This window comes from Hibiscus syriacus, unplaced genomic scaffold, assembly GCF_006381635.1.
Source record: "Hibiscus syriacus cultivar Baekdansim isolate YM2019G1 unplaced genomic scaffold, ASM638163v2 tig00110503_pilon, whole genome shotgun sequence".
NCBI classification, from domain to species: Eukaryota; Viridiplantae; Streptophyta; class Magnoliopsida; order Malvales; family Malvaceae; genus Hibiscus; species Hibiscus syriacus.
In genome coordinates, this window is record NW_024062764.1 from 2,987,705 (window position 1) to 3,104,183 (window position 116,479).

Consider the following 116,479-nt stretch of genomic DNA (forward strand, 5'->3'; position numbering starts at 1 on the left):
CAGTTCATTCTCCATGGAAGAATCCAGACCAATTGACGTGCCTCCATACTTCAACGAAACAAATTATCATCGTTGGAAGAGGTTTATGATGATATTTATCCAAACATTTGATATGGAAGCTTGGATGATAATCGAGAAAGGGTATTCATCTCATACGAAAAAGGCAAAGAAGTGGAGTGATCACGAACGGAAGAAAGCTCAACAAAACACAAAGGATATGCACATGTTATGTTGTGAAATTGATCCTAATGTATATAAAAGAGTTTCTTCTTGTTCAAGTTCCAAGGTAATGTGGGATAAGCTTGAGGAGATCTATGGAGACAAAGAAGAAGAATAACCAATAAAGGTGATGTCTCTATTAGCTCTCACAGAGCCAAAGGTATCTTCTAACTCAAATAAATTAAATTCAAAATCTTTTAATGAGTTACAAGATGCTTATGATGAATTATTTTCGGAGTTTGAGACCATGAACTCCAAATATAGGAATTTGATTTCTAAATTTATAGCTAAAAATGATATTCTTTTGAAAGCTAAAACAGACTTGGAAAAACAAAATGAAATGTTGAAAAAGAAGTTAGAGCTTTCAAAACTAAAATCTGAAAACTTTGAAAAAGAAATTTTCAAATTAAACAAACTTCTTCTAGAAACGAAAATGTATTTTGAAAATCAAAATAAACTCTTGAAGAAGGATTTAGAGCTTTCAAAAATGAAATTTGAAAGTATTGAAAAAGAAAATTTTGATTTGAAAGTTAAGCTTGAATGCTTAACAAAAAGAAAAGGAGATCATTTTAAATAATTCATCTAGTTCAATAATGACAATATGTTCACATTGTCATTATCATGGTCATAAGGAACATACTTATCCTTTAAAGAAAGGAAAAAGATTTAAAATTAGACAAATATGGGTTCCAAAAGGAACAAGAGGCATTGAAACTAATATTCGCGGATCCAAAGCAATTTGGATACCAAAATCTACTTAAATGTCTCTTGTAGGTGTGTGTGAGAAATGGTGATGAAGATGATGATATTCAATATGCTCTAGCCACACATGAAAAAGGAATGGGTAACCTCTAAACTTAATGTATTTATTTTATTTGGTTGTTCATTTAGTTTATGCATGTATTAGGTTTTAAATAATCTAAATGATTATGTGTTATCTCATGTATGTTGAAAGATATTGTATGATGAACATAGTAATTTTGGTAATGTTTTATAAACTCTAGTTCATCATATTAATTTTTGGTCAAAATTGTTTTTAAAATGTAATTGATATCTATTTAACAATTGATATCGATTTTTCAAGAACTTTGGTTCTACAAATTTTTGACCTTAAACTTTTTAATGTTTATGCATAGATTTCAAATTTTCAATGATATCAACTTTTAATGCATAACATCTTTAAAACTTTATGCATATGCACTTAATCTCGATAATCATCATTGCATAATGTTTTTTATGTGAATTGGTTAGAAGCATAATCTTTTGAAAAATGAATTTGATAAAATATACAATGACTTATTTTAAATGATTGCAAAACTGATTGACATTGCATCTATTTTGATTATGCTTGTTGGTCATAAAATAGGGACATATACATAGTGCATTTAGACTCTATTGATGTGACTAATTTGTGCCTAGTTGCTAAGGATGAGCATGATAGTTGGTTATGGCATAGGAAACTAGGACATGCTAGTATGAGTGTTTTGCAACGGCTAGTTCAAGGATTTAGTTCGAGGGTTCCTAAATTAAAATTTGATAATGATAAAATATGTGATGCTTGTGCTAAAGGAAAACAAAAGCGAGTTTATTTTAAATTCATTAATGATGTATCAACTAGTATAGTATTACAATTGATCCATTTAGATCGTTTTTGGGTCATCTAGAACTACTAGCTTAAGTGGAAAACAATATGCATTTTTCTTGGTAGATGATTATTATAGATATACTTGGGTTCTATTCTTAAGTACTAAAGATGAAGCATTAGAAAAACTCATCACGTTTTTAAAAGTAATCCAAAATTAAAAAGGTTACTCTATAACTAGTATTAGGAGTGATCATGGAACTGAATTTGAAAATCTTGGATTTACTGAATTTTGTAATTCTAATGGTATTAGCCATAATTTTTCATCACCTAGAACCCCTCAACAAAATGGAGTTGTTGAGAGGAAAAATCGAACTTTAGAAGATATGGCTAGAACCATGTTTTGTGAAAACAATTTGCCAAAATATTTTTGGGCGGAAGCCACAAATACAACTTGTTATGTTATTAATCAAGTAATGATTATGCTTATTTTGAAGAAAACTCCATATGAACTTTTTAAAAATAAAAAGCCTAACATTAGCTATTTTCATCATTTTGGATGTAAATATTTTGTTTTAAACAACGGTAAAGATAATCTTGGCAAATTTGATGCTAAAAGTGATGAATGAATTTTTCTGGGTTATTCCTTAAATTATAAAGCTTATCGAGTATGTAATAAAAGAACTTTAGTTGTAGAAGAGTCTATACATGTTGTTTTCGATGATAATCTCCTTCCGATGAAGGATTCTTGTTTGAATGATGATGTAGGTTTATAAATACAATGACGTTAGACATGATGTTGGAGAACCATCATCAAAGAAGAAACGAAAGATGAGGAAACTCATGATCCTCTCGAGAATCCAACCATTGAAGAAAGGGAAGTATCTTACCCAAGAGAGTACAACTATGTCCAGGATGGTGAGTTATGATCCATCCAAAGGGGTAACAATTCGATCCTCTCTTAGAAATATTTGTAATTATGTTGCATTTATCTCATGCATAGAGCCTAACAATATTAAAGAAACATTAAATGATGAACATTGGATTATGACTATGCAAGAAGAGTTAAATTAATTTGAGAGGAGTAAAGTATGGACATTAGTTGAAAGGCCTAGTAATAAATCTATTGTATGTACTAGATGGGTATTTAGAAATAAGCTTGATGAGAGTGGTAACATAGTGAGAAACAAGGCTAGACTTGTTTCTCAAGGGTATACTCAAGAAGAGGGCATAGACTATGATGAAACATATGCTCCCGTAGCTAGGATGAAGCAATTATGTTATTAGCATTTACATGTTTTCATGAATTTAAATTATCATCAATGGATGTTAAAAGTGCATTTTAAATGGTTTTATAAAAGAAGAAGTGTATGTGGAACAACCTCCAGTATTAAGATTCAAAATTTCTAAATTAATTGAGAAAAGTATGGACATTAGTTGAAAGAGTAAACTTTTATATAATGGGTTTTAAAAGGGAAGGTAACATATGAAACAAGGTAGATTGTTTCAAGGGTATATAAGAAGGGCTACTATGATGAAACATATGCTCCCGTAGCTAGGATGGAAGCAATTAGAATGTTATTAGCATTTACATGTTTTCATGAATTTAAATTATATCAAATGGATGTTAAAAGTGCATTTTTAATGGTTTATAAAAGAGAAGTGTATGTGGAACAACCTCCAGGTATTAAAGATTCAAAATTTCTAGATCATGTTCTTAAATTGACAAAAACACTTTATGGTTTAAAACAAGCTCCTAGAGCTTGGTATGAAAGATTGTCAAACTTTTATATGAAAAAGGCTTTTCAAAAGGGAAGGTTGACACTATATTGTTTTTAAAGCATAAAGGTAAAGATTTAATAGTAGTTCAAATTTATGTTGATGATATAATATTTGGTTCTACTAATGATGTTCTTTGTCAAGAATTTTCTAAGCTAATGCAAAGTGAATTCGAGATGAGCATGATGGGAGAGCTCTCATTTTTCTTGGGACTCCAAATCAAGCAAAGTAAAGATGACATATTCATCATTCAAGCTAAGTACGTCAAGGATATGCTCAAGAAATTTGGATTGGAAAATGGGAAACCTTATGCCACTCCAATGAGTTCTTTTACAAAGCTTGACTTGGATAAAAAAGGTAAATGTGTGGATGTTAAATTATATAGGTCAATGATTGGTTCTTTGCTTTATCTAACTGCAAGTAGACCAGACATTATGTTTAGTGTTTGCTTATGTGCTAGATTTCAATCATGTCATAAGGAATCACGTTTACTAGCTGTTAAGAGAATCTTTAGATACCTTAAAGACACTCCTAGTTTAGGAATGTGGTATCCTATAGACTCTAGATTTAGCTTGCATGCCTTCTCTGATGCAGATTATGGAGGATGCAAATTAGATAGGAAAAGCACCTCCGGTACTTGCCAATTCCTTGGAAATATTCTGATTTCTTGGTTTTCAAAGAAACAAAATTTTGTTGCATTATCTACCACTGAATCGGAATACATTTCAGCCGGTAGTTGTTGTGCACAACTTTTATCGATAAAACAATAACTTTTTTATTATGGAATTGAAGTAGGTACTATTCCTATCAAGTGTGACAATACTAATGCTATTTGTCTCACTAAAAATCCCATCCAACACTCTAGAACTAAGCACATTGAAATTAGACATCACTTCATTAGAGACCATGTAGCTAAGGAAGATGTAGTTCTAGAATTTATTGATACTTTGCACCAATTTTGTCATCAAATCGTGCAAAAAATCACTACATTCCTCTCAATCCGAAATTTTCAAGGTATTTTTCTAAAACCTATCTTTTTTTATTTTTGATCTTAGGACTAGTTTTAATTAGTTCTAGGATGAACATTATATCGGGCTTTGATTATATTATGATTCTAAACTATATTTTATAATCAATTTCGTCAAAAACAAACAATTTTTCAAGATTTTTCTGAATTTTTTAAATTAAAAAAAATTGTTATTTTCGAAATTTATTGATGTTTTTGACTTAATTGTATTGTTTGCATCAAAACTATACATATATTATAATATTTTCAATAGTTTTCAAAATCATGCCCATTAGGATTCGGTTTAGAGAACCATGAATTATTGAGGACTCAATTGAGTTTTGGGATTGATTATTATGCATACATGTTTTTCAATTTGTAGGTTGCATTCCTTATTCCAAATCTTTAAACCATGTCAAATCCTAAACGCCCTAGGACCTCGTCTAGTCGTTCAAACCGACCTCTTAATCCCGTTCCTCCTCCACCTACATCTCTTATATGATCTTGTTTTGATATGCCTGAACATCGTAGAGACGACTTGTACCATAGGTAAATGGAGTATTTCAAATCTTATAGAATCCGGGAAGAGCGTATTCCTTCTCTTCAAGCCATGATAGATATTGACCTCGAACACCTTCCGATTCTTAAAATATGGAAGTTTGATAAAATGTTTCACCTCAAACCTATCGTCTATCATCAGTTAGTCTGCATTTTCTACTCTAATGCGATATGCATTCAAAACCAGACTCAATGTGGAACTATAGCAATCAGATCCTACCTTTTAGGACAATATATTAATATTGACCTGGAAACTATAGCTTCACATTTTGGGTTAGATGACGATGGTCTTTATAATGAGAATGAAACTGTGGATTATCCCTATATTCCAAATACTAGTGTTAGTACTCTACGATCTCATCACGATCGTTTTCTTCATTTGATGATCTCTTGGTGGTTTAGACCATCAGGAGGTAGGTATTCCACTCTTCGTATAAGGGATTTGTGGTGGATGCACTGTCTCAAGAATAAGAACAAAATAAATTTGCCACACACTATATTTAGTCAGCTAGTGGATATCATAAACATTGTTCCTTCAAAACATGTCGAAACATTAGTTTATGGATGTCTTCTTAGTAATCTTTTTATCAAGCTCGGTATAAACGTCTCTCTTGACAATCTCATCCCTCTCCAAAATAAAATCAATCTCACCTCGTTGAAGAAAGCAGATTGGAAACAAGACGAGGAAACTGGCCTTTGGGTCTTTCGACCCGGTAAGCAAACTCCGGGAGTGAGTTCTTCACGAGTTGCTCCTAGATCCTCTCATGCTCCCCCTCCTCCTCTGGCTCCGGCTGCTGACGATGATCTCAAAATTCAACAGCTTATTCAAGATATCGATGATCACGTACCAGATGATGAGCCTGCACCGGAACCAGCTCCACAAGAGGATCAAATGCCTCCATATTTTCGTTCATTTTTGGAGACATTTGATTTACGGTTTGCTTCCATCGAATCCCATTTGACTGCTAATAACGAAGCGGTGAATCATCGCTTAGACGCTTTGGAAGCTCAACAAATAGAGTTCCAACGACAGATGCTTGCACGTATGAATGCTCTCTCTCTTAAGATGCAAGCTCGATTTCCTCCTCCTCCCGATCCTAGATGGAGTAGATTTGTTTTCCTTGTTATGCTTTCTTGAATTTAAAACTTGGATTGATTTTGATGTTTCTGGATTATTTATTTTGGATGTCTAAATTTGTTGGTTGTTGGATGTTTGAACTTATTTGATGTTTTATGGATTTTGAACTTAATATATATTTGGTTTGTTTGAATTTATTTTTTTGCATCATTAGACATATATGAGCAATTAAGCCATTTCACATTTGATTATGAATATTGAATTATAACTAATGGCTAATCTCTCTTTTGATCTTTGATCTTAGCAGCTTAAGCTTTATATATATATTTAATCAATTGGCTATGTTTTTCAAAACCTTGTTTAAAACGTTTTAAAGTCTTTTTGATTTAACAAAAAGGGGGAGAAGTGTAAAAGTGTTAAAGGGGAGAAGTGTTAGAGTAAGGGGGAGTAATTTCAAACTTGATTTCAAAATCTTAAAATTACTAAAATGTTTTTTTATATCAAAAAGGGGGAGATTGTTGAAAACATTTTGATGTTTCGATATAACAAATTAATTATAAATGAATTTTAAGATTTTACAAATGATTTTCTAAGTATATTCGATTTAATTACTCGAATATCAAAATATTACTCCAAGTCTTTCAAGATCAATTTCAAACCTTACTAAATGTGTAAAATTGTGTTTTATAATTAAACTATTTTTTAAACAATTTTCACAAAGTATTTTGAACCAAAATCAAGCCTAAAATCAATTTTTTAAAGTGATGCACCGATGCACCAATCCATGCATCGATGCACCAATGAATAAATTGAACATAGAATGCATTTTATGCATCGATGCACATACCATGCATCGATGCACTCAGTGCATTTGATGCATCGATGCACAAACCACGCATCGATGCACTCATGCTATTTTGAAACATCGAATGCATTTCATGCATCGATTCACTCTTAGTGCATCGATGCACTAAGAGTCCAACGATCAAAATATTTGAATTTTACACTTGATGCACCGATGCACCTTGTGCATGCATCGATGCACTGACGCTCCCAACTGATTTTATTAATTGTTTTCACACTTAAACGGCTCTATTGACTCCATTAAGTATCCCCAACGTTCAGAATCAATTGAAGGAGTATTTAAACAAGTTCTGAAGCCATTGATCAACAAGAAACAACAAGAAATTATTGAGAAACAGGAGAGAAAACATTAAACATCAAGTTTGTGCAAATCAAGCCAATTTCCTTCAATATTCATTTTTATTTCAAGAACACAATTTGTGCTCATGTGTAATTATCTTTGAGTGTTCTTATCTTGTTCTAGAATTGTGCAAACATATTGCCTTGTGAGGTTTTCCTTGTAAGTTTGCAAATTTGTGTATTTATCTTTGAAAAAGAATGTGCTTAAGAATTGGGGTATAATTCTTGAGGGGGTTGTAAGGTTACTCTTTGTCCTCAAAAGAAAGAACAAATTAGTGAATTTGTTGGAAAATCCTTAATGTGGATAGCTAAGGTAGTGGACGTAGACTTTGGTTGAGAAAGTCGAACCACTCTAAATCGCTGTCCAACTTCTTTCAATTTTCTGCAAAAGCTTCCACCAACTTTTTAATTGCCAATTCACCCCCCTCTTGGCCGATTTCGTCGATCGATTAACTCAACAATTCTCTATGAGGTGAGTAAATAAATGAGCTTTCAAAGTGTTCACAAAGAGCACATTTGTTTCCTCTTCTTCCATGGGTGGATGTACTTGTATAGCTATGTCCCTCCATATATGGGCATATTGCCTGAAACTTTCATTGAATTTATTTTCCATGTTCTACACTACCATTAGATTAGGCCTAATATCCTTCACATGCTTATATTGTTCCAAAAAAGATTTAGCCAAATCGTTCCAGGATTTAATATGAGCTCTACTTAATTGGTTATACCATTGGATGGCCGAACTAGTTAAACTTTCTTGGAAACAATGGATTAGTAGTTGATCATTCCCTATATAACCCGTCATTTTCCTGCAAAACATCGTGATATGGGTAGAAGGACATTTCATGCCATCAAAATTTTCAAAATCTGGGATTTTGAACTTGGGTGGTAATACCAAATCAGGTACCAAACTCAATTCCTTGACTTCAATTCCATGTACATTAGAGCCTTCTTTCATAACCCTAAATTCTTCCATTAGTTTTTCCAGTTGTTTGTTTGACTCTTCTTCTCTTCTTGATCAAAATCTGGAATATTCTCAACTTGTTTTTGGTTAGGTAAATTTATATTTACCCTTCCTGGTTAAGTAAATGCTCCTGACTAGGCTTTAACATGAGAGGTTGCATGCTCTAAAGGCTCCTCAATTACTTTAGCTATTAGACGATATGCTTTTGGTGTAAAGCCTGGTGGATACAAAGGATCCTCAGTGAAAGTACCAACAACTGGGGAATTTATTTGGTCCATGCTTTTCTTTTGCAATATATTTGCAAAATTTTCCATCATCTCATTTTGGGATTTTATCAATTGTTAATGCACTTCCTGAATTTTCTTGAAATTCTCTTTCATATCAAGCTGATTTCTTTTAATTTGAGCGATCTTATCATCCATTACCCATTTTCTGGTATTATATGGATGCTTAGGGGGGTCTAATATTTTTCGAAAAAGAAAAAAACTTTTTTAATGAATATGGATGAAAAATATAATGTCAAAATGTTTATGCTTAATATGTAAATGCAAGGTGTTGATATCAAGATGATTTCTTCAGAACAACTTTTATATTAAAAGAAATTTCTATTACAAAGCTTTAAAACATAGTAAGATTATAAATACATCTGAGCAACTTCTCCTAACTGCTGTATATGTTCAAGTAACTCAAAGACCTTATAAGCTTTTTCGGTTCCTGGTTCTAATTCTTCACTCAAAGTGGTAGCTTCGTATGCCAAGTCCACTAAATATTGTGCCACTCCCTGAACCTGCTCTAGATACTTTGCAATGAGGTTGTCTCTTTGTTTGACTTTCCATTGAGCACGTTCCCAACGATAATGCCATTGCAAAATTCCCTCGTACAGGAAAATAGGGAGTTGATTCGTTTTTCTCTGAAGATCTTGGACTTTGGTTTCCAGCTCATTCACTTGTTTCCTTAGATTCATGGTTTTCGAGTTACTTTCTTGACTTCGGAGTGTAGTTTCCAACCTTTCGATCTTGCTTTTTAGTCTCTGATTTTGAGCTTGATTTTCCAATAGTCTTTGCTCTAATGCCTCTTTTTCTTTAGCAAGCATCTTGGTCCGGTGTTTACTTTGTTTGAGCTCATCTTTACCTTCTGCAACTTTTCTCTTTAAACCCGTTGACTCTTGTTTGCTTGATCCTTCGACTATCTGAGTTTTTACCATCTGTTGATAGGTTGACTGAAGATCATTGAAATCTATCCTGAGCTGTTTTTCAACTCTGCTAACTCGATCTGCTCGCCCTTTATGGATATCTATCTCAATTTCATTGTGGTATATTTTTTCTTCCAGCTTTTGCAGAGTTTTTCTCCATTGCTTTCTTTTGATCTCAAAGTCTTGCTTTACCAGCTCTAATGGAGATGATATAACTCTCAAATGTTCTTTGACGTGTTAAACATTCTCGAAATTAACCACTGGAATGTTGTCGTTGACTCGGTTGATTCTCCATTATTCGTATTCGGGTGAGAGCTTTTGACTGAAAGTAAATAAATTTACTCGGTGAATCCATTTCCAAGTCTCAGCAACCTTTCTGATCTTTTCCTTGTACTGATCACTTCTAAATGCAAATTCTGATTCAGATAAACCAGATGTCGCAGGAATAAACTGTCTTGATCCGTATTGTCTGGAGACTATCAAAGGTGCATATCCTACAGAACCCCATATGCCAGGTAAGGGAACCCAATCATGCTCTCCACACTTATACACTATGTTTGAAGAAGTATTCCATGAGGCACGCCATAATACGCTATTATCTTCAAGATTTCGAAAGATGTTCATCAATTTTTCTTCGTCATAACCTCCAGGCTATTTACGAGAAATGAAATCTTGTAGAGGGGAGAAGTCCTCCAGAAATACTCGTCCAGGAACTCTTTCTTCATGTTTAAAATGATTCATAATCCATACCAATAATAGGGGTGCACAGCCTATAAAACGTCCCTCTCATTCACGTCTGCAGGAATTCAAGGAACGAAATGTTTTAGCTAATATGGCAGGAACATGATATGCATTCTTGTTCAATCTTTCAAATAGGTCTACAATTGATATATCCATATGCCCCAGAATCTTCGGGAAAAAGATTAATCCATAAATTCCTAAAGCCAACATATCAATCTGCTTCCTTTTGTCTGGATGGCGGTAGATTACTTCTTTCAAGGAATTCCAAGTAATGCATTCACTATCACCTTTCCTCTTGATATTTCTTGTAGCCTATTCTTCACTTATCCCGATCAATAAAAGCATTTTATTCTTAAAAGGAGCAGTATCAGGTGACTCGATATATACCATGTATTCATAGATTCTTGGACAACGAATAAGAGCTCGATATTCTTCTATGATAAGTGTCAAGTCTACTTTACCAAATGTGAAGCAACTGTAGGCAGGGTTCCAAAACTGTGAGAGAGCTCTGAACAGACGTTAGTAAATAGGAATGTCCAAAAGATAAGCAATGTCGCCATATAGCTGATAAAATAGCTGCTTGTTTGCTGCTTCCCACTTTTCCCGGATTTCTTTCAACTCACCCAGGTTCTTTTGGCGAACGTTGATATGTGTATATTTGACCAAATCTGACATGTATCTAGGTGATAGACTATATTTCCCTTGATAAGTTGAGACTGTTCAGACCATCTTAAAACGATTGCATTGTCTTCTACTTCATATTAGACTATTTGTTCCATATTTCCAGCTCTCTATATGAAATCAGTCATGAATCAACACCATGATATGAAAATGCAGAAATGAAAATGAAGCATAAAATTAATTAAAAAACCTAATTTCATGCTATCTAGCTCCGTGCTTTATTCAAAATAATAAACATAACCATATGATTTCTAGTTCACATACGTTTATTCAAAAATAATACTAAATAAACAAAAGACTCAACATATTTTTCCTTGTGTGTTCATCTCAAAAGGCTTAATCGGGCTAGGTTCCGCCTGAACTTAAGTTCTAAGTTTTACTATATGCTGGGTTTTGGCTCTAGGGTAAAAAGAGTCAACAAATTGTCCTTTGTTGGTGGCCCCTTAGACTGCCAAACCCTCAATCCTGGTCTATTACAAACTTTCAGATTAAGTTCAATTCGAAGGAACACACTTCCTTATATCCATACGGAGGTGAAAACCACACGAGGAACATAAGGTGTGAGCTCAAAGAATAGTCCCCTATCCCATACGGAGGTGAAAACCACACGAGGGAGTAATTTCTCATTCACTTAAACAGGATAAGAGCAGGGTTTTAGCTTGTGTCATGAATGCAGTGCACAGTGGGTGAGGAAAAGCATAAAATAAATAATATACAACTCATTATTCTATTCTAATGACCCAAAATTAAATCTGTACATTTCACTCGAACCCGATCTGATTTGACCAAAAAATATATATCTTCCATCCGACTCTGATCGACTTGAATTTTTAGAGTACAAATATAATCTGACCCGACCTACCCGAACGTACAAAATAAAGACTTTATTAAAATAATAATAAGTTTTTTAATGAAAATTATATTATTATCTTCGGGTCGGACCCGCTCCGCCCCAATATCACTCCTTTAAAAATTCGATCCAATCTAACTTAAACCTAATTTTTTTTTAAAATCTGACCTAATCGAGTCAGGTCGAGACGAAACCGTTGATTCCTTAAATTGCCATCTCTGAATAGATATTTGAACTGACCAAAATATCCTTAGGAGTTCAGACAGATGGATTGCTTACGTGTCGTCTGTTCAGGAAGCTCTCGCAACCAAAGATTTCTCGTTTTGCAGACAATCCCCCACGCGCTTTCGAAAGTGCACACTTTTAAAGAAGATTCTCGGCATCCAAGCGGTTAACGGAGCAGCATAAAACACTTTTTGTTCGACGAATTGGAGTAGATCTGGAGAAACAGCAGAGAGTTTTCCGCTCTGAACGAGGAAGCTCTCCGCAGTCGGTGATGGCTTCGTCGCCGGAACATCGCCGCAACTCGACCTCCGCCTCCTCATCTTCCTTTTCAGTAGAAATTCCGGTGAAACGTGAGCAAGTGATATGTATCGATGCTAAAGTTATGGATAGTAGCAGAGGCTTCCATGAAGGCGCCAGTGGCGATGGTTTTCGCGCTGTAGTTGATCGCAGTGCATTGAATAACGGTGGCGGCGCCGAATCTTCAGGTGCGTCGAATTTATCTTCATGAACTTCGCTGCGCCTTAGCGATAGAATTTAAAACCTGAACGTTTTGTTGCGCTGTTTGTTTCTGGACTTTGTCTATTATTGCCTTGGTCGAGTTTGACTGAATTTTGGCCTGATTTTGACTTTTTCCATTTCATTATTGCATAATACTTGTCGCGGCTCATTCATTTATTGTTATTAAATTTGATAGTGTAATTTGCTATTTGTTGAGTTTTATTATTTGCAATAAGAATAACAATCTATCACTGGCTTACGATTTTAACAGATATAAATTTGGATTGGAAGTTCATCTTGATAGAAGTTAAGAGTTATAAGCTGTTGAGAGCAGTTACTTCTCCGGCTGTAGTTATAAATACATTTGAGTAAGCTGAAATAATAATACCATGATCATCTTTTCTTTGTTTTTCTTCTCTCATATCTTGGTTACTCATTCATGTCCAATGTAGAAGTTGACCACCAATGATGATTTCTCACGCATCTTAGGTGCTTGTATTGGGTAATAGCCTTTCTATTGGGATATTGCTTCCTCGAGGCAAATGATAATGACTTTTGTTAGAAATGTATATCATGGGTATGCTCATGTTGGAAGGACATCGATGCCATGTCTGACAGTTGACAGCAGAGAAGTAAAATGTAACAAAGGGAGAGGGAACTAGGAATGAGGAATAAAATTATTTGGAAAGAGATAAAAGTGACTGCAGGGTGGCAGTTGACTGGGTTAGGGATTTCGTTTCATGTCCTGTTGTTTATGCTTACATTGTTAAAGATATTTTTGAAAAACTTAGACTGTGTGAAGGTGTTATTAGATGGGTTAATAGGGCAGCTAATCTAGAGGCAGACGCTCTAGCTAAGGCTGGAATTGGTTGATAATTATGTTGTTTTTAAGGTTGTAACTATTTAGGTTGTCGATCTCCTTCAAGGAGTTCTAGGTATTTGTAATCTATTGTATTAAGTTTATTATTAATAAAATCCAAGGCACTCTTTTCCTCCTTCCGCTGATTAAGGAATTTTTTCAGAGTTCCATTAATCATGAAGGGAGTTTTTAATGAGGCCTAATATTCCTATAAAAAAAATAAAAGAAAAGGGAAGAATTGGGATTGAATGTCAAATATGATATATCGTTTTAATGAGGTAAAATCTGTCTTCTCATTCCTTTGTATTTGTTAGATGTTCTAACTTCCAAGCATGGAATGAGGAAGAGCACAACCTTCGCCCCCTATTATTTTCCAAAACTAACTAGTAATGGCAACCCCAGTTATCTCGCATCCTCCTTCCTTCCTTTTATGTTACAAGTTTGTTTTCCATTTTACGGAGAACAATATTATCCTTGCAGTTGGATTGTATTCTCATGTTATGCAATGCATAGAAGGGGGCTGCAAGTCTATTGTCACATCTATTGCTTCGTCCACACTTCTAATTGGGGTATTATTAGAAAAATATGAATTTTTGGTGTTTTGGAAATTACATGAGTTGGTATCGGCCATATCATGCAGGTTTTCCTTGATGTAAGTTTGGCTAATAGGCCTGTGAGAAACTGAGAATAAAAAAGGAAGAAATTGAAAGAAGAAAAAGAAGTTTTCTAATTAAAATTCTCATTGAAAAACAGAAAACACAGCCTGTTTTTATAGGTTATGGTTCACAAGCTAGAGTCATATCAAATTTCTTTTCTTCCTAACTTTTATCTTATCTCATAAGAAGCTTAATCCTAATCATACAATATAAATAACTCATAAATAAATAAAACTACTTATTCTAAAATATACTAAACTTCTAAGTGAAATAAAATTCCTAATTGTGTGTAACTTTCTACAAGGCCTGATATCAAATGGTTTTTAGAATGTCCTACTGAGATCCTGGAATCCTTTTTTGGTGTGGCTGATTCAATGGAATTAGCTGTAAATTAGAGGTCGATATCAGGTCTATTTCAGACAAGTTTGAAGGTGCTTGAGTATTCATAGCAAGGTGTCAAGCTGCTGGTAAATTAAGTTAATACCAAGCGCCTCTTCAGTTCCTTTAGAACATTTATTAATTGGAAGAGAATAGTTCCTTTTATAGACTGAAATCCCAGTGCTGATGGATATCTGCAATAGGCACATCTAAATATACATAGAAAAGCACAAATGAGGATAGGTTGATATTTATGCTTCTGTTATTTACTTCTGTTCAATCCTAGAAGTTGCAGCCATCATTTAATATCCAAATTAACAAAGTTAGAAGAAACTTTTTTATTATTACTTCCGTATAATGGATGTTTAAATGCTTTAATGTTGTTGTAACCTGAATAGTCTTGATACATGTGAGGATTGCTGGATGAAATGTCAGAAAACATTTTTTCTTTTCTCCATTTGGAAAAAAACAGTATATAAGGAGGCAACTTAATTTTGTATTCTCTTTGTATTATACATCCTTAAATTTGTTCTATATTTCTTACTGCATTCAGGCACTGTTCGTAGAAGTTTCTCTGAGGTTGGAACATCATCTGTGGGAACTTCAGACATTGAAAAATTGGATTCAAGCTTGCGTGAGCTTGAAATTCCAAAAAGTGAAGCACAAAAACATCGAAACATACTTGCTGAAGAGGCTGCACAGATTTTTGACAGTAATATACCTGACCAACAGAAGGCATTAAATTCTCAGGATGAATCACCTGTACCATTCCCTGTTGTCTCAATTTATCTTTGTAAAACTACAATTCACTCTCTTCTGCATGAGTACTAGATGTTTCCAGAGAATGATTCTATGGCACTGATTATTCTTAGTTAAGAACTTTTGATTAGGGAAGTGCTTATAAGTTCTTGGTGGAAAAATTAAATACCTAATGGTTAAAAAGGAACGTTCAAATTGTTTTTCTTCTATTTGGATGATTGTGTTGCGGTGTCCATATCATTGTGTGAACCTGCCTAGTCCACATCCGTGCTTCGTATATGACGAGTATCTATGAATTTGGCATATGATATCTAAATTCTTTCTTAACAAGAGAAAAAATGTTGTTGCCATCAATTGTTTGATGTTATGGACATGTTGATGAATGTATAGAATTTGTAATAAATTCAATAATAGTTTGTATACCATCTCAACAATTTGAGATAAAATCATAGAAGTATGGTCATGTCGGAGGACGTAAGAACAGCATGCGTGAAAAGTGTGGTATAGCGGATAGTTACAAGACAAAATTCATAGGACATATGCTGATAGTTACAAGACAAAATTCATAGGAGATACGTGGATAGATATGCTTAAGCAGTTTTAGGGTATCGCACTTATGCATTTTTAATATGTTTGTTTAAGGTTTTTTGTAAGCCACCCTTTCTTTTTACTAGTCTTCTTAAGTCTAGAAGATTTTTTCCTACTACAGATTAGCATTTAGGTTAGATAGAAATATACAGCAGGATATATGTAAAATCTGTAGTTAATAGTTGCATAATTTGCCATGATAGGAAACTACTTACCAATTCTTAGTATTGTTTCAGTTGTTCTCTTTGTATTTCAGTGATTATTCTTACAAATTGCCTTGATAAGTGGTTTCTTGGCTGGTGTGACAGACTGACAGGTTGATTGATCATTTGAGATGTGTAACTGACAATGTTATGAAATCTTATAAATCTGTGCAGCTTAAATTGTTGAACAGAATAGTCACCGTGAAAAGTGACGGGACTGTAGTGTTTGAAGTTCCTGAAGATGTTGAGCCCCGTGCTCTTGGTGGTGGACGGAGAGATGCATACATTGAAGTTGCTGAAGAAGAGGCACTTGATTTTCTGGATATTCCACCATTGCAAATAGTGATGCTTATAGTTGGCACACGAGGAGATGTGCAGCCATTTATTGCGATTGGAAAACGTCTCCAGGTTAGGAATCTGGAAGCCTATAACTTCTTTATAACCTCATTTGGGATTTCTGGTAATATACGTGTAAGTGGAAATTGGAGCAATTTTCAACCAAAATTATTAAGTTGAAGACTGAATTATTGCTCTGGTTTGTTTTCTTTATCTCTCTCTATCTCTATATTCTCTCTCTCTCTCTATATATATATATGTATGTATACATATTATATATAACAAATTCTGTATATTTAAGAAGAGCCAGTAAATGCTTCTTGTTCCTCACTTTAACTTAGGTTAACTTTTTAATAATAGGAAAAAGAATTCTGCTGTAGTCCATATAAAAACAGCTCTTTATGAGCAGTTTGCATATAGACTAGAAGCATTATACTTGGTGATGGTCATTTAGGTGTTTGCTGCCTTGATCAGGATCAAAGTGTTGCTAGCTGTTATTGACTCAATATTGTTGCTTATGAAACGTAGAGTGTTGGATGAATTTCTCTGATTGCATGTGTCTTGATTCATTGCTCTGAATTAGGTTTATCTTTTATACTTAAAACTAAAAATTTAAAGTTTTCTATTCCTTTTTTTCTTGGTGTTTAAATGCAAAAGATGATGTTCATGCAGTACTAGTTCATCATTTTGTCTAATAGGTATATATTCTTTTGAAACCTGGTTGGCAACAACTAGCATGCTGCTTTTGCCTCACAAGCTTGTGCTTACTGCATTGTTAAGAAAAAAAAGAGTATAACAGTTAAGCTCAATCCTGTTTATTGTTTGTTTAAAATGATACTATTCGAAAGGATGTTTTGCATGCAGGATTATGGTCATCGTGTAAGGTTGGCGACTCATTCAAATTTCAAAGAGTTTGTGCTGACTGCTGGGCTGGAGTTCTATCCATTGGGCGGAGATCCAAAAGTTCTTGCCGGATGTATGTACCTAACCCATTATTTGATTTTCTGGTGTAACCTTCTAGGAATTCTGATAAGATCATTTTGAGGTTGTTCCTATTTGTAATTAAAATTAGTGCCATGCGGATTATTAACATATAAATAATTGCATGACATTTTTCATTCATCTTTACAGCTGTAGCACTGAACCTTCTTGTTACTTTTAAGTTTGTCAATAACCCAGCTTCATATAAAAAATGTTGGTGTTAATTTTAAGATTGTCCGGTAAGCTCAAAGCAATATATCAATGAAATTGAATGTTTTTTTGATAGGAATAGTAGGCCTCATTAAAAACCCCTTTCATGATTAACGGAACTTGAAAATAGTTCCTTAATCAGCGGAAGGAGGAAAAGAGTGCCCTAGGATTTCATTAACCTCAAATAATTACAAAGTAATACAAAGTCTAATCTCCCTCAAGAGATAAAAAACCAAAAAGAAACAGCCCTTAACAGAACATAATTATCAACCAATACCAGCCTTAGCTAGGACATCCGCCTCTATATTGGCTGTCCTACTAACCCATCTAATAAGATCTTCATAAACACTAAGCTTTTGAATAATGTCCTTAACAACTTGAACATAAACGACAGGACATGAAACAACATCCTTGACCCAACCAATTGCCACCTTACTATCACTCGATAATCAATCTATCTTTAAACCTATGGTGAATAGATTCATAATAATCTAAACCCTTTAGGATAGCTTTCAATTCCATCAAAGTTGGAGGTCCTGGACCAGCAAGCTCTTTGAAGGAGCCAAGAATCGAACCATAAATGTCTTTCAGAACACCACCTAAACCACTCCTCTTCCAATCACTAGAAGTAGCCGCATCCACATTAAGTTTAATAAAACCCTTTGGAGGAGGGGACCAAGGAAACTTAGTTGAAATCCGATTAGAATGAGACGAGCAAGAATCCACTAAGGAAGGGTCGGCAATAAGAGCATCCTTGGAAATAGAAATATGAGTTTCCCTAGCTAGAAACCATGAAGCAAGCCTGCACCTTGCTAGAAAGAACATTTCTACTCGATCAAGCTTCCCTCCTTCGAACACTATATAATTCCTAGTTTTCCATATTGTCCATAAAACCACTCCAGGGATAAATGACCACATAAGAGAGTTGGTCTTCAAGTCAGTCCATGCTAATAGGAATCTTTTAGCATCTTCATGAAAAATAGACTGAAAATTCCAATAGCCCATGAATTTAGTCCATATTGGCCAAACAACCGAACAAGAAAAAAATAGATGAGATGAAGACTCTTCTTCTAGATTACAAAAAGGACACAAAGTATCATTTATGCCCTGAACACCTCTCTTAACCAGAGCTGTCTTCACTGCCAGCTCCTTTAAGATAACTTGCCAAAGAAAAGTCTCCACTCCTGGAGGCAGCAGGCCCCTCCAAATAATAGACTTCCAAAATTTAGCTTCCTCCGAATTGGAAGTACCCGAATAAGATAGATTAGCACATGATTTAACAGTGAAAACCCCTTCTCAAGTCCCCTTCCAAAATAGTCCATCAACAGCATCAGCAGAAATAGAAAAATATGAAATAACAGCCATCAAGTTTGACCATTGTTCAAATTCCCAGTCATTCAACTCCCTTCTCAACTGAACGTTCCAAAACCAGCCCCCAGAGCTGTATTCCCCAAACTGAAATAATCTTCCAGTTTTGTTCACTGCAATAGAGAAAAGTCTAGGGAACATGACCATCAAAGGATGATCCAATGCCCAAGTGTCTTGCCAAAACCGAATATTCCTTCCATTGCCAATTTTATAGCTATAATTGCTTCTGATACTATAGCCCATCGAATCAGCTTTAAAATGATTACTCACCATAGATCTCCATATCCAAGAAAATTTAGGAGAAACCTTATTGTCAAACTGCATCAAGGAAGAGTCCATTTTATATTTAATGCAAAGCATTTCCCTCCAAGTCTCCTTCCTCTCAATAGCAAACCTCCAAGCCCATTTTTCCAATAGAGCCCTATTCATCGTATTTAAATTAGGAACTCCCAAGCTTCCTTCAATTTTTGGTTTACAAACGTCGGTCCAGCTTACCCAATGGATCTTCTTCCTCCCATCTCCACCACCCCATAAAAAATTTGACATAATAGAATTAAGGGTCTTGTATACTGAAGCTGGAACCTTAAACAATGACAAATAGTATATAAGAAGTGAACATAGGACTGACTTAATCAGAACCAACCTGCCTGACAGTGACAAAGCGGAGCCTTTTCAGCTCGCTAACCTCTTATTGAAGCTTTGAACCACTGGATCCCACAGACTGTTGGAGTTTCTGTGTGGACCAAGAGGGAGTCCCAAATATTCTGAGGGAAAAGAACCCACTGAACATCCAATCGTAGCTGCCCAATCCTTAATTTCCTCTACCTTTAAGTTCACCCCAAACAATTTACAGTTCTTCAAGTTCAACTGAAGTCCAGATATAATCTCAAACACTCGAAGCACCCTCTTCACATTCAAGATCTGTTTTTTCGATGCACCACAGAAAATTATAAGGTCGTCTGCAAATTGAAGATTTGTTAAATTAAAATTCCTCTCCTCATTTCTAATGACCAAACCCGAAAAAAGCCCCCCTGAAACAGCCTTAAGTATCAATAAATTCAAGAGTTCCCCAACTATATTAAACAACAATGGAGACAAGGAACAACCTTGACGAAGACCCTTAGCCATTGGAATTTTCTCGGTTGGAACCCCATTCACCAACACTGAAACAGTTGCTGAAGTGATGCGCTTCGAAATCCACCCTATCCATCTAGAACCAAAGCCCATTTCCTTCATAATTCTGAACAAAATAGGCCAGTCAAGAGTATCATATGCTTTCTTGAAATCAACTTTAAAAACACATCCTTTTATACCATTCTTCTTCCAAAAGTCAATCCCTTCATTGGCTATAAGGGAACAGTCCTAGATTTGTTGACCGGGGATAAAAGCGAACTAACATGGACTGATCAAATCTGAAATGTAGCTCCTAAGTCTCCTTGACAGACATTTAGAGGATCTTGTACAAACCACCAACTAAGCTTTTAGGTCTAAAATCGTCCAAACCACCAATGTTTGAAATCTTTGGAATAAGAGTGATGAATGTGTGATTTATTCCATGTTCCCATTCCTTCCCCAAGTAAAAATTCTTAAAGAATTTCATAATATCTTCCTTAAGGACCTGCCAAAACCTCTTGAAAAAACCCAGATTAAAGCCATCAGGACCCGGAGCTTTGTTACTACCACAAGACTTCACAATATCCCAAACTTTCTCCTTTGAAAATTCCTGCTCTAAGAACTGAATGTGCTCCAAAGAAATTTTGGAAAAATCCAGTTTTAAGTCGTCAATTTCTAAAGTAGATCGGTCATTGTAGATCTTAAAAAAATAATCCTTTACAATGGCCTTAATTGCAGTTGGGTCTTCAACTGTTTCTCCTCTAAAATTTAGTGCAACCAGAGCATTCCTCTTCTTCTTAACCGTAGCACAGGTATGGAAGTATTTAGTATTGCGATCCCCATCTTCAATCCATTTAGATCTCGAGTACTGAAACCAAATCTGCTCCTGGATCTTGTGAAGCTTCCACAATTCTGCTCTATAATTTTTCAACTCTGTTAATACCTCACTGTCGACATCACCCTGCTTTTGTTGAATATCAGCCTCTATCATCGAAATTTTCTTCTCTAACTCTGAAATCAAGTCTCCTAGGTACTTATCTCTGTTTCCAGTCCACTTCTTTATTGCATGTTTGGCATTCCTTAAAAGACTAAAAGCACCTGCCTTCTTCTGACTTTTCTTACAACTCTGAATAGAAGAAATAACCATATCCTCAAAACCCTCATCATCCATCAAATAGTTGAATAGTCTAAACGGTTTTTGACCCCAGTCCACTCCTTTATTCACAAGAACTATAACATTGTGATCTGATAATGATCTTGGTAGAAGAGATTGCAAAATGTCCAGAAACAAAGCTAGAAATTGACTGTCAACCAAAAAACGATCCAATCTTACAAAAGTGGGATTCTCTTAGTTATTACATCAAGTGAACCTACCCTCATTCATAGGAAGAACAATTAAGTCCGTATGAAGAATGAACTCATTAAAGATCTCTATTGAGCTCCTACTTTGACCTTTGCCCATCTTCTCATCTTCTTGTAAATAGACATTGAAGTCCCCTCCCACACAAACGGGAAAATTCTGTCCACTAAGAAAATTGCTTAATTCTTAAAAAAAAAACCAGCTTTCTCCTCCTCCACTGCTGGACCGTATACATTGATGAAACCACAACTGAAGTTTTTATTCCGAAATTTACCAAAACTAGCTATAAATCTCCTACTAATAAACTGACTCTCCAACTCAAAGATATTGTCATCCCAACAACACAACAGGCCCCCTGCTGATCCAATTGAAGGAGATTCCAAAACTCCTTTAAGCTTATTAATCCCACTCCTCCTTAAAAAAGATCTCTTAAATTTTTCAGTCTTGGTTTCTTGCAGCCAAAGGAAAGTAGGATTTAAGCTAGTGACTAAATTCTGAACAACCCTCTTTTTTCATTTTTCCCCAAACCCCTAACATTCCATGAACATATTACTAACTTTGTCATCTTCATAAAAGGAAAAAGGTACAAACAAAACCCTCAATCAACCAAACCTTGATTAACCCCATTCAACCCTTTCTCTAGAGCTATGATTTTTTCCAAAAAGGCTTCTTTCCCTTCCTTAAAAGACACTCCCAAAAGCTTACTAACCTTCCAAGTTTCTACAGCTTCTTTCAATAAACTCGAGAAAGCTGAGGAGGATGTTGTATCAATGCTCACCTGGTCAAGGGCTTCTCGAAACAAGATCCTTCTAGTTCTCCTCTTCCTTCTAATTAACAAACCAGATTTAGATCTTAAGCATTCACCTTCAGAAAAGTAACCTTCAATCTCCCTCTCTACGCTCCCATCCCCAAAACCATTGTCAATGCTCGGAAGAAGACTACCATCAACAATGAGCTCTGCTGATAAACAAAGTTGTTTTGTAGTACTGGAATCCACATCCAACTTCCTCTGCCCAACTATGGTGCCATCTATTTCATTCGAGAAGTTCAACAAATCCCCATACCAATATCTTCTTTCCCTCAACCTGCTATAGACCCTTTTGCAACTGCTCAAACTTATTGTTTCCAGCACATCACTCTCTGTTGTGAACTTTCTTCTAGAACGGAGTAACTGTCTCCCCTTTGAGATGTCTCCTAAATTAGTTGAAACCAGTTCAACCAGCCTTAAGCTTTCTTCTTCAGCCTCTATTTCTGCATTAACCAACTTCTCTGTAATTGGGCTCGTCTCCAATACTTTAAACGTTTTCCTGTTTTTTCCTGCTAAATTAAGGTTCTCAACCAATTCCCCAAACTTATTAATTGTAAATGCTGGCCCAGAAATGAAACCCGAAAAGTCTTTTGACCCAAACTGCCCAGAGTCTTTAGAATGGGCCTGAGATTCATCAGCCGAATAATGTTGACTTCTAATCCCCAAACCTAAAAACTCACAAACTTTTAAACTCCCAACATTCTGACTTTCTGGAAGACCACAATTGATACCTTTCCTATCTAAGGAAAGCCTTGCTAGCTGTCTATTCTCACTAACTCCTCCAGAACCACGAAACACACCCTGGTCAATCCAATTGTCCACTGAAAGACGATTTTTTCTTGCTGTACATGCCTCACCTTCCCCATGATCTGACAACAATCTATCTTCATCCTCCTCAGACATAATTTCTTCAAAAAATGCCTCACCGGAATCCTCCACCGGAAAATTACTGAAAAACGAACTTGAATACTCACTTGTTGATCCATTCTTGATACTTACTTTGAATGATCTTCCATAAGATCCAAGAGTGATCACCTCTGGAACATCAAAGGGGCTTGCCACCCTCAATAAAATTCTTTCCATTGTGAGGTCTTCTCTTTTCCTTGTACTCTCATGAATACCTACCACATTGCCCCATCTACCAGCCAACTTCTCTAAGAAAGATTCATTCCAGCATAACAAAGGAACCCCTATTAATTCTGCCATGCAGAAGGCCATTGGAACTCCGGCCTCATTCAGTAAAGGTTCCACTCGTTCAAACCACTGTTTTAAAACCTCTTCCTTTTTGCTCCGTAAATCCAACATCTCCTCATAAGATTTAAGAACTAAAACGCAAGAATTCCATACATAACCCCATCTAGTAATTTGAACATCATAGCCTTCCTTTAATAAGGCATTCCGAATGAACTCAACTTGAAAAGAGTATTTGATAATCCCTGTTAACGACCTCTTCACCCAGTTGGCACTTTCTGATGGAATATGCATCTCCAAAATATTTTTCTTGACATTCCTCCTTTGGATATCCTCAGACAATAGTTCTTTGTTCCCCCTTGTATTCCCATTTGACATCAGAGCATCCCTATAAGTTCTGTCGTCCCTTCTACTTCTGATAATATTTTCTCTTTCTCTTGATTTTGAAGAATCTGCATTAATCTGACCAGAAGCCTTGTTTGAAGAAGTATGCACCACCCTTGACCTTGAACGTTCATTCTTAAATCTGGCAAGACTAACTGAGATCTTCCTTCCATCAATCACAACCCTGTTTAACTCATCAACAACCCTCCTCAAATCTTCCTCCCTCTTAAAATGAACAAAAGCAAAGGTGGAAAATCTGTACTTTGGATTTCTTATTTGATTGGGAATAAAAACTCTCATAACAGGACCATGGACTAAGAATATTTCCCTAAGCGTATGACGAGAAACCCTCCTACTCAGGTTGTCGATAAACGCCGACCAACACTCATCGGGAACTGACTTTTCTTTCAAATTCTCTCTCTCTACGTTTTTCTCTCTCACTCATTGACTCTGCTTTTGACATTTTTTTTTACTTATTTTTATCCTAGAAAACATCTTTTTGATGAAATTGAATGTGAATAGTTGTTAAAAGTTTGGATCTCCTGCAAGGCTTCTTAATTATTTCTTTTACCTTGATTTTTTTCCTCTGAGCAGATATGGTGAAAAATAAAGGCTTTTTGCCATCAGGCCCTTCTGAGATTCCCATTCAGCGAAATCAAATAAAGGATATTATCTACTCGTTGCTTCCAGCTTGCAAAGAACCTGATCCTCATTCTGGTATCCCTTTTAAAGCAGATGCAATCATTGCAAATCCTCCAGCATATGGTTAGATTTCATTACTTTTCTATTAGTTTTTGTGGTCTTGTATTTGTGTGTGTGTGTATATATATAAACACATACATACAGGGGCGAATACCTACCTACCCCCTTAATGGTAGAATTCCTCTTTTAGTCCCTTAAAAAATTTAATGCCTCAGTTTAATCTCTCTCTTGCCCCTTAATTAAATGGAAAATTTTCATTTTTCCCCTCCTAAGAAATAATAATTTAATTTAATACCTTTTAATACAAATTTTTTCCTTTGCCCCCCGCCCCCTCAATTTTTTTAATTTTATGTTGGTCACCCCAAGATGATATTCCTACGCTCGCACCTATACACACACACAATCATGTTTAAGTTTGTGCTTATGGGTCTGAATAATGGGAATGGGGGGGGGGTCTAAGATTTGATGTTCCAGTTCCTCTTATTATGTATCTTTGCATTTATTTATCGTGCATGCATAAAGGCCTTTTGGCGGTATTGAGTACAATATTATTCTTTTTAACACTCTGATTTTAGCATCTTGGTGTAGTGTGAGTTTATGCCAGAATCATAAATGTGATATGGACAAGCAGATTCCTAATGAAGTTGTCCCTGTTTGTGAAAAGATTCTGGTGTGAAAATGTGATGATTTCTCTTAGGATGTGTATTATCTGTTTGTTTCTGGAATAGAAGTACTTTATTCTTGTTTGATTTATTTGTTCATAGTCTGATAGAAACTTTTTCAACGCTGTTTAGGACATACCCATGTGGCCGAGGCATTAAAAGTACCAATTCACATATTTTTCACAATGCCATGGACGTAAGTCTTGTCTGGGTAATGTTATCTACAGATTAATTAGATTTTGCTCTAACATCTCCAAAGCTAGCAGTGCACAATTTTCATTTCTTGTTTTGTATCAGTCTGTTGTTCTATTACATGACTTAATGGGCCCTCTTAGACTGATTTGCACAATCTGTTATTGTTTCCTCCAGGCCAACGAGTGAGTTCTCGCATCCATTGTCCCGTGTGAAGCAACCTGCTGGATATCGAGTGAGTTCTGTGAAGTATATTCACATTTATCATTTTTTACCATGTATTTTTGTTTGGACCTTCTCATTATATTTGTTTGTGTTTTCCACAGCTTTCATATCAAATTGTTGACTCAATGATTTGGCTCGGGATAAGGGATTTGATAAATGATCTTAGAAAGAAAAAGCTGAAGTTACGACCAGTCACATATTTGAGTGGTTCCCAAGGCTCTGATTCTGATGTGCCTCATGGATATATATGGAGTCCTCACCTTGTTCCTAAACCTAAAGGTGGTCGTTGTTATAGGTCTATTGTAGAGTGTAGAACTTAAAAGATATTACTCTGGTTTTTAATAAGCTTGTTTCTTTTTTAAATTCTTTACGTCAGTTCATGTTCTCTCCATCTTATGTAATAAAGTGTGAGGACATCCTCTTAGAAGAAACAATATATTCTGTAACAACTTTACATGCTAGCAAGAGTTGCTCAAACAGACGGATGACACTTTTATTTTCCTCCTTCAGATTGGGGACCGAAGATTGATGTGGTAGGCTTTTGCTTTCTTGATCTTGCAAAAAATTATGAGCCTCCAGCATCACTCGTACAGTGGCTTGCAGCTGGTCCAAAGCCTATATATATTGGATTTGGTAGCCTTGTGAGTTTGATTTCTTTTCTCATTTATCATTTGCTGTATAGTCTGCTGTAATTTGTGAGTTTTTTCCCCTATTAAGTAGCAGATATTTGTAGCAGTGCCTACTTGGGAATTTTTCTTTGCACTGAGAAATCCATTAAAAAGTTATGTTATTAATATAAATCCCAAATTATTTTATACTATATAGCGAAATGGTGACCGGCCAAATGGGCTTCTCTGTTGAGGGTATTTTTGTCTCTTTTTCTCTTATACTTTTTTTACTGTAAGTTGAGATAGTAGAAAATGCCTGAATTTATTTCCTGAATCAACAGAAGTTTGGTGGTGCTTTGGACGTAACCTTTCTGTGAAAAATATTGTCCGAGGAAATCACAGAGGATCAAATTTTGTTTACTAATGATGTGCTAAGCATATCTCATATACAAAGACCAAAACGATTACTCCCTGTACACAACAAAAAGTATTGGGGACGCCTAATTACCTGAAGTTTATGATTTATCCTGGGGATTTTATAATATAATTGTAATACAATGCTTGCATGCCCTGGGTAAGGATTACATCTCAAGTTTGGTCTGTAGAGATGGGTTCCTTCCCTTTTACAGGTCAAGAGATCTATCAAGATACCGAGTAACATAGCGAGATAGGTTAAGAATTTTAACTGGCCTTAGTTGTAAGTTTTTTTCCAGACTTTTCAATTAAAGATATGAACTTGGTTTTCTATGTTGATGAATCTGTTAAGGAATTTTTGGTTTACTAAAGCATTTCTCTTGAAATCTCAACCATTAGTGTAGCTGTGCTTGGTCATTTCCTGCTTGTTTTCTTTTTGTTTCCTCTTGATACGGAAAGGTTGTTCTGTTTGATTTCTTATGTTGAGTTTTTTTAACTGTATTCCTCCAGACGTCTCTAGTATGTTAGCTAGGGAAACTGCTGAAATTCTTAAATTGTTGTAGAATTTTGGATCACAACTTATGTACTGAAAGGTATCAGTCCCTATAGTGTTGCAACCAGAAATTTCACTGCTTCATTATTTACAGACTAAGCTATAAGGTCGTGAGCCCTAAACATTCAATGACTATCTTGTCTTACCTTTTTAAGTAGCTCTTCCCAATGGATGTTTGACACAACTACATTTTGTTTGATACTCGTAGGATGAAATGAATTTTTTTTTATATTTAAACTTTTATTGCTTTTTTTCTAATCACTTTATACTATTTTAATGGAGCCTGGTAAAATCCTCAAGAGCAAGAATACTAGGATTGAAATAGAGAAGTATAGAATTTAGAAACCCTTCGTTGTTGTTCCTAGGGAGTTTGTGTTTTGTCCATTTTGTTAAGCATAGGATATGACGAAGATTTGTTTTCTAGTACGTTTTGTATGAGTTACTTGTGTCCCCGATATAAAACCAAGCCTAATGAATGCGATAAATGATTTCATTTTTTATTGTTTTTCCTATTTTTCATTGGATACAGACCTGTCACATTGACCATAAAAATAGATTGCAATATAGTGAATTTATATCACTGTGACGTTGGTTGGTCGCTATTAGATACTGTTCTAACTTATTTGATCTTACATATATGGATTTTATTTTCTTTAAAGTATATGATCTTTTTGTAAAACTCTTTCAACTCATGTCAGCCAGTTCAAGAACCAGAAAAAATGACCCAAATAATTGTCGAAGCATTGGAACAAACTGGACAGAGGGGTATCATTAATAAAGGCTGGGGTGGCCTCGGCAAATGTAAGTTCTTTTATTCTTACTTTTTACTAACCTAGATCGTGTGCATATTCACTTAGCTGTTTTGTTAATTATTCTCAGTGGCAGAACCCAAGGACTTTGTTTACTTATTGGACAACGTCCCTCATGATTGGCTATTTTTGCAATGCAAGGCTGTGGTGAGTTCATTACAAGAGCACGGCTTTTCTTGGGATTCTTTCTTGTTATATCTGTTTAGCCTCTTTATTCACTGATTGCATTGTATTTAGTGGTCAACCATTTGACCACAGCTTATAGTAGAAGTTTCTTTGAGAGTTATTGTCGGAAATGTTTGTTTGGTCTTGTATTCTTGTCCTTCCTTATTGTCCTGAATGATTACAAGTTTGACATGACAAATTCGCAAAGTTACAGCCTTTCCCCCTTGTCTTAGAAAAGGGCAGAAAGCTCTAAATATTTTGAAACTACTATCACTTTGTTCCCTCCTCGAACTTCACATGTGCGCTCTTGTTATAACATTAATGTCGTTACTTTAAGAAAAAGCAGTTTTCTTTGGGTTAATGGTATTCTTTGATGAGATGATTACTCTATTGGCTCGGTGATCCCTATGTTTTATCCCAATTGAAGCATGGACACCAGCTGAATACCAGATGGTATGTCAAAGAAGTTTGGCTTTTATGGCTAGAGGAGGTCGCATGATGAATGATTAGAGCAGAAGCCAAGTGATGCTACTACTAACACATGATTTAAAAGTAGCTGAAAGTGATAGGCAGGCATAAAGCAGTATAGCATGCTTATTAGGATGTGCAAGTATTTGACCATTCCTATTAACCTTCGAATTATTATCAGTTCGATCCTCTTAAAATTTCTGATATCTATGTTGCTTTGTCCCCTAATTTTAATTGAAGTACTAGTGTCCTGAATCCTTGTCTGTCAAAGTATCTGGACTTCTGTTTGAAAGTATCATATATCTGTACATGAATATAAGGATGTGGTCCTTCAAGGACCCTTGAAATACATGGAAAACTTAAAAAAAAGTCTGTATTGGATACTACCCTCATCTATCACCCCCACCTGAATTCAAGTAACATAGTTTGATATTTCTCATGTTTTGGCACTTCAAGTAGTTTCTCTTGAAAACTACTTCTCCTGTTTGGTTTTGAGCGGCAAGATCTTTTTGTTATCCTGATTTCAGGTTCATCATGGTGGTGCTGGAACAACAGCTGCTGGTCTTAAAGCTGCGGTAAGAGCAAACATTTTGATCTTTGCTTGTCTACTTCTTGTTCCATGACTAGCTGCATTCATTGCCTTGCCTAGTGCAATAACCTTGTGCTTTTGGTTTCATTTGGCGTTCACCTGCCTTTGTTCCGGATTTCTGTCCTCAATTTTAGTGCCCAACAACCATTGTACCGTTCTTTGGTGATCAACCTTTCTGGGGTGACCGAGTGCATGCTAGAGGAGTGGGACCTCCTCCCATTCAGGTCGATGAATTCTCACTTCCCAAGTTGATTGATGCAATAAAATTTATGCTAAACCCAAAGGTAATTCTTTTCATTTTTCCATTTCGAGTCGAGGGTTATGTTGTTTGGGCTTGAGTGTGAGTGTTGAATATGGGTTTGTGTTCACCACCGTGTTCGGGCAAGGCCCATTTGATGCTCATTTGTGTGTGTAAAGAATGTTGAAAATAGGGCTAATGTAAAGTGAAGTAAAAAGGAATTGAGTGATGAAATAAATTAAATGACAAAGGTAAGAAAAAAGTGAAAAACTTCACTAGTATATTCAAGTAACAATAGATTACAAGTTTAATATGTATATATAGTAGGTTAGAACAAGTATTTAATTTAAACTAAACTACTTAGTAGTTATCCTTATCTAACTTTCTAAGAGTTAATTTAAACTAAACTACTCAGTAGTTATCTTTATCTAACTTTCTAAGAGTTAGTGTTATATTAAAATACTAATTAATTATCCTTATCTATCGCATAACCTACAAAGAAATAGTTTAAAAGAATTTCTTTTCCCATGAACTTAGTAATGAGATATTCAGGTGAAAGAGAAGGCCATTGAACTTGCCAAGGCAATGGAGAACGAGGATGGGGTGAGCGGCGCGGTAAAAGCATTTTTTAAGCATCTTCCTTGCAATAAGCCAGAACACGAGCCATCACCGGAGCCACCATCAATTCTGTTTTCCATCAGACGATGTTTCGGTTGTTCGTGATTCCGGTATGTCTGTTTTTTTGTAAATTTTTTCATATAATGTGTTCTACAGTGTCATACATGCCCTCTTTCTCACATGTCTATCCAAACATTAATGAATTCACATTCCTGCTTCTAGAAATCTAATTATGTACAATTGGAGCTACACTTTAGTGTAAAACATTAATTAGCATTCATCTGGTAGGTAAAAAAAATGCCCTCTTTCTTTCATTTTTTAGTTACTATCATTTATAAAAGAAATAGAAACGCAGTGACATAAAATTACTGTTTTCATTCAGTTTTACAGTTTCTTGATGTAATTGATAGGGTGGATGAATTCGATTGTGATTTTTTTTTGTCATTTAGACAAAAGCATATCACTTACGGTTACAGCAATTTATTAATCAATCACAATCCAGAACTACGCCCACAAAAATAATGGCATAATGTCAAAAATAGCTCTTTTAAGATTTATCAAAATAATTTTTGTTCCTATTTTTGTATCAGAATTTTTGGCTTCATTTTGGGATAAAAACTCTTTCTATAGATGAAAACTATTAGTTAAAACATGATTAATGTTTCAAAATAGAAGTCTTTTTCAACTTAAAATAAAATGTTAAGCATTAAAATATTTAAAAAAAATAAATGATAAAATGATTATTCTTTCAATTGTTAGGAGTTTTTGTCTTAAAATGAAACGTTAAAGGTCAAAATGTTATATATATAGTAGGGGCAAAACGAATATTTTGGTAAATGTTAAGGGTTAATTTTGACAGTAAAAAATAATTGTGGAATCTATGCTTTTCAAAGTGGACCTAGTTTCTTTTTGGTGAAGTACATACTCTCCGAATTATGATATTTTTTTTTATCGTTTTGGTTAATAAACTTTCGAATGACTTTCTAAATAATTATTAGTTATTAAAACTATCGGAATATGTTTTGGTCACTATGCCTTTATGAAATATGTTATTTTTTTGGAATTTTAAACATAGATTAAAAAAATATGAAAATATATGTATACAAAAATTATAATTTATTTCTTAAAATTATAAAGATATTTTTTAAATTATATTCTTTTTAAATCATATTAAATCAAAGAAAAATATTTAACAAACAAAAGTTATTGGGAAATTAAGGTGTGTTTTTATGAGACATTATCGCGTTTAACTTTTATTTTATATGGTTAATTTTTGGTTACCAAGTAATGGTCAGTAGTTTGATTTGATAATATTTAAATGATTAAATAATTTGATTGATGAAATTTAACTATCAATTAGTTAAAGTGAAAAAGGATAATAATTAAATAATCATATGTAGAATTTATCTTATTATTCTTTTATAAATTTAAATTTTGGGTTCCAAGTTATTAACTTGGAATTTTAAACGAGCAAGTAGTCCGTCGACCACCTTTTAGTAGCCATTCATGGCATGCACCGTCATCACCCCTGAGGTCATTATCGTCTCACAACCAAACCCCGACCATCATCTTTTATCTATGTTGATCGTCGTTCGTCAGCAACTTGTTAGAAGTCGTGTCATCCTTTGTATCTCTGATCATTGCAATCTCCTATAATCGTCGCTTAAATCATGGGGTTTGACAGTTGGATATTCAGGTGATTAGGCGTTGTCGAGATTTTGGGTGATTGACGGTGATTGTGGCGACTGATGGTGGTGAGAAGATTGAAATTAGAGTTTTTATGATTTTTTTCTATAAATTTTAAAAAAAATGATATTTTATAAAAATAATAATCTTAAGTTTTTTTAAAAAGTAAATATTTTTGAAATTTTATATGACTAATACATGTTAGCTAACGATCAAATTTAATGATCGTTACGATTTAGGCACCTAAAAGTGTAAAGTTGGAAACATTAGTCCCTGTTATTAGCTAGAAAGGGAGAAAAGTCATTTTAAGATATAATTTAGGTACTTAAAAGTGTATTAAGCCGTATATATAATTGATTTTAATTTGTAAGATACAATCTAATTGTTTACATTTGTAAGAAATAATAAACTGATGGTCGTCTTGAAATTAGATCTGACATAAGAATCTCGGTAACCAAATGCCAGGAAAAAAAAAACTCTGATGCATTAATGTAGTTAATAAAAGGTGACCCTTGTTTTATAAAATTACACTTCGAGTAAACACTATAAATAACCAATAAAGGAAGACCTACTTGACATTGCAAAAAAGAATTACAACTGAGACAAAAACACAAAAAACAATGAGCTCTTTCTGCAGAAACATGTATTTTTCATCGTTTTAGCAACATTAATGTCGACAAATCCTTCGACATCAGCACCCACCAAAGACCAACAACAAAACATGTTGTAGAAGACGTGGCACATCCATGCAGTTAACGGTATGAGCAGCAACAAGATTTTGTTCCTCCACTGTAAATCCGGCGACACCGATCTCGGTATCTATAACCTCACCGTCGGCAACGAGTTCGAGTGGAAATTCAAGCTCAACATCTTCGCCAGCCGCCAGGACGCTATACTGGTGTTTCATGGCTTGCCGGTCCGACGACGTTCAGGCGGATTTCAACGTGTTTTGGGACGACGACAACTTCTTTTATAGGTGCAACTGGAAATATTGCATTTGGATTTCCAAAGACGATGGCATTTACTTGAAGAACATACCGGAAAACTACGATGAGTTCCAGCACAAATGGGAAGGTGGGAGAGGGCTCCTTGCCAATTCCACCCTTGTTTGAATGTTTCTGGTCATATTTGGGTTTTGGTCCCTCTATTATGTTCAAAAGTTTGGAATTGAAGTATAATGACTAAATCTTAAATTGAGTATGGTAGAGGGAGCAAAATTGAGATTTGACCAAATGCTGGGGATGTGACCTTCACTTTACCAAAATATATGTATGTTATTTGTAATGAAATTATCAACTTTTACTTTCTATTTTGTTTCTTTCTCTTTTAGAAAAAAATCAGAAATACTTGGTGCAGTCAATAATCTTTAGAGTAATTAATCAATTAAGAAATGAGTTTAGAGAAATCTAAATTGATTAGTCGACTTCTTCGAGATATTAATAAAAGACTAATTGGCTTTTAATCAATGATTAAAAAGTTTGAATCAACCTATGAGAGTTTATTTCATGATAGGTTTAAGTCGGCTTAGGATCATATTGGACTTTTGAAGCTTGATAGATCTCATTGAGAGATAATTGGGCCTTTGGGCTAAAAAATGAGATTTTTGTATAAGAGACAAATGTGGTCGAACCAATAGTGTAATTATTCCATCATTAAAATTTTATAGTGATTTTGCCAATGTCATCTGTGGGATATTAGGGGGAGGGGAGAATGTTTTTTTATATATAAATGTCACATTAGGTCTATATGTAACGGATCATGTTTAGAGTGTTACGTTCAGTGACAATAATTAAAATAATCAAATTTGTTAACGTCAACTTTACAAGACAATTATGATTTGCATATAAATACTAAAGGAAAGGTTAACATAAAAATTTAAAGAACGTGAAAAGAAATAAAATCAAAACATTTCCTTAATATATGCTTCATTTTCTTGAAAAAAATAACAATTATCGTTAATTTCCATCTCTATTTATAATTAGACACAATATTAATATAAACTTGAAGATGGAGAGAATAGATCCAACATATTGCTCTGTAAATAATTTTAAATCTTACCTAAAATATTACGAAGATGAATAGATGTTATATTCACGTCATCATCGGGTTCAGTGGAACCAACAAAATGGATGAAGCTCACTGCAAATCCAAAGACGACGATCTCGGCCTCTATTACATTCCTATCCATGGTGAATTCAATTGGACTTTTCACACCGATTTCTTCTCTTGGAGCTGTGGCCAAAAGTTCCTCGATGTCTTCTAGGTGGACGATACATTCGGTCATAACCATTTTTTTTGAAAAATAATTAAATATTATTTTAAAAATAGTTATAATTATTTATTTGAAAAATTAGCGGATTTTGAATTGATTTGGAATAAATGACATAGGAGTCGTCATCGACCTTTGGGTTAGTTTGGTCAAATACATAAAAATGTCTTTTAAAAACAATTTAAAGAAAAATCATTTTTAATACAAAAATGGTCTACGTTTACCAAAGATTCGATTTAACGGATTCGAGAATCGATTACGCGTGAGGAAAGATAAACACCCCCACAACACCCAAAATTGGTACTGTGTCGCTTACACGTTGTCGTAATTGGTGGAAATCATAAATTGAATATAAAGTTAAATTATTATCCATTTATTAAAATTTGATTAATTTGTTTTGAATTATTAATTAGGAAAAAATCTTTAACTAGAAAAGAAATCTCAAGATAAGCAATCCTCTATCGGGAAAGCTATCTCGTCTATTTTTTATCTTTAAAGGATATTCCCTCATATAGCCAAAACCATTTAAAGAAAAATTTGCTTATCGAATATAAACTGAAAATCGATAGTTGCGTAAAATAATGAAAATTGTCATTTAAAGAAAAATACATTGCATAATAAAAAAAATTTAATTAGTAAAATAATGGAGATTTATTTCAAGTTCCCATGTCGTAAAATGCCTTGTCGGATCGCACAACTTCGACCAAATGATGATTTCCACCCTCATTTTATGCATATGTGTTCTTGAAGAGATTTGAATATATTAATAGATAAAAATAACAATGGAAATAAATGTAATCGGAAATATAAGAAATAAAATATTTACAGTAAATAAAACTAATAATATTTATTTAATACAATACAAATAACTACAAAATGTGAAAAACTATTCATACATAAAGGACTAAAAATAAAAACACGCAAACATTATAAACCAAAATAAAATACCAAAAATAAGCATTTAAGGGACCAAAATATAATTAACAAAAATTTGAAGGGCTAAACAGTAATAAAAAATCATATCCAAGATTGAAAATATTAATAAATACAGGCACTGGAAATGAAATAAACCCATAACTAATAAAAGACTAAAATAGAATATAAGTAAAACATACATGAAAAATTCAGGGTTTAACCCAAAATACAGAATAATGATCAAAATGTAAGTGTAACATAATTCAAAGCTTAAAGTAAATTATGCAAAAATTCCATTTGATGACTAAAATGAAAAGAATACAATATCAACATAAAAAACAAAACAGATAAACAAATATACTATAAAGCAAATAGGACTAAAACGAAATACTAGACAGATACAGAGCCCAAAATAAAAAGATAAAATTTCATTAGAATTATCAAATTACAACCATTACAGAACTAGAAGGATCTAAACACTGATTTGCCACAGAAAATGAAAAAACACGGGTAATATAACAAAAGGGAAATGACTAACAAGCAATTTTTCCTTTTTATCAAAACACGTTGATATCTCTCCCTTTGAAATGTTGTCATTTTGGTTGTGTAATATAAGGCCAAAACAGACTTTTCATCTCTCCGTTCCCTCATTTCTCTTCATCTCACAAAACAGAGATGAAAGAGAGATTCAGAAATATCTCAATCTCTCCTCTTCGGGGAGAGAGAGCTACGGCGGAGCTCGCAGTGGCAAGCGTGCGCCGCAGACGGCTGGAGAAGCACAACCGACCCCAAGCGAACCCTCTCCTCATCCTTAAACCAACATCTAAACCCTTTTAGCCTAAAAAACACCCTAGCCTTGTAGATTTAGAGATTACCTTTCAGAAAAACGAAGCCTCCGACGACCATCTGGCTTCCCTTTGACGAGCTTGGCGCTTAGTAAGTTTTCTCTCCCCTTTCTTTTTGCTTTTTTTTTTGTTTTTTTAAAACCCCGAATATTTTCTCCTTTTTTTTCTATTTCTTTTTATTTTTTCTCCCCCAAAACCCGAATGGTCCTTCTAATTTTCCCCCTTTCTTTTTATGTTTCTTTTTTATTGGTGACTTCTCATTCAGTGAATAATGGCCTGGTAGGTAATCATATCCTAGATTTTTAGGATAAGATTTTATTTTTGATTTTTGTCTGCTGTGTTAATGTTGATTGACTTTTGGTCACTGTAGATTGAAACATGCATCATGACAGTGGCGGCGAGGATCTCTGGTGGCAGCGTACGCTTGCAGGGAGCTGAAGGGTTGACGCGTGCATCACACGCTCGTCAGATCGGACGATCCATGTCCACTAGAGGCGGCAGCTAGATGTTAGTGTAAAAACCCTAACGGGTCTAGGTATGGTCTTGGACCGAATTTTGGGCCTCGGGTCTGGGCTCTAGCTGGGTTGGCAGCTTGTAACTTGGTTGGATCTGTAATGGGCTTCAGTGAATTGGGCTCTAGGTGAAGGCCTGCAAAAACATGTAAAATGTAAATTAAATAAAAATAATAAACATAATAATAATAATAATAATAATAATAATAATAATAATGTAGTTAATAATATTTTTTTAGACCCATACAAAAATAGGCGTCTACAGCTTCCCCTCTTTGTACATTCTTATGTTAACAAGAATAGGGAAAAGACAAAAAAAAACAACCAGTTTTTGTCTGGTTCTTTTTTTGTTTTTTAAATTTGATGTGTTTGGTATTGGGGACGACACGACTCATATGTCATGAAGAGGTCTGGTCATCTAATGGTGACATGGATCCTACTTGATGAGAAGATCTGGTCGGTGGATGACATGACTTATACGTAATGAAGAGTTCTGGCCATCTTTAGGAAGGGTGATAACACAGTTCCTACGCGATGAGGATGACTATTTATCTAGGGTTGACATGGCTCATACGTGATGAAGAGGTCTGGTCAGGGGATGACACGGTTCCTATGCGATGAGGACGATATGCTATCTTTAGGGATGATAACACGGTTCCTACGTGATGAGGACGGAAGGCCATCTTTAGGGAGGGTGATAACACGGTTCTTATGCGATGAGGATGGCTAGTTATCAGGGGTGACACGAATCCTACGTGATGAGGAGGTCTGGTCTGGGGATGACACGATTCCTACGCGATGATGACAGTAGGCCATCTTTAAGGATTTTGGTTTCAAGAGAAACCGACTCAAATATGAATTTTCAAAAAAAATGTCTCAAGAGAGACAAAATTCGTTTAAAGGAAAATGACTCAAATATGTAAATTTTGTTTCCAGTGAAACAGTCTCAAAGATTTTTTCAAAAGAAACTGTCTCAAGAGACGAAATTTTGTTTCAAATGAAACAAACTCAAAGATTTTTTTCTCAAAAGAAAATGTATCAAGAGAGACAAAACTTTGCTTCCAGAGAAACAAACTCAAAGATTTTTTCAAAAGAAACTGTATCAAGAGATAAAATTTTGTTTCAAAAGAAACAAACTCAAAGATTTTTTCTCAAAAGAAATTATCTTAAGAGAGACAAAACTTTATTTCCAAAGAAATAGACTCAAAGATTTTTCAAAAGAAATTGTCTCGAGATACAAAATTTGTTTCAAGAGAAACAACTCAAAGGATACTAATAGTCGGCTTGTTCCTGCTGGTGAAGGAAATGCCTTCAGAAGAGCTGATCATTTATATCAAGATGTTGAATCCCCAAAGATGCCCCAATATTCGATGTTGAATCTCCAAAGATGCCCCAACATTCGATGTTTCTTGCTTCAGCACTGATTCTAAGCATGAGCTTTGTGTCTGAGAGCCACTTGTCAACTACCAAGATCCACTCCAAAAAGATTGTATTGTTTGAAAAACGTTTTATTCTTCTTTTATTTTCAAAAGTATGAAAATATCAATTAAAAGAGTTTTGAAAAATGTTTAATCAAATATTTGAAAATATTGCCCCTTTCTAGGTTTCACAATTGACAAATCATAAAACAAGAGTTCATTGGATATCAAAGAATTATTTACACTGTTAATCCTTCAATAAATTGACAAGTGTCAAGATCAGTGCTATCTTTGAGGTATGGTTAAGTAAGGAAATGATAAAATGTCTCAGGTTATTGTATTTGGTCAAAGGTATGGAGTTCTCATTTCTTGGATGTTCACAGGTCTGATGGAGTATCTTCTGTACTTATCTATTGGAAGTGTTCTCTAACTCCCAGCTCTCATAATCACATTCGGGTTGTGATGCTTTATCAAGAGATTTATGCGATCGCCTTCTATGTAATAGATGCATAGTCTTTATATTCGAGGTGCCTTTTTAGGTTTTTAACTCGAATCCTCCTTTGGTTTCAAGACGCTATTCAAGATTTACGTCTTAAACCCCTTTTTTATTTTTTTCATCTATCATGCATTAAAGATTTTAGAAAACCTTTTGCAAATAAAAAATTAATCTTGATGGGCAGAATGGAATCTCAAGATATTCTCTTCTTTTTAGAAATCCATGTATGATTAGAAGGGACTTTTAAGGCACATAATGTAGGCCATGGTTCACGGTTATGAAAAAAAAATAAGTAGGCCCACACAAGTGTTTAAGGGTTATTAAACCAAAGATCAATTTGTTATGATGCCTTTGATTTTGTCTTGCTCAATTTGAATCTGCTCACATGTGTCTTTCTCTTAATGTTCTATGATCTTTGAGTGAAGTGATTCTGAAATGATTATGCTTGATCAATCTCATGGTTTGAAGCTCGATGTGTCATTTGAGTTGAGAGACCCTTTGCGTGTTCTTCTTATCTTTTTCTTTTTCTTTTTCTTTTGTTTTTTGTTTTTTGCGTTTGATTAGATCTTCGTACTTGGCATTTGGTTCACCTTTCGGTTTCTCATCTGGATCGATGTATTAACTCATGCGAGCATATTTCCCTCACCTTGCTCCAGTGTGGAGGGTGATCCTTGGTTTGGGTTGAATCAGAAGAAAATATCATTCAAGCTCAAATGGAGACACAAGGGGTATTTTTTTCCTGTTGTGAAGGGATAATGAAAAAAATGTCATTCATCATTTTATACATAGAAGTCTTTGCATAAGAGATATCCCCAAGGGGATAGATTTTCAGGAATAATTTTTATTCACATGAAAAAATGTAATTAATGCATGATATAATTATATTGAATTTATTTCTTTTTTTTTTCTGCTTCTCCAAGCATGTCTCAATTATTCCAGCTCATCTTCAGAAAATTGATGTGAGATGCCCCACGCTATCTTCTCAGAAGAAGGCTCATGTTAAAGTGAATATCTTGTACTCAATGTCTTTTAGGTTTTATTGGTAGAAAAAATGTCGGTTTTGTGCCTAAGAAGTCGATGATGACTTTATTGGTTCAAAGAAAGGTAAGAGTATGACTTTTTGTGTATCAAAAAGATACATACAATGTTTCAAGGTCGAAAAGAATGTTTCAAGGTCTCAAAGAATGTTTTAAGGTCTTAAAGAGAGGGAATGTCAAAATTTGGTTTTTTTATAGCGACCATGAATTATTTCAGGTAAAGAATCGAGAGATTTTATTTTTAGTTTTAGACAGGATAAAAAAAGGTATAATATTGTCATGTTTCAAAAATCTATAATTCTTGAAGAATTAAAAGAATTTGTAATTCATTCAATATTCTAAGAACTACAAGATTAAAACTTGTTCAACTATTCACCTTAAAAGGCAGCATAAATTCAATGATTAAGATTAAAAATATTTAAGTACATATTAAAGACAGAACAAAAACGAGTTCAAACAAAACAATCTCTTTGGATGTAAATGTTAGTTGTAATGCCCCCATCCTTATTCGATTGTCTACGCCCCTGAATTCATCATGTTCTGGATCTTGCGCTTTAGTGCCTTATAGTTCTCAACGAAATGTTTGGAGCTTCCTATATGGTAAATGTACACGGTTTCAATATCGTAATCCTTAGGATATGGTGACTCTTTTCTCAGATCATCCTGGCAAGCTCAGTCCTACAACTAGCTGAATAAGCTCTCACTGTACTGATTTGCTTCTTCTTTTAATTGTCACTGTGGTTAGAACCACTTCATCGAATCCTCCATGGATTAATTCCATGTTTTTATGAATGATGCATGTGAAAATGCTTAAAAATGAAATACAGATACAAAATGCAAAGATGCAAATGCAGATGCAAAAAAGTTGATCCCAACGATGAATATCGTAGAATAATTTTCACCAGAAATAAAAGCTTTCACATTACAAGACAATCCACTTTACAAACATGCCTTTACTTAGATATCGAGTCTGAAGTGGATCATTTCTTCATCTCGGATCTTCGTTCTTGAAGATGCCCCTCAAGTGTTATATAACCTAATTATATTACTTCCCCTGCAGTGCTGAAGTCAGTGCGTCGCTCCTTGATGGTTAGCAATGAAATGATCGTAGATAAGAATCTACTGCTGGATTACTCATTGGATCAATGGATCATTATTTCAGTCTCGAATACTGCACGATCCTCGAGCAAGTCTCATTCTTGTACTCTGAACTTCTTTTAGCCTTCAGTGCATGTCTGTATATGCGACTACTTGATTGAAAACTTTTATCTCTTCTCGTTAAGATTTTCTCTCGAATATCCCCTTGCGGATCAACATTTTCACGTTATGTCATGACAATGCAATGCAATCCAAAGAAGGATGAAAAATGACACAAACAAAAGAAACAAGTTAGTGTACACAAACAAAAGAAAAGAAATTAGTTAGTACAGGTAAGACAATCGATACAGATAAATGTTATTCAAAGATGAATATAACATCTACCCGAACATGCTTTAATTAAATAACATTAATACCCGAACATGCTATCTACCCAAAATGATTTTTCAAGGAATTAATCCTAACCACATGGTATCTAGTTCGATGCTTTTATTTAACAGAATTTAAAGCAAAAAGGAAAGGTTCAGAAACGATTTTCCTTTGTGTACACCTATTTTGGGTACCCACTGACGGACAGAGGTTTGGTATGACTATACCTAGGGTGATCGTTCTACGGTTCTCTATATGCATGGTTTTGGCTTTAACAGAAAAAGGGTACTCGAATTGTCCTTGATGTCGGTGCCCCCCTTGGGCTACCAAACCCTCGATCCTCACCCATTACAAGTTTCGAACGAAACGAGTTCAATTCGAGGGGATTCACTGCCTTATACCCATACGAGGAATAAATCCATACGAAGGTATAAAGTATGTATCCCATGGGTTATTTGCTAAAACTTATAAGAAGAATAAATTCTTACAAGAATAAAGCATTCACCCCGACTAATTTGGATCAAAGCTCGGGTCTAGAGCTTATGTTATGCAAATGCATGTGATGTGTGTGAGGAGGAGAGTACCCACCTTTGACTTAAAAGGAAAATGAAACAAAAAATCTTGATAAAACCTCAACAAAGCTGAAAGCAAAAACTAATTAAAATGTTGGCATGACAATAAAAAATGATGCAATTAAAAAATTCAATAAAAATATCATAAGTTAACTAAATACTCGAACTCATAATTTTCACCACAACGACAATGTGTAAGCGACCTACAACCTGACTCTCTAAAAAAAATTCCCCAACAGAGTCATCAAGCTGTCATAGCCATTTTGTTTGAAAACAATTAATATTATTTTAAAAACAGTTATGATTATTTATTTGAAAAATTAGCATATTTTGATTTGATTTGGAATAAATGGGATAGGAGTCGCCATCGACCTTTGGGTTAGGTAGGTCGAATAACTAAAAATGTATTTTAAAAATAATTTTAAGAAAAATCGTCTTTTAAGACAAAAATGGTCTACGTTTACCAAAGATTTGATTTAACGGAATCGGGAATCGATTATGCGTGGGGAAGGATAAACACCCCCACAGTGCCCAAAATTGGTACTGTGTCGCTTACACGTTGTCGTAATTGGTAGAAATCATAAATCAAATATAAAGTTGAATTATGATCCATTTATTAAAATTTGATTAATTTGCTTCGAATTATTAATTAGGGAAAATTCTTTAACTTGGAAAGAAATCTCGAGATAAGAAATTCTCCATTGGGAAAGCTATATCGTCTATTTCTTATCTTTAAAGGATATTCTCTCATATAGCCGAAACCATTTAAAGAAAAATTTGCTTATCGAATATAAATTGAAAATTGATAGTTGCGTAAAATAACAAAAATTGTCATTTAAAGAAAAAACATTGCTAAATAAACAAAATTTAATTAGTAAAATAATTGAGATTTATTTCAAGTTCTCATGTCGTAAAATGCTGTGTCGGATCGCATAACTTCGACCTAGAGATGCTTTCCATGCTCATTTTATGCATACGTGTTCTTGAAGCAATTTGAATATAATAATAGATAAAAATAACAATGGAAATAAATGTAATCGGAAATATAAGAAATGAAATATTTACAGTAAATAAAACTAATAATATTTATTTAATACAATACAAATAACTAAAAAATGTGAAAACTATTCATACATAAAGGACTAAAAATAAAACCATAAAAACATTATAAACCAAAATAAAATACCAAAAATAAGCATTTAAGGGACCAAAATATGATTAACAGAAATTTGAAGGTCTAAACAGTAATAAAAAAGCATAACCAAGATCGGAAATATTACAAAATACAGGTACTGGAAATGAAAAAACCCCATAACTAATAAAGGACTAAAATAGAATAAAAGTAAAACATACATGAAAAATTCAGGGTTTAACCCAAAATACAGAATAAAAGTAAAGCATTTAAGGGACCAAAATATGATTAACAGAAATTTGAAGGTCTAAACAGTAATAAAAAAGCATAACCAAGATCGGAAATATTACAAAATACAGGTACTGGAAATGAAAAAACCCCATAACTAATAAAGGACTAAAATAGAATAAAAGTAAAACATACATGAAAAATTCAGGGTTTAACCCAAAATACAGAATAATGATCAAAATGTAAGTGTAACAAAATTCAAAGCTTAAAGTAAATTATGCAAAAATTCCATTTGATGACTAAAATGAAAAGAATACAAGATCAGCAGCAAAAAACTAAACAGATAAACAAATATACTATAAAGAAAATAGGACTAAAACGAAATACTAGATAGATACATAGCCCAAAATGAAAAGATAAAATTTCATTAAAATGATCATATTACAACCATAACAGAACTATAAGGATCTAAACTGTGATTTTCCCCAGAAAATGAAAAAACACAGGTAATATAACAAAAGGAAAATGACTAACAAGCAATTTTCCCTTTTTATCAAAACACGCTGATATCCCTCCCTTTGAAACAATGTCGTTTTGGTTGTGTAATATAAGCCCAAAACGGGCATTTCATCTCTTCATTCCCTCATTTCTCTTTATCTCACAAAACAGAGAAGAAAGAGAGATTCATAAATCTCTCAACCTCCCATCGTTGGGGAGAAGGAGCTACGGCGGAGCTCGAGGTGGCAAACGGCGGCGCACGACGACGCTAGCGGTCGGAGAAGCACAACCGACCCCAAACGAATCCTCAAATCAAAACTCAAACCCTTTTAGCCTAAAAACCACCCTAGCCTTGTAGATCTAGAGATTACCTTACGGAAAAATGAAGCCTCCGACGACCCTCTGGCATCTCTTTGACGAGCTTGACACTCAATAAGTTTTCTCTCCCATTTCTCTTTGTTTTTTTGCTTTTTCAAAACCCCGAATATTTTCTTCTTCTTTTTCTCTTTCTTTTATTTTTTTTCTCCCCCAAAACTCGAATGGTCCCTCTGATTTCCCTTTTTTCTTTTTATGTTTCTTTTTTATTGGTGACTTCTCCTTCAGTGAATAATAGCCTGGTAGGTAATCATATCCTAGATTTCTAGGATAAGATTTTATTTTTGATTTTTGTCTGTTGTGTTGATGTTGATTGACTTTTGGTCACTGTAGATTGAAACAGGCAGGATGACACTGGCGACGAGGATTTCTGGTGGCGTCGTACGCGAGCGAGTCTTAGGGTTGGCGCGTGCATCACACGCTCGTCAGATCGGACGGGTCTAGGTCTGGTCTTGGGCTGGATTTCAGGCCTCGGGTCTGGGCTCTAGTTGCGTTGGCAGCTTGTATCTGGGTTGGATCTGTAATGGGCTTCGGTGAATTGGTAGAAACGATTGTATATCGATGTCACAAGATGACAATGTAGAAACGAACACATAATTTCACATTAGAGGGAGTAATTTTATAAAATCTCAAGGGACGACGAATTTATAAAACTCTAAAAGAAGACAAAAATGTATTTTCAATTGAAAATAAAAAAAATTATCTAAAATATATTAAATTTTAAAAATTTCAGAAGGCTATTGCTCCACCTGTTTTCCTCTCTCAGTTGATCCCTAATGGAATGTATCTATTCAGCTACGAAGATAAAAAGTATCATTTGAAATATAAATAGAATCCTTGACATGGTGAAAATACAGAGAAGATGAGTAAAAACTATTATTATATTGGAATGATCTTACCTGAATACAAAACTATTTAAATAAACAAATAAGATTTTAAACTTAATTAATTTAATTTTTATAAGTTAAATCAATAATTTGATTTCAAAGAGACTTAGATTCAACTTTTTTTAAAATGGTGTATCTTAGAGAAATAAAGTCTTACAAAATGTAGACATTAATTAGAGAAAACTATATCGATTTATAGACACATCAATACTACTAAATATGTAATAATATATTGGGTAAACTATACGTTTAGTACATAAATTATCAGTTTTAGTATGTTTTAAAACATAAACTTTTATGTTTTTCAAAATCATACCTAAACTTGAGTTTTTATTTTATTTTAGTACTCCACCATTAAAAATTTGAGTTTTTGTTTCATTTTAGTGATTCGTTCAAAATTTAAAGTTAAATTTTGAAAAAAATTGAAAGTTTAAATACTAAAACGGATCAAACTAATAGTTTAAGTATTAAACTCGTTATATTTTTCCTTCGCTTTTGTTCTCAAGATGTTGAATTATCTCCAAGCTTTTGTTGGGAGTATCGATTGTTCTCTATTCCATATGGATGTTGGATCAGTGGAACCATCACGTCCCGATTTCTCCGTTTCCTTTAGCGCCCCACTGGACTCTTCTGTTTCGGATTCGATGCTCTTCAATTCGGGACCAGAGATTGGAGCTCAAGGAGATAGGGTTTTCGATGGTTTAACTATCGGGTTGGTCTCCGGCTTGGATAACGATGTCGGATTGAACTTGAGCTCCGTTGAACTACCTACTCCCTGGTACTTTCTCTATATAGTAATTTTTCTCTTTTTATTTTGTGATCGATTGTTTTATAAGCGATTGAAGTGAACACTGCATTAAATGCTAATCAAATTTCTTGAAAGCAAAAAAGGACGGAATTTAAATAATTGTGAAGGGGTTTTGACAGGACAGGATAATAATCTCACTTTAATACTTATACCTTAGAATCTTTGATCATGCGATTTAATGATTTATACTTTGGTGAAGTCCCTTAAGCTTTCCAATGAACCATGCCATGCATCAAAATTGCTTGCTCGATCGTAATTTTGTCTTTTCTTTTGTTTATTTTACTCTTAATACTTGGTCAGTAATTTTAATACGTCAAATTTATTGTTAAGTGTCTCTAAAATTAAGCTGTAAGCACTTGTTAAGTTGTTCTTTAACTTGATCAAACTGCCAGTATACACTTCTCAAAATTGTTCTGATTCTAATAGAAGCTGCTTCGATCGCTTTTATTGCAATTGACCGTAGGTCGGAGAAGGTATATTTTTCTTCTTGGTGCATTGGGTTTAGCATGAGATGATATGGTTTTGATCATGTTCAGATTATCATTTTCAACTAAATACTGTATTCTATGACAGGATCTTCCATTTGACCCAACCGGAGAACTTGATAACTTCCGATCTTTCGTCGAAGAGAACGTAAGTATATGTAAATGGGTTGGCCTCGGTGTGGTCATCATTCAAGTATATTTTCTAGCCCTTGTTTTCATGCAGTTTATGACATAGTTTGTTCTAAATTAATTGATTGCTATTATTATGCCCTTCGAAAGAAAATTCAGTAAATAAAGAAGTACATACTTTTTTATCTGTTGCACTGCATCAGATTAAGGTTCTACTGAAATTCATTTTATGATGCAATGATCTTCTGACCATGTTTTGCAGTTTTTGTTCTTGTTTTTATTATGAAATAAAATATCAGATCCCCCCAAATATCCAGTAAATCTTCTGGTTTCTTTACTCTAATCAATATTCCTTCAATGTTTCAGGCATTAGCTTTGCTTGTGGCAATGATTTTGCAGTCAGTGGTTTCTGCTAGAAGAAGAGACATCGAAGAGGAAGAGGAAGAGGAAGATGATTATGAAAGTGTCAGAGTTAGAACTTGGGAGCCACACCTGAACCCTCAGTCTAGCCACTCATATACGTCGGCCAAGGGTGATGGCAGGGGAACACAATCTAGCATGCGGGGCTCACAAATAAGAGAAAAGGTATCCTGACATTCATTGCCGGCATGCTAGTTATATCGGATGGTTCGGTCTTTGTTTTTTCAGTTTATTCTATATGATGTGAATTTCATTATGCGGTATCTAATTCTAGATTGAATGATGATCACTGGCATGCTACGCCCGTGTTTTTAGTAATCTATTGAAGTATTTGGTGATAATGTGGCAAATTATCGTCCTGACTCACTGCCATTCAACACTGCATGACCATGTGGAATCTTAGTAGCAAATGACTAATGGTTGAATACGTTTGCAGTTTGTAATTATACATGTGATTCCTTGTATCTTTCGTGTGATATTGTAGTTGTTTCCTAAATCATACCATTGAATTTTGTATTGCAGTTCGGATCGCAGAGTGGCAATAAATATAATTCCCTAAAATAGAACCCATCTGCAAGTATGAAGTCGAAGTAGAACGATGATCGAAGAGGCCACTCCTCTCGCAGGCAGCAGCAGTATCATTCGTATTTTAAACCGGACAAGTACGTAGCGCTCCTCTCTCTATAAACTTTTCGCTTTTCCGGACTAGGTTTGATGTTGTGTATAGGTCTTTGGACTGTGTATATTACTTCGTAATCATGTTTATTAAACGATTATTGTCATTGAATCCGGTGACGCAGATATTCTGTTTTAACTGAGAAGGTCGTTGTTTGGTCGAATACTGTGTTATTATTGTGTCATTTGAACTGATTTGTTTGAGTGAATGCTGTATACTTTAAAATATTAATATTAAAATTAATTTTAACTGTATTAATATTAATATTTTTATTTAAATTGAAATAAATAGATTATTATTTTCAGCTCAAATTGAAAAAAAATTATCTGGGTTCATTTCTTTTTGATACAACTATTTATATTCAACCCATTAGTTTATTAATTTGTATTACATAATGTTAAAATTTGTTATGATATTGACCTTTTTAATTAATTTATTTCATTCCTAAAATAAAAAATATGGAATATTGAATTAATGTGTAAATGATATTCTTGTAAATTATATTAGTAATTTACCTTTTTTTGACAAATAATTTACCCTATTTTTAAAATCGTTCAAAGAAATATAAAAACATAAGGCAAAATTTTAATCACATTATCCAAATGAAAGAGAAATGGTGCATAGGTGGCAGCTTCCTATTGGATAAAAACCCAAGAAAAATCCATTTACTCAAGGTCAGATGACTCATTGATGAAAGAAAAATCCAATTAATTGAAGATCTCTCAATCTTTGTTCTTTCATTTGCTTGAACCAATTGTAACAGTTCCATCAGTTCAAAATGGCGAGTTGCGGCAGCGGAATGGGCATGGCGTCGGCTGCATCAGGGCTGTTGTTAACACCCAATGCGACGGCCAGTGCAAAGACCAACACTAACATGCTCTTTTTCCCTTCCAAAATCAACAACAATCTAAGGCTGGTCGTGACTGTGGCATCAGTAGGTGGTGAAGCACCTAAGCCGAAGCCACCACCCATCGGACCAAAAAGAGAAGCCAAGGTTAGCTTCCACCCTATAATGCAACAATCTAAGCGTAAATGATATGTATAGTATGAATATATTTAATTATGTGTATTTTATACAATTAATATCTTAATTTTCTGTTGTTAAAATAATGGAACAATCTTAAGGGTTTTTTTATTATTCAAATATCACTAAAAACAACACAAAGTTAACGGCTTTTCTCTAATATATATCAAATTAGCACCCATTCTGAAATCAAGTAAGGAGGCTCATGGCGTTGTGAGAGACGTGCCTTGCATACATGGCAGGGAAGTGCGTTTTGAGAGGTGAGCTTTCCCCGGGTTTCAGTTGAGGTGGCACGACAGCTGAGAGGCGCATCTTACAGGGCAAACTTTTCGAATTAAGTCTACTTTCGATTATAGGGATAGAGTTTTCGGAACCAATTTAAGGTTTTTTAAGGTTAAAACCCTAAACCATAACCCAAATAACTAAACCCTTATCGGAAATAATGAACCCTATACGCTAAAGTGTAAACCCTTAATAGTCAATGTTAAACCTTATAAACCGCAGATATTAACTTTAAAATCTTAATCCTAAAGCGTAATCTTTCAACCCTAAAACAAAAATCATAATTTATAAAACTAAAACTTTAAAATATTAATCTAAATTGTAGAATGTAAACACTAATTAAAATAAAATATACAAAATCTTTAATATTTATATGAAAAAATATAAAATAAAATTACATAAAATAGAAGATCAAAAAAATACAATACCAGACTTTAAAGTAGCATAAATTCAAATATTAGAAAATACGATTACTTAATTATGGTCAACGGTTGGGAGATGATAAAAGAGATGAACATTTTTTTTCTATTATGATCTAGGTTTCTACAATATTCGCATCTTTTAGGTTATTTTGATGTCTATTGAATATTCATATCACAATGAATTCAAGTGGATTTTGGACGAACATAGTTCCCTTAATAAAAACGGATCTGATATAATTGTAAGGTAAGTTTGAATCTCATTTGGGTATTTTTCATTACTTATGGGGAAACTCAAATTCATATACCTTGAATACTTATGAAAGCTAGTAGACGAGATTAACATAACTTTTATAGTCCAAATGGGAATGTGTGTAACCTGATATGACATGAGAGCATGAATACTTTAGAGTTTGAAAAAAATCACATTCAAACCACCTTTCTTGTAGATTCATTTTGAAAGAGTTAGATTCAATCTCTTGAAGAGGTCGTGACATCTCCGTCACACGAATAATTCATGGGTGCGCGAAAAATTTGTTGCCAACATTTCATTTGATGCTCTAATTTTTTTCTGTAGATCTGCTACTAATCTTGTGTGATAAACATGGTTGTTTTACACCCAAGTAAGAGTTTGTCCTCCGAGTTTTGCACAAAACTTACCCAAATGAAAATAAATTATTTTAACCAAAGTAGTTACAAGTAAATGATGCGCATCCTTTAAGGTTGAATTGACAACCTCAACTAAGTTGGTTGTCATATGACTATATCAATATCCTCACCATATGCATTTATCCACATTTCTTTGGTGATGGTTCTGATGTAATTGTAACCTTTTGTTATTTTTGCCTTATAACTTTTTAAGCATAAACTTAAACCTTTGAGGTAACATTTCATAACCTAAGTCATATATACTAGTTAGTAACAAATATAAATAAATAAAATAAAAATGACTGAGAAATGAAATTGAAAAAAAAGTAACATACACAGGCTTATAAGTAATTGTTATTCATAATTCTTCTTAAATTTTCATGTTAGTTTGCATCAATATGTCGAATATAATAACAATGTTGGACATGTGAGAGTTTTCACATTCTACCCAAAAAGTCCATTGCTGCTTTAATCTCAGTTCCAAGGTATGAAATGTTGCATATATCTTCCCTCTTGAAAACATGTAAAAACACATTTCTAAGGAAAAATATCAAGACTCTGTATCTTCCCCTTCAACAAGGACAAATGTAACGGGAAAAATATTGCGTTTACAATCTTAAGCAATTTCCAATAATAAAACTTGTTTGTATTCTCCATACAATTTGGACCATCGGTTTGTAGTATTTCACCGTATTAATGCACTATCGGTAAGTCTAAAAAAATGATAGAATTGACATTTATCTCGGACCACTCTATCATTCTAATATGCTTGATGAGTTTTGAACTAAACTATTATCCCATGATTGAGTATTTGCATTACATTAAACCAACTCGATAGCTCAACATAAGAAGAATCTCACTCGCCGTGAAGTTTTATAATGACATTTTATTTTGCTTTCCATGCTTTTTTGTAGGAGATGATGTAGCCATATTGTGATTGTATAACAAAAATCAACATTGCAATAACTATATGAGAGCTTACTTTTACCATGTGCATGATGGCTTGACAAATAATGTTAGAATCCAGGTTAGGATGGTTAATCCCTCTTACACAACATGTATGAGGAATATTGTATCTTGTTAGTTCCCATATGTTTTTCTTCATCTTCCTTTTTGATACACGGACCATCCAATTACATTTGTTATCACGTTAGATATAATGACAAATATGCTTTTCATTGGTGAATCTTTTGACTCTAGAGTGAACTAAATTATGAGTATTGTAATTATTAGTTATAATCATTGCTTCGTCTTTGGATGAGAACTCCATTATAATATATAACTCATCATCATTGAATTTTGAGTTAAATTCATAGTCTCCAATATTATGCATATCTAGAAATTTTGGCTCGTATATTGCGTCAAAGTTCATTTCATACATACGTGTTGAAGGTTCATTTTGTATCATATTTATGGGAACTTCATCCGTACCATCATCAAAGTCCATGTTAAATTGAAGTGATTCTACTTTACTGAATAATCATATCTCATCACCATCCACACATGAATCATAAAGTGAATCTTCTAGTGGAGATGAATAATCATCTATCTCATTTGTGGATGTTAATCCAATGTTCAGGTAAAACAAGTTGGTAGATGAATGTATTCACCTTGAACTTGAATACATAGTGTCATATGGGATCGGAACAAATTATTGTGTTGATGTAATTTTGATGCTGAGGTCGAAAAAGTTGGTAGAAAAATATTTTCCCCTTGAACTTTAAGTCATATTGTATTATGGTTTTGAACGGACTATTGTGTCAATGGAATTTCGATGTTAAGGTTAAAGAAGTTGGTAGATAAATGCCTTCCCCTGAACTTGAGGGGATGTTTCTATATGGATTATTGGTGGATCCACCTCGGTAGAGATTGTAAGTAGTAGCTGATGAATCCTTCCCCCTGAACTTGAGGGGATATTTCCATATGGATTATTGGTGGACCCACATCGGTAGAGATCATAAGTAGTAGTTGATGAATTCCTCCCCATTGAACTTGATGGCATGCCACAAAGTGAATTTAACATTAATGATGTGAAATCATTGTAGAAAATTTGAGTTAGGATGTCAACTGGATCAACTTGCTGAACTAACCTATAGTGAGAGCATAATGACATACCATGAACCCCACTCACTTAAAAAATTTTAGCATACATCTATGTAATAGCTTCTGAATTTTCATTTTGATAATCAACCATCACAACAACATCATCATCATTGGAAAGATCAAATGTTGTATATATTAATGGAAAAAGTTCAATAAGAAATTTGTATTGAAGTGAATATAGTCTTATAGTACTTCCAACATAAACTTTCATGGAATTTTTGTGATTAACTCCTCAAGAGTGATGTTTCTTTTCAATGTTATAGGGATATAATGCTCTGATTCGAAAACAACTCATATTTTGGACTGAAGAATTTGACCATCATACTAAACAAAAAATACGACCCATTTTTTAAGAGATAAGAGCGAGAGTTTCAGAGTTTAAGAATTTGAGAGTGTAAGTATTAAATGAATAGAAAACATATAATGTTCCACTTTTTTTCATGTCAACACCTCTCATGTTTGATGGGATGAGACGCTATGACATAACAAAGATTCTTTGCAAATGGTGAAAGTATTTCTTGTAGGACGAGCTTTCACTTTTTTTTTTCCAGTGATACTCTGTATTTTTCAATCAATTTTATGCACATATGATGTTCCCCTTTGGGAACTATTTATGTCAACACCTTCCATGTTTTATGGTATGAGACACTATGGCATGACAGAGATTGCTAGCGACTTCTATAGGACAAGTATTCCCTTTTTTCATAGATTTTTTTGTTTTTTTTTTCAATCAATTATATGTACATATGATGTTCCCTTTGGGGAACTATTTATCACAATAACTCACATGTTTGATGGGATTAGACATTATGACATTGCATATATTCCCTGCAAAAGGTGAAAGCGCTTCCTGTAGGAAGAACCTTACTTTTTTTGTCAGAGATTCTCTGTATTTTTAGGCAATTATGTGTAATATGATATTTCCTTTCAGGGAACTATTCATCACAACAACTCAATATATATTAGTTTTGAGTTGTGGTCCTCATTGCTTCATTTGTATAATAGTGTTTTCCAAGTATTATGTCAATATTGATGTCGACTGTCATATTTTGAACCAAACCTCTACGATGGGTGTGATTGAAGCAACTTATGTGTTGGGTATACAATTGCTTTACATTGAAAGGATGTTGCAACAAGGATATCAAGTGTTATATACTATTCATCCAATACATCTCATGATGAAGCAAAAAGAGCTTATGCATTATGGAACCGTCACTATGTCTACTAATGCCAAAATTATATCAATTTATACGTTGAAAAGATTCCGCAAACATATTAATCTTGTGATGAAATGTTTAAAGGTTGTTTTTATTATTTTTAATATATTTTTTATTAATTGGACTAATTTAAACTAGACCTTATCTTTAGGATTTTAAGATCACATTATCTTAATGTTTCACACTTATCGTATCACATATTACATTAAGGAGAAAAAAATAACACATATTACACATTACATTAAATGAGTTATCCATCTACATACCTATGGAGATTAAAACAACAAACATTAAATAAAATCATAAATACATTCATTTTGATTTTAGGGTTATGGTTTTCGTAAACATAATAGAAAAAAAACTTAATATAAAAATAAAAAAGCTAGATAACATTAAACATAAATATAAAAGCTTAGCATTAAAGCATAATATTCAATTAAAAACATTACATTAAACATAAAAAACATAATATAAATTCTAACAATGTCTTCTTCATGAATGTGTTTATAAGGCAGTAGTTGTCTATTTCGAGTAGGGTTTCTTCATCTAGGTTTCCATTCCTCTTTAATCTCATCATCTTTAGTTTCATAATTGTCATCAAGATCAACTTCATTTTCTTGGGTATAAATAGATACCGATAAAAGATCTTTATAGAATAAAGAATTAGGATGTGTATGATCAACAATCCCACTGTTTACTGATAATTAAAAAAATTGTGAAAAGAATAACATCGATGACTACAATCTATACGATGGTGGTAAAGGCATCTGTGGAGGAGCACCACCCTCCAGATATAAAGCATATGAAGCAAACGATGGATCTATATGAATAGACGTGTAATATACTCCAAGGGGCTTAGAATATAACACTAATGGTTCGACGTATAACCTTGCGGGCAAGGCATACAACCTTTAAACATTTCATCACATGGGAAATATGTTTGTGGAATCTTTTTGATGTATGAAACTGATATAATTTTGAGAATAATAAACATATTGATGGTTCTATAATACATAAGCTCTTTTTACTTCATCATTAGATGCTTTGGATGAAGAGTATGTAACACCTAATATCCTTGTTGTAACCTCCCTCTAATGTGAAGCAATTGTATACCCAATGCATAAGTTACTTCAATCACACACATCATAGAGGCTTGGTTAAAAATACAAAAGACAACATTAACATTGACATAGTACTTGAAAAGATATTATTTTATCCCAATGAAGTAGTGAGGACAACAATTCAAAACTAATATATAATGAGTTATTATGATGAATAGTTCCCCGTAAGGAAACATTATCTGTGCATATAACTGAATACAAAATACAGAGAATCTCTAACAAAAAAAGGAAGGCTCGTCCTACAGGAAGTGTTTCACGTTTTGTAGGGAAACTGTGCTATGTCATAGTGTCTAATCCTATCAGACGTGAGAGTTATTGTGATGAATAGTTCCCCAAAGGGGAACATCATCTATGCATATAATTGACTGAAAATGCATATAATCTATGACAAAAGGGAAGGCTTTTTCTATAGGAATCACTTTCACAAGGAATTGTTTTCCATGTCATAGTGTCTCATCCCATCAAACATGAGAGGAGTTGACATGAATAGTTCCCCGAAGGGGAACATCATATATGCATTTAATTGACTGAAAAATACAAAGAATGTTTAATAAAAAAGGGAATACTCGTCCTACAAGAAGCTCTTTCACATTTTGTAGGGAATCTTTACTATGTCATAGTGTATCATCCCATCAAACATGAAAGGTGGTGACATGAATAGTTCCCCGAAGGAAACATCATTTGTGCATATAATTGACTGAAAAACATAGAGAATCTCTAATAAAAAGGAAGGCTTGTCCTACAAGAAGCATTTTCACCTTTTGCAGAGAATCTCTGCTATGTCATAATGACCCATCGCATCAAACGTGAAAGGTGTTAACATTAATATTTCCTCGAAGGGGAACATTATATATTTTTTTGTTCATTTTAATACTTACACTCTCAAACTCGTATCTAAAAAATGGGTAGTCTATTTGCTATTATTTATTATGATGGTTAAATTTTCCAATACAAAATAGGAGTTATTTTTGAATCAGAGTATTATATCCCCATATCATTTAAGAGAAACATCACTCTTGAGGAGTTAATCCAAAAAATTTCCATGAAAGTTTATGTCAGAAGTACTAGAACACTATCTCCACTTCAATACATATTTTTTACTGAACTTTTTCCATAATCATATTCAACTTTTGATTTTTCCAATGATGAAGATGTTTCTATGATGGTTGATGCTCAAAATGAAAATTCAGAAGCTTTTATAGAGATGTATACCAAATTTCTTGAAGTGAGTGAGGTTCATGGTATGTCATTATTCTCTCACCATGGGTTAGCTCAAGAAGTTGATCAAGTGGACAACCCAACTTAAATTTTTAGAAATGATTTCATATCATAAATATTAAATTCACCTCATGTCATGCCCTCAAGTTTAATGGAGAGGCATTCATCAGCTACTGCTTATGATCTCTATCGAGGTGAGTCCACTGATAATCCATATGGTTATATCCCATCAAGTTCAAGGGGAAAACATTCATTTGTAACCTTTTTTGACCTCAATATCAAAATTCCATCGACACTGTAACATCCCAAACACCAGGTTAGTGACCAAATTGCAAGATTTTAGAATTTCATGATCAAATTAGATAAATTTAAAAGTTTAGAGATTTACTTGGAAATTTTTTTGTATGACTGATTAGCAAGAATTGAAAGAATTAAAGATATAAGGGTCATTTAGCAAGAAATGAATTAAAAATATATTAGTGGGGTAATATATATACACGTGGAGATGAAGAGAATGAATATCTAGAATTCTCTTCATCATTTCTTGTTCCTCTCCACCGAGACTCCATAGCTAAGGTAAGAAATTTTCAGTTAGTTATTTCTTGAAATTCTGATTTGGTTTTGGTTATTAGGGTATTAAGGAAACTTGAAAAAGCTTATGGAGTTATAGAAACTAAAAGATGGAAAAGTTATGAGAGATTGAACATAAAGGTTTTTGAAGTCATTTGATAAGAAAGAATATATAAATGGATTTTAAAGTGAAATTTGACTTGACATGAGTTGAAATAAGAAATTTATAGTGATAAAAAGTATTAAGAACAAAGTTGAATATTTAGTATGATTTTGGATTTCAAGTGTTCTAGTTAGATTTTGGAAATTAGGATGAGTTAAGTTGATATAAGTTGATTTGAGTAGGTTTAGTTTAGTTTAAAGGCTTTAAAGAAGAGTAAAGTGAGAAAGGTATTAAAGTTTTGGAAAATTTTCGGGTTAAGTGAGTAAGTTATGAGCAAGGGGTATCGATACTAGATGAACAATACCGATACTTCAAAGCGAAATTAGGCAATAATTGGGATTGGGTATCGATACTGGATGAACAATATCGATACCATAAGCTTAAAGTTGACAAGTCCTTTATGAGGTATTGATACCGAAGTAGTAGCATCGATACTAAGGGTGTCGATAACAATGTATATATATCGGTACCATTTTTAGAATTGAAATTCCAGAACCGAGAATGGGTATCGATATTGAAGTATAGTATCGATACTATAAGTAAAGAAGTATCGGTATTGTACCTTGGGTACCGATACTATTAAGATTAAAATGGAGAATTTAGTGCTTCGTTTAGCTTATGTTATTAAAGATTGATTAAAGTGATATGAATTTTAATATTTATACCAATCATATTATTGTGTAGATATCGATCGAAAGCAAGTTCAGGACGATCCTAAGGCCTAAGACCAATTAAGAGTGCTAAGTGTTTTGTTTGACAAATGAGGCCAAGGTAAGTGCATACTACTATGAATATGGTGTTTTATGGAAATGAGACTTGCGATGAGTTTGTTTCCAATGTTTTAGTTTCATGACTCCATGAGTACAAGCATATTGTTGATATGGTTTCTATGTGTGTATGAATACAAGCATATGCAATGTTATACATGAGCTATGTGTTACATGTTATCCTATGTTTTAAATGATAAGCTAATGGTCCATGTGATAAACTATGTGAAATGTTATAAAAGGTAAAGCCCATAAGTATATGATATGAGAGCTAGGGGTATAATTGGCATGCCAAGAGTCGATGGTTCTACGCGGTCCTTCAGGACAATTCTACGTGGTCCTTCGGGACATTTCTACACAGCACTTCAGTGTAATTTATACGAGCTGTGGTGACAACATTAGTGCACAACCTCAATGCACTCACATACATTCAGCTCTCAGAAATGTACCATGGGCTATTAAAGAAATAACATGAATAAATATTGTTAGATATTATATGCTTTTATTTGGTGTATTGCATGATTATCTCTGTACTACATGATAATTATAAATGTTAAGTATATGATTTCATGTTTCAATGTTTCATTTATTCATTATGTGTCTCACTAAGTCTGTGACTTAGGGTGCGAGTGTTTCACACGTAGGTTCAAAGAAACAGGAGGAGAAAAGCTAAGATCAAACAAGACAGCCTACCTAGACAAGAAGATTAAATCAGAAACAACCTATACAGTAGGTGATTTTGTAGTATTAAGGTGTTTGCATGTAATTAAAGTTTTGAATAACATATGCTATGATCATTTTTGTAAACATGTACTACTATATTTATGTAAATAATTGAGTTTTAAATTTCAATATAAGCCAAATTTTGTACATTTACTTTTAAGCAAAGGTTTTACCATTTCATTTCAAAAGTATGCTTAAATGTCAACTACCATTTTAAAAAGTAAATGTTTTGTAAAGTCAAGTGACACCCCGGATACGTATTAGGGTCGGATACGTGTTGGGGTTGTTACAGACACAACAATCTGTTTAGAATCAACATTACATTATGCCTTTAATTTCAAAGGAAATATATTCTTCTGTAAACTTCTTCAACCTCAACATTAAAATTCCATCGACACAACAATCTATTCTAACCCCATATGACATTATGCCTTCAAGTTCAAGGGGAAGATATTCATATACCAACTTGTTGGACCTGAACATCAGATTGGCATCCACAAATGAGACAACAAATTATTCATATCCACCAGAATAACCACTGAGTGAGTCAGATGCAAATGGTGTTGAGATATGATTATTCGTTGAAGCATAATCACCTTAATTTAACATGGACTCTGATGATGGTGTAAAATAAGTTACCATAAATATGACACAAACTGAACCTCTAACATATATGTATGAAATGAACATTGATGCATTGTACGAACTATAATTTCTAGATATGCCTAATATTGGAGACTATGGATATAACTCATTAATCAATGATGGTGAGTTATTTATTGGAATGGAGTTCTCATCCAAAGATGAAGAAATGATTGCAATTAAGAATTATAGTATTCGTAATTCAGTTCACTCCAAAGTCAAATGATCTACTAACAAAAACTATGTTTACCATCGTGCCAAACGTGATAACGGATGTAATTCGATGGCTCGTGTATTAAAGAGAAAGATAAAGAAAAACATATAAGAACTAACAAGATACAACAATCCTTAAACATGTTGTGCAAGACGAATCAAATAGGACCATCCTAACTTGGATTCTAGCATTATTTGCTAAGTCATCATGCTCATGGTCAAAATAAGCTCTCATATAATGATTGTAGTGCTGATTTTTGCTATAAAATCACAATATGGTTACACATTTTCCTACAAAAAACCACGGAAGACAAAATAGAATGTCATTTTAAAACTTCACTGCTAGTGAGATTCTTCTTACGATGAGCTGCCAAGTTGGTTTAACATAATACAAAGACTCAATCCTGGGATAATAGTTGAGTTTGAAACTTTCCAAGCGCGAGAATGATTGAGTGTTCCAAGATATCAATTCTTCGTTTTTTAGACTTACCCATAGTGTATTAATGCGATGAAATATTGCAAAGGTAATCCAAATTGATGGTACCTTCTTGTATGGAAAATACAAGTAAGTTTTATTACTGAAAATTGTCCAAGATGGTAACCAATACATTATTCCCGTTGCATTTTCCCTTGTTGAAGGGGAAAATACAGAGTCTTGGGCTTTTTTTCATCAGAAATTTGCACTTATATACTCTTAAGGGGGATGATATATGCATCATTTCAAACCATAGAGTTGGGATCAAAGCATCATTGAACTCTTTGGGTAGAATGTGGAAACTCCCACATATCCAACACCGTTATTGTATACGACATATTACTGCAAACTACCATGGAAAATTTAGAAAGAATGATGAATGTCAATTAATTATACGCATGGCAAGTTACTTTTTTTCAATTTCATTTCTCAATCATTTTTATTTTATTTATTTATACTTGTTACTAACTAGTACATATGGCTTAGGTTACGGAATCTTACCTCAAAGGTTTGAGTTTATGCTTCAAGAGTTGCAAGAAAAAAATGAACAAGGCTATAATTATATTAGAACCGTCAACAAAGAAATATAGACAAATGCATACGATAGGGGATATTGATATGATCATATGACAACCAACTTGGCTAAGGCTATCAATTCAACCTTAAAGGGGGCGAGTCATTTACCTATTATTGATTTGGTTAAAACTACATATTTTCATTTAGGTAAGCTTTTCACGAAGCTCGAGGGACAAACTCTTACTTGGATGAAAAACAACCATGTTTATTACCCAAGATTAGTAGCAGACTATAGAAAAAAGTTACAGCATCAAATGGAATATTGGTAACAAATTTTTATCGCTCCCATAAATTATTTCGTGTAATAAAGATGCCACAACCTCTTCAAGGGATTGAATCTAACTCTTTCAGAGTTAATCTACAAGAAATGTGGTGTGATTATGACTTTTTTCAAGTTCTAAAGTATCCATGCTCCCATATTATAGCAGTTTGCTCACATTTGTAATTGAACTATAAAAATTATGTTGATCTCATCTAACAGCTTTAACAAGTATTCAAGGTATATGAATTTGAGTTCCCATAGGTAAGGAAAAATACCCAAATGAGATCCAAATTTGGCTTACAATTATACCAGACCCGTTTTTATTAAGGGAACCAAGTCATCCAAAATTCACTCGAAATCATTATGATATGGATATTCGACATATATCAAAAGAATCCAAAATATGTGGGCATTATAGAAACCTACGCCATAATAGGAGAAAATGTTAATCTCTTTTATCATCTCTTAATCGTGGACCAATTATGTAATTGTAATTTTCTGATATTAAAATTTATGTTATTTTAATTTCTAATACTATATTTTCTAATATTCTATTTTATGTAATTCTATTTTATATTTTTTCATATAAATATTAAGGATTTATATATTTTATTTTAATTAGAGTTTACATTCTACTATTTACGTTAATATAGGGTTTTAGTTTTATAAATTATGATTTTTTAGGGTTAAATGATTACACTTTAGAGTTAAAATTTTAAGGTTAATGATTTATGATTTATAAGGTTTAACATTTATGATTAAGGGTTTATATATAACTTAATGTCTAGGGTTTATTATTTTTGGTTAAGGGTTTAGTTATTAGGGTTATAGTTTAGGGTTATTTGACCTTCAAAAACCATAAACCAGATTCTATAATATTAACCCTAAAATTAGAAGGGATTTAATTCGAAAGACTTGCCTTGTAGGACATGACCCCGAGTTGGCGCATAGAATCCCTCAAAGGCTCATCCTATAGGATGCGCCTCCTAGCTGGCGTTCCACCTGAACTAAAACCCGGGAAAAGTTCGCCTCCCAGAACGTTGCCACGTATGCAAGGCACATTTCACATAACGCACCTCTTTACCTCGATTTCAGAACAAGTGCTACTTTGATTTCTTGGGTGATATTTGGATAAAAAAAACCCTATCTTAACGATATAATTATACTTGTGTTAATAAAAAAAATATACTTGTTGTATATGTATGATACATAGGGTAAACTATGCATTTAGTTGCTTAATTATCACTTTTATTCCATTTTAATCACTCAATTATATTTTTTAAATTATCACTAGCGTTATATTTTGGTCGTCCTTTGTTAAAGAATTAACAATGATGTTGATGTGTAAACATAAAATAATACTATATCATCATTAAAAAATAAAAATATCACATCAGTAATTCTATTAACTTGTAAACTTTGTGTGACCAAGATAAAACTTAAACGTAACGTTAGTGATTATTTTTTTTAAATAATTAGATGATTAAAATAAAATTAAAATGATAATTGAATAATTAAATGTGTGATTTATCATGATATTTATCATATTTTAATAATACGAGATGGTCGAAAATGTAATTTAAATAAATAAATAATTTTTAAATTGATTTATATCTATTAGGTGAAGATTCTGAGGAACAAGTCTTACTGGTACAATAACTATGGATCAGTTGTTACTATTGATCAGGTAATTATAGTCCTTTTATCTCTTATTCATATATATTTATTTTCGTATGTAATAGTCCTTTTATATTCATGTTTTAAGGAATTTTAAAAATAACTTAAACTTTGTTGGTTATATATTTAATAATGTAAAGAAATAAATCTGTTTTACTTGAATTTTTAATTTTTAATTAATTAAAATTTAAAGGTTGAAATAATGGGAAAATTAAGATTTTTAGGAGTTTTTTTTACTGTTTTTTCTCCACATTTTACCTAAATATTCTCATTTTTTAGTTATAAAATGAGTCTCTCTCTCTCTCTTTCATTTCTTCATTCTCCTTTCTTCTTCTATATTTTCTCTCTTCACAAATCATAGCGAAGTTTTTCTTTTTTCGATAGAATTTATTCTAAATAAAATATTTTCATTTCTTCCAGAAAAGAGCAATACTATTCCGAATTCCACTTCATTATTTCGGGTGTATGAAATTCTTCAGAGTCCGTTAACCTTGTGGGGCAACGTCCATTTTAGGGATTTCACCAGTTTGGGTGAAATTGCTTCTAAGGAAGTGACTATATAACACATTAAATTATTTATTATTTATTTATCTTATTTTTTCAGTCAGTACTAATATTTTGTTTTGCAGTAAGTTATTTTCCAACAATTTAGAAGCAATTTACCAATTTACTTACAACAAACACATGACTCTAACAAACAAGTTAATCCCTGATCTTTCCAAACTTAAACCGTTGGATGGAACCAACTACCATCCCTGGTTTCAAAGAATGATGATTTTCTTTGAGAAATTAGAGGTTGATTATGTCTTATGTGATGCCCTCACAATCGATGAAAATGAAGAAACTCTTGATGTTCCCAAGATAATGCATCCAAAGTCAAACACAAGAAGGATAACAAACTAGTAAGGGATAATATGCTTAGTCAAATAGCTAACAACCTCTTTGTCTTGTTTGTTAAAGACAAACCTGCCAAGTCTATCTGGGATACTCTACAAATGAAGTACAGAGATAATGATGTCGGAATCAAGAAGTATGTCGCTAGAAAATAATTAAAGTTCCAAATGATCGAAGATAAACCCATCATGAACCAAGTACATGTCTAAGAAAGGCTTGTCTCTGACATCCTAGTTGAAGGAATAAAAATGTGCGATATTCTCCAAGTGAATATGTTGATCGAAAAACTACCCAAGTCATGATCTGACTATCAAAACATTTTGAAGCACAAAAAATAAAATATGTCCTTAGAAGAGATTATATGCCACATGAAAATCGAGGAAGAAAACCACCTTAAAATTAAGCATTATGTTTCTAAAACTGAATTATCTTTTAAGGTTAATCTCTTGGAATCTTTCTCTGATGTAAGTCATAACAGGTTCAAGAATTCTTCCAATCTAAAGAAGAAAAGTAACTCCCAACCAAAGAAGGAAATCAACTTCAAAAAGATGGGAACCAAACATATGTTAAACAACCCGATGAGTTGCTACGTATGTAGAAAGTTAGGACACAAAGCATACCAATGTTTTCTCTGCTCTAATTACCATAGTCATCATAATAATAAAAAAAAACCACAAGTAAACTTGATCAATAATCCATACGAATTGATTGTTGATGTGCTATATGAGGTTAATTTCGTGGAAAATCACACTGAGTGGGTAGTGAACATGGACACTTCCAAACACTTCTGTGCCAATAGAGAAATATTCACCGAGTTTGAAGATGTAGGTAAAGGTTAACAAGTCTACATGGCAAACTCTAGCAATTTATAAGTACTCAGTAAAGGAAAGATCTTACTAAACTTACTTTTGGAAAAAAACTATAACTCTACAACTATTTTGTATGTTCCTACACTACATAGAAATTTTATTAGTGATGGAATCTTGAATAAGATAGGAATTAAATTAATATTTGAATATGATAAACTTGTATTATGTCATAATGGTGATTATGGGGGAAAAGATATTTATGTGGAGGGTTTTTTGTGATTGAAACTAACTAATGTTATGAATAAGACATCTACTTCCACTTATACCATTAAGACTTATGATATGTGACATGCTAAATTAGGCCATGTGAATATTCACTCTTTAAAAAGGTTAAAACAAATAAACAAATTCTCTTATTACTAAATTTTTCACCATTCATGTTTTATTCACTTTACCTTCCATTCACAATTTGTTGGTGCATCATATAGATGTGAAAAAAATCTTTTTGAATAGTGATTTGGATGAGGGGATTTATATGGAGTAACCTCCAAGATTCGTGGCACCTGAGAAAGGAAATAAAGTTTGCATAACAAGATACAAAACAATGGTATGAGAAATATCATAAAACTATTTTCAATTATGATTTTATAGCTAATGGTGTTGATGCATGTGTGTATTCTAAAATGTTTGAATCTAACTACGCTATCATAAGTATGTAAGTAGATATCTTATTGATTTTAAATACACACCTAAAAGACATTAAAGAGACTAAAGATTTTTTATCCATTAAATTTGAAATGACTGCTTTGAGAGTAGTTGATGTAATTTTAGAGATAAAAGTGACTAAATCATATAAGAGATACTTGTTAAACCAATCTCATTACATAGAGAAAGCTTTAAAAAAGTTTAATAGTTTTGATGTAATCCCTGTAAGTACCACTTATGATACTAGCATTTAACTGAAAAAGAATTAATGGAATAATATCTCAGAATCTAAATATGCAAAGATTATTGGAAGTTTAATGTTCTTAATGAACTATACTCGACTTAATATTACTTATGTTGTTAGTTGATTATGTAGATATACTCACAAGTTTAGTACTGAGCATTGGAATGCTCTTAATCATTTACTTCGATACCTTAAAGGTACAATAAATTATGAACTTTGGAATGCTCTTAATCGTTTACTTAGATACGTTAAAGGTACAATAAATTATGAACTTAAATTCTTTGGATACCTTACAATCCTTGAAGGATATTGTGATGTAAATTGGGTAACTAGTAATGATGAAGTAAGGTCCACTAGTGGGTGTATTTTTACTTTAGGTGGAGCAATTTTTCTTAGAAGTATGCAAAATAAACGTGTATTGCTCGCTCCACCATGAAATCAGAGTTCATTACTCTTGATTTAGTTGGGCAAGAGGCCAAGTGACTTAGAAATCTACTTGTAGAGATTCCTTTATGAGGGAGACATACACCTCCAATGTATTTATTACGTGACTCATAAGTCACAATTTGTGTCACTAATAATAAATCTTACAATGATAAGAAGAGTCACATCAAGATAAGACATGAATCTGTGAGACATCTTATAAAGATTAGAGTAATAACTTTAGAGTACGTGAAATGTTAAAGGAACCTTGTTGATCCCTTATCTAAAGGATTATGTAGAAAAATGGTTCTTGATTCATCCATGGGGATAGGACTTACACCCATTGCATTAGTAATTCATATTGTAAACTCCTACCATCCCTATGACGTATCGTGTACACTTGAGAGGTTGAGTTTTATACTCTCAATGAATCCATAGTCTAGGATTTGGTTGTCTTAGTGAGATGGATTTAATGGATACACCGATTTATAAGGTTGAGTTGTACACTTTTAATGAATCTATAGCTCAAGTTTGTGAGTGATCGTAGTGAGAGAAACTTGATGAATTCACTGAACTTATAAATGAGAAATTGATCTTAATAAAAGCTCTTAATGATTTTATAGCCCTAATTCGGGTGGTCTATATTGAGATAGACTTAATGAAATCACCTACGTAAGTGTGAAGGAGTAATCACCTTCTATGAAAGACTTTAGATTGTCTTTCTAGAGCACTTATGAGCATCCTGAGGTATTATTTGACAAAATGTTTGAATTACCACAAAACTCAAATAAATCTGAGGGTGGTAATGTGTTATGAGTTAACCCTAATTTTAACAAGTTCAAGATTCATTCACTTTTAAAGAGAAGAATTACTTATTCCACTATGCAATAATTCAAAAATCTAACAGATACTAGTGCTTAAGCAACTAATTGCATCGTTGCTCTTTTCTTTTAATTCTTTTGCAAATTTATACTTCTTTGCATTAGTTTGTTTGTTATATATATAATAATGTAAAGAAATAAATTTGTTTTGCTTTAATTTTAAAATTTTAAATAATTTTAAATTTAAATGTTGAAATAATGGGTGAAGTTAAATATTTTGGGAGATTTTTTTGCTGATTTTTCTCTTTACAATTTTACCTAAATACCTCATTTCTTTGCTATAAAATGAGTCTCTCTCCATTTTCAACTTATTCATTTCTTCATTCTCCTTTATTCTTCTATATTTTGTCTATTCACAAAGCATATTGAAGTTTTCTTTTTTCAATAGAATTTACTCCGGATAAAATAATTTCCTTTCTTTCATAAAAGAGAAACATAATTCCGAGTTTCACTTCCTTATTTCAAGTGTAAAAAATTTGGAAGACTGTGTTAACCTTGGAGGCAACGTTCATTTTAAGGATTTTACCAATCCAAACGAAATTGCTTCTAAAACAACACAATAATATCATTTAAGCTTTATTTATTTATCTTACTTTTTCCAATCTGTGCTAATCTTTTGTTTTACAATAAGTTATTTTTCCAACAAGGTTTCCAACTAGAAGTGTAGAAAAATATATAGAGAATTAACTTTAGTTTTTCGGGCAACATTAAGTTTAGAATTTTCAGTATGGTATTTATTACATATTTAAAATAAGATAAACTATATATTTAATCATCCAATTATATTTTACAATTTCATTTTGATCATTAAAAAATCATACCTAAAATCAAGTTCGGGTTCCGTTTTGTTCATCCGTCATTAAAAATTAACAGTGATGTTAACATGTCATTGTTAATGATACATCATCATTGAAAAATAAAATAAAAAATTTACCACATCAGAAATTTTATTTAGTTTTAATGGTGGATGGCCAAAATAAAATCAAAATGTAACTTTAGATATGATTTACAAAAAAATGATTGAGTAACCAAAACAAAACCACAAGAATAATTAGATGATTAAATATGTACTTTACCCTCAAATTATATATAAGAATATGTACGTATTTTCCGATATTTTATTTGCAGTATTATTTTATAAAATTTTAATAATTAATTAGTATAATCCTTTTGTTTTTATATTTTAAAAATATAAGTAAATTTTAATTATTTTGTAGATTATCTTTTTTAACATATAAACAAAAAATATGTTTACATTATTTTTATTAAAATATTATGTATTAAAAAAATTAGCTGATCCTATTCTCATATGTAATGAGATAAGAGGGAGGTGGGGTAATAGGCTTCCCCCAACGCAAGGTTGTGAGCAGCTTCCGTGAAAGACCTCCGTTATGAATTACCTTCAATGAGATTCGATCTCACGACCACAAGGTTAAAAGCCTTACGCTCTACCAATTGAACTAGACGATCAATTCAAAATATATAATATGATTAATTAAAACACTAGGTAGCAAATTTTATAAAGAGAGATGTATAACTATTCATACAATTAAAAATGTATAATACTTCATATTTTTTGAATAATTATTGTGTTGCAAATGCATAATTATTCATATAAATAAAAATATATAATTATTACTAATTTTAGATAATCATAAATTCGTGTAATTTTTTACTAATATCTTCATCCCGTGCACGAGTATATAAACTATGCATGAATATATATATATATATATATATATATAAATTAATTATTAAATAATAATCCACTAGATAGATATAATTAAAAATCAATAAATGATCAATATTACTGCTAAATATATTAATAAATAATTAAAAAATATATGTTTAATAAATAAATATTACTAATAGTTAAAATTTAAAAGATGAGCACCATCGTATAGTATCATTTGCTCCATATAAAAGGATTTATTTGCCTGTACGATAGTAAAAATACTCTGGATTGTACGGCACAGTTTCCATATACTTCACCTCTAACGTAGTTGACAAGGCGGAAGGCGGAAGGCGGAAGGCGGAAGGCGGAAGGCGGAAGGCGGAAGGCGGAAGGCATTACAAGAAGGTCGCCAACCATGGATCGGTTCGGTGCGGAAGACCGGTCCGTGCTCCTAGAGCCCTACAGCCCGATGCAGCCTGCAATGAAGCCTCAAAAAATAGGTCAGATATAACATCTCCTTATCCAATACTCCTAGCCTCAGAAAGAAAAAATCACCTAATTAACCAAGAGAAAATCTGTTTACCACTTGAGCAGCGAACGGTAACATCTCCTGTGGCATGCCTGCAGAGAGAGCTAAAAAAACCAAAAAATGGATCATTGTCAACCTCTTAAATGGCTTAATCGGAAAAAAATGTAAGATCATAGTTCAGTTGTGAGGAGGCAAGCTTTCCGATAAGGATATAACGTTGTTCAACCATCGGTAGATGAAGCTGTTGACGGTTCATCTTATATATGAATACGATGGATGGTTGATCTGATCTGACGAATCCGATATTTCTTCCAGGTTTATATTATAGGTAGTTAGAAGTTAGTCACTTCCGGAATGGATGCTTTCAATGGATAAATGTACCATAAATTATTGCTCCAATAAATGCATCTCCGGCGCCGGTTGTATCAACAAGTTCTGATGGTGGAACCTTTTCAGCTGTTCCGATAAATAACCGACCAATCACAGTTCCTATTCCATTTGCACTCAATTTGGCAACCTTCTACAAAGGGATATCTAACAAATAAAAATCTGAAGATGAAAGAGAAGTTCACAATTTCAAGTTATAAGAAAATATAATTAAAAAAAAACCGGAAGTAGCTCCCGAGAACTCATGCAAACTTGCTGCCAAAAGAGATAACTTTTAACATGGATTCGAGAAAAACTAGATCAAATCAGAGGTTGAACTGTTCCACTGAAAACTTGAACTCCAAAAATATCAGAAATATGAACTACCTGTAACAACGATCCAAGAAGATGCGACGTGTATGGAAATATGTATCAGACACGAGAGTCAACACAAGTACTTCAGGAAAAATAAAATGTCACAGTAACATATTGCAGAATAGAAACAGGCCAACCAAAAGCATGGTCCTAAACTAAGAACACCAATCTAGAGAAAGATTTAAGAAAGTTAAGTTCACATTGTGCGACTGTATTCCCACCTACATCAGATCATATGTTCTAACTGACCTATAAAGATTAAACATAAGCCTTAGAGCTATAATATGTATACAGATGGCAGCGGGCGGATATCTGCAATTTCTGAAATATCTGAATCCAAATCTGCATAAAAATTCGAATCTGTTTTTTATCAACAAATTATTCGAGTATTACTATTTGAATCCTAATTAAATATTATTATACATCAGATATCCAATCCGCAAAAAATACAATCAAAATTTTAAATCATATTTTGGATATCTGGGTCCCTTAAAAGTTGGATGACAAAGGTTCTAACCCCCCTTAGAAGCAAACATATTATCCATTTCGTAATCTGGAGCTGGATTCGGATATCCGAATCCACAATCCGCAAAAGTAATGTGTATTCGTATAATTGATATTCGAGGGTGTATATTCTCTCTATATCTGCAGCGAATAGAAATTTTAACTTCTGAATCTGCAATATTTAAATCCACAAAGATATTCGCAAATTTCTGATTCCACAATCTGAATTGCCATCCCCAAATATGCAAGTCAATATAAAGTCCTTTGCTTTGTATTTACCGATGAGATACATGTTGGGATGGTCTTGCTTTCATCTTTTCTCTGCTTCAACGATTCCAATGAACTATGAATATCAATTTCTTCAGCATCGGAACCAGCTGCAAATATAGTAGAGAAAACCCGTAAAAAATGTAAATTCACAATATAGTTTTTTTCTTTTGGGTTCCAACAAAATTTCGGGTTCCATTTGATAAGATATTTACCATTTACACTTCTTTCGAGCATTATGCATCCATCTTCACCCAATGTCACAATTACAAATTTTAACTTTGGCAATTTCAGAAGCCTCTGTCCATGCCTTTCTCATCGGATATTCATAACATGTGCCAAAAAATTCAACTGAATTAACAAATATAAGCAGCAATGCACATGTATATTATCTTTTTAACTAAAGATTAAAGAACCAGGCCAAAACTAAATATCTAGAATACCAACAGAAGGAGAACTAAAATAGATTTAACTGATACTGACAAAATAAGTTCCCAAAGATATGGGTAGATGACAACACTTATAAAAGATAATGGAAGAATGATCCTGTGGAGGTTGAATAAGAGTTGTAGGGCCCTTTCTTTGTTTTTATCAAATGCTTACAAAACTAAGTTACCTGTGGGAAACTTCAATGTGAAAGAAACATTAAAAGATCAACTTACCTGCGGAAATTTTGCCGAACAAATAGCGTAACTAGCAAAATCCAGAAGATCATCTAAACCTTCCCTTTTACTTTCTGCATCGACTAATATTGGAATATTCTTGCGAGCTGCCTGTACTGGAAACATACAAAAAAGTGCTATTGACTTGCTATGAGTTGATATTAATGATGAAGAATGTAAGGGAAAGACTTGAATACAAATTGGTCACAATCTTGTGAACAGCTTAATAGTTAAAAAAGTATTCACTTTTTGTAGTTTTTCAGCCAAGAAACAAAGTTGATGAATATTACCAATGATAAGTTCAAAATTTTGGATATTAAAGATACATTATTAAATCAATTCATACTCCTAACAATCTTAGGCATACTCAGATGTGAGTATTAAATATGGTTATGCATCATGGGTCTGTTCAATTTTTTCCATGTATTTAGAGAGGGCTCTATAACAACCCGGGAAAAAGAGGAAAAAAATATTTATATTGGTGTAATTTGGTGAAATTTGGGGGTTTAATTAAAAGTTTTCAAAACTTATAGATCATTTTAGAAGTGAAGAAAATTCAGGGATCAATCCCTAAATTACTCCAATTAGTGTCGGCAGCTTTTAAACATAAATATGTGCAATGTGTTTTCTGGTTTCATACCAGAAACAATTGCAAAATTTTACTCCCCGCACCCCTCTTTTCAAACCCGATCTCGATGTCGTCCGACCTTCGATCGTCGTTTTGAAACCACCATCGTGTTCTTCATCGAGCGATGAACAAACCCCTTAAAACAATTGAAGAGAAACGCTCTCAAACGCCGTGAATTTCGAGTCAAAGTCTCGACGTTTTTTTTAGCACCACCGCCGAGAAAATCTTAAATTCATCTCCGATCGTTGATCCGTTTTCGACAATTCCCGCACTATCGTGTTCCTTGTGTCGTTCCGAGTCTGCCGGTGTCCTCCTTGTCTCCGGCGGCAGCACATGAGGGAGGTGAAGCGATCAAAGTTTCGGATTTGTTGAAATCGAGCTCTCCACCGTTCAAAATTGTGGACCGAGCTTTGTAAGTGCCTCAAAATCGCTTAAAATAATTTTTAGAAAATTTTCTAGAATTTTCGGACACCAGGGGAGTGTTCACGCGGCCTCACACGCCGCCCCTGCGCGTGGGGGAGCTTCGAAACTGGTTGGGTAGTGTTGACTGGTCTGACCGACCCGACCCGACCTGTTGACCCGACTTGTGAAATGTGTAAAAAACTCGGGTGCTAGTTTTGTAAATATTTTTAAAATGGTGCCTAATATGTAATTAATTTTTGTTAGGGTGATATTTGTGTAAAAGTTGACCGTCGTTGACCAATGTTGATTACCGTTGACCATAACTTTGACCGGCATTGACCAGCCATTACTTTTTCCGGGTATACATATCCTGACATTTTTCGACGTCCCGAATCTGTTTTGTCAAATTCGAACCCGAAAACCTCCAAATCGTTAGTCAAACCCGTTGACTTTGACTTTAACTAAAAAGTTAAAATTTCAAAAAATCATATTTTATGTTTTTCGACGTTCTGAGTTCGATTCCGCAATCCATTTTTCCAAATTCAAAGTCGAAAGCCTCCAAATTTACAATCAAACCCGAAAAATGCATATGTACTTAAGAGTTTTAGTTTTGAATGATCAAGTAAGACTTGAGACTGATAAATTATTATTGTTTGAAGGTACAAGAGACTCTCCTGATCGCTTGACAGCTCGACCCAGCTCCTCTAGATCAGTTAAACCACGTGTTCCAGTAATCACTCGTATGATCCGTAAATCTTATGATTTCATAGATTAATTATGTTACCCACTAGTAATATAGTGTTATTATGAATTAGGTTCGAAAACTGTAGCAGAGCGTGGCGAGGCCAGCACTCACTAAATCTACTATTTGAACCTATTATTGAGGTGTGTTCCCTATATATTACTGAATTGTTTTATTGTTTTGTTGTTTTAATATGTGGTACATTGAAATCTATAATTATTGTTTTATTGATGCACCGATTTAATGGTAATGGCTTATGGATTATGATTGTTATCTGATTATTGGTTTTCACTGGTATATGATTACCATGATTAAGGATCTATGGAAATTATGTCACGGTGCAATTGTATTTTTGAGATACTGATTTATAAAGTACAGCTCTGATCAAGCTGAAAAAAATTTTCTGAACCTAATTTGACTTTTAGGTAGGCTCTGCGACCCTGTGATCATTCTCGAGTAGGCCCTGCGGCCCTAAGATGTGTTCTTAGGTAGGCCCCGTGGCCCCGAAATCTTTCTTGGATAGACTTTCAGGCCCTACGATGTTCCCATTGGTTAACTCTTTTATGAGATTTACAGCAGTATGATTTTATGAGATTTACTAGACTATGACTTGTTTAGTATACCTATCATGATTTTATCGTAATGTTGGGACACACTGAGCCTAGCTCATTTTTCGAAAATGTTTTTCCCCCTTTCAGATACTGTTGGTTAGATACCTCGGATCAAGCACTTGGAGGATCAACATATCTCTTAGAGTATATCCGATTGTAAATGATTTTATCTTTCAAGTTAACTTTATTTTGGTAACATGGGCCTTAATTTAAAATATTGGATTTTATAATGATTACTTTTTTGCTACTAATATTCGGTTTATCGTGATTTGGATTTTTACGACATGTTTTAAATTAATTTATTATTTTTTTAGTTTTAAATTTATGAGTGGGGTTTTTATTGTTAAATTATTATATTTCATAAATGTCTTTTGGAACATGATTTTAATTTACCGAATAATGTTTTTAGGAAAATGTCTTTAAGAATTATAAATGTGATCTATTAGACTTAGTCGAAACATATAGGTTGGGTCTAGGGGGTTACAGGCTCTATCCCCCATACCTCATTTCTGAACAAGTTCCGAACACGGAAATATCAAGAAAAATGAAGAGTTGGAGCAATACAGCTTCTAACCATAGGATAGTTGATACCATAAGCAGAACAAGAAAAGAAAAAGTACCTCTTTTGCAACTATTAAAGCTGTTTCATACAGTGTTCCATCAAAATAAACCATATTCACTCCATCCAATGCAGATAATAATTGCGATTGTGAGAGTTCCTCAGGTATCAAGGGTGGATAACCAGGGGTGTGAATACAGGTGCGAGTTTTCCTGAAAATTTAGTGTCAACCAATTGAGTGTGAAGATTTTGAATGAAATAATCTTCTATTATATTTTTCTGTTAATAGCATACATACATATATATATAGGAGAGACAACTTAAACAATAATATACCCATAACGGCTCAAAATATTCTGTCAACAGCCCATAACTAACCTATATTATTATGTAGGAAATAGGAATTGTATTATAAGACAACATCCTGATTTCTATCTTCATTTTTTAACATAAGCAATACTTATTTTTGTTCTGGTTATGAGTTTAAGAATGTGGCTTGCTTCCACACCTGAAAAAAAAATGTAAACGAATCTTGTTGTATAGAAAGGACTGCAAGAGCCGGCCGAAGGTGACCTTAAGCCAACTCTACAGAAGATAATCCTCCATGCTTTAAACCTGCCTTAGGCAGATCCCAAACGACTATGCACAGAGCCAAAGAGAAAAGAAAGATTTTCCAAGGAAAAACATTTCTTACTAAAGGATAACTTATTATATGATGCATGTGATAAGGCTATAAGTGCTCACATTTCACTATCAACGATGATATAAGAAAATGGTGAATTCCCCTCCTCAGAAACCTGAAATCCACACATTTAAGTGAGAGTCCAGGTTTTAACGAAACATTTAGAGGCGATAAGATAAAATATGTATTATATAATAGAAGGTTGTCTAGAGCATTAAGCTTATTGATGGTATCATCTGGAAAAATTATATGCTTTAATATTTAAGGGGCCAAAACAAGGGCATATGAATGAGCAAATAACACATATTTGTTTGGTTCACCAAGAAATAATACCATAGATAAAGTAATGTACAATAAAGCACATTCCTTTGCAGGCTGGTCTCAGCTATATGACAATCCAAGTTAGGTTATTTTCTTGTCTTCTAACTTGTGGAGTTCAGGAAAGTTGTGATCAATTCAAACATTTGATTAAATCAATGATAATAGTAGGCTATGGATCTTTTCCAGAAGTATGATCCATAAAACATCTCAAAAAGGCTTACAATAAAGAATGAAGTGTTGATTCCGTCAGATTCAAGCTTAGGGATGGCAGAATGACCCGAACCCGATGGGAAACCCGGTCAAGTTCGGGTCGGGTATCGAGGATTTTTTTCGGGGATTTTTTTGGGTTCGGGTTCGGGGCAAGGTATCCCCGCCCCACCCCGATTATATATATATATATATATAATATTTTTTATTTTTTATATTAATTATATATATAATATTTTATATATTTTATATATATAATATTTTTGGGTTCGGGTATAATATTTTGGGTCGGGTTCGGGGACGGGGCAAAAAAAATCCCCAACGGGGCGCCCCGTTAAAAAACCCGACGGGGATCGGGTCAGGGACGAGGATGGGGATTCATTTCGGGGAAGGGGCGAGCAAAACCCACCCCGTTGCCATTCCTATTCAAGCTCCTCCAGGATACTCTTTCCTTGAGCGTCATTGGCAACCTAACAATTTATATAATGCAACAAAAATGTTATCTCAATCAACAGTCATGCTTCAAAGTGGAGTTGAATTAAGTAGATAAAGAATGTGCAAAGCTATGTAAAACCTTAGAAATTAGTCGCGGTTTTAATCCTAAACGAGCAGCACAAGTTAAGGCATTTCCAGCATTCCCACCTCCTTGAACCTGTGAAAACAGATGTGAAATTAATCAATTAAACCTACAAGTTATATGGCTGAAGCTCCTGAATTTTCTTTTAGTACCCTTGTCCAACAGCAAAGTTGTCTGATGCACATCAGAATATAGACATGAGGAAATGGCTGTTCAATGATTCTCCAAGTACAAGGAGAAACTTAGAAAAAAATTGAAAATACACATATCGATAACATATCCATACCTGACACTTCAAATACGAGTAAAATAACCTAATAAGAGATTCTACAAAGAAATTAAAGACAAAGTACAAATTGAAGCATTGATCAAATATGAACTACATCACTTAAAATCCATTAAAAAAAACAGTCAAGTAACATAAACATGTTGGACATAAATATTTGTGTTACCGACACTCACAAGTTCGAGTAACATAACCTACTAGGGAGACAAAAGGGAAAACTGAAACATTGATCAAATGTGAACTACATTACTCAATTAAAATCCATAAAAAATATCCAAGTAACCATAACCTAGTCAAACATAAATTCTCATGTCAAACACACACCCACACCTAAACTAATGAATTCGAGTAACATAACCTATTAGGAGGTTCTACAAAGGAATTGAAGACAAAAGGGAAAACTGAAACATTGATCAAATATGAGTTGAATTACTCACTAAATATATATATAAAGACTGACTATGATAACAAAATTGGATGGGAATACCAACACTCACAAGTCCGAGTAACATAACCTACTAGGAGGTTCTCTAAAGAAATTGAGAACATAGGGGAAACTTGAAACATTGATCAAACATTAACTACAATGCTCGCTTAAAATCCATCAGAAAAAAGATTGGATAAACTACACATTTAGTACCAAAACTATCAATTTTGATCCATTTTAATACTTAAACTTTTAATTTTTCAAAATCATTTCTAATGATTAATTTTTATTTCATTTTAGTACTCACCGCTAAAAACTTAACGCTATAGTACCTAAACTTTCATTTTTTATTTTCAAAATTTAACGTTAAATTATGAACAGGGTACTAAAATAAAACAAAAACTAAATTTTAGTATGATTTTGAAAACATTGAAAGTTTAAGTACTAAAATGAACCAAAACTAATAGTTTAGATACTAAATGCGTAATTTACCCAAAAAGATAAACTACCCAGGTCTAATCCACACCCAATACTAACACTCTTGAATCCAAGTAACATAACCTATTACAAAGTTCTTCAAAAACAATTGAAGAAGGTCAAATTGAAACATTGATGAAATATGAGCAGACGTCAGTAGATTAAATAAATTAAAAGCAGGAAGCTCGGAATCTAGAAATTAGAATCTTTAAGTTGGCGGCTCGGATTTTGTCGTCAGGTTTAGGATAAGAAACAACGGAGGCCAATAAATCCACCATGACCGATCCACACCCTAGCTGTTGATTATATATTAACAAAGTTGAAAAAAAACAACTTTATCAATTGTATGATAATGCCAAACAAAAAACAAATGAGGATATGAATATAGAAGACAAGGATGGAAATTAAATGATAAAAAAGTACGACGATGCGGTGTTCAGGAAGAGATTCGGATAAAAATTGGGGCCTGAAATTTGAGGAAGGAGAGGAGAAAGCGCAAGACGAGGCAGAGTCGGCATTGGGGAAAAGAGAAAGGAGCGATAACAGCGCCATTGTTTTTTTGTTTTTCTCCCTCCGCAATGCTTTAAGCTAAGTTTCAATATCCAAAACTCAGGACCTCTGTAGCCAACCAATTCTGAGCCGTGCAAATTCAGTCTATTTATTTTCTATTTTTTATTTTATTAATGCCTATTAAAAGTCTTTTTTTTAGTGTATTTCTATTATGAAATTATATAAATTATCATAATCTTATTAATGTGATTGAGTAATTTTTTTATAATTATTTAATGATAAAAAAATTATTATTATTTTTTAAAAGTCTCGAATTTAAACACTAATAGTTGTAACAAGAGTGAATCAATATTTATTGTCACATGATTGAGAGTATTTAAAAAATATGCTCTATTTTATAATAATTTTAGCTTAATCAAAATAATACTAATATTTTATATAACACAACTCAAATTATCTCACTGATTAAAGTGATAGTTGTTATTCTTAAAGTCCTAAGTTTGAATACATTGTATGTCAATGATATTTAAGTTTTAATTGGATACCTATATTAAAATAGGATAAACTGCACGTTTATAACTCTAATATCATTTGTATTCTATTTTGGTCATTCAAAAAACAAATTAATATCAAACCTAACATTGTATTTTGGTTTTATTTTGGTCACTTTTCATTAAAAATTTAATGATAATACTTACATATTACTATAAGGTGATACCACATCATCATTGAAAAAAAAAATATCATGTTAGCAATTCTATTGATTTTTTAATAATAATTAACTAAAGGTATGTTAATTTGAAAAAGTTAGGTGATTGAAATAAAACAAAAATAATAATTGAGTATTAAACGTGAAATTCACCCTATAATATGTTATGTCACATATATTCCGACAAACTTTAAATCAATTCAGTTATATCAATTTAGAAAGGCCCGAGTCGGGTCTAATAGAGCCTAGATTTATTAAAAAAAATACAGATTTTAACAAGCAATGATAAGATAATTGTAGATTGCAGATTATTAAGAGCAAATCATCGAGAAAACCAACAAATCTGGACACTGTTCAATAATCTAAGCTTCTGGTTCGTAAATATTTATGTACAACATCATCCGCCCTCCTCGAGCTCTAAAAGCAAAGGAAACCAACTTGGAAATTAAATGATAGTTACCAATTTCAAAATTTCAACTCCAGACTATTGGGAGTCATACTTCTAAAGATGATTATATGAACTAAATAAACTCAATTCGATCCGAGGTCCGAGTTAACCTTGGCATAATAGCAACCCCGTGGATCACTTCTTTTCCAAGGTCTACTGTAGTGCAAGGAACAGATTACTTCTTTAAATATGCAAAAGCAAATGCTAATCCGCTATGCACGAGTTAGACAATCCCAAAAGCTTTCGATATCAAAGAAAAGCATACCTGTATCAAGAGATATATGATTGGGAGGAGGCGGTGCATTAAGTCCTGCAGTAAGAGGCCCTTGTAGAGGACAATGGCTATCCGAAAGGAAGCTCTCGAGCTCATTGTAGAACGACTTATCTCCCTCTCCTACGTTGAATGGTCCTTCTCCAGTTGTGGTTTGAAACTGTAAATAATCGGCAGAAGGTTGTTGATTGCTTCGACCGATGTCATTCACCCAACTAATGTCAAAATCTGAAAAACCATTGTGTGTTGCAGAACGATTTAGATTCTGAACATGATTGCTATCTTCGCGTACATTTGACTGAGGAACAAATTCAATGTTTGCTGAGGATAGGGAGGGTGCTGAGTTCGTAAAAACAGAGTCCATACTAGGCTGTGAGATCTGATGTGTATATGTTCCTAAACTTGTGTCGAAACAATCTTTTTTCCAGTCAATGGGATCCGGGTTTCTTTCGTTTGATGTTGTAACTAAAGCAGGATTTTGTCGAAACTGTGATGCATGAGCATAAGTAATGTTTTCAGACGGAACATATGGGATGCAATTCCTTGTTGAGGTAACTTCAGTGTCAACTCCTTTGGACATTATGTTGGAAGGGTTAAATTGAGAACCCCAGTTCCTAATTTTAATACCCCGATCCCTTCGGATTACGGTATTATGCACACCTAGAACCTCCTGTGAACCCAAATGCGGCTGAATCGTGCTCTTATTTAGAACATGTCGGTGTCGGCTACCCACAATCGGGTTATATGGAATCCCATGTCTGGTAGATGATGAACAAGCACGAATTATGGATGGCCTTGAGGCATGATCTTGTGGTATGCAGTTCCCAGAAGCTTGAACAGGAGTTGGTCTAAAAACATGACTTTGAGTAGTCACTCGAATATTGTCCCAATGTGGCACTTGGTCACGTTGGGACACTACTGTAGAATGAGAAGTGACAGCTGGAGCTGATCTAAAAACATGATTTTGTGTCGTCAACCGAATAATGTCACGTCGTGGAGCTTGTTGAGGCACTGCTGTAGAATCAGAAGTGACAGGAGGTGCAGAAACATTTCTCCCAAGCCTGAAATTCTTCCGCAAAGTCTTCCAAATCTCCTCTTTATCAGTGGCATGACAATGATCAGAACTAGAGATACCCGAGCCCCAATAACAACATGGTGCTTGCATGTCGCAAACAAAGCAATGACACTGCAATTTAAAAAAGAACATTCATAGCTTACATCTGAACGGATGCTAAATTCAAGGGCACCAAACTCTGAAAGAGAGCAACAATCAAGAATCTCAAAATTAAAAAGGTTTCAAAAGTATTACCAGTTCACAGTGCTGTTCATGTGAGGTTGATCTGAAAGGATATTTAGCACAATCATGCCGTGGATGGGGGAAATCTCTGCATGCAACCTACAAACAGATGATATAGAAAAATGAGACAGACATTCGAAATTTTGTGCCCACGAGAAAACAGTCTGGAAAGCGTAAAGAAAAAAAAGAATAGGGTTCGTCATTAAATGTAAACAAGTAAGAAGGCAACCTGTATATAAATGCCCCTAATATCACACCAGCTCCTAGATCGTAGATATACCGAATAGAAAACTCCAAGGGTTTCATTAATTGTTTCAAGCTTTACAGCTTTCAGTACCAAGTTTAACCATTTGGTCTACTTCAATACTAATGAAACATATATATTATGCCCATGAGATCATCTGAGCATGAAGATTGGTAAATTTTGGTTCTCCGACAAAGTCGTTTCATTCGAAGGTTTGAATATTATCAGGAAAACTCATGATCTTTCCTTTTTCCAGAAATTAGTGAACTGGCTCTGACTAGTGGAAAGGAGTAAGGACTATGACACACTGCAACAGATGATTATAACTTTTCAATGATTCAATTCTTACCTTCTTGCCTTCCAAGTTCACACTTACGGCACAACATACTGACCATCCCATAACAATGGTGCTTCAGCAGGTTGAAAGAAAATATCTAAATGCGGTGAACATTCAAAATTGCAGGAGCTAGAAGGCATGTTACAAAAAAGAAAAGATCTAGAACCACAACAAAACACACACAAAAATTATTCAAGAAATGCCAAAAAAATAGCAAAATTAGCTAAGTCTGAGAATGTTTCGAATTCAAGATTTTTCGAGCTCAACTTGAGTAAAGCTTCAGTTTTTCATTTCGAATTTGAGTCGAGCTTTATAATTTTAAGCTAGCGAGCTTTCGAGTCGAGCTCAACAATACTCGAGCTCGTTTACGGCCCTAAAATGAACCTAAATATCTCAATAACCATTCCCTAAAATTCAACACCGAGCATGCACTACTGTCCCTGACATAAAGATATGATATACATGATATCAACAAAAAAATATTTAGAATCAAGTCATTCAACTAATTTCTATTTCTCAATATCCCGTTCCTTAGCATATACAGATCACAAATTTCACTAGGAACTACTGGAAACCACATAGAAATGGATTTGTTCTAATTTTCTCAGAAAACAAACTCGACCGATGTACTTAGCCACAAAAACCAATCAAAACAAAAGGGCTAAACAAGAAAACAGAGATTAAAAATTTTGATATCAACCTGCCCTTTTTGGCCTACGACAAGCAACTCATCGGAATCTTCATGGTTATCATTAACGTCAGACACCACCGTTTCGGGGTCATCTTCCAAAATGATACAATCATCGTCTTCTACATTAACATTCTCCCTGACCGATGTGTTCCGTGACTTTGACTTCTTATTAAGGTTGACTTCCCCGATCAGCACCACCTCATCGGAATCGTCGAAGCCCTTGTTAACGGTTTTCAGAACTTCTGAAAACCAGTCGTAGTCGTCCCCTTTAGACTCTTCCAAAGCGGACGCGACGTCTTCCTCGTCGGAGCTTATATCGAAAACCACAGGATTTGACCCCATCACAAAAATAGTAACACAATATAAATAATAAGTTAGGGTTCCTATTTTTTTTGAAAAAAAAGGAACTAAATTATAGTAACATTTTCTTTATGAGAAATGCGAAGGTTCTGTAATCTGAAAGTTAAAACAAAAAAAGTACAAATCAGAATTGAAATCATGGTTTGAAACCGTGTAGAATTTATTATGATTTGTGAATAAAAGAAATGAAGAATTTCAGGGTTTAGGATGGCGGTTTTTTTAAAAGATTAATATGAGAAGATTAGGGTTTTTGAGGTTGTTGATCAGATTGGGAATCCCCCCCCCCCTTTTTCTTTCTTTCTTCCTTCTTTGACCGAGAGATTTGAGGTGAAAATGAATCACTGAAATGAACTTGAGCGAAAAATAAGAGGCAATCTACAACAGACGGAAAATGAGCTACAAGAAGGGTACAATCGGAATTTCAAATTTGCGAACAAAACAAATTTCTCTTAGAAATTCTATTATCGACCCATGGTTTATGGAATATGTATTTTTTAGATTTAATCTCTATTTTTCAATTTGATATTTTTAATCTTATATTTTAAAATTATAATCTTGATTTAGGCATAAATCGTACTACCTTTAGTTCGGTTTAGCTGAGAACCAGATCAATGATGTTATAAAAATTGATCGAAAATAAAATTTATAACTTTTAACCAAATTCAAACATCATATATTAATTGATCAATTATGGTTTCATGGACTAAATGGTCATTATAATCTTATTCATAAATATGGGGTCCAATTAAGCAATTCAACATATAGGAGTATATTACCATCATCGACATTCAAAGTAAATCAAACAATCTTAAACATTCATCACTAGTGGCATCAATATTATTTATACGATATCAATACTATCTTAAAACAATATCAATATTCTATGAATGATATTAACAATGAATTATTTTTCATAATTTTGAGGCTCAGTCGAATATCAATATCTTAATCAAATATTGATACTATACGTGTATAATACTGATACTCTCTTTGGATATTTCTAATAAATATTGATACCCTAATCATCGATCTCAATACCACAAATATTATATCCATACTCCAAATAGGTATCTATACCAAATAATCATTCAAAATCTTTTATTAATTATATGATATCGATAACCCCTTTTTTATTATAAATACCATATGCATCAAATGATCAAAACCATATTTCAAACACGCTCAAATGATCATCAAACTTGAACTAAGTTATATGCAACATGTAATATCATACCAATGGTGTAACACATCATCAATTTCATCCATAATTCATCAAATACGTACACTTGATCTTATTTACCATTTATATACATTTTTTTATCATTCTTGCATTTCATTTGATCATATTCATCATCGTAGTCATGCTTATAAACATGTCGGTCATATTTATCATATTTTCGCACCATTTACATACTTATATGAATTTTTTTTTATCTTATGACTATTGACGTGATGTTAGATCATTTTATCTTATTCATAATATACATGAACTTCACATTTCATGACATTCAAAATCATACTTATCATGAACCAAATTACATCCTTGACACACAATACTAATCACATATCATGACATTCAAAAGCATACTTATCATGAATCAAACTACAGCATTAACACACAATACTTATCACATATCAATATGCATATATAGCAATCATTCTAGAACTCACTACAAGAAAATATACCTTTAATGACATACGAATGATGACATACGTTAATTTATGACTTGCAAAAAATGTGTCATAAAAATATCATATTTTTTAAAATCTGAACGATTTATGACTTACAATAATATGTGTCATATTTAATAGTCATAATCCAAAAAATTTAACAAAAACACGAAATACACTTTTAATTATATGTCATCTGTAAAAATTCGTATTTTAATTTCCCCATTATTTTCATCCTTCCCACTTCTAGTCCTGCCTCCTCGATAATCAGTCCACGCATGCATCCTTCCCCCTTTTCTCTTTTTCCCTTTTTCTCTTTGCATGAGTGGACAATGGAAGCAATGCTTCTCGGCTTTCATCGCCTCAGCCCTAGCCTCTTATTGACAAAACCCCTTAAAATTTCAGGTTAGTCTTCCTCTGTTTGGTTCTTTAGAAAAATCTAGAAGTTAAAGGAGTGAACATTAACAAAGAAGTGTTGAGCACCGTTTTGATTTTGCTTTTGGATTTTGAATCCTAGATTTTGATTTTCCCATAGGGTAAAACTAAACGTCGTGGGATTCTACCTCGTCTTCGTCTTCGTCTTCTCTTGATGACTCTACCGGCTTAAACCAAAATTCTGATCTCAGACCGGTTAGCTAACGTTTCGGTTTGTTAACACTCACCGAGCCTAGTCGTGGAAATGGCGATGACTTTGCGAATGCATCGTTGAATCGGGAGAGAGACAACGGTGATGAAGAAGACGACCAATTAATCATGGAGAATCATGATATATTAGGCGACGAAAGGCCCTCTAGTTCTACTAGTAGTGGATATGCCGGTGAGAGAGGAAGTAGTAGTGCCACGAGCGAGTCTAGGATCAATGAAGCGAGTGAAATTGACGGTAATGAGATTCATGAAGTAAAGAACCATGGTTTCCTCAAAGGATTCTCCATTAATCAGGCCTCCCCTTGGGTTCCGGGTAAATGCCACGTTAATGAGGTTAACCATTCCAGTTCTTTTTCCTTTTTGAACAAAAAAATGGTTTAGCTTGTTTTTCGCCGAATTCGATAAATTTAAAGTTGGGAATGTTTATGAGGTTTTGGAATTTGGACCAGTCGATAACGATTTTATTGTTTGAGTGTAAGAATTATTAGCCTTTCATGGTTTGATTTGGAAACAAAAAGAAAGAATCAACTTCAAACAATCTTTGTTATATTGCATCATGTTTAATTTAGGAATGAAGTCCAGGATGATGGTTCGATAGCATGGAGAAAGAGGAAGAAACACTTCTTTATTTTGAGTAATTTTGGTAAACTGATATATTCCAGGTGTGTTAGTAATTCCTAGAGATGCTAATACTTGAAGGTGCAAAATCTGTACAAATAAAATGAACGGCTTGCTAATGGATCATACTTTAATTCTTTTGTACATTTCACTTCCATATATGGAGATGAACACAAACTAGCTGGTTTCTCAGCTATATTACAAGCCATCATTTCCTTCGTGGAGAATGGGTAATTGGCTGAATATAGCTTACTTGGTTTTTAGTAATGATTCTCGTGCTTACTCAGTGCAATTATTTGGGAAACTTTATCATTTTTATGTCAGTTTCATGGGGTTTTAACATTTCGGTAATTGCTTTTCAGGGGAGATCGTATCAAATTGATCAAGGTTGGGAAACACCAGGTATTATTACACTTGCTACTTCTGGATTTGAAATTTATGTACTTTATAATTTTCTAGCTCTGCAATCAGTTGTTATTAGACTACTTGCATTTGAAATACTTTCTCATCCATTTAATGATTAATCTTTTAAGTATTTCTTTGAATTGTCTTTTCACATTTTTGGAATTGCATTCTTTAGAAATAAACACTGAGGAACTGCAATTTAATTTCTGTTTCACAGTAGTATAATCAGTGTAGTTTCATTAAATGTGGTGGAACCTTAATCCTCAAATAGTTTTGTAATATTTGGCAAGACGTGTTAATTAATTTTAAAAAGAAAAGTAAATGATGTGATAGCAGTTTGTTTGATATTGTTAGAAATAGACATGTTTACGTGGACAAAGAAGTGTTGGCCTTCTATTTTGCTTTTGGTAGATGATCTGGGTGATTTTTCTGTGAAGCTTAAAGTGTTGTATTTTTAGCTTGGTATCAGCCCTCAGATCATTGCATCCATAATTATGCAGGTTTGTAATTTTTCTTTGGTCATATAAGATTTGTTTAACATGATTGTGTAAACTTTTAAATTCCATATTTTTTTCTACACTTCATGCTATGAAATCTATTTGCCACCCTCATGTTATATGTTTAAGTGGAGATAGATAGATAGATGTTGAGGATTGTTGCTATGTTCTTTTAAGACGGAATGGTTGTACAAAACTCTGATGCTTTTGTTTCTCACTAGAAATTGGCAGGATATGACGCATATTCAGCCTTTTCCTGGAATAAAACTTGAACATAATTTTCACATGTTCTCTATTCATTTTTTTCCATCTATGCCTTATATTTGAGCTTTTATTTGTAAACTAAATTCTTATGGTTTTTGTAGGGTTAAGCATGTGATGGAGACTGCTTTACTTTTGGTTTGTGGTGCAATGACTATGACATGGATCTGTGATACGATATCAGAATCCGGATTTGGTATCATTCTTATTACATTTACTCCTTATTTATTTCAATTGTTACATACAAGTTTTTAATTTAATAAGAACAACTAAGTAACTGACCGAATAAATGTAAAGCTAGTGGTTATTTTCTCTAGAATCTATAATGAGGAAAACTCTGGAAATTGAGCTTTAAGCAAAAAAAATTATTCGATGTGCAGAGACCTTATGTTGGATTGAAGGAAATAATAGGAAATAGTGATATTCTTCTCATATGTTCACCTTGAGACGAGAAATATGCTTTTATCCAAGATTATAGAAGTTATAGAAATTCATTAAAAGTTTTAGCCTTTCACCTTGTCCAAAGTCAAGGAAAGTTCATATAAAATTGGTGTGCTTTTTAAAGATCTTGTTTTCTTACATTTTGAAAGTGATGAAGTTGCACATTACTGCGATGTTTTGAGTATTTTGGCCTTCTTAATTCACTGCTTGTGTGTTTCAGGTCAAGGTTCATCTCTAATTATATATGTTGGAATATTAACTGGATACACAAATACGCTGTATGAGATGTTGACTCAACTCTCAGGTATGCCACATGTGCTGACTAAGGTCGTATTCTTAAGTTGGGTGGAGCTTTTGTCAGAATTATAACTTTTTAGTTCAAAAACTGTCACGTTTTAAAAGTAAAAAAAATGATTTCATGATTTCTGTTTTCCATGCAAAATTCTTATTATTAATAAGTAAAAATATCCTAAGCGGTTATTAACAAATTAAGTTTGACTAGGTAGGCAGCCTGAAGCTGTGGTACCAAAATTCGGTTTCATTGTAAAGAGTACATTCTATAGCTATTTCAATGAAAGTAATTCAGTATATAGGAAGGTGAGGAAAGTGGTGTGAAAATTGTATCTGTACACTAGTCCTTTAGTGATTATTTGCTCAACTGCAACGACCTTGGTTTTCTGTAGATGTGGACATCAATTATACGTGTCTTCTACATTTTTTTCAGTGTGCATCATTATTGGTTTCTTGCATCCATAGGTAGTTCCGTGAGTTGGTGGCCGTACATGCTTGATGTATTAGGTGTTTTTACTGTAGTCGCCATGTGGGCAGTTGTTGTAACTGAGGGTTGCAGGAAAATAAAGCTGCAGGACTATGGGTTTAAACTAGCATCTGCTGCATGGTAAAGTCAGTGCTACTTGCCTACACATTAGATGCATTTGGTGGAGAGACAGGCTTTGGTTTCAATTCTTCTTTGAGCAGCATAGATAGTACAGTTCATGGCTAATTCGACCAGGGAGCAGTAACTAATTTTATGTGAACTAGGACTATTGTTGAATTCATTTAAGGAGATTTGTAACTTGCAGGGTTTGTTTATTAACTTATAATAATGGTTATATGTTCTTTCTCAATGTCGTATTTTCTTTGTTTTCTTTGACTAATCGTTTATTGTAATCTATTTGTAGTGTCCCTGCAGTCGGGAGGTACCGAGTATGGATATTATGTTTGTAAGTTCATGAAAGAGATAGTTGAGAACGGACTTGAAGTGTTGGTCAATAAGAATGTAAGCAAACTTTTCTGATACACATCTATCATATCATACATACACATTAGTCATACAACTATCATATGAACTTGAAGTAGGATGCTATTCTAAACAAATTAATGCAAGTACTTGTTAGCAAGACTGAAAACTGTGAATTCGTGCCATGATAATGTATATAATTTATATGAGAAGTTTTACTAATTAAATGTGTAAAGTTTATTTTTACATATGCTTCAAAGAATGCATATGTAAAATTGGTCATTTTAGTACTCTTTGATAGTTATATACTTCACTTTAAATAAGTATAAATTATATACTTATTTCATATTTTTACATAGGTTGGTGATGGGAAGGAAGAATACACGGATGATGACAATGATGATATTCATAAAGAATGGGTATCTTATGTGACAAACTTTATTATGTCGTTATATTTTGTATCGACATATGATTGCAATATTTTTGATAACTTAATGTGAATATATTATATGGAAATGGATTGCTTATATATAATATGATATATATATATATATATATATATTTAGTATTATGAGGCATTAAATGTGATTTAGTTTGATTATTTGTTAATTTACAATATATATATATATATATATATATATATATATATATATGAAATGACCATCCAGCTCAGTTGGTAGAGCACAAGATTCTTAACCTTGAGGTCGTGAGATCGAGTCCCATGGAGGGCATTTCATAATTTGGAGATCTTCCACGGAAGCTGCTATCAACCTGGCGTTGGGGGCAGCCTACTATCTTACCTCCCCCTTATCCCATTATATATGGGAATAAGGGGTCAGCTAATTTATATATATATATATATATATATATATATATATATATATATATATATATATATATATATATATATATATATATATATATATATATATATATATATATACGAAATACAATCATGACACACGAATGTATGTCATCTTCATTTATGACGAGGGCTTCAATGACACGCAATGTAAATCATACATGCGTGTCATAAATTTATGACACACAAATGTGTGTCATCTTCATTTATGAAGGGGGCTTCAATGACGCTCAATACGCGTCATAAATGGGCATCATAAATGTGTCATAAATGCGCGTCATAGATTTATGACACACAATTGCGTATCATCTTAGATTTATGACGGTTGCTTCAATGACTCGCATTTGTGTATCATCTACACCCATAGATGACGCGCAATGAGCGTCATTAAAGGGGTTTTTTTTCTAGTTGTGACTTTAACAAAATATCAACACATTGACTTAAAGATGATTTATAATCATTAAATGCAATTTCGATTTCAATTATAATGATCAATGTCTTGAAAATTGTTAAATAGATAATGTAAGCTATATAACGTAATGAAATAATATTACAAATATATTTTATTGAATGATATTGTAACACCCAATTTTGGGTGGTAGTTTTGGGTTAATCCGAAAGGATTTTGGATTGACTCGTTAGCCTTATAGGAAGTCTTGGTCCAAATTAAGTTGGATTTGGCTTAGTTTGAGTTGAAATAGATTTAAAAGGGATATCTTTGAGTTACGGACAAAGTTAGAGTGACCAAGTAGGTGATTATCCTATTGTTTGAACCAAAGGCTGAAATCAATTAAGGTAGGTGATGTAACCATGCATGAAAAACTTGTTTTCACTCCCTCATTCCCCTCCCCCAAAGCTTGTCTTTTTCTTTCTCTCGAAACAGTCTCTTCTTCTTTTGGTATATTACTCAAAGGTGCTAGCTTTATTTTCCATCACTAGTAGTTTGAATCGTTGAAGGTAATCTCCTTACTCAACATTTTTCCCTAAGTGAAATTTTGAGAGAGTTTAAGAATCCTTTAGTAAACCAACTTATTTTTTTTTATATAGTTTTGAGCTTTATGGAAACCTTCTAAACTTATTTCTAAGTTTTCAAATGATTTAGTAACTCATTTACTTGTCTTTGATTAGTGAAAGAGGTTGGGGAGAGTTCCAAGAGTAAGGGCAATAAAAAGATTGTTCTTGGTTGAGTTGTGGTCATCTTCCATCAACTTAGAACTAAGGTAACACATTCCTAACTCCTTTATACCACTTGTGAGTCATTAGGCATGCTTGGTCAGTTCATAAGCATATAAGTACATTCATGGTAGATTATGGTTTATAATGCTATACAACATAAAAATGACTTATTATGACCCTTTTGACCTTATAAATGACTTAAACAATATTTAAGGGTCTTAGAGAGGCTTAAGAGTAAAGTTGAGTGTCATTTTTGTGGAAAAATAGAATATTTAGGCTTTGTTATCGATATTGAATGAATAGTACCTATAATGTTCTTTAGATAGTTAAAATAAGGAGTTTTTGGTTGGGTAGTATTGGTACCCTATTTATAGGGTATCAATATTATTCTTTGGGTATTGATACCTAAGGATGGGGTATCGATATTGTTATTCGGGTATCAATAACCAAGGGTGGGGTATCGATACTAGTCTTAAGTTGTAAATTCTAATAGCCAAATTTGTTCCGAGTACTCAAGGAGTATCAATATTTCATAAAGCAAAATTATTAATACCCTAAGTAAGGGTATCGATACTGAGTTATTTTCCTAAACATCGAACTTCAATTCGGTATCAATACCCAGGATGGTATCAATACCTTACTATAAAAGTATCGATACTCGACATAATTATATCAATACTACAAGGTATTCTCAGAACATCGATTGTAAAACCACTATCGGTATCGAGGGAGGGTATCGATACTGCTAGATCGGTATCTATACTAAAGAGCTTAGTATCGACACCATAGCATATTTTTGAGTAAGAAGCCTAACTTGAGGCTAGGAACTCGAGAAAGGTCTATAACCGCTAGTATTTCTCTAATAATTTTACAAGTGAGAACATCTAATGAATTCAACAAAAGCTAAGAATCTTATGACATAAGATGACATAAAACTAGCCCTTGTATGACGATCAGGAAACATCGAGGACACCCAAGTTACTTTAGCAAGTATGGAAATTGTCTTGTTTGATTAAGATATCTGGATATATCTCAGCTAGTTCTAAGGTACTTCAGTTGCTAGGTGGGTGAAAATACCCTGAGTACTTACAAGGACTAAATTAGTTGGGTGTACATTCCGATACAAAAATTCCAAATCTCATCATAAGTATTCAATTATACTATAAGTATGATAGAGGGGTGTGAGTCTTGAGATGCAGCAAACCCTCTGACCTTACTATGATGCCTACAAAGCATGTGTGATTAACATAATTGTACGCTTATGTCTTTACTTGCTAGCATGACCATATGATGAACGTATGTAATATATTACAATTATTAGTGTGGCACTAAGCTTGTGAGCTCAATGTTTGGAATTTGTTTCCATGCCTAGGTTCTTTGGAGGATCATCGAAGAGCTTATAACACAACTTGCATTCTTTACCGTTCGAGGCTCAAAGTACTTCCAGAGTTTATTTTAGAGGGCATGTACTATTCATAGACCTTCGTATATTCTAGTTGTAACTCTATTTTGAAATACTTGATATGTATTATTTTGAGATGTATTGATAGCTCTCCATTTTTATATACTTAAATTCTTATATTTTCATGTATGATTTCAAGTGATAATATCTTAATGAGTATTATAATGTTGGTTTAAAAAGATATTTTGGGTCAACCACTTTTGTGGTTTCATTTTATACTTTAATCCCTCGATATAGGGTTGGACTAGGTTAGGGTGTTACATTTAATGGTACCAGGGCGTCTGATTCAATCATTTTTAGGACCTTTTGGTTAGAGTCGATAAATGTTTGTATGTGTACATGGCTCTAAAGCATCAATAGTACTTTAATATATAGAATGACGATAATAATCTCTTTTTTCTTTCTAAATTTCAGAAACAATGGTCGACAATTCAGCTTTTAGTCATGAGGGTAGAGTTGAGAGTTATTTATCTTTAGTTGGTGACATTAACGATGATTTTGTCTAAGATTCAGAGGAGTTTAAGGTTCTAGAGGATAAAATGGTCGAAGAGGTGACTTTCTTTAGGGATCTTACTTTAGTACGTAGGCACATCGTTTTTGTCATCCTAGGGTATCAAGTGTTCCACAAGCCCCACCAGCCCCGCATGCAATAGTACCTCAAAAGTCACCAGTAGAGAGGCTTCATCGGTACAAGACCATATATTTCTTTGGTTCTAGGGACGATGACCCTATCACCATAGATCAGTGGCTTCGAGAGACCTTTCGCACACTTTACCAACTACATCTTACCCCTGAGGGTAAGCTCGAGTGCATCGCCACTCTATTGAAAGATGATGCTATAGATTGATGGATGACCATATAGATGACCTTAGAGCATGAGAGGCCAGCTTGGGTTCACTTCATGTCCGAGTTCTGACAGGATTACATAGGAGTGGCTCATACAGATAATTTGAGAGATAATTACTATATTTGACCCAGGGTGATCAGTTTGTGTTTGAGTATGAGTAAGAGTTCCTCCGACTGAGCCGATATGCACTAGAATTGGTGATGGCTAAGAACTATCAATTTAGAAGGTTCAGAGAGGGCCTACACCTCAAGAATATTACCCATCTAGCGATCGACCCTCCTAAGAACTTTGCCAAGTTGACTCATCAGGTGAAGCTAGTTGAGAGGGTCCAGAGTGTGAGAGCCAGATTATTGAGCAATTCAGTAGGTAAATTCAGTGGGCTTCAAAGCTAGTGAGGCTTTCGTAGACTTCAACTAAGAGGACCAGATATTTGTAAGGTTCATGAGAACCTTAGTAGACCGGTCTAGGAGACTAGTGCATAGTTTAAATTATGGGGGTAGATTTGAGCCTCTAAAGAGACCCTTATCATCAAATTTCAGGACAAGCACAGTGGGTCTGTGAGGATCCCATACTATCCAGTTTTCTCATCTTGTGGTAAGAGCCACCTTGGGGTGTGTCAAAGGGGGTCGAGGGGTTACTTCATATGCGGTTTGTTGGAGCATTTTATCAAAGATTTTATGACATTCAAAATCATAATTATCATGAACCAAACTACATCATTAACACAATACTAATCATATATCAATATGCATATATAGACATTATTCTAGGACTTTAACAAAATATCAAGTCATTGACTAAATATTTAAAGATGATTTGTAATTATTAAATACAATTTCGATTTCAGTTATAATGATTGATTTCCTGAAAATTGTTAAACAAATGATGTACGCTATATAACGTAATGAAATAACATTAAAATAAATTTTATTGAATGAAATTGTATTGTCACGAATTCTAGGTAGTAGTTTTGGATTAATCCGGAAGGATTTTGGATTGACTCATTAGCCTTATAGGAAGTCTTGGTCCAAATTAAGTTGGATTTGGGCTTAGTTTGAGCCGAAATAGATTTAAAGATAGTATTTTTGAGTTTAAGGGCAAAGTTAGAGTGACCACGTATATTATTATTGTAACACCCTAATCTAGTCTGACCCGAAGATCACTGGATCATGATGTCACACGAGTCCACCAGAGTGGTAACCTAAAATTTTCTTTTTAAAAACGATTGTAAACTGTAATACGTAAAATCCATCCGTGAAAATGATAAATAAAAACACAATAGTTGAGTTTATAGGTACATGAAAGCTCCCAAAATATTCAAAATAATACATCGTTGAGTTTTAAATCAAAAGAGTTATGACTGAATACATAAGGGTCTATAAATAGTACATACCCTATAAGAAAGACTCAAGACGTACTCTGAATATCTCGACTAATCTGAATATGTTGCACTGAAATATTTGTTGACAATAACTCCCCACAAACGGTTCCCTAAAAACCTACGCATAGAAACATATTCCAAACGTTAAGCTTACGAGCTCAGTGTCACACTGATAACTGTACTATACTACATGCATTCACTAAATGAGTTGACTAGGGGCACACATATGAATACTTGTAAAATACTAATATATATATTGGTAAAATAAACATCATGGTGTGACTGAGGGTTCTACATCTCGGAGCTCGCACAACCCTCTGGCCTTTTTGAGATACTATCGGGTATCTGGGGTGAGATCTGGAGCTGCATCAGAAACGTACAATTGACCAACTTACTTATTCAAGTATAGGGGCATCTGCTCCCATTTAGCTATTGAAGTGATTGATAACTCTTTAAAAGAGTTATCTTTCTATTTTTTCTCACCTAAGATTAGCTTGAACTTTAGCATTTCTAGGAACATTTTAGGATCTTTTTTTTACTTATTTTGCATCATTTGCATGTTGGGATTAAGTTGGTGAATATATACTGAATTTTTATGTTTTATACTGGAATTTGATGCATTGATGTTGTGGGCTTTACTCGATGTTGCAAGTGATGTTGTGTTGCGATGTTGCACCAAATTACTAAACACAACTTACAGCAACTGGTGACTCAATAGGCAGTTATGGAATATTCTGGATTTAGACAATTGTTGAAACACATGTAAAATGGTTGGAAAATATAGGAAAATTCATATTTTTCCCATATAATAACACTTTTACCTTTGGGAGATATAAACAAGACCTTTCTTCACACATCAAAAGAATCTTCTTCAATTTTCTTTATAATGATAGTTTAAGTCCGTTGCCGGGGAGGTGTAGTAGTAGTGAAGGAGCAGCAGGGCCAATTGGGGTTCAACATTTGGTTTATTGTTTCTAATTCGAGAGAATGAAAATGATATTTCTGAATGTTTAATGTTTAATACTTTTATTTTAGGTGTCAAGCATAAGGTGTTCGATGAAATGTTTGAACTATTATTTTGGTTATTTGAATTATGATTATGATGATATTTTTTATGCAATGTTAATTAGAGACAATGACATATAATGCATATGATTTTGGTTGATTTTAGAGATAAAGTTGATTGAAGTTGCATGCTAGTTTTGTAGTAGCATAGGAAGTTACGAAAGTAGCATTTTTTATATAGAGATATATGAGCCTATGTTTATGCTTGATTAATGGCTTAGGAACTTTATAATGAGAATTAGAAGTTTATAAAGTTCATGAGTGTTAAGTTAATTATTGCATAGCTCATAATCATGATCGTTTAGCTTTACTGATACGATAACAACCTAAAAATAGAAGCATTGTGGGTTTATTGATTCTTAATGCTCCTGTAATTGTTGTAGCATTACCCTGCTTGTTAGCATTGATATTTCTCACTTTTTTTCTTGCCTTCCAATCATTGATTCTGGCATTATTTTCTATACTTAGCTCTACTATAAACAAATTACTCTGTGGGTTAGAAATTTGTAGCATTATTTTTCTACCACTCTATTACTTGATTTATGACACGTGCACTTACATATATTGATGTATCAATTTCGGAGCATCAAGATTTTGGCATCGTTGTTGGGGAGTATCGATTTTACTTTAGAGTTTAGTTTATTACTTACTTAATTGTTTCTTTTCTTTCTGTAGGTACTTTTATTTTCCTATTTTTATTGGTTTGTATCACAATGTGACAATGAATTAGAGCCTTTTGATCAAGAATTAGAAAGAACATTTTGAAGATGTCGAAGAAAAGCTGTTAGAAATCAACCATTTATGGTTGAGAATGGTAACAATGCTCTACGTCCGCTGCAACATGGATATGGAGATGAAAATGAATTATCGAGTGGTAATGGAGCTAGGTCGCAATAATTTTATGATATGGATGATCGCAACTGACCCATCCGAGAGCATGTATTGCCAACTCTCTACAATCTACATCCTGGCATTGTAAGGCCAACAATACATGTTGTGAAGTGTGAGTTGAAGCTGATTATGTTTCATATGCTACAATCTATGGGGCAATATGGTGGAACTGTCACCAAAGTTCCAAGGGTACATCTTCGAGTGTTTATAGAAGTATGTGATTCGTTTGTGTAATAAGAAGTTCCCGAAGAAGCATTGAAGTTGAAACTTTTCCCTTATTCATTGCAGGACAAAGCAAGAGTGTGGCTAGCATCACTACCTCCAGTGTCACAACATTCTAGAATGAGTTAGCGTATAAATTTTTTCTTTGATTTAATGCTCCCAACATGAATGCTAAGCTACGAAATAATCTCACCTCATTCAAGCAGATGGAAGGTGAAAGTCTATGCGAGGCATGAGAGAGATTTAAAGATTTGATGTGAAAGATCCAATGTATGAATTCTCACATTGGACTCAAATGGAGATGTTCTACAACAGGCTGAATATATATACTCGTAAGGTAGTCGATGCATCAACAAATGAGGCTTTGTTGGATAAAACCTATAATGAAGCTTGTGACATCTTGGACGAGATATCAAATAATGATTGCCAATACCCAAATACTAGTCGATTCAACATGTTGCATGAAATTGCCATAGCATTCGTCTCCTTCCTCTTCGGATAACTCCTTAATCGCTACAACATTTGCTAGTGGTATTTGCTTTTGATAAATTCCACTCTTATTTGGTTAGAACAAATGTGATATTGAAATTCGTGAAAAGAAAGGATCTGAAAACTAAGTGGCTGGTCACTTGTCATGATTGGAAGCTGGTAACGAGGATGGAAAAATATTAGAAATTCCTAATGTCTTCCCTGACATTGTTTTGAAAACCGGACCGGACCGGCCGGTTCAACCGGGAACCGTTGCCTAGTCCGGTTCAAACTAAACCGGTTGAACTGCTACTAGTGAACCGGCCAGAACCGTTGAACCGTTCGAACCGGACCGGCTGAAAACCGGGAAAAGTTGGAAAAAACCGCCAATTTTGTTTTTTTTTAAAAAAATTAAACCAAACGATGTCGTTTATTAAACGAGCCAAGTCGAACTCAACTATTGCTGAGCTCGACTCAAACTTTAAAAGTAAGCTCAACTCGACTCAAACTCACGAACTAAAAATTATCAAGTTCAACTCGAACTCGAAATATAATATTGAAACTTGAACTCGAAAAGGCTTGAACTCAAAAAAAATTTAGAAGCTCGATTGAAGCCTAAAATTCGAGCTTGATTGAAGTGAAAGAATAGTTCACTCTATGCTCACCAAAAGGCTCCATGATTTTGAATGTCAAATTACCTCTATTATTTATAAAAGTTAGTTGGGATGCTCTTCTATGTTTCTTAGCCATGTGGGATTGTTTTGTTCTCATATTTTTACTCTTTAGACTTTTGGGATGTTCTTCTATGTTTCTTAGCCATGTGAGATTGTTTTTTAAAAAAAAAATTAAACCAAACAATATCATTTTGTTATGATTTTTTTAGCCCCAAATTTATTTTTTAATTATAGTTATATAATTATATTTATTATTTAATATGTTTTACCTTAAATATTATGTTGTAGTTAATTTGAATCATTTTGTTTCACTTGATTTTATGGTTTTTAACTCATATATGTTATGACTTGCTTTGAATATGACTTGTGATATACAAAATTATTTTTTATTAAATATTTTTGGTATTTTTATTTAATTTTTTAAATAATTATGACGTCGTTCAGTTCTTCCGACCGGTTCGACCGGTTGAACCAGTGAACCGATAGCATGACTGGTTCGCTAACCGGTCCAGTTCTGAAAACCATGTTCCCTGATGAATAACTTCTTGTTGTAAAGGCCTTACCTTGGTGTGTGGATTACACTAATTATCTGATGAGTAGATTGATGCCACCTAACCTTAATTATCAAGGTCGAATGAAATTTTTTAACGGATGTCTGAGCATACCATTGGGAAGAGCCCTACCTATTCAAGCAATACAATGATCAAATTTTGATAAGGCTTATCCATGAAAGCGAACAACATAGTATTCTCCAGCATTACCATGATGATCCTTATGAAGGTCATTTTGGAGGCATGAGTACAACAACAAAAGTGTTGCAATGTGGATATTATTGGTCGTCGTTGTTCAAGGATGCTAATGAGTAATTTAAGAATTGTGATCACTACCAACGAACATGTAACATTTCTCGATGAAATGAAATGCTAAAGCAACCTATTTTGGAAATTGAGTTGTTTGATATCTAGGGGTTGGATTTCATAGGACTATACCCTTCATCATGTGGTAATGTGTTTTATTCTGGTTACTGTGGACTACATTTCTACATGGGTGGAAGTTGTGGCATTGCCAACCAGCAATGCTAAGGCAATATTGATGTTTTTGCATAAGAACATTTTCACTTGCTTTGGAACACCACGCGTTTTTATTAGTGATAAAGACTCAATTCATTGGTACACAAGTTTCTAGAGCATTGACGAGGTATGACGTGAAACATCGAATCAATACATCATATCATCCATAAACCAATTGCCAAGCCAAAGTTTCAAACTGTGAGATCAAGCAGATTCTAGAGAAAGTTGTTAATCCTTATTGAAAGGATTGGTCTCTGCATATTTATGATGCATTATAGGCTTATAGAACAGTATTCAAGACACCACTAAGCATGTCTCCCTATCATCTAGTGTATGATAAAGCTTTCCATTTACCCGTAGAGCTGGAACACAAAGCCATGTGGGCGCTGAAGCAATTGAACTTCAACCTAGATGCTTTAGGAGAAAAATGCATGTTGGACCTGAATAAATTAGAAGAATTAAGAAATGATGCTTATGAGAGTGCACGAATTTACAATGACAAAAGTGAAAGATGGCACAACAAACATATTTTGCCAAATCAATTCAATGCTAGACAATATGTCCTATTATTCCACTCTCGCTTAAAGTTATTTCTTGGAAAGCTAAAATCGATGTGGCCTGGATGTTTTTGAAGTTTTCCCTCATGGTGATGTGCTATTAAAAAACTTAACTAATGGAAGTACATTCAAAGTCAATGGGCAACATTTAAAGCTTTATTGCCATCAACCAAGCCTACAAGTTTCTTCTATCACACTAAGCAATCCTAATCCTATCTAATTTTTATGGCATTGAATAAGTTCATTTTGACTTTAGTTAGATTTCCTTTTTATTATTTCATTTTGTGTTCATGTTATTGTTGGCGTATGATATTTAGCTTCACAAATTTTCTTCTATCGATGTTGAATAACATTCAATTTAGTTTTGGGTATCAAATGTTGTGTCTTGTGCTGAAGCACATGACAATTGGCTAAGGTTAAAATTTGGGCGGTAAATCTGTGTGAGTTGTACCCTACTATTTTCTTCTTTTCATCTCAAGCGTCCACTAACACCAATCACAACCCTCCATTCAAATTCATCTTATCCTTGTCTCTTTCCAAAACTTAAATTTTTTACTTTTGCATTTATTACCCTTCATTTCACACGCAATTTTGGTGAGTTTTAACCCTAAAAAATTTCCCTTATTTAGTCGTTCAGCTTGCAACAAAAGTTGTGATATTTTCCCTTCTTTCGATATTCTTCTTCCATTACTCCTACTCTCATCTCATGAAATTAATGAAAAAGGTCATGACTAAAAGTTCTTGTCGTGCCCCTACGCCACCACCATGCAAGTCCCAGCCGCTGCCACTCACAACAGAGGAACCAGTGAAATTTTTTGATGTCATAAATCAGAAGCAATATGATGAGACATTTTCTAATTGGGACTTCTGCTATGAGAAAGGTTTGGATTTCTTCCCAATAGGAAGACGATTTACAACAAGTTTCATTACAGATATTATGGCTACTCTTAAATGGGAGAAGTTCTGCGAGCTCCCGAGCGACATTGTTTAAGAAATCATTTGGGAGTTCTACCATAATCTAAGCGATGAGAAAAAGTGTTTGGTTTATGTTTGTGAGAAAATGGTTCACTAGTGGGCTATATGATCGATGCATTATTGGGTATTAAAATGCTACAACCAACATACAACGTTCGTTGAAAGTTTAACTCTGGTTCAACTTGATCAAGTGGGTATGGATGTGTGCATTCTTGGGAAATCATGGGACATCTCACCTACAAAGGTTTATACGATGAAAAGGTTAAACCTCAACAAGACAACGCAAGTATGGTTCACTTTCTTGTGAACTACACTAATGCCCACTATACATTATTCCGCTATAAATAAAGATCGAATTTTGCTCTTGCACTTAATACTTGCTGGAAGACATATAGATGTAGGATAAATTATCTTTGCTGAGATTTTTACTTGTGCTTAGAAAACAACTGGTTATATATTATTTTCGTTTTTAATCACATCACTATGTCATCAAGTAGAAGTGCAAATTTTGTCTTCTGACCAAGTTTTCACTAACCGAGTGCCCATTAGAATTAACTTGTATAAGGGCTCTGATTCATAGAAGCATGACGAAGACACTTTTAGTGATCCTATTGCGGATAATAAAAAATGAGAAGCAATACCAGCAAAATCTGTGTTGCTAAAACTGTAGAGTGCCGTGTTTGTAGTGGCAGTAAAACTCAATAGTCTTCAGCTAATGCTGATTCACGTTTTGCAAAATCAGTCTGAAGGACACAATGCCCTTGTGCAATTCTGGATTTATGCTAAGGAATGCGACGTAACATTCAAATAGCTCATTACCACGCAATTTATTACACTAGATGTTCCATTTTCCGCTTTCCCAATGATAGTGCTAGTCAACTTAGCTCCACCAGAAATGCTGGAAGCGGATGCTAGTTCTGTTAGCTCGAAAAAAGAGAATGAGGATCAAGGTACTGATAAAGAAGCTACAATGGAGGAAAAAGCTAAAAGTGAACTTGGAGAAAAAGAAGAGGATGAAGATGAGGAAGAAAGTTTGGCTTACTCTGTAGCCTCTACTAATGTCATTACTGTCGGCTCTAAGGATGTCGATGAAGGCAAAGTCGATGAGGAGGACTTCAACCACAAAGACCATCAATAAGACACAATTAAAGTCGTGAAGAACTGGCTAAACCTTAATGTTGACATCTTAATAAAGGATGCTGCAGCACAGGAGTAGCAGTAGCCTAATGCTACCCAAATACTCAGCAAGGTGCTTAATAAAGTTGAAGCACTTGTTGACGCTCATTTTCCAAAGACTCCAACTATTGTGTCTATTTGTAGCACTAAGGAAAATGAATAAACGAAAATTAAAAAGCATGCCCTAAAGATGGATGAGGCTGCTGGTACAACCTTTACTCATGTTCTTAAACCTACTATGGCTAAAGCCACTTTAACACCATCAAGTCACAAGCAAAAATTTTCATTCAAGCCAAAAGTAATAGCAAAGCGAGTCCATCCCAGCATCAACAACCCAAGAAAAAGCCCGTACAAGCTGACTTTGGGGAGTCTTGTTCTCTCGTCCCACTGTTTTAAATTTTTCTTTCTTTCTTCTGCATGCATTGGGGACAATGCATCCCTTAGGTTTGGGGGTGTATTGTTTGCATTGTCTTTTATTGTGTTTAGAAGTGCATGATAGGGTTATTTGAATATTTTGTTGCATTAAGTATTAAAGCATTTAGGATTGCATAGGTGATGTTTTAAGATTATTATTAGGAAACCAATGAAAGTCTCTTAGGAAATTTTGATGATACCCGATGATGAATTTTTTTGATGTTGTGAAAAGATAAGAGAATGTTGTAGAAACTTGGTAAAAATAGGATTCATTATTAGTAATAGCTCCAACATAAAAAGTAGGAAATAAGTTTGATTCCTCCAATATAGACTTTAGAAAATAAGTTGGAACTCTCTAACATAGATATGTCAAGTTGCTGCAGCATCGAACATTATTAATTGAGTAGGTGAAAATCTTTTTAACTTAGCCAAGAGAAGATACACCTAGATAGCACCCTACTACACACTTTGAATTCTAAAATTACTAAAATGAAATTGCATTCATCAAAACTTGAGATCATACATGCTGCATATTTCTTTGTTGTAGCCATATATGAGGGTTGAAAAAATGGATTGGGAGAAAATTTCAGAATGGTTTCCTTATATTTTTCTAGCATTGCTTTAGTTGCATGTATTTAGTTACTTGAGGACATGAAATCACTTAGGTTTGGGGGCGTGATAACTCTCCAAAAGAGTTATCGTTCTAGTAATTTCTTACCTAAGATTAGCTTGAACTTGAGCATTTCTAGGAACATTTTAAAATTATTTTTACTTATTTTCACAACATGAAATCACTTATTTTTACTTATTTTTACCTAAGATTAAGTTGTGAATATATGCTAAATTTTTGTGTTTTATGTTGGGAGTTGAGGCATTGATGATGTGGGCTTTACTTGATGTTGCAGGTGATTTTATGATGTGATGTTGCGCCAAATTGCTCAATAGAATTTGCAACAACTGGTGACTCAGCAGGCGGTTATATGGAATGTTCTAGGTTTGGAAAGCTGTCGAAAACAGATGTAAAATGGTTGGAAAATATAAGAAAAATCTTATTTTTCCCATTGAAGGATGCTTTGACCTTTGGGAGTTATAAACAAAACCTTCATTCACACTTTGAAAGGATCTTCTCTAATTTTCCTTTCCACAATATTTTCTTCATAATGATAGCTTAAGTTCGTCGCCAGGGAGGTGAAGCAACAGTGAAAGAGTAGTAGGGCCAATCGAGGTTCAACATTTGGTTTATTATTTTTAATTTGAGAGAAGGAAAAATAATATTTTTTAATGTTGAATGTTTAATACTTTTATTTAGGTGTCAAGCATAATGTGCTCGATGAAATGTTTGAACTATTATTTTGGTTATTTGAATTATGATTATGGTGGTGTTATTTTTATGCGATGTTGATTAAAGATAATGGCATCTAATGCATTTGATTTTTAGTTTTTTTATAGATAAGGTTGATTGAAGTTGCATGCTAGTTTTGTAGCAACATAGGAAATTATGATAGTAGCAATTTTCATATAGAGATATATGAGCTTATGTTTATACTTGATTTATGGCTTAAGAAATTTATAATGAGAATTAGAAGTTGTTGAGTGTTAAGTTAATTATTGCATAACTCATAATCATGATCATTTTGCCTTAATGATAAGATAACAACCTAAAAATAGAAGCATTGTGGGTCAATTGATTCTTAATGTTCTTGTATTGCTGTAGTATTACCCTGCTTGTTAGCATTGATATTTTTCATTTTTTAGTATTGCTTGCCAATCATTGATTTTGAAACTACTTTTTTATACTTAGCTTTACTGTAAACAAATTGCGCATTTTGGGTTCAAAATCCGTTGCATTATTTTGCTACCACTTTATTACTTAATTTGTGACACGTGCACTTGCATATATTGATGTATCAATTTTTGAGCATCAGTGCCTTGGCACTGACTGGGGTATCTAACTGATTGTCGTATTTAATTAAAGATACTCGAGTTTCCTGGTTATTTCATGAGTATCAAATAAGACTAGTTTTATGTTATCCTAGATGTTATATTGTTTCTAGTTGTTATTAGTTTGTTACTATTCTAACTTGTAGATTTATTTGTTAATATTCTAATGTTATTGGGCCCCTCAAGTGTAATCCCTAAATCATTGGTTTATTTATCCAAAAATATCCACTTGTACCAATATTGGCCCTTCAATATCAATATTGACCCTTGAGTATCGATACCCACCTCTTGGTATTGATACTAACTAAATGAGCTATGTTGATAAGGGAAAATAGTATCGATACTCTTGGCTGAGTATCGATACTTTAGTGTTGGGGTATTGATACTGGCCCGAGTCTCGATACCAAAATTAGGTTCAATATTTTGAAAATTACCTCCGTATCGATACCCCTATTAAGGGTATCAGTACTAGTATCGATACTCCCTTAAGTATCGATACCAAAATTACCTATTAGAATATGCTAAGTGATTTCAGTATCAATACGACTCTACGAGTATCAAAACCCTAGCTACAGTATAAATACTTATTGAAGAAGCATTGCTACTTCTGCCTCAAAGTCTCTTTTTTAGCACTTGAAGAACAATATCAATATTGTTCTTCCATTACCAATACTCTTGCCAAAAAATTCCCTGTTTTGAGCACGAAAAATGCTAACTTTCCCACCGAAACACGCTACTAAGGGTCTCAATTGTTATTAAAGTTTTATCAGTGTTAAAAAGGAATCATAATAAATCTTTTAACATGCTAAAAACATCAAAAGATACAAACTACCATGAATATGCTTCATAACTCATGCAACCTACCAAAACTTATCGAATGATATGCATGTGGTAGAGTTGAGTTAGAAGTGTGTAACCTTTTATTTCTAAGTTGTTGAAAGTGTCCAATGCTCAACCCAAGGTAAGCTTCTCATTCCCCTTGCTCTTGGAGCTTTCTCCAACTTCTCTCACTAAGAAAAAATCAACATATAAATTACTACCATTGTTGAGAAGTTTAGAAATGAGTTTAGAACATCTTTTAAAGCTTAATTCTTTAAAAAATCAGGTTGGTTTGTTATGGTTTTCTAAACCCCCACTAAACCCACATTTTGATAACCATGAAGAAATAAAGAGGTTGAGAGCTTGAATTGAAGTTATAAAGATGGGGATTATGATTCTTACCTTGCCTTGGTAAGACTAGCTGTGGAAGTCACTAAAGCCTCTATCTTTGTGCTACTCTTAAAGAGGAAAAGAGTGATGAGGAAAAGAAAAAGAAGACAAAGAAGAGAATGGTGAAGAAGAGGAGTGATATAACATGAGATCATCCAAAATTAAGAGTTTTCATCTTTTGAAAATAAAAATGGTATGATTACCCTTTTGGACACTCAAGATTTGATCTCATCTTAAAAACACCCATTTGTAACATGTTTGGGCCAACCGAAGCCCAAATGAATGCTCACTTAGCCCAAGCCTATCTATAAGGTTAATGAGTTCATCTAAAACACTCTCGATTCAATCCGAAACTACTAACACGAGATTCATGGCATTATAATTATCCTATTTTTTTGAACCAAAGGCTGAAATCTATTAAGGGAGATGATGTAACCATGTAAGAATTTTTTTTTTCACTCCCCCCATTCCCCTATCCCAAAGCTTGTTTTCTTCATTCTCTCAAACATTTTATTCTTCCTTTAGTATATTACTCAAATATGCTATCTTTATCTTCCAACACCATTAGTTTGAATTGGTGAAGGTTATTCCTTACTCAACCCATTCAAGCTCATTTTCCCCTTAGTTAGCCATGGTGACCCCAAGTGGAAGTTTGAGAGAGTTTAATAATCCCTGAATAAATCAACTCATTTTTGTAGTTTCGAGCATTATGGAAACATTTGTAACTTATTTTTTAGTTATCAAATGACTTAGTAACTCATTTACTTGTCTTTGATTAGTGAAAGAGGTTGGGGAAAGTTCCAAAACCAAGGGAAAGAAGAAGATGGTTTTTGGTTAAGTTGTGGTCATCTTCCAACAACCTAGACTTAAGGTAATACATTCCTAACTCTTCTATACCACTTGTGAGTCATTAGATTTGTTTGGTAAGCTTGTTTGAGTTCATAATCATGTAAGTACATGCATGGTAGATTATGGTTTATGATGGTATACAACATGAAAAATGACTTATTATGATTTTGACCTTATATAAATAATATTTAAGGGTCTTAGAGAGGCTTAAAGGTAAAGCAGAGTGTCATTTTCGTGGAAAAGTATAGTATTTTTTGCTTTGTTATTGATATTGGATGAATAGTATACATAGATAATATTCTCTAGATAGCTAAAAAAAGAGTTTTTGGTTAGGTAGTATCGATACCCTATTTATAGGGTATCGATATTATTCTTCGAGTATCAATACCCAAGGGTAGGGTATCGATATTGTTATTTGGGTATCAATACCCAAGGGTGGGGTATTGGTACCAACGTTAAGTTGTAAAATCCAGTAGGCAAATTTGTTCCCAATACTCAGGGAGTCTCAATACTTCGCAAAGTAAAAGTATTCATACCCTAAGTAAGGGTATCGATACTGAGTTATTTTCCTAAACATTGAACCTCAATTTGGCATCGATACTCAGGATGGTATCAATACCATACTATAGAAGTATCGATACTTAACATAAGGGTATCAATACTACAAGGAATTCTCAAAACATCTAATGTAAAACTAGTATGGTACTGAGGGAATGTATTGATATTGCTAGGTGAGAATCGAGACTAAAGAGCTTAGTATCGGTACCATAGCATAGTTTTGAGTAAAAAGCCTAACTTTGGGCTAGGAGCTTAAGAAGGTGGGTCTAGGACCGCTAGTATTTCTCTAATATTCTTACAAGTGAGAACATCTAATGAATTCAGCAAAAGCTAAGAATCTTATAAAATAATATAACGTAAAACTAACCGTTGTATGACTCTCCAGAAACATCGAGGAAACCCAAGTTAATTTAGCAAGTATTGCGATTGTCTTGTTTGATTAAGATATCTAGATATATCTCAGCTAGTGCCCAGCTACTTCAGTTTCTAACTGGGCGCAAATGCCCCGAGTACCCATGAGTAGTAAATTAGTTGGGCGTACGTTCTGATGAAGAAATTCCAAATATCATCCTAAGTACCCAAGTGTATTATAGGTAGGATAGAGGGGTGTGAATCCCGAGATGCATCAAACCCTCCGACCTCACTATGATGCTTACCTCAACATGGTGATTAGCATACTTGTACGCTTATGTCTTTACTTACTAACATGACCTTAAAATGACCATATGTAATATAGTACAATTATTAGTGTGAATTTGTTTCCATACATAGGTTCTTTGGAGGATCGTTGAGGAGCTTCTCACACAGGTTGTATTGTATACCGTTTGAGGCTTAAAATACGTCCTGAGTTTATTTTAGAGGGCAAGTACTATTCATAGACCTTCGTATATTCGAGTTGTAACTCTATTTTGAAATACTTGATATATATTATTTTGAGATGTATTGAGAGCTCCTCGCTTTTACAAACTTAAATACTTATACTTTCATTAATGATTTCAAGTGATAATATCTTAATGAGTACTATAATGTTGTTTTAAAAAGAAATTTTAGGTTAGGCACTTTGGTGGTTCCATGTAGTGCTTTAATCCAGGGATGGAGCCATGATTTTAGTTCAGGGGTAGAGTATAATTAACAATAGAAAATGGGGGAAGGGGCAAAATCAAAATAAATCAAAATTTAAAGGCATAAATTGGTAACTATCGCTATTTTTTAATAGTAAAAAAAATTAGGGGTAATGCCCCCTGGAGCCTACATTAGCTCCGTCACTGCATTAATCCCTAAGTATAAAGTCAGATCAATTTAGGGTGTTAGATTTAATGGTAAAAGAACGTTTGATTCAATCATTTTTGGGATATGGGATTAGAATCAGTAAATATTTATGTGTGTACATGGCTCTAGAGTGTCAATAGTACTATAAAATCTGGAATGGCGATAATAAATTCTTTTTCTTTCTAAATTTCAGAAAAAATGTTGGATAATTCATCTATTAGTCATGAGGGTAGAGATGAGTGTCATACCTCTTTAGTTGGTGACACCAATAAAGATTTTGTCTCGAATTCAGAGGAGTTTAAGGTTCTAGGGGATAAAGGGCCGATGAGGTGACCTTTTTTAGGGATCTTACTTTAGCCCTTAGGCACATCGTTTGTGCCATCCTATGGCATCAACTGTTCTACATGCCCCACCAGCCCCACTTGTAATAGTACCTTAAGAGTCACCAGTAGAGAGGATTCATCAGTACAAGACCACATATTTATTTGGTTCTAAGGACGATGATCCTATCACCACATATCAGTGGCTTCGAGAGGCATTCCACACACTTCACTAGCTATATCTTACCCCTGAGTGTAAGCTCGAGTACGTCACCATCCTGAAAAAATGTGATGTTATAGATTGGTAAGAAACCATAGAGATGACCTTAGAGCCTGAGAGACCAACTTGGGATTACTTTTTGTATGAGTTATGACAGAATTAATAGGAGAGACGCATATGGATGATTTGAGAGATAATATCTAAATTTTACCCAAGGTGATCGGTTTGTGTTTGAGTATGATCATGAATTCCTCCGACTGAGCCGATATGCACTAAAGTTGGTGATACTAAAAACCAACGTTTTAAGAGGTTCAGGGAGAGCCTATACCTCAATAATCTTACCCATCTAGCTACAAACCCTCCTAAGATCTTTACAAGTTAACTCGTCAGGTGAAGGCGATTGAGAAGGTCTAGAGTGTGAGAGCCATATTGTTGAGTGATTCAGTAAGATAAATTCAGAGAGCTTCAAAGCTAGTGAGACATTCACAGACTTTAGCCAAAAGGGTCAGAGATTTGTAAGGTTCATGGAGAACCCTAGTAGACCAGCCTAGGAGACTAGTGCAGAGTTTAGATTATGGGGGTATATCTAATCCACTTAGGAGACCCTTATCATCAACTTTCAAGACAAGCATAATGGATCTCTGAAGATCCCATCCCATCCAGTTTTCTCATCTTGTTGTAAGAGGCACCTTGGGGTGTGTCAATAGGGGTCGAGAGGTTGCTTAATATATGGTTGGTTGGATCATTTTATCAAAGATTTCTTTAAGGATTATAGTGAAACCCTTATGTCAACCCAAAGGTAAGAACCATCTATTTAGCAAGGTTGGGGGTCCCTAAGAAGTAGTGGAACTGAATTTGGGTAGTAAAATAGAGGCATCACTAGATTTGTGGTTGATTCTAAGCAAAGAGTGGTTTCGTGGCAGTATGGTGTAAGAGCACATGAGGAGTGTGATACTATAAATGTGATTCAGGTACATTTATAGTATTCCTCATTCTAATTTAGGATTATCTAGACTATTAGGATTAGACATTCTGATGGACAAGTTTTATCCTCGATACTAGTAGAAAATCAAGGTCAGCCCTTCTTAGTCAACTTGAAGGAGCTATTGTTTCAGGAATTCAACATAATTTTAGGTATATACTGGCTATCTGAGCATGATGCTAGATTGAGGTGAAAAGATAAACAACTAAAGCTCAGAAGGGTTGATGAAACCAAAATAGTAATGACTAGTGAAAAATTGAGGTGTTGTTTCATGATTATTTCGACCATAAAGGCCTAGAGAATGATCAACTGGGGTTATGAAGCCTTCTTGGTTCATTTGGTCGACACCATAATATCAATTTCGACACTCAGTGATATTCAAATTGTATGAGAATCTCCTAATGTATTCCCTAAAGAATTACCAGGATCGATGCTAGACTGAGGGTTATTGCCGTCAGAATGAAGTATTCTTGGAAAAGTTATAGGATTGCCACCAGGAATTCGACATAATATTAAGTATGGATTGGTTATCAGATTATGATGCTAGTTTGAGGTGCAATGTAACCCCCTAGACCCGGTCTATGCATTTAAACTAAGTCTAGTGAATGACATTTATGATTCTTAAAGATATTGTTCCGAAACATGGTAAAATCACATTATAAATGGCGTTTATGAAATTATAATAATTTATACTATAAAAATACAACTCATAAATATAATGAAAAAAACAAATTAATTTAAACACGTCTTAAAAATCCAAATTTACGATAAACCAATTATAAATAGCAAAGGAGTAATCATTATAAAATTCAATACTTTAAAATAAGGCACATGTTACCAAAATAGTGTCAACTTAAAAGATAAAACATTACAATACGATATACTTCAAGAGATATGTTGATCCTCCAAGTGCTCAATCAGGTGAATCTAGCCAATAGTATCTGAAAGGGGAAAACATTTTCGAAAAGTGAGCTAGGCTCAGTGTGTCCCAACATTTCTATAAAATCATGATAGGTACACTAAACAAATCATAGTCCAGTAAATCTCATAAAAATTATACTGTAGTAAATCCCATAAAAGAGTTACCCAAAGGGAACATCTTAGGGTCTGAGAGCCTACCCAAGATAGATTTCGAGGCTGTGGGGCCTACCTAATAACACATCTTAGGGCCGCAGGGCCTACCCGAGAATGATCTCAGGGCCGCAGAGCCTACCTAAGAGTCACATTAGGTCCGCTTGATCAGGGCTGTACTTTATAAATTCGTATTCCAAAAATTCAATTGCACCGTGACATAAATTCCATAATTCCATAAACATGGTAATCATATACCATTTCAAAACAAAATCAGATAGCAGTCATAATCCATAAACCATCACATTAAATCGGTGCATCAATAAAACAGTAACCAAAGAATTCAGTGTACCACATATTAAAACAAATAAAATAGTACAATAATAAATAGGGAACACACCTCTCTAATAGGTTCAAGTAGTAGATCTACTGATTGTTGGTCTCACCACGCTCTGCTACAATTTTCGAACCTAATTTATAATAACACTATATTACTAATGGGTAACATAATTAATCTCTAAAATCATAAAATTTACAGGTCTTACGGGTGAATACTGGCACACGTGGTTTAACTGATCTAGAAGAGCTGGGTCGAGCTGTCGAACGATCCGGAGAGTCTCTTGTACCTTCAAACAATAATAATTTATCAACCCCAAGTCTTACTTATTTGATCAAAGCTAAAATTCTTAAGTATATAAGCATTTTCCGGGTTTGACTATCAATTTGGAGGATTTTGAGTCTGAATTTGACCAAACGGATTGCGGAATTGGAATCAGGACGTCGAAAAACATAAACTATGACTTTTCGAAAACTCAAATTCTTAGTCAAAATCAAAGTCAACGAGTTTGACTGATGATTTGGAGGCCTTCGGGTTCGAATTTGGCGGAACGAATTCGACACGTCGAAAAATGTCAGAATAGGTATACTCGAACAAAATCAAAGGTCGTTTATTGACCGTTTAAAGCCGATCAAAGTTATGGCCAAAGGGGTTTAATAGTCCACATTAAAAAATTCTCAAAATATCACTTTTTTTAAAATAATTCCCAGAATGTCATCTTTTAAAAATAATTCCCAAAATGTCACCTTTTTAAAAATATTTCCCAGAATGTCACATTTTTCAAAATAATTCCCAGAATGTCAATTTTTTCAAAATAATTCCTAAAATATCACCGGGTCGGGTCGGGTCAACGGGTCGGGTCGGTCAACGGGTCAGGTCGGTCAACGGGTCAACCTGGTTCAGACCGGTCAACCAAGTTCAGACCGGTTTGGATCGGTTAAGCCGGTCACAACATCACCCGCCGTTCGCATCTTTCCCCACGCGCAGGGGGGCGCGTGGGACCTCCTCCGGTCTCCAAAAATTCCTGTAAAAATTTCCAAAAATTATTTTAAGCGATTTTGAGTCACTTACCAACCTCGGTTCAAATTTTTGAACGGTGGAGAGCTCGATTTCAACTCGGCCGAATCTTTGACCGCTCCACATCCCACACGCGCCGCCACCTACGGAGACAAGGACGACACCGTCAGACTCGAAACGACACCAGGAACACGATGGTGCGGGAGGTGTCAAAAACCGATCAACGATCGGAGATAAATTTAAGATTTTCCCGGCGGTGGTGCTAAAAAAAATTGAGACTTTGACTCGAAATTCACGTTGTTTGGCAGCGTTTCGCTATAATTAGTTTACTGGGTTTTGATCACAGGTCGAAGATGAACACGATGGTTGTTTCAATTTGACGATCAGAGGTCGGACGGCGTCGGAATCTGGCTTTGAAGTAGAGTGCGAGAGGAGGAATTTCACAATTATTTTCTGTTTTGAAAATAGAAAACCATTCATACGTATATATTAAATTTCCTGCCGATACTAAAAGGAGTAATTCAGGGCTTGTTCCCTGAATTTCCTTCACTTCTAATATGGCATACAAAATTTTAAAACTTTTAATTTAGTCACCAAATTTCGCCCAATTACTAATTAATTGTAACAACCCGGAATAAAATTTAGAGAAAAAAAAAATTTAATTAAGTAATTTGGCAAAAATTTGAGGATTAAATCGAAAGTTTTCAAAATTGTAGGCCATTTTAGAAGTTAAAGGAAATTCAGGGACCAAGCCCTGCATTACTCCTTTTAGTGTCGGCAGAAAATTTCATATAAACATATGAATGGTTTTCTGTTTTCAAAACAGAAAACAATTGTGAAATTCTTCCTCACGCACACAACTTCCAAACTCGATTCCGACGCCGTCCGAATTCCGATCGTTGTTTTGAAACCACCGTTGTGTTCATCATCGAGCGAGGAGCAAAACCTTCAAATTAATTGAAGCGAAACGCGGCCAAACGTCGGGAATTTCCAGTCAAAGTAGCGACGGTTTTGTTAGCTCTATCGCCGAGAAAATCTTAAATTCACCGCTGATCGTTGCTCTGTTTACGACACCTCCCGCACCATCGTGTTCCTTGTGCCGTTCCGAGTTCACCGGTGTCAACCTTGTCCGCCGTAGACGGCGGCGCGTGGGGAGGTGGTGCAGTCAAAGATTCGGCCGATTTGAAATCGAGCTCTCCGCCGTTCAAAAATTTGAACCGATCGTTGTAAGTATCTTGAAATCGCTCAAAATAATTTTTAGAAATTTTTCCGGGATTTTTAGGGCCCCGGAGGACGCCTCACGCGCCACACGCGCCGCCGCAGGGCGAGTGGCTGCTGGAAACCGGTTTAACCGGTTTTCAACCGGTTCTGACCGGTTTGACCGGTTTCAACCGGTTCGAACCGGTTTGACCGGTCTGACCCGACCCGACCGTTGACCCGACCCGACCCGACCGTTGACCCGACCCGACCCGACCGTTGACCGTTGACTTTCTTTGACCAAAACTTAAAATGGCTTTGACCGAGCATTAAACGACCGTTAATCTTTTCCGATTATACCTATCCTGATAGTTTTCGACGTGCCGAATCCGTTTCCGTGGTCCGTTTTGTCAAATTCGAATCCGAAGGTCTCCAAATCTACGGTCAAAGTGGTTGACTTTGACTTTGACCAAGAATTTGAATTTTTGAAAAGTCATACTTTATGTTTTTCGACGCCCTGATTCCGATTCCGTAATCCGTTTGGCCAAATTCAGACTCGAAATACCTCAAATTGATAGTCAAACCCGAAAAATGCGTATATACTTAAGAAGTTTAGCTTTGAACAATTGAATAGGATTTGAGACTGATAAATATATTGTTTGAAGGTACAAGAGACTCTCCGGATCGTTCGACAGCTCGACCCAGCTCTTCTAGATCAGTTAAACCACGTGTGCCAGTATTCACCCGTTCGAAAATTGTAGCAGAGCGTGGTGAAACCAGCAATCAGTAGATTTGTTATTTGAATCTATTGTCGAGGTGTGTTCCCTACTTGTTATTGAACTGTTTTATTGGTTTTAATACGTGGTACACCGAATTCATTGGCTATTGTTTTATGGATGCACCAATTTAATGTGACAATTTATGGAATATGGCTGCTATCTAATTTTTGTTTGAAATGGTATATGATTACTATGTTTTTGGATTTATGGAGTTTATGTCACGGTGCAATTGAATTTTGGAATTGAAATACGATGGAATAGCTCTGATCAAGCTAACTGGGCCTAATGTGACTCTTGAGGGCCCCAAGATGTTTCATTAGGTCGGCTTTCCTTTGCTGTGTGCTTAGGGTAAGCTATATGGACTTATTGACTTGGGCTTAAGGATACAAGCTTCAGAGCCTATCCTTAAGTCGGCTTTCTTTTTGCTATGTGCATAAAGTAAGCTATATGGAAAATAATTTTGGGAACTACTGATGGTGTACCAGAAAAGGGTTTAAACTATGATTTTCAAAAAGTTAAACTCTTTTACGAATTTGTGAGATTACTGGACTATGATTTGTACCTATTGTGATTTTATGGAAATGTTGGGACACACTGAGCCTAGCTCACCTTTTGAAAATGTTTTCCCCTTTCAGATACTGTTGGGTAGATACCTTGGTTCGAGCACTTGGAGGATCAACATATCTCTTGAAGTAAATCAGATTGTAATGTTTTTATCTGGCAAGTTTACTTTATTTTGGTGACATGGACCTTATTTTAAAATATCGGATTTTATAATGATAACACTTTTGCTACTACTGCTCGGTTTATTGTGATTTTGAATTTGAAGACATGTTTTAAATTAAATTATTATTTATTTGTACTATATTTACGAGTTGGTTTTTGATAGTATAAATTGTTTATAATTTCATGTTTTTATAATGTGATTTTATATTGATGGAATAACGGTTGCGAAAAATGTCTTTAATAATTATAATGTGATCCACTAGACTTAGTCGAAACGCATAGGCCGGGTCTAGGGGGTTACATTTATTGGTATCAGAGCCAGGTTTTTAACCCTCGGACTGTGTATGAGTCCACATTGAAAATACGGTTTTGAATATTTTACAAAACGAGTTACTAAGGCCATGTCACAAAGTTATTAAGATTTTAACTATGTTTGAGACTCCAAGTGCTTATCTAACCCTAAGTTTTATCTTCTGTAGTAAACTTGAGATCCATCAAAATGAGTGCTAGACGTAGTCGTCGAACTAGCCGTGGACGAGGTCGAGTGGCTAGATTCGCAGATCCGATCGATGAGATACGGGTAGATCCCCCACCTCCGATAGGTGATCATGCTCCTACGACCCCAACGGATCTGCCTCCTGCCGCTGGTATTGGCATGACTACACCGATAATAGGAGCGACCGATATTGAGTTAGAGTCTACCGGAGTTGCTTTGGATGAGAATTTTGGTAGACAATTTCTGCAGTTAATACAGGGAGCAGTCAGAGCTACTGGTGTTGTATCTGAGGTTCCTATTTCGCAGACTTTGATTGCCAATGGAGTTAGAACTTTTGGGGGACAGATAGGTGGAGCTCCTACTGAAGCTGAGGATTGGCTCCAGGATACAGAGAGACGCATGGATCAGTTGGGTTTGGACTCAATTAAGAGATATCAGGGTGCTGTGGCGATGTTAGATGGCAATGCCTACACTTGGTGGGAGTCAGTGACCAGTAGTGTTCCTACCGATCGTTTGACCTGGAATTTCTTTAAGGATCGCTTTCGGAGCCGTTTTCTGGGAGAGCGCTACTTAGCTCAGAGACGACAACAGTTTCAAGACCTGGTTCAGGGAGACATGACTGTTTCTGAATATGAGATCGAGTTCCTGAAATTGCTGAAGTATGGATTCAGTATGGTACCTACGGAGAGAGATCGATGTCGTAAATTTGCCCTTGGACTCAGATACGAGATGCGTAGGCAAGTTGTAACCCATCAGGATGAGATATTTGATGTGCTGGTGGGCAGAGCCAAAGATGCGGAAGAGGTGGAGTTTTTAGCTTCTGGTAGAGAGCGTGTTGATCAAGATCGATCTAAGAAATTTTCAGTCCCGATGGAGTCATCAGCACAGTCCGGAAAGAGGACTCGTACTTCAGCCCCTCATAGAAGCAATACACGTTTCAGGCCTGCAGCATCCTCACCTTTAGCTGTCAGTCGAGACGGTTCCTCGTCGTATTATAATGGGCCCCTTTGTGAGTATTGTGGTAAACAACACTCAGGAGAGTGTCGTAAGAAGATGGGTCTTTGCTATCAGTGTGGATCTAGTGGTCATTATCGGAGGGATTGTCCTCAGTTAGTTTCGTTTGAGCAGACCACTACCCAAACTCCTGTGCGTTCGCAGACTACAGTACAGACCCCAATTAGAGATCGTAGTCAAGGAAAGACTCGAGGATCAGCGTCCAGGACAGACAGTAGAGCCCGACCTCAGCAAAATAGAGGGCCAACAGCTTCTGAGGCTAGACAACCAGCTTTGGTTTATGCAACTAGACGTCGTGATGACAGAGATGAGCCTGAGGTTATTGCAGGTACATTTACTATTTATTCTACCCCATACTTTGCATTATTGGACAATGGTTCCACTCACTCCTATGTATCGAGCTCAGTATCTCGAAACCTTCAAATTCCGATCGAGAACACTGAAAATACTGTTACAGTTACAAGTCCAGTAGGACAAGCGGTATTAGTGAATAAAGTATTCCGACGTTGTCCTCTCGAGGTTCAGGGAGAAAATTTTCTCGCTGATCTTATGGAGCTTCCTTTAGAGGAGTTCGATCTAATTCTTGGAATGGATTGGTTGAATAAACACAAGGTAAAGCTGGATTGCGAATACAAGCGGGCTACTCTGAAGACTTCAGATGGTCGGACTGTTGTGTTAATTGGTGAACGGCGTGGTTATCTCTCCAACATAGTTTCAGTGATGGAAATTGATCGTATGATCCGGAAGGGATATGAGACCTTCATTGCTTGTATTTTGAACACCAAAGGTGCATTGTCCACGATCGAGAAGATTCGTACAGTTAGCGAGTTTCCTGATGTTTTTCCGGAGGAGTTGCCTGGGTTACCTCCTGATAGAGAGGTAGAGTTCGAGATTGAGACTTATCCAGGATCTTCACCTATTTTTATGGCACCTTATCGTATGGCTCCAAAGGAACTTAAGGAGTTGAAAGTCCAATTGCAAGAATTATTCGATCGAGGATTTATCCGACATAGTACTTCACCATGGGGAGCTCCAGTTCTATTCGTGAAAAAGAAGGATGGGTCGCTAAGATTATGTATTGACTATCGGAAATTGAACAAGATGACGGTCAAGAATAAATACCCATTACCCAGGATTGATGACTTATTTGATCAATTGCGAGGAGCTACTGTATTCTCTAAGATTGATCTTCGTTCGGGTATTATCAATTGAAAGTTAAAGGATCTGATGTTGCAAAAACGGCCATTCGCACTAGATATGGTCATTATGAATTTTTAGTGATGCCTTTTGGTTTGACGAACGCTCCTGCAGCTTTTATGGATTTGATGAATCGGGTGTTCCGACCATATTTGGATCAATTTGTGGTGGTCTTCATTGACGATATTCTGATATACTCTCGTACTGAGGCAGAGCATGACGAGCATTTGAAGATCGTTCTGCGGACTTTGAGAGAGCATCGTCTATATGCCAAACTAAGCAAGTGTGAGTTTTGGCTTCAAGAAGTGTCATTTCTGGGGCATATTATTTCTGCGCGAGGTGTTCAGGTTGATCCCAGCAAGATAGAGGCCATTATGAATTGGAAACGACCTAAGAACGTATCTGAAATCCACAGTTTCTTGGGCTTGGCTGGTTATTATCGACGTTTTGTTGAGGGCTTCTCGATCATTGCTTCTCCTTTGACAAAGTTGTTAAGGAAGAATGTGCTGTTTGACTGGGGTGAGGCACAACAGGAGAGCTTTGAGAAATTAAAGGCGGTTTTGACTCAAGCACCTGTGTTGATTCAACCGGAGTCCGGAAAGGATTTTACAGTGTATAGTGATGCTTCACATTCAGGACTTGGTTGTGTTTTAATGCAGGAAAGTAAGGTGGTGGCTTATGCATCCCGTCAGCTGCGGCCGCATGAGAGTAACTATCCTACTCATGATTTAGAGTTGGCAGCAGTAATTTTTGCCTTGAAGATTTGGAGACACTATCTTTATGGAGAGAAGTGTTACATTTTCACAGATCATAAGAGCTTAAAGTATCTTCTGACCCAGAAGGAACTTAATTTGAGAGAGAGGTATTATTGGATTGGTATGAAGAAAGACATATCGGACTTTGTGGCTAGGTGTTTGACTTGTCAGCAAGTTAAGGCAGAACATCAACATCCATCAGGTTTGTTACAGCCTATCAAGATTCCTGAATGGAAGTGGGAGCGTATTACTATGGATTTTGTTACTGGCTTGCCTATGACTCCTTTGAAAAAAGATTCTGTTTGGGTGATTGTTGACAGACTTACAAAGTCAGCTCACTTCATTCCTGTGCGAGTAAATTATACTTTGGATAAGCTGGCAAGATTGTATATTTCAGAGATTGTCAGATTGCATGGTGTTCCATTGTCTATTATTTCTGATCGAGATTCGAGATTTACTTCGAGATTTTGGAAGGCGTTACATACGGCTTTGGGAACAAGATTGGATTATAGTACATCCTTTCATCCACAAACTGATGGTCAATCTGAGAGAGTAATTCAGATTTTGGAGGATATGTTGCGGGGTTGCGTAATCGATTTTCATGGTAGTTGGGAGAACTTTTTGCCGTTGGCTGAATTTGCTTACAATAACAGTTATCAGACCAGTATTCGTATGGCACCCTATGAAGCACTATATGGGCGTAAATGTCGCACTCCGATCTGTTGGACTGAGTTGCGTGATAGGAAAACGTTGGGACCTGAGTTAGTGCGAGAGACGGAGGACACAGTCAGATTAATCCGTGACCGTCTGAAAAAGGCATTTGATAGGCAGAAATCTTATGCAGATCAAAGAAGGAAGGATATACAGTTTGAAGTGGGAGATCGGGTCTTTTTGAAAGTTTCACCCTGGAAGAAAGTATTAAGATTCGGGCGTAAGGGTAAATTGAGTCCAAGATTTATTGGACCATTTCGTATCTTGAAGAGGGTAGGACCTGTTGCATATCAGCTTGAGTTGCCTTCTGAGCTAAGTCGTATTCATGATGTCTTTCATGTATCAATGTTGAGGAGATACCGTCCAGATCCAGGTCACATTATTCAGGTTGAAGAAGTAGAGCTGAGACCTGATTTGTCATATGAAGAGGAGCCCATTCAGATCTTGGAGAGAGATGAACGAGTTCTTCGGAATAGGCGAATTCCAATGGTCAAAGTTCAATGGAGTAATCGAGGCCCCTCAGAAGCTACTTGGGAGACATTGGAGTCAATGGAGGCTCAGTTTCCTCAACTATTCTCATAAGGTAAATTTCGAGGACGAAATTTCTTGTAGAGGGGGAGAATTGTAACAACCCGGAATAAAATTTAGAGAAAAAAAAATTTAATTAAGTAATTTGGCAAAAATTTGAGGATTAAATCGAAAGTTTTCAAAATTGTAGGCCATTT

The 116,479-nt window shown here is 34.3% G+C and overlaps 3 protein-coding genes and 2 pseudogenes across 3 annotated transcripts; 3 read left to right on the forward strand and 2 right to left on the reverse strand.

Moving 5' to 3' along the window:
- The first annotated feature begins 12,198 nt into the window (after window positions 1–12,198).
- Window positions 12,199–30,313, forward strand: LOC120129838 (sterol 3-beta-glucosyltransferase UGT80A2-like). The gene is made up of 14 exons (XM_039147241.1): window positions 12,199–12,563; window positions 15,023–15,231; window positions 16,194–16,427; window positions 17,220–17,331; window positions 24,365–24,535; window positions 25,267–25,330; window positions 25,504–25,561; window positions 25,653–25,830; window positions 26,062–26,192; window positions 27,825–27,927; window positions 28,006–28,082; window positions 29,096–29,143; window positions 29,292–29,441; window positions 29,948–30,313. Exons 1-14 carry the CDS (start codon window positions 12,350–12,352, stop codon window positions 30,116–30,118), a joined length of 1,920 nt encoding a protein of 639 aa, XP_039003172.1. The 5' UTR covers window positions 12,199–12,349; the 3' UTR covers window positions 30,119–30,313.
- Window positions 30,314–32,604: 2,291 nt separating this feature from the next.
- On the forward strand, window positions 32,605–46,794 carry LOC120129701 (annotated as a pseudogene).
- Window positions 46,795–47,637: 843 nt separating this feature from the next.
- On the forward strand, window positions 47,638–61,531 carry LOC120129702 (photosystem I reaction center subunit IV B, chloroplastic-like). Its single transcript, XM_039147143.1, has 3 exons — window positions 47,638–47,862; window positions 60,913–60,978; window positions 61,448–61,531. Exons 1-3 carry the CDS (start codon window positions 47,647–47,649, stop codon window positions 61,529–61,531), a joined length of 366 nt encoding a protein of 121 aa, XP_039003074.1. The 5' UTR covers window positions 47,638–47,646.
- A 5,336-nt stretch (window positions 61,532–66,867) lies between these two features.
- LOC120129641 lies at window positions 66,868–74,510 on the reverse strand (annotated as a pseudogene).
- Window positions 74,511–76,805: 2,295 nt separating this feature from the next.
- Window positions 76,806–80,434, reverse strand: LOC120129557. Its single transcript, XM_039147026.1, has 4 exons — window positions 79,738–80,434; window positions 78,469–78,555; window positions 77,154–78,345; window positions 76,806–77,044 (listed from the first exon to the last, which is right to left on the reverse strand). The coding sequence occupies exons 1-4, from the start codon at window positions 80,068–80,070 to the stop codon at window positions 76,962–76,964; spliced, it is 1,695 nt and encodes a 564-aa protein (XP_039002957.1). The 5' UTR covers window positions 80,071–80,434; the 3' UTR covers window positions 76,806–76,961.
- Window positions 80,435–116,479: the final 36,045 nt, after the last annotated feature.

Excerpts from the sequence above, each read along its gene's own strand:
- LOC120129557 (XM_039147026.1), bottom strand. The coding sequence starts at position 80,070 with ATGGGGTCAAATCCTGTGGTTTTCGATATAAGCTCCGACGAGGAAGAC. Across the intron at positions 78,346-78,468 it reads ATGAACAGCACTGTGAACTG|TGTCATTGCTTTGTTTGCGA; the intron begins GTAATACTTTTG and ends TTTAAATTGCAG. Across the intron at positions 77,045-77,153 it reads TCATATATCTCTTGATACAG|TAGACCTTGGAAAAGAAGTG; the intron begins GTATGCTTTTCT and ends CTTGCACTACAG.
- LOC120129702 (XM_039147143.1), top strand. The coding sequence starts at position 47,647 with ATGGCGAGTTGCGGCAGCGGAATGGGCATGGCGTCGGCTGCATCAGGG. Across the intron at positions 47,863-60,912 it reads GACCAAAAAGAGAAGCCAAG|GTGAAGATTCTGAGGAACAA; the intron begins GTTAGCTTCCAC and ends TATATCTATTAG. Across the intron at positions 60,979-61,447 it reads CAGTTGTTACTATTGATCAG|AGTCCGTTAACCTTGTGGGG; the intron begins GTAATTATAGTC and ends GAAATTCTTCAG.
- LOC120129838 (XM_039147241.1), top strand. The coding sequence starts at position 12,350 with ATGGCTTCGTCGCCGGAACATCGCCGCAACTCGACCTCCGCCTCCTCA. Across the intron at positions 25,562-25,652 it reads AGCAACCTGCTGGATATCGA|CTTTCATATCAAATTGTTGA; the intron begins GTGAGTTCTGTG and ends TGTTTTCCACAG. Across the intron at positions 27,928-28,005 it reads CTGGGGTGGCCTCGGCAAAT|TGGCAGAACCCAAGGACTTT; the intron begins GTAAGTTCTTTT and ends AATTATTCTCAG.